At 44.0% G+C, this 144,179-nt stretch overlaps 2 protein-coding genes and 1 pseudogene across 11 annotated transcripts; 2 read left to right on the top strand and 1 right to left on the bottom strand.

Moving 5' to 3' along the window:
* Positions 1-37,011: 37,011 nt before the first annotated feature.
* Nhlrc2 (NHL repeat containing 2) lies at positions 37,012-92,265 on the bottom strand. Of its 3 annotated transcripts, none has more exons than XR_001782612.2 (11): positions 91,655-92,265; positions 88,604-88,756; positions 69,644-70,099; positions 65,636-65,757; positions 64,231-64,360; positions 52,246-52,345; positions 48,708-48,939; positions 48,000-48,088; positions 46,649-46,855; positions 45,496-45,715; positions 37,012-43,259 (listed from the first exon to the last, which is right to left on the bottom strand). XR_001782612.2 is itself a non-coding variant. In XM_006527267.4 (11 exons), exons 3-11 carry the CDS (start codon positions 69,731-69,733, stop codon positions 43,003-43,005), a joined length of 1,422 nt encoding a protein of 473 aa, XP_006527330.1. In that variant the 5' UTR covers positions 69,734-70,099; positions 88,604-88,756; positions 91,655-91,744; the 3' UTR covers positions 37,012-43,002. The 3 variants fall into 3 exon arrangements, 2 of the variants coding, with proteins under 2 accessions (XP_006527330.1, NP_080087.1); XM_006527267.4 differs by having other exon boundaries at positions 48,000-48,122; positions 65,636-65,698; positions 91,655-91,744; NM_025811.3 differs by having other exon boundaries at positions 41,669-43,259; positions 48,000-48,122; positions 91,655-92,254.
* Dclre1a (DNA cross-link repair 1A) lies at positions 92,231-111,354 on the top strand. 8 transcript variants are annotated; one of them, XM_006527217.3, is made up of 10 exons: positions 92,231-92,319; positions 92,812-93,878; positions 94,869-96,500; positions 97,749-97,882; positions 98,892-99,010; positions 100,193-100,333; positions 102,073-102,218; positions 103,233-103,387; positions 109,157-109,298; positions 110,853-111,346. In XM_006527217.3, the coding sequence occupies exons 2-10, from the start codon at positions 93,365-93,367 to the stop codon at positions 111,011-111,013; spliced, it is 3,144 nt and encodes a 1,047-aa protein (XP_006527280.1). In that variant the 5' UTR covers positions 92,231-92,319; positions 92,812-93,364; the 3' UTR covers positions 111,014-111,346. The 8 variants fall into 8 exon arrangements, 5 of the variants coding, with proteins under 5 accessions (XP_006527280.1, NP_061301.3, NP_001347368.1 ...); NM_018831.4 differs by having other exon boundaries at positions 92,293-92,328; positions 110,853-111,354; XR_877682.3 differs by lacking the exon at positions 92,231-92,319 and adding an exon at positions 92,354-92,541 and having other exon boundaries at positions 102,048-102,218; positions 110,853-111,354.
* Positions 111,355-112,709: 1,355 nt separating this feature from the next.
* Gm51429 lies at positions 112,710-112,812 on the top strand (annotated as a pseudogene).
* The last annotated feature ends 31,367 nt before the right edge of the window (positions 112,813-144,179 follow it).

Here is a 144,179-nt window from a genome sequence, read left to right as displayed (position 1 = left end):
CTGTAGAGTTTTAGCTACACATTAAAACTGTTGGGAACCCCATGGGGGATGGGGTAGGGTGGGGCTCTGGTTCCATGGACTGGTCCAAGTGCCTCAGGGAAGTCTGAGGCTAGGTACAACTGTTTCAGAGGAGCCAGATAGATTCTGGACTGGGGACTCCTACAACTGTTAAGAGTGCAGGAATTCTTCCAACGTCATGTTGGAACTCAAGCCCCCCAACAATTGTAGGAAGAAGCAGTTGGCACAGAAGGCTCTGCCTTCATGGAAGAGATTAGCGTCTTATAAAAGGGCAGGCAGGACATCAAGGCCCTCTCGAGCCTTCTGTCCTTTGCTATGTGTGAGGACTCTGTAGTCCTCCCTTCTGGAAGGCTTGGTAACTCTACTGCCATGGGAGCAGAGACTACCAGGAACAGACCAGGGCTGGTGCCATCCTAGATCTAACCCAAAGGATGTCCTGAGGGAAGCAGAGGAGGCAGGGAGGCTGTCTTAGTCAGGGTTCCTATTGCTGTGGTGAAACTCCATGATCAAAAGACAGTTGGGGAGGAAAGGGTTTATTCAGCTTCTCTATCAGTCCTTATCTCTAAAGGAAGTCAGGGCAGGACCCCAAACAGGTCAGGGACTTGCGGCATGCTGCTTACTGGCTTGCTCCTCATGGCTTGCTCAGCCTGCTTTCTTATAGAATCCAGGACCACCAGCCCAGGGATGGCATCTCCCACAAGAGACTGGGCCCTCTCCCATCAATCACTAATTAAGAAAATGACCTGTATGGATCTTATGAAGGAACATTCTCAATTAAGTTTCCCTCCTCTCAGATGACTTTAGCTTGTGTCAAGTTAATATTAGCCAGCACAATTACAGCCAACACAGGTGTGACTTAAGGATGTCCTAGGATGAAGAAATGATTTTAGGATTAAGGAACCACAGCGGTGTGAACCCCGGGATGAAAGGGTCCTGAAAGCAGGATAGTGTAGACCCGGCTCAGGGTTCTTTCTATCAGGCTGTTGGCTGCCTCTGCTTCTTTTTCCTCTTACCTCTCTTCATCCCTGTGACTGACAGGCGGTGGAGGAATAGAGACCGGTCAGAACCACTGCACTTCTCACTATAGGGATCACTTTATCAGCATAGCCTGATGCTACAGGCCTGCAACCCCAGCTTTTAGGGAAGCCAAAGCAGGATAATTTCTTTTCAAAGCCTGCTTGCGCTACAAAAGGAGTTCAAGTCCAACTAGAGGAACTTAGTGAGTCCTTATCCCAAAACAAAAAGTAAAGCACTCAGGGGTGTAGCTAGGGGAGGACTTGCCTAGAGGTTTACTATCCAGCGCTGCGCACACCAGACGTTTGCCAAGTCAAAGCTGTGTTTGAGACTTTGAAGGTCTATGGGACGGTGAAAGGCCTGGCAAGCCAGCTGTGCACGAATCTCACCTGAGCGCCATAAAACACGAGAGAAGCTGGGGTAAGGCGGTGTGTTTGTCACAATCTAAATGCCATGCGGGTTTACATGGGTTTCCATACAGATTAATTTCAGAGCAATTATCCTAACTTCACTGCACTGTGGAAAGCACTTTGGGGAGATGTGATGCGCTTGCTGAATGGGCAGCAAAGGTCTGGGCAGTGGCAAGGGCTTTAGAATCAGTCCTCCAAACTCCTGGGTCTTCTCAATTCAGGCAGGTAGGTCTTACCCATCTTCGCTGAGAGGAACAAGACAAGATCCCATAACTAGCACACTGTAGTCAACTTGGAATACCTGTCCAGCCACAAAATAGGATGTATAATTTGTTTCATTGAATGGATAGAGATTGAGAAGGGATGGGGTAAATTAACCATAAATTTAGGGAGCTGACACACTGTGGATGCAGACAGAATATGCAACATTAGCAGACAGAGAAAAGGTCAGACCCCAGAGGCCACACAGGAGAAAAATGGACTTCCCATGAAACTCCATTGATGCAAAAGAAAATAGTTGGAGTTTGGGGTGTGTCTGGAGCAGTGTTGCTGGGGGCTTTGGTCTTGTTAAGGGAGAGGGGGAAGGAACGGCTCAATGGACCAGTCGCAGGACCCAGCAGGAAGCTGCTGGGAGCCATCAAGTTTAGTCTTTCTGATCCTTAAGCATGACTTTCCAGACAGCTCAGAGAAAAGCTTCGTTAGGATGGCTGCTGACTTTGGGGCCCATGCAATCCCTGGGTGCATCAGTCGGGCTACGTGGCAGCCATTTTTCATAGTTCTATTGTGTCATCTGAGGTCAAGGCACAGGTAGATTCTATATGCGGTTCTGACCCTCTTCTTTGCTTGTATGTAGCCATATTCCTACTCTCTTCGTGTGGCAAAGGACACACGCTGGCTTCTCTTCTTTATCTTAAGAGGGCACCAATCCTACTCTGAGCACTCGACTGTCATTATCTAAAGCTAAATGCAGTCTCTTCCCACAGGCCCCTGGTAGAACCTGCTGGGGACAGCATGTGGGTTCAAATCCTCAGCACGTAGCACATGACAACTATCCAGGGTGCAGGTGACGGGCCCACCTTCTCCGACAGCCAACTAAGCCTGCAAGTGCTTAAGACTGGGCTGTTTCCTTTCCCACAGTCCAGTCTTTTGGGGACAAAGTCAGAGAAAGAAGAAAGAAGAAAGACTCCCGTCGGCTGTAGCCCAGCCAAGGAGAGGCTGCAAACACTGTGTGTTGGGGTTAGTGAGCCCTGTTCCAAAAAGGGACTCAAGGCACCTTGCTGTGCTAAACATCCGCATGAGAGACAGGGACAAAATAACAGGAAAACAAGACGAAGGGACAAAATATGGACCAAGTCTAAAAATAGAAGGCGAATTAACTCTATTCAGCGTAGTAGGGAATGGTGCCATGTTTTCTGGGAGGCCAACGGCAGGCTGTCCCATCTCCCTTTTGAATTAAGAGTTAAATGGTGCTCCCCTCCATTCAGGGACCTGCATTTTGATGAGCCCCTTCTGGTTCTGTGGATTTTTTTTTTCTTTTTGGCTCTCTGACCCAAAATCTCCATTTCAATAAGAAAATGGGGCTCCATCAGAGCCTGTCACAAGCCTCCATGGAATGTCCTTCCTCCCTGGGTCCTTTTCTAGGGCACTTGGCAGGCTGTGGGTGTGTGAGAGGAGGTCAGAGGTCAGGGAAGACTCGGGCAGCCTGCTTAGAACGGGAACCGAGTATTTCAGAAGACTCTGCACGACCCATTTATTTCATCGTCTGCATTTAAATGGCTCTGGACTTAACGGTTTCCTGGAAGGGAACCGAGACAGGGTAGGCACCCTGCCCCATCACAGTTCTAAGGCAAAGCAGAACTGTGGGTACAGGGGAGCGTGCTCTGCTCTGGCCCTGTAGGCACGGTGAAACTGTGCATGTTTATTCTGTTCTGGTTATTCTTATTTGGAGAACAAAGGCTATCTTTTCTTTCAACTCCGAGACTTGTTTGCCAAGATTATCTTTATTTAAACTCTCTGTGTTAACAGGCGACACCTCCCTCCTCTCAGGCACGGGAGTCATTTTTACCAAGAACAAAACACAAGAACAACAAAACCCAGAAAAGCGAGGAAGGAAAGCTACAAGGGCAAGATACTGAGACTTCCCAAGGATCCCCACAAATCAGCAGGGTCAAGTTCAAGGGTCTCAGCAAGACAAAGGGGTCTAGTGCCTTCTGACTCCTCCAACTTGGCACGGCAGTCTTCCTTCCAAAGGCCCTGCCCTAGTCCTTCCCCTCCTACTTTCTCTCTTTAAAAAAGATTTAGAAACAGCACTTCTGCATCCCGGGACTGTCTAGAACTTTAACATAGCCATGGAAGACCTTGAACTTCTGGCTTCATGCCCCAAACCCTAGGATTACAGACAGGTATGCACCACCATTCCCAGTTTAACTGGTGCTGGGAATCAAACCCAAGGCTTCCTGTCTGCTAAGCAAGCACGTTAGGAACTGTGTTCCATTCCAGGAACTCATAATAAACACCTCAGATCTAAGTGCTCAAATCTGCCATGCCCCGAGTGCTATGGGAAAGCAGCAGAGAATTAGTGTCTTCCCAACACTGCTGTATGCAGCCTTTCGCCAACGGCTAACTAAAGTTCTGCATGACTCCCTCGTCTGAGATGGGAGGGATCACTTAGGCTAGGTAGAATTATGGACTGCACTAGCTCCTCCCTCAGGCTCCCATATTGATGCTTTAACTCCTGGTAGATCACCACGTGGCTGCATTTGAGAACGAACTTTTAAAGAAGTACCTGAATTAAAGTGAGGATCTTCAGGGTGACTCTAATGTCACCTGCAGAGGTCCTCATAAGAAGAGATGCGACACTCAGCGCTATGAGTTTTCCTCTTAGGGCTGCTTTCATGGTGTCCCATAAGTTTGGGTATGTTGTGGCTTCATTTTCATTAAACTCTAAAAAGTCTTTAGTTTCTTTATTTCTTCCTTGATCAAGTTATCACTGAGTAGAGTGTTGTTCAACTTCCACCTGTATGTTGGATTTCTATTATTTATGTTGTTATTGAAGATCAGCCTTAGTCCGTGGTGATCTGATAGGCTGCATGGGATTATTTCAATATTTTTGTATCTGTTGAGGTCTGTTTGGTGACCGATTATATGGTCAGTTTTGGAGAAGGTACCATGAGATGCTGAGAAGGTATATCCTTTTGTTTTAGGATGAAATGTTCTATAGATATCTGTTAAATCCATTTGTTTCATAAGTTCTGTTAGTTTCACTGTGCCTCTGTTTAGTTTCTGTTTCCAGGATCTGTCCATTGATGAGAGTGGGATGTTGAAGTCTTCCACTATTATTGTGTGAGGTGCAATGTGTGCTTTGAGTTTTAGCAAAGTTTCTTTAATGAATGTGGATGCCCTTGCATTTGGAGCATAGATGTTCAGAATTGAGAGTTTATCTTGGTAAATTTTACCTTTAATGAGTAAGAAGTGTCCCTCCTTATCTTTTTTGATAACTTTAGGTTGAAAGTCGATTTTATTTGATATTAGAATGGCTACACCAACATGTTTCTTGGGACCATTTGCTTGGAAAATTGTTTTCCAGACTTTTACTCTGAGGTAGTATCTGTCTTTATCCCTGAGGTGGGTTTCCTGTATGCAGCAAAATGTTGGGTCCTGTTACATAACCAGTCTGTTAGTCTATGTCTTTTTATTGGGGAATTGAATCCATTGATATTAAGAGATATTAAGGAAAAGTCGTTGTTGCTTCCTGTTACTTTTGTTGTTAGAGTTGGAATTCTGTTCATGTGGCTGTCTTCTTTAGGTTTGTTGAAAGATTACTTTCTTGCTTTTTCTAGAGCTTAGTTTCCCTCTTTGTGTTGGAGTTTTCCCTTTATTATCCTTTGAAGGATTTGTGGAGAGATATTGTGTAAATTTGGTTTTGTCATGAAATACCTTGGTTTCTTCATCTACAGTAATTGAGAGTTTTGCTGGGTTTAGTAGACACTATTGCAGATGTCAACAAGATTTTTGTTGATAGGACTCTGATATAGCTGTCTCCTGTGAGGCTATGCTAGTGCCTGGCAAATACAGAAGTGGATGCTCATAGTCATCTATTGGATGGAGTACAGGGTCCCCAATGAAGGAGCTAGAGAAAGTACCCAAGGAGCTGAAGGTGTCTGCAGCCCTATAAGAGGAGCAACAATATGAACTAATCAGTAACCCCAGAGCTCCCTGGGACTAAACCAGCAATCAAAGAAAACACATGGTAGCACTCATGTCTCTAGCTGCATATGTAACAGAGAATGGCCTAGTCAGCCATCAATGGGCAGAGAGACCCTTGGTCTTGTAAAGATTCTATGCCAGGAAGCAGGAGTGGGTAGGTTGGGGAGCAGGGGGAGGGAGAGGGGATAGAGGATTTGGGGAGAGGAAACTAGGAAAGGGGATAGCATTTGAAATGTAAATGAAGAAAATATCTAATAAAAATATATTTAGGGGCTGGTGAGATGGCTCAGTGGGTAAGAGCACCCGACTGCTCTTCCGAAGGTCCAGAGTTCAAATCCCAGCAACCACATGGTGGCTCACAACCATCCGTAACAAGATCTGACTCCCTCTTCTGGTGTGTCTGAAGACAGCTACAGTGTACTTACATATAATAATAAATAAATCTTTAAAAAATATATATATTTAGAAGAAGAAGAAGAAGAAGAAGAAGAAGAAGAAGAAGAAGAAGAAGAAGAAGAAGAAGAAGAAGAAGAAGAAGAAAAGAAGGAGGAGAAGGAGGAGAAGGAAGGAGGAGAAGGAGGAGAAGGAGGAGAAGGAGGAGAAGGAGGAGAAGGAGGAGAAGGAGGAGAAGGAGGAGAAGGAGGAGAAGGAGGAGAAGGAGGAGAAGGAGGAGAAGGAGGAGAAGGAGGAGAAGGAGGAGAAGGAGGAGAAGGAGGAGAAGGAGAAGAAGAAGAAGAAGAAGAAGAAGAAGAAGAAGAAGAAGAAGAAGAGATGCAATGTAGCTGCTGGATGCTCAGCCCTAAGCAGGACATCTATATCTTGCCTCCATGGCTCAGGGAACATTGTAGAAGAGGGAGAGAAAGCTGGTAAAATTGGAGGGGGAGAAGTGAAGCAGCGGCTTCGGGCTGTGGGAAGGCTGTAATCGGGAATACACAGCAGTTTTGGCTACCTGCACAAGACCTGCAAACACACACACATGTAAACACATATGCAGGCATAGGCACACACACACACACACATACATGCATACATGTGCACACACAATACAATATCATACAATACCATACAATACAATAAAATAAAAATAGACAGAGATTTAGTTGAGAAAAAGAAGGGGAGCCTAGTAGGAGTGGTAGAGAGAGGGGAGAGTAAGTGGGGGGACAGTTGTGAATATATGATCACATCATATCATATATGTATATATAAAATCATTTAAAACAAACAAAGCCAAACACAGGCAGCAAATACAAAGAGGACATGGAAACTCGCAGCAAGAAGGGGTTCCGAGCAAATGAGAAAGCATTTGGTAGGAACCATACCTGCCCGTTCTCACCTGCCCGCACTTTGGACTTTAAGCCCCTAGCCTGTAAGGAATAAACACGTGTGGCCTCAGACCCACCTGTGCCTCCTGTGTGCTGGAACTAAGGGCACAGGCCACCACACCCAGCATCTTTTCAGTTCCTGAGAGACACTGTCAAGTAGCTATGCTGGAGTTCATGGACCAGATGCAACTTTTACTATAAGATAATTCAGTATATGTGAGGGACCTTTGCTCCTTAGATATCATAGTGCCAAAATTGAGAGAAGGAAAGGGTTCGTCAGCCAGAAAACTCCTTTACAGTTTTTGGACAATTTATTACAAAAACCCTCAACTTTTTATTGTTTCTTTTTATTTTAATTGCCCGTATTTATGTATTTGTGTGCCATGGTGTGCATGTGGAGGTCAGAGGACAGCCTGCAAGAATTGATTCTCTCCTTCCAACATGTCAGACCCGACGACAAGTACCTTTACCCACGGCAGCATCCTGCTAACCCTATTGTTTTTTAATTATGATACAAATCAGGAAGCTTGTATCATGGTAGAGGTAATGCAGAATGTGGGAACTGTTGAAGTTCACTACAAAAGATGGAAGGACTCTGAGCCACTTTGTGGATGCTAAAACTCCAATCCAGGGAACTAGGCTTCTCAAAGCCCTGTAGTTACTAGTGAGGATTGATGCTGGTGTCCCAAGTTCTACTCTGAAAAAAATCTCTCTTGAGTATCAAGCTATGGCAAAACATGGGAGTATATGCCCTTCCTAAATGCTCCCACCAGGGCTATACCTAACACAGCTGCTGATCAATGGGTTCCAGGCACCGTGTTGATAACGTCTGAACTAAGGTTTATAAGGGAGATGCTACGGCATCTTGACATTTAATATTTCTGTATCAGTGTAAAGATGATTAGTGGGTTCTTTTACTTGCTGGGAAGGAGGGTCACTTTAAGTCGTTAAGGCGCAGGGCATATTTTGCATCTCTCTCCTGTCTTAGTTTGGGTTGACCACATTCAGGTGCATGCTACCTAACCACATGTGGCAAGTGGCTTCTGTGTTGAATGTGAGAATTCTCCATAGCAGAACTTATCTCAGCTAGATCTCCGCCAAAGCAGATGTCCCTTAGAATAGAGAGGATGCCCTGGGTGGCTGAAGGGATGGAGCAGTGGGTAACGAGAGCAGGAACTTGAGTTCCTATCCCTAGATGAGGTGGCTAGCGCTGTAACCTCGGTGCTGGGAGAGGAGACAGGGGGACTGTCTGAGCTCATGGCCGGCTAGCCAGCCTAGCCAAACTCATGAGCTTCATGTTTAGTGAGAGACTCTGCCTCAAAACGTAGGTGAAGAATGACAGAGGAAGCGGCCTGACGACAGCCTCTGGCCTCTAAATAGTAGTTCATAGCTATCCTCGGACTCCCTCAGATGGTCCCACAGCTTAGCCATATCTGGAAGCTGTTACAATTTTGGTGACTAACCAGGGGGTGTAGGGATGGGGGTAGGCCTAAAAGGGGGAGGGGGAGATAGGCCTAAGCTTGGGGGGGGGGGGGTAATTGGCTGAGACATAAACATAAACTAGTCACGGCTGGACAAGTTTACAGACTTGCCTGGTGGTTTGACTTCTCGTACTATTCCAGAACTTCACCTACCATTGACCTTGTAGCCACTACCTGAAGGCTGTCCAGCACACTGCACCCCACCCGCGGCTGCCCATTAATCACGGGCCAAAGAGGCTTTGCCTGGCAGAGGCAGCTACAGGGTTCTGGAACAGGATGCAGCCATTGGCAGACGGGTTCTCTTATCAGGACCTCGCAGTCAGAGAAAAGGCTCCTGTCTGTGGAGAGGGTGGCTTTTGTTTGCTTTCTCTTTTAGCTAAAGGGAATTCCTGGGGAAAAGGGATGCCAGAGAAAAGGAAATGCTTGCCAATAAGAAAAATCCTTCCCAGCCGGACTCCTGCCCCACCCGAAGGACAGCCCCAGCTTCAAAGGGTTCAGCAAGTGTTCCTCACGCTCGGGGTCAGCTCCAGTCCAAGGGAGCTTGCTCGCCCTTTCTTGCAGAGGTCTGCTCCTGGTTTCCTCCGGCTGCCAGGGCTGCATTTTAGATCAAGGAAGCCCAGGAACGCAGACACTCAGTCCTTCTTGCGTTTTTCTAAGGGTTGAGGCCTAGAAGGACCAAGGAAACTAGAAGAGGCCTAGTGACCTCCCTGTCCAAGAGGAGGAAGGTGCCAAAGTCAGAGAGTTGTGCCCCAAGCTGCACAGTGAGATTGAAAGACAAGCTGGGAACAGACTGTGTCTCTGCCTGGCAGCTGGCCTCCAGTTCTCCAAACTTGCGTCGTGCCTGTGTGCTTGCTTTGCTGTTGAGATGTCGCTGTCTGTTGGTGGGTGTTGCAAGTGGAGGTTTCTGAGAGAGGGTTGTGCATTGGATCGTATCCAAGGCCACTGAAGAGGCACTGCTTGGTTTGTACATCAACTTGACACAAGCTAAAGGCATCTGAGAGGAGCAAACCTCAGTTAAAGAAAATGCCTCCATAAGATCCAGCTTTAAGGCATTTTCTTAATTAGTGATTGATGGGGAAGGGCCCAGCCCACTGTGGGTCTCATCGTCCCTGGGTTGGTGGTCCTGGGTTCTATGAGAAAGCAGGCTGAGCAAACCATGAGGAACAAGCCAGTAAGCAGCATCCCTCCACGGCCTCTGCTTCATCTCCTGCCCCCAGGTTCCTGACCTGTTTGAGTTCCAGTCTTGACTTCCTTCAATGATGGACTTCAGTGTGGAAATAGAAGCCAAATAAACCGTTTCCTTCTTAGCCTGCTTTTGGCTGCAGTGCTTCATCGCTGCAATGAACACCCTAAGACAGTCTCTCTATATATTTCAGGCTAGTTCCAAATGGTCATCCTCCTGCCTCTGTCATTCTAGTGCCATTATGCCCAGGTCTTGAGGACCAGAAATGTTGAGTCCTGTCGTGTCAAGCATGATGGGAGATACACTAAATGAATGTGCCATCTGGTAGGAATCCAGTTCTAAATATTAGGTCTTTACAAAAAGAGACACCTGGAAAAAAATGTAGTCTTATTGAGGTATAACCTACACGGCTGCATAATAACTTTCTAAGGAGGTCAGAGGGCCTGGGTAGTGGAGGCACCCGCTAAGACCTGCCCAGAGGCTGGAGAAGGAATGCTGTTTGCTCACAGAGAGTTCCTTGGAAGTGAGTGGGGAACTGTGGGCAGGAGAAGTCACACCCAAAGCTGTCCTCTGACCACCAAAGTATGTGCATAAATTCTCTCTCTCTCTCTTTCTGTCTCACACACACACACACACACACACACACACACACACACACACTACACTGCAAATCAAAACAAAATAAAACACCAACAGCCTATTCTGAAGTCTGTTTCCCAGAAACATTACCACTAATAGGGCCTCTACCTGGTCCTCATGTGAGATTCCTCAAGACAGGGGCCATTGAAACACCATGAAGTATAATTGTGTTCCAGGGTCACACCTCTGCCTGCTTCTTTCCACTTCTCTCTCTTGCTGCCCTGCTTCTCCAACAGTTCCTTGTGGGGACAGTCACGTTGGGTATCATTGCACATGAATCCAACCACATCCCAACTCTGTGCGTGGATCCTGCCACAAAGTCAGCAGAGAGAGAGCGCTTTCATCTTGCAGGGCCTCTGGGGGCCTGAGTGTTCTGGTCCTGCTCAGTCTGCCCCTGTCCAGCCAGGGTTCGTCAGCTTATTCCCACTGCACTCCCTGGGTGACCTTTCTCAGGGCTCCAGGAGAGAGCCTGAGTTCCGGGCATGGGATGAAGGCTGGGTGAGGTTCAGCAGAGTGCTGGATAACAAAGGCACGTGCTCTTGAAAATTGTCAAGGGGACAAACCAGGAACCCACAGTTTTTTGGGTTTTTTTTTTTTTTTTGATCAACAAAACTTAAATAGAAACGGAGGCTATTCATTGTGCTACCAGATTTAGAGCTTTTAACAAGAAACACACTCGTGCTTCAAGGGAAAAAAAAAAGGTCCTCAGAAGTCTGTCTTGCTCTGGCCAACGAGCTTCCAAATTTTGGTGGCATTATAAGTGGTGTCAGGATGACCCATCAACGTGTAAAGATTTTCAAAATTTTATCTTTCTGGAATGAGTCGGTACATTTCAATTCCCATTCAAAGTTGCTTTAAATATATAAGTAGATGATCACATTTACTTTTGAGTCCCAGCAGCCTCTTTTTTTTTTTTCATAAGGATGAAGTTTGTTAGTCTGTCCCATGTGTCTCTCACACCAACAGCCTGGACAACCATGCACGTGTTGCTGTGTTTGTGAGCGTGTAGCAGCCACAAAGCTTAAATCTAGCTAAGCCTCTGTATTTGGGCAAGACAGGGTAGCCTTGTTCCAGAGCCAGGCTGAAGGGGAAGTCTGGGAGCACAGGAGATCTAGCTGAGACTATGAGGGGAGCTATAGATAGAGGTGTTCTGTCTAGTGTCCCCCCTATCCCACTGGGACATTAGCTGGGGGATCTGCATACACACAGCCATTCAAAATTAGAACCATGTGTCCCTTCACTCTGGCCCAAGCTGGTACAGGGGTATGGGGATGCCTAGCCAAAGACTCATAAGTCATAAAAGGAGGGACAGGACAGGCTGGGGCATCAGGAAATCTGTTCTAGACAAAGATGGAGAGGGGAATGAGTAAGAATAAGAGGCAGAACCCAGGACAGCCTTCAGCAAATACCGTGGTGGCCACCCCTCAAAACGGGCAAATCGCAAAGAGGTCCATGGTCCGTACTACCTCCAGTAGGAACCCAGCACAGGAGCCCCTTAAATCCCTCCCAGCCTCTGCAGGCCATGATAGGAGCGTACCTCTCTCTGGAGGAGGTAGACAGCCACTCGCCAGATAAAAGTCAGCTTTACTAGCTCTGGGCTCAATGGTTGCGTTAACTGAAGCCCCCAGAACTAAATGCCAAAGAGCCCTTAGTCTAAGTCTGGTACCCCAAGTCAGTGTGCCTCAGGGGACCAGCAGTGTTTGTCCTGTGGCTCCTTTCTCCGGGTGACGAAATGGAAGAAACTGGAGGGATGTTTATGGAGTGGAAGTCTAGGAGAGTACAAAACAGGCTTCCACGCAGCTGGCCTGAGTCAACAGACCGCCTCCCTCGTGTAGAGAAATGCATCCTTTTCCAGTCACACAGGTGAAATCACACGAAGACTGATCCCATGGTCTCTAGGTTTTGCTGGAATTTTGTGATAGCAAATATTGATTGAAGCTGGTGGGCCGCCAGCACGGTCTGTCCATGTTTGAGAACTCTGGAAACTCTGGCAGGCTGTAGTGGAGAGGATGGGACTGAGTTCCGTCCCTGTGTCTGTTACCAACCAGCAGTGTGTCCTTCCATGACCCTCATGGGCTCATGGCCTGCCTGGTTTCCGCATTTGTAGAAGGACTGGATCTTTGTAGTTGGACTAAGTCTTTTCCAGATCTACGAATGAGTGATCTTATGACGTAAAGTGATATTGCTAAAGTCATCTGATGTTAATTTGGACTTCAAATCCATTCTGATTAATGTTTTCAGGCTCAGGGGGTGGCCTGAAGTGCACTTGCAAAATCCAAATTGGTCTCTTCCAGAGCCTAAGTCAACAGAAGGCTGGTGGCCTTTGGCAGCCACTTGGGGTCTCCAGGCTGGCAGATGGTATGGACTTTGGTACCATTGACAAAGTGTGGTTCACCTCTATCTGGAGCCTACAGTAAAACCATATTAAGTTTTTTGTGTTCCTGTTTCTAGCTGCATAGACACAGTTCAAATAGGGCTGAAAGCCCCAAGGGAGACAACTAGAATTTTAATTACAATCTCTCAAGACCATCAAAGCCTTATTAAGGAATGCTCTGAGTTCCAAATCCTACTAGCACGGGTCAACTCCCTGCAACCAGATGAGTCTCACTTTATAAACACTGGAGAGAAACAAGGCAGCTTTGACCACTGGGTGCTCACAGGAAGCCAGGCTGATGACAGGGTCTGGCCCTATCTCAAACACCTGTGGCTCTCCTTTACAAATAGGGGACAAAATGAAAAAGGAGGTGGTTTCTTGTGCTCAGCCGTGACAATGGCAACCTTTCTAATGCCCAGCTCCAGAATGACATGTGTATTTGGGGATGACAAAGGGGGACGTTTTAGCATCTAAAGCATTTGTGTGAGTGTTTATTTGTGTGAGTGTTCCTAATGAAAGAAAGAAAGCTGTCAGTATGGTCTATAGAACAGTGGTCTGGATTTGTGGTGCACAGAATGGCTACGTAGCCATGGAACTTAACCATCCTTGGGTGATTGTACTGGCTGGTTTTGTGTCAACTTGACACAGCTGGAGTTATCACAGAGAAAGGAGCTTCAGTTGAGGAAATGCCTCCATGAGATCCAACTGTAAGGCATTTTCTCGACTAGTGATCAAGGGGGAAAGGCCCCTTGTGGGTGGGACCATCTCTGGGCTGGTAGTCTTGGGTTTATAAGAGAGCAGGTTGAGCAAGCCAGGGGAAGCAAGCCAGTAAAGAACATCCCTCCGCGGCCTCTGCATCAGTTCCTGCTTCCTGACTTGTTTGAGTTCCAGTCCTGACTTCCTTGGTGATGAACAGCAGTATGGAAGTGTAAGCTGAATAAACCCTTTCCTCCCCCACTTGCTTCTTGGTCATGATGTTTGTGCAGGAATAGAAACCCTGACTAAGACAGTGATGCGCCGAGGAACTGGTTCTCTCCAGCAGTCCCTATAGGAGACATCCCTTTCCTGTGGCTACTATTCACATACACAGTGCGACATGGGAGGAGATTTTTATGACTATAAAAAAGATAAGATAGTGTACAAAATGTCCCAGTCTACAAGAAGTCTCATAGGACACCACATTGATTCATCTCCTTCTATTTCATCTCCAATGATGCTGATATAGAGGTCAGATGTCTCCAGAGCACAGACTGGCGGGGAATGATCTAGGTTAGTCGTGGAGATTATTGTCTTACATTGTATCTAGAATCACATTCTTGAGCAACACAGTCTTAGAATGCAAAGATTAACCCATCCTCCCCTCTTCAAAACGTTGTGTGCTAACAAGACCTGCATAAGGTTAAGCCAATCAAAATCCAGAATGGATGTGGGAGGAGGCCCCTGAGACCCACTCATCATGAAGGATCTCTTGATGGTGGATGGTTGCTGAAGGAGGGAGAGTCATTGTCTTTTGGGGGTTTTGGATGCTGCTAGGTTGCCTGTTCTCCAGTGGATGCCACTTCCACATGTGGGCAGAACTAACCGGACTCAAGAACAGCAAATTTTTTTTTTTTAAAGAAAAAGAGTGCATGAGGTAAGGAGGGATGGAGAGGGTAGTGACGGTGAAGGGAGGTAGGGGTGGACGGACATATTCAAAACGTTGTATAAATGCACAATACTTTCAAAGAGTAAGCTTTTTAAATTATTTTTTTAAATGTACCCTAGGTATTTTCCTCTTGGAACCCCTCCTCTTCTCTGGAGTTCTTTCTCCCTTTTCCTTAATAAATGTATGCTCACTCTCACAAGCGAATCAACACATTTTCTTTCTTCAGGTGTGTACCACAGCTCCGGTAAGAGCATGTTCACTGTGGTCTAAGAGTTCTCTAGAACGTTCTCATGTTGCAAATCAGAACCCCCTTCTCCCCGTAGCAGTTCCCTGTGTCCCTCTTCCCAGACGCAGACTGCTGTGTTCCAGCTGTTTCTGTGACCATCTAAGATGTGACATGACCTTTAGCCTTCCCCACACAAAGTCTCAGAGTAGGTTGAGGATGAAGTTATCATTATGATCATTATCTTTATTATTTCCATTTCATTGCTGGGCAAACTGAGGCAATGATATGTCCAGTCCAGGTTGCTAGTTAAGTAAGAGATATACCTTTAGATTTCTTGCATATGGATTTGGCCTTTTGCTATGCTGTACTGTGTTGAATAGCAACACACACACACACACACACACACACACACACACACTAAAAATATGAGGCTGTTTGGAACTAGAGAGCTTGAAAATGTTAAGAATTACCTAAAGATGAGGACAGGCATACTAGATTAAGCTGGGTCCAAATCTGAGCACTAATGTCCTTGTCAACCAGGCATTAGGGGGAGTTGAGTTACAGCAACAGAAGTACAAGGGTCGTGGGGGATCTCTTCTTCCCACCAGAGACTAGTGAGAGTCACCTCCTGAGAGGGTATGGTCCTGCTCACACTGACATCAGACTTCTGTCTCCAGAACATACCTGAGTAAGTCTGCATGACTTTGAGACACCTAGTTTGTGATTTGTGTGTGTGTGTGTGTGTGTGTGTGTGTGTGTGTGTGCATGCGCACATGCTTGTAGGGATACACAAGTGTGTGCACCCATATGTGGACAGCAGAGGCCAGCCTTGGTTGTTGTTTCTAGGGAGCCGTTTACCTTGATGCTTTTGTCTGGCTCCCTGAGTTGGCTGTGCTTCCTTCTCAACAAGCTTCAGGGACCCCCTGCCCAGCAGAAGGATGACTGAGCGATACTAGAGTGAGCTCTCATTTGGTCTGGGGGAGTAGAGTAATTGAGCTCTCAAGGAGGACGCAGGTACTCAACGCTTGCACAGTGTGCTGGTGAGTTTTATGTCAAAAATAACGAATCTTGGAGAAGGAAACCTCGACTGAGAACAACGCTCCCAGACGATTGGCCTGGGATGCATTTTCTCCACTGATGATTGATGGGGCCTCGTCCAGCTTACCATGGGGTGGGGGTGGGGGGTGCCACCTCTGGGCTGGTGGTCCTGGATGCTATAAGGCAGCAGGCAGAGAGAGCCTCCAATAGTGGGCTCTGGCTACCCATCCTGCCCAAGGTTAGGCCTCTACTCCCTGTTCGAGGGCTCCACATCTCTGACCAGCACATACCCTCTCTTTAACTCTGAAGCCAATGCCAGGGAATGGGTAAGAGAAGGGACTCAGTGGAATCGCTAGCCGTGATCCCAGATGATAAATGTTACAGGACACAGGCTTGAGTATGTGAGATTTTCATTCTTCCGCCATGTGACAGGCCAAAGATTAACATCTCTCTGCCCTTCTCCCACTCATGTCCTGAACTTGAGTGCACTTGAGCAGTTTATTCATGGAGACTCTGTGTGTGTCCACTCGCATGTAGATTTTAGTAGTCCCTGCTGCCCACAACTCTGCTAGCCTATAATAAGAAGCTGAGGTCAAGGTTCAGCCGGACAAGGGGGTGGATGTGGTGGGACCTCTGTGGGACATGCCGTTCTTTGCATCCAAGTTGGCAGCTTCACACAGAGAAGTCAACAATGCTGTAAAAAGAAGGGGGAGGCTAAGAGGACGTTCTTCAGATTCAGTGCCACGACAAAGGATGCGTGCTCACATTTGCAGAGATTTTGAAAAGGCAAGAATTTCCTCCTGGGGGAGAATACATTCACTGGAGAATTGATAATTTTGATCCAGTGTGTTGTTGGATGGAAAGGACATGAGAGATAACCCCCACACAACCCTTCAGCAGCCTGAGAAGTCTAAGCACAAAGATTCTCTCCAGTTCCTTCCCCGCCCTGCTGTCCCACACTAAACAAATATGAAAAGGGTCCTGCCCCATTTCTTTTGACTTCCCTCTCCGCTGTCTTCTCCATAGATTTAAGTGTCTTACACATCTCGACCTTACATTACCTGTAGTTTAAGTTGTAGGTTCTGGTAGGGTGTAACTATCCAACTAGTCACCCATCCTTTCATTCTCCCTACCCATCCATCCACTCGCACATCTGTGACAATTAGTTTTAGTTGTCAGTAAGATACAATGTAAAACCTCTTGGGAAGAGAGTTCAATGAGGGATTGTCAAGATTAGGTTGGTCTGTGGGTGTTGTCTCTGGGGAATTGTCTTGATTATATTAATTGAAGTGAGAAGACCTAGCCCACTATAGGTGGCACCATTCCCTAGGCAGGGATCCTAGGCTGTGTAAGTGTAGAGTTAGGGCTGAGCACAAGTAGACATCTATGCATTTGTTCTCTCTGCTCTTTCCTGTGGATGTGACTAGCTGCTTCAAGTTCTTGCCTTGACTGCCCCATCATGGCGGACTGTTAGCTGCAACCATAAGCTTAATAAACCCTTTCCTTGTCAAATTGCTTTTAGTCATGTTTTATCGCAGCCACAGAAAGGAAAGCAGGATATCACCCTTACCCTTCAATCCCATACCTTCCATCCCATACTCATTGAGCAGATGGCTATAGATACACCACTATGTGTGACAGTATCTCTAAAGGACACAGAGAAATGATAATCTAATCAGAGAGGCAAAGCATGTATGCAAATAAATAGTCTCAACATCACCCCCTTCAAAGCAGTAGCTCCTCATTGAGCAAAACTACACAGTTCTTCCCCCGTTGAAGAACTAGAAAACTCACAGTTGGCAGAGGGAGAACACAGGCAGTTCTATAAGCATGGGCTATCTACTGACCTATATAATTTGAAAAGTTGGTGAACTATATATTCAGCAACTGGACATCCTGAATTCTTTTAAATAACTCCAACTTAAAATATTCTATTCTCTTTTTAGTTCTTGTGTCCTGGATGTTATTCAGGGAGAACTGGGTGATGGGCCATGCACAGGCAGGGCTTTTGAATTCAGATCGTATCCATGGCTTTATTCAATACCTCAGACGGATTGAGTCTCCCGTGCCAGTGCACCCATTCAGTACAGTACAGCCATATGGTGGCTATATCCTTATCAGTCACTTGAAGCACAGATTTCCATGGGATGCTGAATATGGATGGAGCTTTGGGAGGGGGAGGAGCACTGCACTCTGCGCTAAGTGGGAGGCCATGAATGCCGTGCGGGCGATGGCACTAGAAACATGCTTAGGCACCCTTCCCACTGGGACCTCAGGTGAGTGCTGGAGGAAAGGCAGGGCAAGGGCTCAGGGAGATGGGCAGAGTCAGAGGGCTCTTTCCTCCTCACTGTTCCTTGTCCTGGCAGATGCTCTGCTAGCCCAGAGCTCAAGGGCTAGGGCTCACACCCTGGAGTCTAAGGTCATTGCAGTTCTGTCTTACTGATAAAGGAACCCCTGTTTGCTTTCCCCAACAGTTCAGAAAGAAACATAAAGAGAACACTTTTCTTTAGTGAAAACACCTCTTTTCTCCTTCTGTGTTTGGAGACAAACAGCCCCATGCGATCATGGACAAACTTCGGTAGAGTCGGGAGCTTGCAATGAATGTTCTGCAGCCACTCCGGACTTCCTCCATCTTGCTAGCCTTACCTGTGTGGACTCCATGGTAGCCTTATTGCTATCACAGATGCTCTTCAAAGACTTCGCCTTTCTGGGGTCTTACTTAGAATTGTCAAAGTCGTTTTTAAAAGTACATTATATGTACCCTCCAGGTATAATAGGAAAGTTTAGTCTAGATCTGTTATGAAGAAACATTTTCCTTCAAGGAAACTGTGTTGCCCAATCAAACACACGTTGGGCCTCACTGGTATACCAAACACTTATGGAACTGAAAGACTCGTAGTCCTTGGAATTAGGCAATGAACTCTTTTCTGGGAATAAGGACAGGAGTGTGCTCCTGCTGACTAGGGGAGTTTCCTCCTTTGAAATGAGTCTCCCGGGCCTGAAGTTTATTCTACAAATCGAATCGTCAATAGACACAAGGTGAGTGACTCTAGGTTTCACCATAGGAAACCCCAAGGCACTGGTCCAAACGCACGCCTTGATTAGTTTTATGTAAAATAAAGTTCAGAAGTTGTGAGATAGCAGTTGGCCAGCGGATGGTATTCTCCAGTCTGCATCCGGAGTGTGCCAGGTAGTAATGGTACCATCCCTATGTGGGAGAGGCTGGGAACAACCTGCTCTGTGACAAGGCGCTTGTTTTCCATGTGAGGGAGCGGAGGCCCCCAACGGATTATTGGCCCATGAAGCATGAGAACCAAGTCTGCAAGCCAGACAAGCACTAGATCTCGTGTAGAGTACAGTACCAGCTCGATGGAGAAGCACTTTCTATACCCATGGAGCTAGGTGATGACGAAGCCTGGGCCCGCCCACTTCCGGAAAGAAATTATACATGATTTGTTTGTTGTCCTGCCACTCACAGAAATGACTGACTCCTACTAGGGTCTTCTTTAAAGGCAGAGGAAATCAACTTCCCTGTTGCGTGCATAGATGCTATGTTCCAGAGATTCCACAATGAAGCCTATACTTTAGGTACCTGTGGCCCGCTAAACCTTCACCTCTGCCCCATGTCATCTCTCCACCTGACTGACTAGACCAGTGGCTCTCTCTCTGCTTTGATTTCTCTGGGAAATTAAATTTGTGTGGCTTAGCTTGGTGTGTGTATATATGAATTTTTTTTTCATTTTCTTCCCTGCAAACCTCTTTAAAGGCACCAGCTTTTCCTTTTTCCCTTTCCTGAGGTGTAGAAAGTGCTTATTAGAATATCCGGGAGTTTGTGGCCCTCTTCAGAATCAAGGGAAAGAAAAAGGCTGGAGTGTGTGTCTCCTGACAAGACTGCTTAACTATAATCATAGACCTGTCACAGAATATGTGTGCTTATGAGAGGTTGTCAAAGTTTTCCTTGAAGTGGGAAATTGACTTAACTGAAAGGAACAAAGAGAAAATCAAGAAGCAAGTGATTTTGTGACTTTCATAAAGCCCCCACTTTGCAAACCTCGCCTTGGCTAGTGATACTGGAGAGGATTCCAGAAAAAGAGAAAGAAAGAAAGAAAGAAAAAAAAAACAGAGAAAAGAGGTTTTAATTCTCTTAGCCTTATCGAAGCAACCAGAACTTTGCTCTGACTGTGGGATATTGAAGGCCACTGCTTCGAAAATACATAGGTTTTTTTGATGGTGACCTGCAGTAATTCTACCATGACTTCAGAGGCTTTATGGATTCTTTGGCGTAAAAAAACAAACGTTCTGTGGGCTAAGAAGAAAACCTGGTCCATAAAATGCTTGCTGTGTGTCTGTGTGCGGGAGGACCTGAGTTCAAGCCCCAAATCCCACATAAAAGAGCTAAATGCAGCAGTGGGGGTGAGGGTGGGCGTGGGGGCATGAACTTGCAATTTGAGGGCTGAGGCAGCAAGGACAGGTGGCTCTCTGGGGGCTCCTTGGCCAGCCAGCCTGGCTTTCTTGGTGAGTTCCAAGCTCATGAGGTGCTGCTCTGTCTCAAATAAGCATGGTGGACTGCTGCTCAGGAGCAATGCCCAAGGTAGATAGATTCCTGGCCAACACATAAATGCGACACACATGCACCAACAACCACACACACACACACACACTGCTTTGTGAAACCATTTGGATTTATATCTCAGTAAAAAAGAGGGGGGAAATCCTCTGGGCTCTGTGGATGGGCTCCCCGGAGGAGGTTTCGTGTGCCCAGGATCTCTTCACTGCTCCCTGGCCTTGAACTCTGCCCTCTGAACTGTTTTTGTCCTGAGCTTTCCTTCAGCTGCGTCCAGGGTACATGCCATGGCTCTGCACTGCCCAGCATTTGGAGGTAGGCCCTGTGTGCTTCCCTTGGGCCGTCTGACAGGCCTGGAGTCCTAGGCCTTAGGTTTCAGTACCCCTAGAACATCTAAGCCTTGCTTCTTTCTCAGTTCTCCCAGGACCCCACCTCCTCGAATAAATAAGGTTTCAAACTCTTCCTGGCTTAAGCTGCGCCTCCCTCTTCCTCGTGCCCATTTCTCCCACCTCTAAGCCCTGGTCTGTCAGCAGGCAAATTTGACGAACCCCTGAGCTACCCAAATGATGTGTTTGCTTCCTATGGTTCTCCAGCGAACTTCTCAAAGCCAGGCTAAATGAGAGCTCTGCCTGGCAAAAGCCCAAGGAAAACCAGCCTGCCTCCTCCAAATGAGAAGGCAGCCCTGCCCTTTCAACTCCCAGTAATTGTAACAAGGCTGTGGCAGAGGCCAGTTTTCAGATACAATGTTGCCAAATCCACAACACACAACCTGAGCACCTTTCAATGGCCTAATCCCAAAGCAGACAGAAAGGGTGTTGCTGAAGTTAGTTTGAAAAACCAGGCAGATGAGGCCTCAAATTAAGTTATGTTGTACGTGCACCTGTGAAAGAAAGGGACATCAAAGAAAGGATCCATTTGGATGACAAACAGAAATAATTGCTGGCCACAGACGTTGAAGACGGCTGGCTTGTTTGCGAGTCTGATGTTTGTTTCTTAGGGACAGTTGGTGACTTTAAGAGCTGGATATGTCTTCTAACTCTGTTGGGAAATCTACTTCTGAAAGACTGTTTTAAAACGAATATTGCTTTATTTTTAATTGTGCATATGTACCTATCTCTGGGTGGGTATGTGCACACAAATGCAATTGCCCGAGGAGGCCAAATAGGACGGTGGGTCCCTGGAGCCACCTGGGTCATAGGTCATTATAAACCACCCCACTGAATGCGGGGAGTCAACGTGGGAGTGTCTGCAAGAGCCAGTGCTTATAAGAGCTGAATCATCAGCCTGATGTACTCACAGATCAGTGTGCACTGCCATCGACCGAGGCGCTTCCTCCTGCAGCAGATGGCAGCATATACAGAGACTCTCAGACATTATGCAGAGAGAGAGAGACCTTGGTGCACTCAGCCCTAAATAGGATGTCTCCAGCAAAGTCCTCCCCTCGGGGCTCAGGGAACCCCGCAGAAGAGGAGGCAGAGAGCCAGTAAGAGCCAGAGAGGATGGAGGACACCAAGAAACTCCTTTTAGAGATGCTTTGAAGGAAACGCACTTTCATTAAGTTCAGCCTCTAGCAATCAATAAAGAATTGTTAGGGAAAGGGAGAGACCTGGAGCTTACATGGAAAAATAACATTTGTAATTAATGTGTCATTTGTCCTTTTATGGACTGAAATGTTTTGAGTTAGCCTCTTATGTAATTTTGATGCTGTCTCTTATGGTCTTTTTATAGTCTATTTCTATCTTTAAAAAGGCAGACTAGACTCTGTATTGATAATACTTCACTAAAAGGGTTTGGTCACTCACGATGAAGCAATAGCCACTGCAGGATTGGCGACAAGGTGACTCTGGGCATGCCCTTGCCCCCTCTTGGATTCAGTTTCCTCCTTGGTAGTCAAAATGATGACAGCTTCTGCTTATGTGGATGCTGCAGAGACAGTGGAGCTCACGGTGCCCCTTACAACAGGGCTGGGCTGGAGACGAAGAACAGGAGCTTCTACCCAGGGATTTCTGAGAAAGGGCAGGGACTGACTCATCAGGGCCAGTGTGAGAATCTGAAAAGGTCTCCGTGCTCTATACCAATTTTCCTAGGAGAAAACCAGGTGACAGGATGCCTCCTGCTGTGCCAGCTCTAAACCTTAAGTAAATACCAGGCTGACTCTCCTGGGAAGCAAGGGCATTTTGTTATGGGCACAAGCACATTTTATCAGTCTTAAGACTGTAAACAGCAGATGAATCGACATCATTCCCCACAGTTCCTGAGCTGTGCAGGGTGAGAAAATTGCCCTGAAGTTTCTGAACAGCCTTTCAGATACTTTAGGAGAAATGGAGAAAGCCCGGCTGCTGTTGCTGCCAGGGAAGAGAAACACCCCAGACTGGGTTACTTAGAAATGGTAGAAATGCATTGCTCACAATTCTAAAGACTCTAAGATGTTTTGTGAGGTGCCTGGCATGGCAGAAGGGGAGAGGAGACTTTCCAAACCTCTTTACACAAGCCCTAATTCCATTTGTGAAGATGAAATCCCCAAGACTTAATCTCTTCCCAAAGCTTCTAACTCTTAGCACACTGTACTGGGGACTTAACATGTGAATGTTAAACCAGGTGGCTCAAACCTGTAACCTTGCTGCCCCAGCAGATCTGAGGTCACTGTAGGTTTAGGCAGTCTGATCTACACAATGGATTCCAGACTATGCCTCAACAACAGAAGCAACAGCAGCAGCAGCAACAACAGCAGAAACAACAGCAGCAGCAGCAGCAGCAGCAGGAACAGCAGGAACAATAACAACAGCAACATCAACAACATCAACACCAACAGCAGCAGGAACAACAGCAGCAGCAGGAACAACAGCAACAACAGCAGCTGGAACAGCAGCAACAATAGCAGCAGCAACAATAGCAGCAGCAATAACAGCAACACCAGCAAGAACAATAACAGCAGCAACATCAACTACAGCAACAACAGCAGCAGTAGGAGCAACAGTAACAACAGCAGCAGCAGGAACAACAGCAACAACAACAACAACAAGAGTAGCAACCATAGCAGCAACAACAACAGCAACAACAGCAGCAGCAGCAACAGCAGCAACAAAAGCAGCAGCAGCAACAACAACAACAACAATAGTAACAACCATAGCAGCAACAGCAACAGCAACAGCAGCAGCAGCAGGATCAACAGCAACAATAACATCAGCAACAACAATATCAACAACAACAGCAGCAGCAACAACAATAGTAGCAACCATAGCAGCAACAACAACAGCAACAGCAGCAGCAGCAACAACAATAGCAGCAGCAACAACAGCCACAACAGCAGCAGCAACAACAACAACAACCAAAAACAAAACCAAAAACAACCAAAAAAAAGCAGGTAATTTATTCAGACTATAAAAGTCTCTGTGGCTTGTGGGTATCTTTTCCCCTAAGGTGTGATGTTTCTAACTTGAACCCCCTGTTTTCTGAGTCCTTGGTACCACTGACCAGCCCTCAGAGTTGTACTTTCCCACTTTGGAGTTAATAAAATCTTCAGATGGTAGCGTGGGACCCATCTAGGAACACCTATCTTGCAGAGAGGCTCAAGGCAAGCTAGGATTTCCTCTTAAGTGTTCACATCCATGGGAAAGGCCCCTAACGTGACCTCTGGAGTGACACAGCAGGCCAGTCACCAGCTTGCACATCTTTGGTATGTGTCATTCATTGGATTTGCCCCATCAAGCTGATGGGTGCTGAGGTTAATCAGGGATGGGGCAGGGGGCACTTAATGAATTAACAACACTTTCTGAAGCTTTTCATAATTCGCTAATGGCTTCCAAAAGTTAGTGTTGACTGGAACAGTGGACCATCTTTTAGGAGGCGTTCTGTCCATATTTAGTTACAAATGACAGATCTTTGCATCCATGCTGCAAGCAGAGCCAGCTGCCCCTCAGAGGCAGCACATGCTACTGTGACTCCATGGTCTGAGTTTCTCCTATACCAGAGTGTGCATTCCCTCCACCCAAAAGCTATGTCCACTCTGCTCCAGAAAGAAGAGCTTGTGAACTGAGCGTGGCTCTCTGCTTATTGTTAGATGCTGAAGCTGCCCTTTCGCAGTTAGAAGATGGGTCAGGTATTGAGCAGTGGGTCTGGTCTAATTGCTTGCTTGTCAAGGTACAGACAATATTTTCAACTATCCTTAGAATGTGAGCATGGTAGCAAACCAGGAGAATCAACACAGAGACTGCAGTTGGCCCACAGTTCACTCCTCACAGCTGTCTTCCTCCTGTCTTCTCACCAGCACTAGCGGCATCTGCACAAGGTGATGGCTTTGCTTCCTGCAAAATGAGCAATCCTCTTCTTTGAATCTTTCTTAGGCTTACTCTCTGCACAAAGGGCAGAGTTTTAAGAAAGGAGGCTTTGCTTGTCTATCATTTTTTCCAAGCAGAGGCATCCTATTATTCTGGTGAAGGATCAATGGAAGTGTTGGTATAGAAAACACTGAGCTTAGACATCAGTGACTAAAGGCCCAGCTCTGCCCAGGCCCAGCGCTGCCCACAAAGCACCTGCCTGGCTCTTAAACGCTCACATTGGCAGCCTCCTCCAGGAGAGCAACCTTGTTATAATAGTTTGGTACTGAGGGACACCACACATCTTAGCTGGCTGAGGAAAGTGGAGCTCTGAGGCCTGCCTCTCTTTTCCTCCCTCTGTTATTGGTGTGGATCAGTCTGAAGGGCCCCTCAGATTGCTGTGTTCTTGGGTCATAGTAGAAAGAGAATACAGGGACATCTGGGCAGAGTAGAAATAAAGGCAGTGGATTAAGGGCTTCTAACGGTGGACATGGACCAGGGAATGAGGCTTGATCCTCTGGGTGATAGTGAGGCGCCTAATGAATCCTTTATATAGTGCCTGCCTACCTTTTCCAATATCTGTATATTGCTTTTGCATTTTAGAGAGAGTTTTTCTACATAATCTGTCTCTAACATGTAGTCTTGGTGGAGGGTGGAGGAAGTCTCTTCCAACTGGCTTCTTTCATACGTTAAAATCTCTCTCTCTCTCTCTCTCTCTCTCTCTCTCTCTCTCTCTCCCTTCTTCCCACCCCTTGTTCTGGAGCAAGTTATTTCAAAGTCTCATTATGTAGTCCAGGCACTCCTCAAACCTGTGATCCTCCTGCCTCAACCTCCCAGAGCTGGGACAGATCACAGGCATGCCACACCCAGCACTCCCTTCCTTTCATAAGCCAGAACATCCCATTTTTTATTAGTTTTCCACGCCGTTATGACAAATGGTCATGAAATAGTGTTTCAGAACACCACATATTTATTCTTAGTTATGGAGCACACAAGTCCAAATGGTCCCGAGGGAACCAACATCGAGATGTCAGCAGTCACGAGCCTGCCACAGGCTTCCTGGTCTTTTCCAGCTTCCCATCCTGTGGCTTGAGGGCTCCTTCTAGCATCAGCTTCATACCAACCTCTGCTTCTGTGGCTCCAATTCTTCAAGGAACTGTGATATCTAGGATCATCTCCCCCACCTCAAGTTATTTAACCATACCTGCCAAACACTGTCATTATGAACAATAATGTATTAGTAGGTCTCAGGACATCAGGCTGGGGACATCCTTGAAAGACAACCATTGTTCTGTCACCTACAGAATCCAGCTCCCTGAGCACTGATGGGGCAGGAAGAGGGCAGTAGTTATTCAGGGGTAACTGAATGAACTGGGTGTCCAGAGCACCATCAGGACTTGGAGCAAGGCCATCATTTGCTCCTTTCTTGAAAGCTTGAACTTTCTTGAAAGTTCATTGTGAAGTCTTCTCAAAACATAAGCTGTGTCACAGTGCTGGATGTGTGTGACTAGGTATAAGCTCTGATTCCAAAAATCCCATGTTGAAGTCAGCCCCGGCTCCTTGTGGTTCAGGTGAGCGTCTGAGCCTTTGAGGAAGTGGCTGGTGCTTCCACGGAGATAGAGAAATGCCAAGAGTGCTTTTAAACACAAGCTAACTGAGTGTGCACTGGGCAACAGAGTGTACTCAGGCCCCTCCTGTATTTACCACTGTCTGTGTCCACTCCTTGCCCTACAGTAAATAAAATCAGGAATTTCCCGAAGTGGACACCATTGTCGTACTTCCTTCCATAAAACAAATGGCAGCTGGGGCCACCAAAACAAGAGCTGTAAAGATGTCCCCAGCCTTCAGGACAATAAGCTCTATTAAGGCAAATATTTGTCTTTGAGGGCCCAAGGCTGGATGAGAATCTTAAATGGCAGACAGGTCTGGGGAGGAGGGGTTGAACATTCTCGCCAGCCCTTTCTCTGCCCTGTATTCCCATCCATGAACACAGTGCATTGTTCATCCACGTGTTTGAGCATGGGCCTTTAGGTTATTTAAGAAAACTCAACATGCTTTCAAAATGAAAAGTCTCAACAAACTAATTAGGTATATAAGAATGTATTTGTTCTTCCCCTGGTGAGGATTAGATTGTGCCCACATTTGACAATGCTGGAGGTCAGAGAAAGTCATGGTACAACAGAGAGTAATTTGACGTCATTGTTGCAATCTTTAGACAATTATTAATTTTATGAGAGTTTCATAAATGCATTTTGATTGTATTCAAGCCTTCATGCCTCCTCCTACCTTCTTCCTGATTCTCCCCACCACCTCAGCACCTCTCTTGCTTTAATCTTTAATCTGGTTGTTTTAATCTTTAATCCTAAGGGATTAATAAATTAACCTTATTTGCTGGACAAGCTTGGCTAGCACTGGAAATTTGCCAGAAAACAAGGAATAAAATAAATAAATCTGTTAAGTACATAAACATCTGAAAAGCATCCTTTGTCTTTTTATTGAATAAAATTTTACTTTACATTGAACTTAAATGTCTTTATTATCTTGGATATTTAAGGTATGCATCTTAGGTTTTTCTTCCCATTGCGACGATAAAATACCCTGAGGGGTGGGGAAATGTAGGGAAGAAAGTATTTATACTAATTCCGCCTCACAGGCCACTGCCCCATCGATTTTCAGGAACTCACAGAGGTAGAAGAAGCTTATGACGGCTTGTCACGGCTTGTCACAGCTTGTCACAGCTTGTCACACCACATCCAGATTCAAGTGTCAGAGACACATAAGTTAGTGCATGCTGGTGCTCAGCTTGCTGTCTACACTCACACAGTTCAGGAGCCCCTTGATGGGGAATGGTACCTCCCACGGTGGGATCCTCCAACTTCCCACCTCAGTTAGCATAATAAACTCTACAGACATCCCCACCACAGGCTGATGTGCTCTAGACAACCCCTCAGGAAACCCCCTCCCCCGCCAAGCCCCCAGTTAATTCTATACTGTGCCAACTTGACAATTCACCATCAGTATTAGAATCTATTTGATATACACAGACACTGTGAAGAAATCGCCAGCCACAGCCAAGCTAATGAGCACGATCACTATTTTTTCTATGTTGGTGATGAGGACACTTAGAATCTATTTTCTTGCCAATTTCAAGTGGGTGGTGCAGTGATATGTTATTCACTAGGTTTCCAGCACCAACTCACTTATCATTAGTGGGATTTTGCGGCCCTGGACAACTCTCCATCACCTCCTCTCCCTCTAGAACATGGTGCCTACCATTGCGCTCACGTATCAGTGTCTTTGCCAACGACTCCTCCTCTTCTTGGGACTAAAAATCGAACCCAGGGCTCTGTGCTCTGGCAAGCTTAGCCTTGGCTATTTTAACCACCACATACGTAAGACTGCTCAGCCCTTACTTTTCTGCATCTCACATGAGTAAGACCACACAGCCTTTACTTTTCTGCATCTGGCATATTTCACTTGGCCAGCATTTCCTTCTTTTTGAAAGTCAAATACTATGTCCTCGTACGAATACATAGCATTTTAAACGCATGTATTTGCCAATGGAGACTTAGGTACTATAAAAAAAAATCCAACATCTTTTCAAGAGAAAAACAATGAATAAATTTGGTATAGAAGGAATGCATCCCAATATGATAAATGGCTTGCATGATATTTACAACTAACATTATGTTCAACAATGAAAGACATTGGTTTTTTTTTTTTTTTTCTAAAAGCAATTCTATTCAGCACAGTATGGAGCATGCCAGCCAGAGCAAGTAGGCATGAATGAAAAAGAAATAAAAAGCATCCAAACTGGAAAGAAGTAAATATTTCTCTGTGGATGGTAGAACACACCAAGACAAAACACCAAAAAAACCCAAAAAACCAAAAAACAAAAAACAAAAAAACAAAAAAACCCGCTAGAATTAATACATGAATTCAGCATGCTTAATCAAGCTCCAACCTCTCTCTGGGCTGGAAATAGAATTCAGATCTTACGCAAACGTCACAAGCATCTCACACAAGAAATGGGCACTCACAACTGTGTTAAAGTAGTAACCATGTTGGTACTGAGACACCTCTAAAATTTTTGGGTGATGCTTGGTTTTGTGAGACAAGAGTTTTCATTATATACCCCAGGCTGGACTAACAAGCTCTAAGTAGTGCAGCCTGGCCTTGAACTCACTGAAATCTTCTTGCTTCAGCCGGAGCAATACCACAGCCGGAGCAATACCACAGCCGGAGCAATACCACAGCCGGAGCAATACCACAGCTGGAGCAATACCACAGCCGGAGCAATACCACAGCCGGAGCAATACCACACCCAGCACTAGGGATTGCATTAGACTTTGGTGGAACATTTCAAACCATAACATTCTTTTCCCCTTTGACATGAGGTCTTCCTCTGCAGCCCTGGCAGGCCAGGAATTCACAGGGTGGACCAGGTTGGCCTTGAACGCAGAGATCTGCCTGCCTCATAGCAAACGTATTTTAGAAATTCTTTAAGGTTTAGTTAAAAAGTCATTCTGTTCTGCTCTTCATCCTACAGTCCAATGGGGGCAGACTCCACTCTATCCTGCTGCCTCTGAAAGCAGAGTGTGTTGTTCCCAACTCTCCATGGAAGGGAAACCGCTATTTCTCATCTGGCCCTCAGCTACCTGTTGTGAAGGCTAGCTCATTGGCAAGTGTGGCCAAATGGTGGACACCCTCACATGAAATGGAGGTCTATTTCAGAAAGACCACACTCGGAAAATGGGTCCAGTTCTCAAGGAAAGAGTTTCATGCCAAGAGAGGTGAGTGTGAAAGATCCTGACAGAATGTAAAAGGTCACAGAAGCCCTGAAGTTGGCAAAATAGATTTCATTGTTAGTAGAACTAGCTTCACTAATTTAGAAAAATAGAGGTGCACAATGCTCTGGCCGCTCCTTGAACCTGTGTGTCTGCCAATGTTCTGACCAGGTGTGTGCCCATTGCTGCACTCACTGCCAGGTGTTTGTGATATTGGTTGCTGGCAAAGAGTCAGGAAATCTCCCTAGCAACCATAGTCGGGGCCAATCCGGAGTTGCTGCACCTTCATTAGACTCCTTCCTTGTTTCCCTCCCATACCCATTTCTTGAGGAATCAATCATTTTAAATAGACATTGTTTAGATCTGGAAATCCCCTACTCTCCCCTTCTCCTTTCCCCCCTGAGGTCCTATAAAAACTGGGTCCTCTTTTCCCTCGAGGTCGACTCCTCTACCCCTGCGTGGGATATGAGTCGTCCCCAGAGCTCTGGCTTTCCCCGAATAAAGCCTCATGTGGTTTGCATCAAGCTCGGTCTATCTTGAGTTCTTGGGTGTCCGCTATTGTCCTGAGGCCTGAGTGAGGGGTTCCTCTCAGAGTCTTTCAAGTGAATACCTGAACTGTGAGCCAGGTAGTAGTCAGATGAGCCAAAGCCATAAAAACCCTTGGAAGGAGTTTGATTGGATGTTACTATGTTCAGGAAGCCAATCCAAAATGACTCTGGACTGTAATTCTGTTTAGCATTCTGGAACAAGCATACAAACAAAAACCTGGACATGGTGCAAAGATCTGTTGTCAGTTACAGGGATGAGCAGGGACGGAAAGGTGACTAAGTATGTAGCACAGTGACTTTAGGGCAGTGAAATCCTGTGTAACCGTAACGGAAGACAGAACACTATTGAACCCCTTAAACACGCAGCACCAAGAGTGTATTCTAAACCGTGAACCTGCTGTGTGAGGGTCGCGTGGGATGATTACAACGTGTGAAGCATGATCCTGGGGTGTGTGCACATGGGGTGGCATGCACGTGTGTCATGAAAAGCACGTGGGAATGCTGCCAATTTTATTCCATATAAAATGGATAAACTTCTGTAGATTTGTATGGAACGAGAAGGCTCATGGTCTGGGCCTCTTTGGGAACGAGCTCTTTACTTGGAACAGGGGGTGAGAATCCCGTCTTCGTAGCCACACCTGATGTGGAACATCCAATATAGCCATCCGAGTCACTGAAGGAAGGAGTGGGTCACGGCTGCATGGTTATAATCACTCAGGGATTAATATCTAGTATGTTTTCTTGGATCAGCTCAGGTTCTGTCTGTTGTGTTCCCCTGGAACAATTTCTGGAGACTTTGAGTGGTTGTCTAAAAATAATTTCCAACAGCTGTGGTTATTCTCTAGAAAGAGGGACCTCAGAGCCCGAGTGCCTCTGTGGTATACCTAGGTTACATCCAATCTCACTGATCCTTTCTACAAAAGGTTCTGTTTGACGCTTGGCTTCACAACTTCAGGCAGCCGTGATCAGATCAGGAGGGGCTGGAAAGATGGCTCAGTGGGCATGCGCATGGGGAATTCCTATTAGAGGTGCCAAAATGATCAACCTTAAACACATGGCTAACTAAGGCCATAAAGATCTAGCACACATGTTCATTGAACCAGAAACTGATGGAATGCTTCTGATACAGGGTGAGCACACAGATTAGAACCAAGAAATAGTCTCCTGGAGGGTTTGTTAAACAGTTGGTCGTACTTTCCACAAGTTTCTAGACTAGCCTGTTAATAGCAGGATAGACCCCTTATCTTTCTAGGGCAAACCCCACAGTAGCAGACTCTTAGTTCCTATGTTCACACTCATTGGAGTAGATGCTGACAGACACATTTGCTAATTTTCTTAAATAACTTCAGAAATGCGTGTTCACGTCCAACCCTAGCCTACAGCAAAAGCATAGAGGAGTGTCTGCAAGCTGGTGATACTGAGATGCAAGAACACCAAAGAAGGCTAGGGGCCATGAGGACATGGCTTGGCTCTTCCCTGGGGGGTAGACAGAAACGGCTGCATCTTCCTCTTTGAATTTCTGCAGGGCTGATGTGGGTGTGTCACTTAAAGACAGGAGGACACGGCATCCAGCCCCCTGGCAATACTTGGGATTCCGAGGTCCTGTCAGCTTCCTGAACATGACTAAGCCATTGTGTTTCCATTTCCAGGATGGGGAGATAAACTACACTCTAAATATTTATTCTTCTTATCTTGTGTATTCTAATAAGGGATTGGGTTAAGACGACATTAAAGATGAAACGTTAAATATAGAACAATTTCAATTTACACAGGGAGAAATTATTCAATGGGTGATTCTTTTCAAATTCAGATCATAAACACTAGGGAGATAGGTGCTTCTCACGTGCTGGCAGGGTTATGAAGCCCAGCCTTCCTCAGGGACCCCCTCTGCTTTGGCAGCATAGGAGATTCTTCAATAAGGGGAGAAGCCATACACACACCATTCAGCAATGCGATCTGCTTGCTTCTCTCAAGACTGAAATGAAAGTAGCTCACAGTCCTTTTAAAATCGATTTTTGTCATTTGATTAGATGTCGGCTTACTAAACTGACTCCCTTGGTCTGACTGATTTTGAACAGCAGCACAAACAGGAAACTAGGAACTGCAAATGCTCTCTCTCTCTCTCTCTCTCTCTCTCTCTCTCTCACACACACACACACACTTCTGTGTCTATGCAAGTTATGCATACATACACATGGAAAGATAATCTTACACCATGCATGTAATTTGTGTGTTCATCACAATAGAGATAGAAGTATGCTTTAAGTCATGGAGATGTCTTTAAACTAAAAGCCTAAACTCTACAGGAACAAAGGTAGACCCTGAAGAGCTTTGTCTACTTGGTTTTGTGGTGCTGGGATTGAACCTAGAGCCTGCACAGGCTAGGTGAGCGAATTACTGCAAGCTCCAGCCAAAGCCCTTCACGTGCTCTGATGAACAGTGAAGTGACTCTCCCTTGGGGTGACTTTTCCCTTGTTTTAGTTTTTTAAAACTGATTTGAAAACAGACATAAAGCGATCCCTTTGTTCTAAGGGGCATCTTCTCTCTTGGAAAGTAATTAGCTGGCCTTGGCGTGTTACTGGCTGCCGCCGCTGTTTCACATAGGCAAGGGCAGATTTTGGAGGAGCCTGGAAAACAGCTAGTTGCCTGTCACTCTGTGAGTCTGGAAAGCTCTTCCCCTTAGCCACTGACCAGGCAAGGAACTGGTGTGCAATATGACAGAGGAATAGATGCTCCCTGTGTGCCTACAAACAAACAATCATAAAGAGCCACATGTTCTTTGTAAATTGTTAGGATTGAGGTCACAAATCTGTTAGATAATATCACTATATTTTGGAAATCACATACTTTTTTTAAAAAACCATTTCATTGCAGTAAAAATGTAAACTTCCCTTGTTAAAGTTTTTGGTACACAGAGATATTTCAAATATTTTACAGATTATTCACAAACAAAATAAAGGGAGAAGAGCACCCCAGGTCTTTCTGGCTGAAGTCTCTTACTGGGTAATACACATTCATGTATATTAGACATGTTATAAATTGAGCTACCTAGAGATTGGGATTACACAAAATTACCTCTATTAACAAGACTTCACTTTGGTAACAAAATGTACTAAAAAATAATTCTGAGTCCTATTAAAATTCTAAGAGTAATACTTGGGTATCATTCTAAAAAATAAAAATGGCATGATGGCTTCGGAGATGGCTCAGCAGGTAAACTACTTCCCATGCAAGCGGAAGCCTGGCGTTCTGATCCCAGCACTCACACTAATGCCACGTGGCCATTGTAGCCTGCCTGTAATCCCAGCACCTGGGACACAGAGAAGCCTTGCCCAGAGCAGGCTGCTTAGCTATACTAGCCAATGCCAAGTGCTGCCTGCCACCCAGTGAAACTCTGTGCTTGTAAAGTGGAGTGTGACTAAGGAAGACACCTATGTCAACCTGACCTACACACATACACTTCCACAGGTGTACATGGAAGCCCCAGTCATGTGTACACATGAACCCCCACACTGTGAGCACATGCACCTACATTTCTATACCACCTCACATGTTCAAGCATGCATGCACTCACACATGCGTACCACACATACACAAATATAATAAAAGTATATCTTACGAAATCTTAAGGCATAAATAGCCAACTACTTTTTGGGATTAAACTAAACACTCTTGTCCTTATGTGTTCCAAAGCATTCGGCTCTAATGGTTCAGACCATGAGATTGGCTGGCTCCACTTCCCACCTAATTTGGTAAATCCTTGGACAGACTACAATAGGCCGAAGACATTTCCTGTCAGAAAACTCAGTGTTTTGAGCCTTAAGCATTTTTCTTGTCTAATTGTAAGGTAATTCTGGACAGCACTAATCCGTAATAGACCCAGCTGTTCAGATAGGAAGCTGGCTGCTGGAGACAGACAGAGACCAGCTCAGGGCCATCCTTTTGTGACGTGGCTATGGCATTGTCGTAGGCAGGCTGAGTCTCATTTCAGGTTTTCTGCGTGCATCCATTACCAGGCTGTTTCTCCCCACAGCAAGCACTTGCTCATGGTTGGTTTTCACACCGTCCCTCCAGTACATCCGATTCTTTTTTTTTTGATTTATTATTTATTATTTATTATATGTAAGTACACTGTAGCTGTCTTCAGACACTCCAGAAGAGGGAGTCAGATCTCGTTACGGATGGTTGTGATCCACCATGTGGTTGCTGGGATTTGAACTCTGGACCTTCAGAAGAAAGGTGCTCTTACCTGCTGAGCCATCTCACCAGCCCCACATCTGATTCTTTTGTGGGAGCAAAGGTGAACCATGTGACTGTGGGAAACATCATAGGAACACAGGTGGACCTTGTGACTGTGGGAAACAGCGCCTCCTACTTCACTCTGTGTTGAAAGCCACACACATACACACACACACACACACACACACACACACACACACACACACACATACACAGGGCTTGAAAGCCAGTCCCTCTGCACACACTCAGTACTTGGCTGTGCCCTAATGCCTTTCTGGTTTTCCTTGCTTTGGACAGTTCTGATTTGTATGGTTTCAGCTTCTGTGGGGTAAATGACAGCAGTCTCTAAGGACACAGTCCAAACTTCAGTCACAAATTTCACCGTTCCTTTGTCCACCAGTCTGTAAAGTGTCCCACGGTCAAACACTGGGGATGCCACTTGGTTTGCTATCTTTGATTCACGTTGCCCCTAGACAGCAGAGTGTAGCTGTGTTGCTTATTTTCTAGTGACAATGTCCCATGAAACTAACAAAAATAGTGTCTGAAGAGAGAGATGCTCACCCAATATCAAACACATTGCTCTGGTAATGGAGGGTCACAGGACAATTGTAGTTCCCGTCGATTACGGAGTTCTTTGTAGTTCAGATTGCCTGGACTGTGTACTGTTTAAGCAGGGTATCACTTGTAATAAAAAAAAATATTCTAAAAAATCCCAATGTGGGGTTCCTTAGACCATTTTTGTTCCCAGGTGAAAGGCACACTCAACCTCCCATTTTTAAATATGCCTTAAGCAGTGCAGTGGGAGGGCAACTGTCTACCCTCCATGCTGTTAGAATCCACGTTCACATTGATACCCCAAGTTATGACTTACCATGCTTCCCTCTGGGTTGCTCTTAGCTCCAACCAGGCAACCCTCTGGGGCGTGTTTTCTTGGCCCAGAGGCAATGGCGACTCTTGGAGCTCCTCTGTCCCACGGCTGCTCTGCCTCTCTCTTCTTCCTCGAGGCCTCTAGCCTAGGAAACCTAAACCCTGCCTATGTCTCTTCTCCTCAGTTACTGACTGCTAATGTCTTTATTTACCAACCAGAATTAACTCGGGGAAGGTTCCCAGAAGCTAAGTGCAGACTCCAGGTCTTGGAGGCCACCAAATAACATTACAATAAACAGTAAAAGACAAAACTTCGACAATTGTTTAACCAGTTACCTTGGTTTTTGTTGTTATTGTTGTTTGTTTGTTTTTCCCCAGAGCTGAGGACCGAACCCAGGGCCTTGCACTTGCTAGGCAAACACTCTACCACTGAGCTAAAACTCCAACCCCAATAATTGTTTAAACCAAGGTTGGCCTTAATCTTGTGGTTCTTGTGCCTTGGTCTCTCATCATCATAGAATTCTGGTGTATGCTATGACTTCTGGCTTGCACAATTTTATAGTCTTCTATAACTGCAAAGCAAAGTCTGTTTATAAACGCACATATGTGCATGCATGCTTAATTTTGAAAAGCAAAAATATGATATGTATTCTGAAACATGTTGTCTGAAGATGTTTAAGTGCAAGCACACACCCATAGTTATATTAACCATAACTGGTTTAGTCTCCTCGATGGATGACCTGCTCCTTAATATCTCACTACCGGCAAATATTTAGGCCGTTAATATTTGTTGGTTTTTTGTCTTGTTTTATGTGCTAAAACATTTTTGTGTATGTACACAAACATTGGACTGAATCAGTTTCTGCAAGTGACTACTGTATTATTCTGGCTGAGACAGAAGGACCATTGAGTTCTAGGTCAGACCTAGAGAGCTGTCTCAAAAAGAAAAGAACCCAGTTTTGTCGGCGATCTGCACTACCATGAGATGACACCCTAGGACTGCAGGTCAAGACTTCACTGTTGACAGAGTTGGAGAGCCTGAGAATCTACTGGCTCCCATGCACTTGGCTAGGACTTGGTGTCATCCACAGGGCCTCTGGATGCACGACCCCGCACTTCCCCTCAGACTTGGGTGGAAACGGACACTCAGTGTTTAAATGCAGTTGCCGTGCCTGGGTATCCCTGTGTACCTTGGCTAAAGTAATGAGCCTTTCTGTTATAAATAGGTTCCTAAGCAGCCGAGTATATCAGAGGATAAGAGCCCTGATTGTTCTTCTGACTAATTCAATTTCCAGCAAACACATGGTAGCTCTCAACTATCTGTAGCTGGGTCTGATACCCTCTTCTGGTATGTCTGAAGACAGCTACAGTAAACTCATACGCATTAAATAAATAAAATCTTTAAAAATTTTTTCCTACTTATGAGAACAGACTCTTGGACCTGGGTAGAGACCTAACATTCCAGGTGGGCTGCTTCAATCACTCTGACTTCCAGGCCCAGGAAGGTGGCTTACCTTAAGACATGCTGAAGAGTTGGATGGAATCATTAGAGCTTTAATATGATGCTACTACACCTCTTACTTCCCAGAGTCCCTGCCCCTACTGCAGCAGCTTAGGAGCCATAGTCAGAAAAAGGTCCAAGCCTGCATCTGTGTGCTATTTTGAATTGCCCAAGAACAGCTTTTCCTTTTCTTCTCCGTTCTAGGGATGCTTTTCCTATCACTTTCCTCAGCATCTTGGGCTTCCTTGCTTTCTCTACTGCTTCCTCCCCTCCATGTGCGTGCCTTCCATGCGAGCATCCATGGCTTTCTCCTTCTGTCCTCCTCCCTCCTCCAGGCAGCTGCTAAGGCTCACAGCTTGCCCCTTTGAGGTTTCTCTTTAGCCGCTAATAAAGTTGTCCTAATGCTTCCATTTGAATCCATTTCTAAACCCCCAGATAAATGAGACTAAAAACTCCATGAGAGGATCCTAATTTCTGGTCACCCACACAAGCTCAGTGGTTATGTGGTGCAGAGACCCCAAACTCCAAGCTTTATCCACTAAGCCATTTATCCAGCCCCAGCTTACAAGTTTCCAAGTAGTAAAATCAGTGATATACTTAAAATACAGAGAATATTCAAGACAGAAACACAACTTTGGAGAGAAAAATATTTAATCTGTTTCATGGAAAAAAAGTACAAAGCTTTGGAAGAGCTTTAGGTTTGCAAGTACAGTAGGAACACACACGCTTCCCAGACGCTTGGCTCCACGCTCCTCGAGTTAGTGAAGCCGTCAAGCTCTTATCCACCCAATAATGCACTTGAAGAAGCCACTGAAGAGTTTGGTCTAGAAATAAGTGTAAAATACATTGCATAAAAATATATTAATCCATCTACAAACACTTTAAAATGCATAGCAAGGAAATTCTTTCAGGACTAAGCCATGTCTAGAAATACCAGTATCTGAACTTGTATACTGGATTTCCACTGCATTGTTTAGGCATGACATCCTCACAGCAGAGCACCTCTATGCTCACAAATGACATCATTTACCCACACAAGATGGCAACAGTCTCTAACGTGATCATCCATGAAGCATACCTTGAAGGAGTAACAGACTGGTGGAGGTCTTGATTCCTTAAGGCGTGAAGTAATGACAGTAACGGCGTCTCTTACAGAGAGACCTAAAGCTATACCATCAGCCCATGGACAGTGAGGAAGCCCTACTTCAAAGAGAAGCCAATCTGAAGTCAGTCACACGGGGTCCTGTTCTCTGCTGTAGAACACTGAGAAATTACTAGGAATTTTAGAAAAATGATCACTGCAACACGTTCCCCACTTGAGTCCCTGTGGAAGCCCAGCTCCTCAGCAAAGGCTCGACAGGAATACAGCTGTTTCTGTAGCTGAGGGCGGAGGTCACGGGCTGAGTTGGGGCTCTGGCTTAGTTTTTGAGGGTAACTTGCAATGATGACATCACAGGCATGCACCGACAATACATTCCAACCCTGTGCCAACAATTATGTTTCTGGTGGAACTAAAAATAGAGACAAGCAGTCTTTAAAATAGAAGATACCCCAATGGCTACACTAGGAACGTATGTGCTTTCATCCCCACTGGCATCATTTGATTGTTTGATCTTATTTATCTCAACATATTTTCTCATGAAACTAGGTTCAGAATAATAAAAATCCTCTTTAAAGAGTCTGTATCTCAGAGGGCGGAACCTCACCTCCCTTTTGTTTTATTTTGTTTTATTTATTCCATGTGGAAAGCTGAAACTAAGCAACCCAAGAGTTACTAGAGCTTCAGATTTCACTTTCAAACAGCAACACTGCTCACGCCCACGTCTGAGCCAGGCCAGGCACTCTAGTATGTAGGTCCAGTGTTTATTTCTAACCCACAGCTGAGGGCGGCCACAGGTGGAAGTGTACTGGAAAGTCCTTGCGGTTCTTTCCTTGGGTCGGGAGGCTGTCGAGAGCAGTGTCCACAGGCACACAGGAGTGACGTGCAAGGGGAGCAAAGGACACACCACACAATGAGTAACTACACCTAGACGCACATTCCACAAGCGTCTAGGGTTTTAGTTTTCAACTCTGACCTCTGACAATGATTAAACCAAAGCACCACGCCATGGCGAAAGCTATCCTAGCAGAGCCTGCAGGCAGGGCTGTGTCCTATTCTGGGCCAGCCTGTGTGCTCATAGCGGCCACCCGAGAGCCAAGGCGCCAGCCTACACAAGCCGGCACAGGCAGGAGACAAGGCTGATTAGCCACAGAATGCCACCTCGCTTGATTACCAAGCCTCTAACTTTAACGACCATTCTGTCTATTACCCTAACGCAAAGAAACTGGAAAAAGGAAATTCTATTAAGCCAGGTTAAAACAGTGACTCAGGCGAGGGCTCATTCTTCATGTCGGCTTTGAAACACGGGTGGAAAAAGCAATCTTGGTGATTATCACGCAGGTCTGCCTCAAGGTATGTGACTCTGTCACACTGTCATTTCTGACCCATGTAGTGCGCTGCTCACTGAACCATAGTACTGCTTCACGACCACACTACTTCACAATGGACAGACGCTGCACTGGGATGCCCCTAAAAACCACCACTGGCACACGCAGGACATCTTGTCTCACACTGCCACGCTGATTTCAGGAACAACTCCTGAGTCACCAGGGAGCCTGCACAGCAGACCATTAAGGCTGCAGGAAGGCAGAGGACTTTATTCCTCTACACCTCACTTGGTTCACAAAACACACTGTGTCCGATATGGGTAGACGTCTCCAGGCCTGCACCAGCCATGCTCGTTATGGTGGACTGGCTGCTGGGACAGTCCTGTTGAGCTAACTGGGATGTCTACACATACTCCTGCCAAGAAAAAACTGTGGATAGTCACTGAAATTAAGGGCACAGAAAATCCTCTGGGAACCAATGATTATATAGACCATTCCAAGGCCCAGATGATAAGAATCTATGAGAAGTCATGTAAGTTGAATGACTTTAATGAATTTAAATGAATTTTACAAACACGCATTCCCAGGGCTCCTGGAATCCTCTGGACTGATAAGTTACTACATGAAGGAATGAAATATGTGACCTTGCAAGTTTGGGAGACGACAGAGTAGGCAGTGGGGCAGACAGCTGTCCACTTCCTCTGTGTACACTCTTAGTGCTGATGTGACTGTTCAAGGAGGAGGGACTCTATCCTAAGGCTGTTGTGAGGATTGCGTGTGGTCAGCACACAGAAGGGAAACTCCCAGCAGGGAGCGAGAACTCAATGAAGGTAAGCCTCCTTCTGCCCTCGTCTGAAGGCCGGGGGGTAGGTCCCCACTTTCCACACTGTAGGGAGCCTCGGTTAAGCTCTGCTGCTGTCAGCCAGCACCCACATACTAGGTCCTGTTCTAGGCACTGGACGCTACCCCAGGAGCTTCGTACCCAACATGCCGAAGCAGCTTCCTTCTCTGGAACATTCACACCTAGTCTGTAACGTTATTCTCAAGTACTTTGAAGACTGCAGAGGGCACCGCCCCAGGGTGAGAGCACCCACCAGGGCACGCAGGTTATAATCTGAAGATTCTTGTACAAGCTGTTAAGAGTGTGGTGTGTCTCCAGCTATGTCTGGATCCTCTATGGAAAAGCCGTATTCATTAAAGCTCCAGAAGGCCTTTTTAAATACTTCAATACAGTAGAGAGGTGCTTCTTTATAAACAATATTGTTTATGAAATGGTAATACATTCTACCATAAAGTGTTCTTTTTCTTCTCGAGCCCAGATTCTACTGGGACTGCTAACATGTCAAATGGTGGAGAAAGATTTTGCTTTAGAAACTGGAGTTGTAAAAAAAAAAAAAAGTCAAGCCCATGTCTGTGGCCATAAATTATTGTCATTATTAGAACTAAACTGATAAGTAGCAGTTCATAAATTACTCCCTGCTAAATGCCGTGGGAGCATTTTACTGAAGCCTGGCGGCAAGCCCAGGCTTGGTCCAGCAGCCCAGCTCTGCAGGGCAAGACACTGCTAGAGTCTATACTCCTGCCACTATACCATGCTAAACAATAAAACACCGTAATTATCCCTGTCCTCACCAACTACAATTTTAAAGGAAACTGGTAAATGAAAGGACTCTAAATAGACCCCCATCTTTGGTAACAGAAGTGGCTTTAGAAAAATTATTAGTGCTTACAATTCAGATTATTTTAGTATCTTTGAGAAGATTAGATTACTCTCTAAAGTACTGGCCATTGAGTATTCTCAGAGGTAGAATTTCAGTGAGACAGCACGGGCTTGCTCATTTAGAGCTTAGGTGACACGGCCCCTGCACGTGGCTTTATGTTACTGTTCACTACAAAACATAGCTTTTCGTGATTTCATTTTCCTCCTGAGGACTGAACCCAGGGCCTCTGCGCACGGCAAAGAACCATCTTCCAAATGAGTTAACAACTCTGATCTTTGCCAAGCCAGAGGCAAAGGCAGAAGCTGAAGACTTTTCCCTGGATGGAGAAAGACAGTCAGTTCCGCGTATGTGGAGAAACCATGGTTACACATGTTCATTAAGTCCTAGATTTCCCACACTGCAAAACAGAGGCCCACATAACCTATCTCAGTGGTGTGAGCCCCAAGGCAGACAGAGTTGTCTCAGGACAACTACAAGGCTCTCAGAGAGGACAGGAGACGCTGCAGCTCCAGAAGTGCTGTGACCAAGGTTTCCTCCTGGCAGACACTGTGTCAGTCCTGACCCTAGGAAAGCGCACTCTGCTCACTGAGCACCTTCTCCGTCCATCCCCACTAACATTCTGCTGTGACCAGCAGTGCAGAGAGGCAGGTGGGTGGGGTGTGCAGCCACCGAGATCCCCGCAGTCACTGAAGACTCAAGTAAGATCCTACCCAGGCAAAGGGAAAATCAAGGGAGTTAAAGAATATTTTGGGATTTTTAAGGTACATCAAACTACAGAATACATGCTTGTATTTTCAGAGTGAAAAATAATTTCCACACAAGCTAAACTGTATATACCCTGTTTTAGAGAGTGAAACTGTTTATGTCCTCAAACAGGAAATGACTGAACCAAAATATTCTCATCCCGTCCAACTGGAAATAAACGAGGAATCCAACAAATCAACGAGGGCTGCGGCGCTCTGAGGCCCTCCACAGACCACCAGCTCCAGGCTGGAGCTGCAGAGCCGCTGCCTTGGCTGGTTCTAGGTGCAAAGGTTTCTGAGGTAACCACGGGCAACTCTAAACAGGACCCCTCCCTTTCACGTTCGCCTTGCTCCTGAGAAACAGCATTTCTAAGTTAATAACGGAAGTCAGCAAGTTTTCACTTCAGATTTTTTTTTTTTTTTAGTTAACTGAACAATAAAACAAGCAAATGTTACCTATCAAAAACTACTGCAAAAATTAACTAATAAATAGGTAGACTATGCTTAAATGCTTATTAAATTTATAGGTGGGGCTCAGACAATGCTTCTGAAACCTTGTAGTCTTAGTAAAACACATGTCCACTCAGTTTTAGAAGAGCAAGGCTCTTAAACAGTTATGATGATAATCTATGATAATTCAAGTTAACAATGAAAACCAAACCTCTCCAGGATCCCTTCCAGTGCTGTTTCTTACGGGGTTAAAGAAAACACATACCAAAACAGTATCAGTAAATCACTGTGTGTTTCAGCCCTAATATTTTAAATGAAAGTGTATTAGTATAACTATACCCTGAAAATAGCAAATTGAAGGTTTACATGTGATTTTTCAAAATATCAGAATTAATGATCATAATTTAAATTCTAAATATGGGAACCAAAACAGTAACAAAAATCTCAAACCCAACAATTCTGTTACTTAACTCTTAAAACTGACATCTAAATTTCCAAAATAGCATGATGCTCATGACAGCCAGCCTAGCCACTACAATAACCCATCACACACAGCAACACAGCAGTCTCCACCCACACCCAGGTCAGCATGCCTCTGGGAGCCAGGCATTGCCTGCTAGGAATTATGCTCATTAAATACAGTTAAAGGTAGGTCTGCATGCCTTTAGAAATTCTATATTTTTCTTTTTTATATAAAGTTATAAGGCATTAATAATAGAATGTTAAAACAAATAATTTATAATAAAAATAGATTAAAACTCTCTTTTAAAAATACCTCAAGTGAGAAAAATCACCGGAGGTAAGTAACTACTCATACACGCTGAGTTTGTGCCGAGTGAATACTTTCTGTTCTGGCTTTAAGCAGACCTTAGACACTAAACAGCAGGTATCCTGACACAAAGGCGCACAGCTTAGGCCCATCTCAAGTTACTGGAAATTTACACACGAATGGATAACCACTACTGATAAAGGCAGGTTATTTAAACTATCTGGCATGATTAGTTTTGACTACAAATATAATACTCTCTGATATAGCATGGACTGTTGCTTTTAAAACAAATAACAGCAAAGCTTACAGTGCCGTGGTAAAATGATGGTCAATGACTTGGCTAGCACACAGCTAAAATGAAGAAATTTGTTTAGAATTAAAATACTAATAAGGAGCACAGCTTTATTTTGGTATCAGTTGTTACAACTGAGCAATGGGTTACTATAATGCTTTTTCCCTAAGCGACGAATGGCAGGATGGACAGGGCCTGTGCTGAGGGCTGCTGGCCAGCCTTCTAGAATGCGTATGCGAGCTCTACAGGAGCTGCACAAGCTGGCTGGGTGCTGGTTATCTGCAAAGGCTGCCTGAACACGACTCCCTTCATCATACATGCGCTGCTGTCTGCACTGCAGTAATAAAGAAACACGACGACAGACACCACAGCTTCCAGTGACAAGCAATGGGTAGGAATCTGCAGGGAAATCGCCGGCTGATTGGAAATATTCTCTATGTCTCCAGATGGGGTCTGTTCTTGAAGTAGCCATTCATTGCCTAGAAAACAGGAGAGAATATTAAGACTATAAAAAAAAAAAATACAAGAGGCCGAGGCACAGCGATGGGCAAAGTGTGAGAGACAGAATTCAGACACCTAGAACTCACGTAAGTGCTGGGTCTATGTGACGCCCATCTGAAATCCCCACACGGGAGTTGGGACAGGGAATCCCCACAGCTGTCAAAGTATTCAGAGCAGTGAGCTCGGGGTTACTGAGACATCATTTCTCCGTATTTTAGGTGGAGAGAGATCAAAGAAGACACATGGCATTAACCACATGCATGCTCAAACATGTGAATGTCCATGTATACATACATGTGTGCTCATACATGTGGACACACTCACATGCATAATACATACACATATATTGAAAAGACACAGGTAGGAAACTTCTAAGGGAAAGAGCCTACATCAGCGCACGTTTGGTGCGAGCCCGAGTGCACACTCTGCTCTGACAGTGTCTGGGAGAAGAGAGCATCCCAGAGGACCTCTGCACTTCATTACTGCAGCTCCTGCCCTCTGTGGAATCTCCTAAACTGAAGCTGAGCATCACAGGCCTGGCTCTTTAGGGCATCACACCCCCGGCTCAAAGGAAGGTCTACTGCTGAATAAATACACATAAGACCCGTGCGACAGGAGACCAGTTCTCACCAAAGGGATAATGACTTTCAGGGACCCTGTCTAAAAAGTACAAAATGAACTTTAGAGAATACAAATGTCTACGCAACTCTGCAGTGATTTCTAAATCCAGGCAAGACAACAATAAACTGCTATTCACCAACTATTTTATTTTTTTATGTTTTCATACTCATCACATGTATGACTTATGAAGTAGTTCTTTAAAATTGTCACAAACTCTAAGCACTTTAACTATTTCTAAAAAACTAGCCCCAAAGAGAGGTCTATCTCTAAGTGTAGACATGGGTTCTGTAATGCTTTTAGAATCTTTAAATTACTATGACCCCTGCCTAAAACCTCACTTGCCCTGGATAGTAAAAACAGAGCCGATATTCTAGACAGACAGTGAGCATCTAAGTATATGGCCTTCACTTCAACTCCTCCTCACTTTGCAGGGCAACGACTCAGCACTCAATCTGGATGTTAAGAATGCAGCATTAAAAAGGTTGTCAGTATCTTATTTTAAAAAAAATTATACAGGTCTATAATTACATAGAGAGATATTAAATATGTGGTCTTCAACTAAGGGGCTGCTTTCATATGTCTAGGGCCTTCCGGAGCCCAGAAAGGGGCTTGGGGGTGCCTGGATTTGCCTGGACAGGCTCAGGGAGTGTCCTTGGAGCCAGTTCAAACTGTAACTAGCAAGTCCACATAAAGGGTCCCCTTGTTCTGGACGGCACCCTGACAGTTACAGACCAGCAGCTTCTGTCCTGAGAATGTATGAAGGTAAGTAGGCCTGAGGCCAAGATTGGGGTAATGTACAAAAAAAAAAAAGTGTGTGAGAGGGTGTGGGAGAGAAGGAACTGAGGAAATGGAAGATTGAGTGACAGCGTGGGAAAGAGCGTGGGAGACAGGACGGAGGAAGCGCATCTGAGACACCAAGTCCTGCTTTGAGAGTTCTGGACCCCAGCACTTCACTTTAGCCTTGCTTGCTTCCCACTGTGGTACAGCGGTTCTCATGTCTAAGCACTAACAGCAGCAAGCAGAGCACGGATCCTGACTGTCCGCAGTGAGAGGAGGACTTGTGCACACAGGGCTGAGAAGGAAGTTTCAGAAAGAGATACTAAACAGGAAGCTCCACCATCTCTCCTCATCAGACCTTTAATTTGTTATTACTTTAATTTTGGGTTTTTTGGGCAGGCTTTCACTCTGTAACACAGATGGCCTGGAAATCACTATGTAGCTCAGGCTAGCCTCAAAATTCTGGTTCTTCTAGCTCAGTCTCCTGAGTGCTGGGATCACAGATGGGGCTTTAACTGTCAGTAGCTCTTTTTGGACATGATGTGAAGAAGACAGAATGGGGCGCACATGCAGGCAAGCCTCATTTCCAAAGGCCATGCTGCTCAGAGCTGCCGGGGGGCTCTCACAGGCCACACAATCCCAGGATATGAGGGAAGAGGGAAGAGCAAACACATCAAAGCAGATGAGAGCTAGAGTCACGCTTCACACCAGGTCCCTCAAACCCTGCCCAAACACACAGAGAAATACACAGTGAACAGAAACCATCAGCCTGAACCCAAGCGATTCATGACTCTCTCTGTAGCGCTGGGCTCGCACCTTCAGCTTCCAGGAACCAGCAGCTGGGCGCGCCTTCGGTCAGCTTTGCTCCTGGCGGGAGCTGGAGCTTGAGCCTAAGCTGCAGAGCCTGGCCCGGATGCACCGTCACAGGGGGGAGGCCGATGTGTGCGGCAGACTTCGGCACCTTGGGCACTGTCTTCTGTTTCTCTCTAGGGAAGGAGCCATCTACCACAGCACTGTCAGACTTGCAGACTGGGAGCTGGAGGGCCAGAGGACATGTTGTTAAAGCAGAGCACTTTCAGGACCAAAGCGAGGGAGCTTAGCCTTAGATCTATCAGTGACATCAGATGCCATTTAGTCTAAAGACTATTTCCCCAAGTACAGACAAACAGCCTGCCTCAGCAGTCAGACACCTGAGGACTCAGGAGAAAACTAACTGCCCCATGGTTTGTAAATAGTAGGAAATTAAAGCAACTCTTTGAATTTAAGGACAGTGGTTAGGATACAGGGTCACAACTTTCACTACCAAGAGAAATCTATTCAATAGATAACATTTTTTGATACTATTCTGTGGATTTTAAAGTAATTACCTTGCAAACACTACTTAGAAAAAAAAAGCCACCCCTGACACACACACACACACACACACACACCACCTTCATTACCAGGTAGATACATTAAAGATAGTGGGCAAAAGACTTTCTCCTTGAAAACTGTTTTGAACTTGGCCAAGTTTTCTGCAGCCCATCAGATTTTCAGAGTTTGGGGAGCTGGGATTTTTGAAGACAATTTGGTGCTATATTAACCACAGGAACCAGACAGGAGACAACGATCTAGGATCACCAACTAAAACAACCAGTCCCCATGGCGCACAGATACAGTGTGCATCATGACTTCTGCACATTTAAAAGCAGACCTGAGGTCTCTGTTTTTATTAAAGGTTCATCCAATTCTCTCCAAATTTCAGCATTTTCCTCAAATGCTCAAAACAGATGGAACATATATTCTAAGACTAACAGGAGATCCTCAAAGCAAGCCTTCTGGTCTAGTTATCCCAGAATGCAACAGGGGTACCTACTTCCGACTCCCTTTCTCCATGTGCCAAGCAATACCAGAGACAGACAAAACAAAACTGCGTCAAGGCTCAGCATTGTTCTTGAACCCACATCCTCTATGTTCTATGATAACTTACCACAGAAACTGTTCTTGCTTCTAAATCCATCACTTTAATTTGGTGATTATTAGTGTCTGCTACATATAACAGCCGACCACTCTCACCGATACACAAGCCTCCGGGCTCATTAAAGGCTGACTCCGCAAAACTGGAACTGGCATCACTGGCGTCCCCAGTCCCTGCTAACGTTGTACAGCCTTTTGTTTTTGGATCCACAACTTTAATCTAAAGGAAAAAAGAACAAACATTTCCCCTGCCGTCATTCCTGTTTACAGCAGTGCCAGGGCAACCAGAGGACTCCAACTGCCATTAATATTCTCAATTAAGTCTTAGAAGAGCAGCCAGTTCCAGATTTTCCTAAAAATCCCAGTATTTGATTCATTTACATCATTTCATCAGAAATTTCATTCAGATTTTAAAATCTTAGCAATACTGTGTTTTGTTGTAAATCCATTTCTGTTTTTTTTTTTTTCCCTGGGACTAAAAATAGCTTTTTTCCCATTGTGGACACACGTCCACAGTTATGCTGACTTCTTGAGAGCACTGTCTAAGGACTGTTTCTTTTGTTAACTGTAAGCCCTGCTGGTTATGTCTCAAGCACACTAAGCTCATGGTTGCTCATCACAGTGCACAGAACTCTACAGTATGAGTGGAAACATCTAGACAGACATGGCAATGGTACTGAAGACAGACATATTTGCTCTTTGTCACTACAACTGCAACAACTCAAACTCTTCATCTGCTAGCCCTAGTTAGCTTTCAACTCTCAACCTGACACAATCTGGAGTTATAGAAAAGAGAGGGCTGCCCAGGCCAGACTGCCAGTGGACATGTCTGTGAGGGATTGTCCTGTTCGTTCATCTGGGGCGGCTTGCCCCACTGTGGGTAGCACCCATGGGTAGCAGAATGGTCTGGTGACATAAGAAAGCTGGCTAAGCCTGGGCTATGAGCAAGCCAGCAAGCAGACCTGCCTTCAAGTTTCTGCCCTGACTTCCCTCAATGAAGGATTTACGCTTGAAGTATGAGCCAAGAAAATCCTTGCTAAGCTGCTTTTGGTCAGTTTTATTACAGCAACAGAACGAAACTCCAACAGCTGGTTCACGCTTCCCCCTAAAAGGCCCCCTTTTTCCTGCCATTGTTACTTAAGCACCTTTGATGGGTCACAATTCATACATTTAGGTCACAGCCCCTGGAATTAGCTTAGCATTTCCCTCAGTTCAGACACCGTAAGGCTACAGCAAGAAGAGCCCAGAAGAAGCTGTGCAGCGCCAAGGGCTGTAGCGCTGAGGGCTGTAACGCCCAGGGTACAGATGCTTTCTGTATCTAGAGTGGTGCTGGTCTGAGGCACATGGGCCTTCAGCCGACTCACCTTGTGATTGTAGGAGTCGGCCACGTAGAGCACTTGCCTCTCCTCGTCCCATGCAACCCCAAGTGGATGCTGAAGCTTCGCATTGATGCCTGCTCCATCAACATCACCAAAAGCAAATAAATTCTTTTATTTTTTTTTAAAGAGAAAGAAACAGCAGTTATTAAAATTTTCAGTGCTTTGTTAGGAGGTAAAGTGAAAACTAAGATTCCAGTGTTTCTAAAGCTGGGAAGCTCTGACTTTTCCCAGTAGTTCCAGCGTGCGATAGAGAATGGGGAACACAGTAGGCTCACTCTGCACTCTACTAACTGCCATGCTGTCTTGCCCACAGTAGGCTCACATCTAGTGCAGTTCTCCTGCTAACCCACTGCCACAAACCCGGTGCAATCACTCTCTTCCCGTCCCCTGAATGCTTGTATGTAGTCAGGTGGGCGCCTTTCTCAGAGGGAGGGCTTTACTTGTATTTCTTTTGTGTAGCCCTGGCTGTCCTGGAACTCTCTCTGTAGACCAGGCTGGCCTCGGACTCAGAAATCTGCCTGCCTCTGCCTCCCAAGTGCTGGGATTAAAGTCATGCGCCACCACTGCCCAGCTCTGTATTTATAGCCACACTCTCTCTGCTTTGACTGCATGTTATTACAGACAGGCCAGAAATGAACCCCTGCACTCCATGGATGGCTCACTCAGGGATGTGCGCACAGACAGGTTCTTTACCATGGGGTCTCGCTCTCCGCCTACGAGGTGCTTCACAGCTCCGTCTCTCAGCGAGACGGTCCGCACGGTGCTGCTCTCACTGTCAGCCACAAAGAGGCAGCTCCAGGGCTCTTCTGAGGCGAGAGCGAGGCCTGACGGCTGGGCAAAGCCTGCCTTGTGAGGATATGCGTTGTTTCGGTTCTCTTCATTTCCACTTCCAGCAAAACGAATGCAGGTTCCTTTTTTTAGGTCACTGAAAGACAAGCTCATAGGTGAGTTCATGAGTCACTAAAGGGGCATAAATAACCAACTTGACTATGACAGCAGTTACACAGATCCACAGAACCAGTGACGGACTGCCTGCCCACTGCTGCGGCTGTCCAGGCTCTCTCTTGGTGAGAGAGAGCTACTAAGTAGGGGGCCCTCTCTTCTCTTTAGCATAATAACCAACTACTGAAATCACTTTCTAATACCCGGTAAGAAATCCCTGACGTTACTACAATAATGATCAGATTATGAGATAATAATGAGATGATTTTATTCTCATTTTAACTTCTTACTTTCATACAATATCAGGTTCTAGAAGAGAACTACTAATAAAGAGAATATCTAGTTTTGGTCGTTTAAAATGTCTATGTCTTCTATAAAGCAGTGAGCAGATTGAAGGAAGCCAGGTCTCTCAGTATGAACATTTTAAGGAAATGACGTAGTGACCGCATTAAATGAATAGTTATACAAGACCCATTTTTACATGCACCAGGAAACACCTCCCTGAAGTACTGCAGCACAGAGCGGCACACAACTGTAACAAGTTCTGGGCAGCTGCAACTGCAACTGCAGAGGGCTCTGTCTCAAGATGCTGAAAAGGACCCCTACTAATTTCTTTTGTAACACAGAGAAGTTGACACCTTGATTTTTAAATTTATGCCAAAATGATTATAAGGAAGACAAGGCGCCAAGAGAGAGGGAGAGGGCGAGGCCATGAGATCACCGCCTTGCACTGGCACACCACACAGAGGTCCAGTGCGAGTAGCACCCGCGACTGCTACGGGGCACAAAGGCGGGTAAGGGCGAGGACACAGGATGAGTAACACACTGCTGAAGCACGTGCAACACTTACTGCGAGGGAAGAGGTCTAAGCACGTCAGAGAAGAGTCCCGTGGGAAGGAGAGGTGCAACAGTGAGCTGACACTAAGCACTAGGGGCCAGCACTGCCTGCAAGTCTGTATTAGACACTATCTTTGTAGCAATGCACCCACAAAATTAAAATGCAGACTGATGTAACTTGAGCAATCATTTTCCTACTATAAATATCGACGAGCCTTCTGACAAGGAGACTTAGGCAGCCCTGCCAGGACATCCCAGCTGCTGTGACCTGTGGCTGCTGCTGTACTCACACCTCATGCACCACTGGTAACCCAACTGCTCACGTCACTACTGCCTCTTGCCTAGATGACAGCTAGAGTGTCCTGAATGGTCTTGCTCCACTCTAAGTGCTGGAAGGGTTCTTCCAAGAACACATCAAATCAGTTCACTCCTAGATTAAAACTTTCTATAACAACATTTGGAATGTCCAGATCTCTTAAAAGGACTCAAGGTGTGGCAAGACCTGATGTTACTGACACCAGCAGCATCAGCTCAGCTTGGAAGACCTCTCTACAGAAGTCCTCCATGACACTTCAAATCCCTTGGCTAAGGATCTCGGCATGAAGGAGCGCAGATGCTGCTGACACAAGCACTCTCTACTGTCACTGTTTGCCGATCTGATTCTTCTGAGGATGGGCATGTCTTCCTTTTACTTCTAACACAGAGGTCATCTAACTGCATCCCTAGTGTCCAACACAGTGCCTAGTGAAAGGAACCAACGAACATTTTATGTCAGTGGTCCTCAACCTCCCTAATGCTGCGACCCTTGAATACAGTTCTTCACGTTGTGGTGACTCCCAACCATATACTTATTTTTGTTGTTATTTTATAACTGTAATTATTACTAAGGTAAATCATAATGAAAATATCTGTGTTTTCTGATGGTCTTAGGTGACCCCTATGAAGGGTCATTCAGTCTCAAAGGGATCACAGCCCACAGATTGAGAACTGCTGTTTCAGATGCGTGACTGTCATAAACCACTACACAGCTGCGTTCCACACCTGTGCCTGGACACCGGAGGTCTTGAACTTGCTAGACAGCTGTCCCTTTCTACAAATAAAGATGAGTGTAGTGGGCTGGGCGGTGATGGTGCACACTTTTAATTTCAGCACTCAGGAGGTAGAGGCAGGTGGATCTGAGCTTGACGCTAGTCTAGAGTACAGAGTGAATTCTAGGATAGCCAGAGCTACACAGAGAAATACTGCATAAAAAGCTAAAAGCAACCAAAGATAATTGTGATAGCTTGTAAGCTTGTACCTACTTCCTATTACTACATAACAACTTTGTGGTCTGTGACTGTGTTCTGGTCAGCTTTTGGTCAACTTGACACAAACTGGAGTCGTCTGAGAAGAGGGAACGTCAACAGAGAATGTGTCCATCAGACTGACCTGTGGACAAACTTGTGGTCACTGATGATTGACATGAAAGGGCCCCGCCCACTTTGGGTGGTACCACCCTGAACAAGTGGTCCTAGGTTTGTGAGACCGCAAATGGGCAAGCCAGTGTGCAGCTCCAGTGGCCTGGCTCAGTGCCTTCCGCAGGCACAGGACAGACTTTCAGTCACTTACTTATTCTACATATAGGCTCTTACTGGGCTGTTATCTAACAGATACAGCACAGGGCCGAGTACACTGAGTAAATGGAACCAGGCTCATTTCTTTAAGAGGTAGTCTAGTAGGAAGAAACAGTTATAATCAGGCATGAGCCAAGAGACAGAGAAGAGAGGAGCAAAGGGGAGTGCAGCCAGCCCCGCCTGAGGCTGAGGGAGGAGGGGGAGTCAGGAGAAGTACTGCTCCCCACACTCACGTGCCCGCCTGGTGCCAATGCTATCCTAACTCTTCACACAGCAATCCCCTAGGTGACACAAACACATACAATGATGGAAAATGACAGAGGTAAAGGGGCTCACTCACTCTCCTGTGCTTCCACAGTAAGGAGAGCTAGGACTGCCATGCAGCACTCTGAAGCACCTGAAGGAGTGACTGCAGACACAGGAACTGTGTTTATGTTGTGAAGGATTAAAGCCCCACCTAACATTTCTGGTTCTCTCTCTAGGCACTCAGAAGAATGGCTCCTCCCAGGCTCTTAGAAATTAGATGCAGCCACAGGCTTAACTAAGGCTGATGAAATACAAGTGGAAGTGACGTTATGTCACCTCTGAGCAGCAGCTTTGAGAACCAGCTAGTGACTCACCACCTCCTCCTCTCTATCTCTGCCAGAAGGGCTGGCAGAGCTCCTGACAGCAGCTGCCTCCTCGGCCTGGGGAGCAGACCAATGCTCCCCAGTGAAGCCACTCGAGAGAGCAAGAAGCCTGTTGGGCCATGTGGCTGAGTGTGCGCACCCTGGCACGGTGACCTGGGCAGGGAAGCTGGGGACTAAGGAGGACGGCTGTCCCAGGACACAGCCACTTACCTTTTCTTTGGCAGTGTGCCAGAGTCTAGGAGGAGTGCCCATATCTGATGAGTCCCTGCCATGGCTATCCACAGGATGTCATTTCTTTGGACCTCTGAACCTTTATGAAAATAAGTAGCATGTATTATATACATATCTGGTTACTATGATACTTTTTAGGAATTGAAATCCATAGATGATACTAGTTTTTATAAATCAGCTGTTTCAGAACACGGTTCCTCAGGGAAGATGTGTTACTAGAAACCTTCCACCTCACCTGCAACAGTTTCATGAGAACCCAAAGCTGTCATATTTTTTTTAATTAAATGCAGTACAGGGTGATAATTCAATACATGTTTACAATGTGCAATGACAAAATTAAATCAATTAGCATTTCCATTTCCTTAAACCAAATCCACACATTCTTAATAGCAGTATGTCAATCTGCATCTCTGGAAACAATGTTTTTAAACACCGATTAAAACATTTTTTATGTGACACAAAAATGGGCTGATATTCTCTAAGAAAACTCTGGCAATTTCCACAAAAGAAGTGATGCTTTTAAGAGCAGTGTGGAAGCATACTCCTGTAGTCCCAGAGGCTAAGAGGCAGATTTCAGAGGAGTGTGGTGGCCCATTCCTGTACTGCAGAGGCAGAGGGGCAGAGGGGCAGAGGGGCAGAGGGGCAGAGGGGCAGAGAGGCAGAGAGAGGCAGAGAGAGGCAGAGAGGCAGAGGCAGAGGCAGGAGAAGCCCAAGTTGGAAGCCTGTTAGACTACATAGCAAGTTCCAGGCCAGCCTGGGTTACAAAGTAGAGACCCTGTGTTAAAACAAAATAACAATAAAAAGAAGCTAAAGGAATGTGTCTTTTTATTACCAAAGGCATGGGATTTGATATTCAGACACAAAGTAGATCAGTCATTTGCAAATGCACTATCTAGTAGCCTCTAATACTTACGGGGTTGTGTCTGTAGGAGTGTGCACATGTGTGTGTGGAGGCTGGAGGTCAATGTTGTGTCTCCTTCAGTCAGGCTCTGCTTTATGTACTTACTAGACAGGTTCTCTGTGTACCTAGAGTTCACTGATCTGGCTGGACTGGCTGGCTACTGGGAAAGTCCAAGGATCCTCCATCTCAGCCCCCAGGGCTCTGAGGCAGGCCGAGCTTTTTATGTGGGTGCTCAAGACTGAGTTCAGATCCTCATGCTGCACGGCAAGCCCTTCAGCAAATGAGCCACCTCTCGGGCCTGGTTTAAAATCCTTCAAGGAGTTTAGCAGACCAAGGGTACAGTATATTATAATATGCTGTTTACTACCATGAATTTTACCATCTTATTTTTGTCTAAATCTGAATGATGTCACACTTATTATAAGGGGAAAAGCTCTGCTCCTCAGATTTATTCTGTTAACATATTTAATTAGGAGGCACTCTGAAGTAACTGAGACGCTTTAACTAAAGTAGTCTGGTAAGACATTATCTTACAGAATTATTTTATTTGTAATTTTTTAAATTTCAAGTATTTTGTGATGAGAAGGGTATTCGTTCCTAATTAGTAATAAGTTTCAGATGTCTTTTAATTTAGTAACAACAGAAACAACGTACAATGATGACGGTTCTCAAGTTATCAAGGATACTATATCTCTGAGCGCTTTCCAAAACCCATTCCCGACTTTGGAAAGGCCCCTGAGATAGGTACTGTTAGCAAGTCCCACTCCAGATGAGTGCCCAAGCACAGGGAAGCTAGCATGCCAGGTCAACTAGCCAGCAAAGGAAGGAACTGAACTCTGGGCCCAAGCCAGGCTGAGAGCAACAACGCCTCAGTCATGGTGTGCTGATCCGCTCTCTGTTCTCAACTGCTCTGCAGCAGGAAGTACCTCAGTGTGCTTCCTTCACACAACCGTGCCTGCAGATGTAAGTGCTACCAACGGGGATTCTGCTGCCCATGTTCTGGGGACTCAGTCTCTGCTTTATCACTTTAAAAGGAGATCAAAAGGCCTGCACAATTAATTTTTAACACACATCACTTCATCAGTTATTCTAGGGCTACTCTCTGGGACTGCTAAAATGACTATGTCATCTAAGCTAATAAAATATTCCATTATTTCAGATATAATGACATTCAGATGAGAACTGCTTACAGGCAGCAGTACTCAAATGTCAGCCATGATCATTATTTCATGAATCTGGATCTTACCTTTAGAGCATGTTGCATTAGGCAAGCATAATAGATCTACAAACTCAACAGCCTGGAGCAGATGGCACTGAGGGTAAAGAGTAGGACACAATGTCTCCCTCACGTTTGTTAATTCGATAATAAGCACTGACTACTACTGTACTACAACACACAGTATCCACAATGCACAATGTTTACAACTGCTTACTTGTGTTAAAACCATCACAAATCGAAGATTATAAAGGTACTGTCTAGGACCCAGTACATGCCAGTTCAACAGAAACAACCTACGATGATCATATCAAACCATGGGAATGAGTTCAAGTTCCTGATTAGATAAAGGTATTATTAACCAAGGAAATGAACAACAGAGTAACAGAAAAGCTTCAGTAAGCGAAATAAACAAAGGCACGAATGGGTCGTACTTTTACAACGTCTGGAATGTTTCCCACTCACGATATTCCAAAGCCTATATTTATCCCATAACGTGTTTAGACTAATACACAGAGAACTGTAGACAATTACAGTTTGAAGCCCACTACTAGGCTCTCCTAATTTGCTCTCAATGGAATTAAATTAAGCACCTGGTGTGATGATGGCCTTTGACACAAGAGGACTCAAAGCATCCTTTCTATGATCGAGGAGCCAAATAGTTCAGGGTCTGAATCCTGGCTGCAGTTTCTTCACCTGCCAAGTGAGGCTGACTGTCCAGCCTTAAAGATAGCCAAGGGGATGAGTCCAGGCTTGGGAAGCTAAGCACCACACAGTACTGGTGAGTGCTGGGTCCTAGACAGTACCTGCAGGCTCTCAGTTCCTACACCAAGAATGCTCCCTCTCCCTTCTCCTAGGACTCGCACTGGCAGTCCCCAGCTTGTAGCTCTGTTCAGACTCTTGCTTCCCTACCCAGCATGGCAAACCTGTACCATTATCCTCCAAAATCACCACCGAGGGGAGCAAACCTCACCAAAATCAGCTCTGCTCGTGAGAGAGACAGTACCAAGGTCATCCCAGAACGAACCCTTATTTTATTACTAATTACTTCTATTTATTTTTCATATTTTAAAGATATCTAAGTGTAACTGGATTATATTTCTGTGGATTTTACTTTGATTTTTCAGATAATTTACAATGGGGTTGGGCTTGGAATCTAACAGGGCTGAGAATTCTCGAGTTACATATGAAAATGCAGCCTTTCAGGGCTTCTTAATGTTTCTAATCATAAAAACTGAGCAAACTAAGACCCACAGATAACCTATTTATGAATTTGATAAGGAACACTTTCAAGGTAATTGATAGCAACCATCATATTTAATGATGAAACAGTATAAACATAACATGCTCCTGCCAACAGAAATGAGATAAAAGACCTACCATTACCTCTATACAGCACCACATGAAGGTCCTACCTTGTGGAACAAAAGCAATACTCACACTCACACACACACACACACACACACACACACACACACACTCTGTCCTTCCTCTCCTACCTAAGACACCTTCTGATTGGTTCAGTAAAGAGTTGAACAGCCAATAGCTAAGTAGGAGAGGATGGGTAGGAGTTCTGGGCAGAGATAGGAACTCTGGGAAAGAATCCGCACAGGGGATTTGCCAGCCAGACATGGACAAAGGCAGAGGTGCTGAGACTGAAGGAGAGGTAACAGGCCACGTGACAGAATGCAGATTAATATAAGCAGGTTAATTTCAATTATACAAGCTAGCTGAGAGGTAGCCAGCTAAGGCCTAAAGCTTTCATGACTACTAAAGTCTCTGTGACATGACTTGAGATGCTCGGATGGAACTGCAGCTTCCTACTCCCAGGTGAGAAACTGGCTCACTCCCACTAATGTCTGAGAAGTTCTTCAAAGGTAAAGTATAATTACCAACAAAGATTTCTTTAAAAAAAAAAAAAGGAATAAATTCAATAAAAGAGATTTGAAAAACGCCCAGTCCAGCTTTGAAAAAAGCTGACCAGCACCCTCCTGCTGACCCCTGTGAAATCTGCAGTGTAAACACTGGTTTCCACCATCCTGAAGGCTCTCATAAAGCCGCCTGTGCCTCCAGGGAAAAGCAGTGATGTGTCACCCAAAGCACAGGGAAAGACGGACTGCAGCTGCGGGAGGGAAGGCAGCAGAGAAGCTCCACGCTGTGTGAAGGGAGGGCTTCTGCTGGGGAGGCAGGATGCAAGGTCTTCCCAAGACTGTGGAGTGCCAAGGACAGTGAAGAGCAAAGGTCTGTTCTAGAGACAAGCATACAGAGACAACCAAGATATGGCTCTGTGTACTGGGATGACAGAACAGAACCCCAAGGATAAAGAATGCCACCAAGAAGACCCTCAGGCAGCTACACCCCACTGCCCACACTGGAGCCACTCAACCAGCCCAACTAAGAGAACTGGAAGGCTCCTAAGCACACAGTAATCTTAACAATAACAGAACCCAGCTAAGCACAGCTTCCATCCAAACTGACTGAGTTCTCCATCATGACAGAAGTATTACTTATATCAGCCTTTAATTCAAGATTAATGACATAATTAGTGAGGAGAAGACAAACATGAAAGCAAAAAGAGGAGAAGAGGAGATGTGGACAACACTCATTTTTAAAGAACAAAATTCAGAATATTGGGCTCAGACTCTGACTTAGTCTGCTAAGGACAAAGAAGAGGGAGCCAGCGTTCCTAATGGATGGGAAACTTCTGTAGAGACAGAACCTAAAACCAAGAGCAAAGTAGAAACACCATTTTTCTTTCAAGGCTTGATACTGAAAATGAAGAATCCTTCAAAACAGGGTCATCAGCTGACAGACACAGCCAAGGAAAGAAGGAGGCAGGTCAAGAGGAGCTACTGCAACGAGGAAGGGAAGCCAAGGCAAGGAGGGAAATGTGCCAAGGCTCTGGGACAAACACTGAGGAAGGCGAACTCAGTATCTGGTGGTCCAGAAAGACAGGAACAAAAAGTAAGGATGAGAGGAGATGCCAGAGGAATCCCTGAAAACAATGAAGGACACCCAACTACAGAACAAGGAAGACATCAAACCACAGCAGTCCATCCAGGTGGGGTGACTCAGGATTCACAGCCAAAAGGCTGAAACCAAAGGCAAAGAAAGGCTTGAAAGCAACCATAGGAAAAGCGTACTTTACATAGAAAAGATCAAAAGCAACATGAGCAAACTGCTCAAAAACCAGGTATCAATCCAAGATTACCTGTGAAGTCAATGTGTCTTCTGAAAGGAAGGTTCAAACATTTTCCCAGCTCAGAAAAAGACAAGAAATCAGCATAACTGGTGTGGTGGTTTAAATATGCTCGGCCCAGGGAGTGGTACTACTGGGAGGTGTGCCCTTGTTGGAGGAAGTATGTCACTGTGTAGGCGAGCTTTGAGGGCTTCTCCTAGTGCTCAAGCTCTGCCCAGTACTGAGAAGCCAGTTTCCTTTTGACTGCCTGTGGATCAAGATGCAGGGCTCTTGGCTCTTCCAGCATCATGACTGCCTGCACACTGCCATGCTTCCTGCCATGATGATAATGGACTCAACCTCTGAAACTATAAGACAGCCCCAATTAAATGCTGTCCCTTATAAGAGTTGCTTTGATTTTGGTGTCTCTACACAGTAGTAAAACCCAAACTAAGACAATTGGTTTAAAGGAAACGTGAACCACGCCTATGGCAGAACAATGATTTCAAGCACATGCTGGGACTGGGGAAACATGGCTGTCAGCTTCATCCCTAGGCATTTACCCAAGAGAAGCGAGTGAATTATTACCACAAGCAGAAACCAGAAATGTTAGTGGGAGTGGTACTGTATTTACAGCTTTTAGCAACTAGAGACACTGAATGAACTGAGATGAGCTCCACGTGGTCAACGAGAGACAGCAAAGCCCAACAGGATGGTGAAAGCACCAGCCTCAGTGGAAGACGTCAGAGCACCAGCCTCAGTGGAAGAAGTCAGGCACAAAGAGCTGTTCAGAGGAGGACGAAACTGTTGCTGCCAGTGGCTAGAGTATGTGTGGTGACATGGGGAGACTGAGCAAAGACCCACAGGAAACTTCCTGGGGTGACCCTGACTGTGGTCACAGTTACATGATTGTATACACTGATTAAAAACACACATCTATGTAGCAAGAATAAAATTTGCTGTTTCTAAATTTTACCTCATTAACTTGAAACAAGATAGTTTAAAAATATTCTGACAGAGAAGCCTCCTCCTGCAATCGATGGGAACTAACACAGAGCACCACAACAATATGCAGAGTAAGAGACTGTGGAGCACTCCGTCCAGAATGGAATTCTTCATGAGACCCTCCCTTCAGCCCTCAGGGATTTCTGCTGCGGAGAAGGTAAATTGTAAGAGCCAGAGAGGTGAGATGGAGGGATGTGTGACTCCAGGGAACACTGTCCTCTAGACCAACAGGACTGATGCACATAGGAATTCACAGGGACAGTGCAGAACAGGACCTGTACAGGTTCAAACCAGATGGGGCCCAGCACTGAGGGGGAAGCAGACATGGAGCTCACAGCCCTAGCTAAGAAGCCATCGGCACCTGAGCCTTGCTAAGGAAGCTAAGGAGTTTTCTCCAATGGAGTCTCATGGATATGCAAACTACACTTGAGGGTGGGCACCATGCTCTGCAGCAGATGCCCAACACAAAACAACCTCATAGACTTCTTATGTCTCATTTGCTTTGTTTGGGATTTTTTCTCCTTTGGTCTTTAATTAGTCTTTTGTCTATAACATGATTTCTGATTTTGTGGGTTATTAATATGATTGTGTGTCGTTTGTTTGTTGTTTTTTTAAAGAGAAGGAAGAGAAAGGGAGTGGAGCTGGGGTGCTGAGGAGGACGCAGGAGAAGCCGGGGGAGGGAAAGCATCATCAGAGTATTTTATATAAAATACTGTTATTCTATAAAAAGAATCTTCTATCAAATTTTAGATATAAAAGTACAGCTGTTTTTCAAAATAAAAGTACACAGGCTACAATGCATAAATCCCTTTAAACATGCCTGCATCACTGGATTACATTTAAAACAAAAATACCTACTGATATTTTATAGATGTCACGTGATAGATACATCTAAGCATATAAGTGCAAAAAATATATTTTTGTCAACAAACTATCAGCTAAGCACATTCATGCTGGATTCCAGGCATTAAAGGTGGTGTAAGAGGGGCTGGAGAGATGGCTCAGCGGTTAAGAGCACTGACTGCTCTTCCAGAGGTCCTGAGTTCAAGTCCCAGTAGCCACATGATGGCTCACAACCATCTGTAATGAGATCTGACTCCCTCTTCTGGAGTGTCAGAAGACAGCTATAGTGTACTCACATATAACAAATAAATAAATCTTAAAAAAAAACAAACAAAGGTGATGTAAGAAAAGTGAGTTTGAATCTAAGGAAAATGCTGACTCCAGAGTCAAGGAAGGTTAACAGGATTTAAGCACAGCGTCCTTTCTGTAACTCATTCTGAACCAGGGGCCGTCTGAAGCACTCAGGACTGGCAGGCTCTGACCTCTACGATAAAACACACTACAGGCTATTGTCTGGCATCAGTAGCATCAAGAGAGGAGAGAGATACCTTTTAGAAACGTGGTAAAAAAAAAGTCGGTAAAAGATGAATCCATCATAGACACCACTATCTCACAGAGAAGTTATCATATTTAAAGTGATAAGATGAAATTTACTTTTGTAAAATCCACTTTGCTAATTATTTTTACTTGATTGCAGCAATTGTATAATTAAGTCAAATGTACAGGTGTATTTAAAAATACACCTATTTACAAATTACAAATATATTTAGAATAACTAAGCATTTTTCAGTCTATTTCTTTTCTTCTGTATGAGTGCTGTCTGCATGTATACCTACATGGCCAAATCTTTTTTATAGAGGGTCATGAAACACCATGTGATTGCTGGGATTTGAACTCAGGATCTCTGGAAGAACAGCCAGTGCTCTTAACTGCTGAGCCACCTCACCAGCCCCTTAAGTCTATGTTTTTCCCCAAGCTGAACTTCTCGGTCAAGTGCACAGTCAACGGTTATCACCTCTGTAACCTGCCATTCGCTTTACTCACCTCTCCACGTGACAGAGTAATGTAACTAAACCCTATCTGCACAGGCATGTACAAGCCTGAGCAGCAGCAGCCGCATCTGAGTGAGTACTCTAAGTGAGCCTCTATGATCGCTTGTACCCTCTCTTTTCAGAAGCCACTAGTGTATAATTTTATCTTTTTCATTTCTTTCTAAGTTTAAATCTGTGTGGATGCATCTTCCAATGCTTCATGTATCTTAACTTCTACACAAAACTCAACAGAGGTTCCTTTCGTACACTCCTGATGCTTGCCTGTAGTTCTGGGTAGTGTGTTCCACTGTTGTACACTGGACAGAATCTACTATTTAAAGATATTACGAAGCAACCCATTTTTCATGTTTTTTCCTATAATCCTGTCTTCTCACTATCATGAATTATGATGAAATTTAACAAAGTTCTATAAAAATTTTGAAACATTAGAACAAGAGCTTAAGAAGAACCACTTTCCCGGACTGCTGAAACTTTCAAGTATTTACCCTAACATCTGCTTGAGCCAGTGACATAAGCTTATAACTTAAATACAAACAGGACTGAAATGGCATGAAAGATGGTTCCTACCGATATTTCATTAAGATTCATAACAACAGCAAAATTACAGTAGCAATGAAATAATTCTATGGCTAGGGAACTGTGTTGAAGGGCTGCAGCGTTAGGAAGGTTGAGAACTGCTGGGCGAGATCTACAATTAGGCTCAACTGGCTCTCCATCTACTTCAGTTTTACAAATGATCAAACTTAATGACATAAAACTTAGAATAAGAAAGTTAAAGACCAGTAAGATTACAAAAGAAAGGTGTGAGTGCCCTAATATTACAAAATAGGTCATGTGGCATCACACTGTGTTGAAGATAAATTGTCTCTAAATTCCCTAGGGATCAATCCAACAACACGAATAGAAATCATAGTCAAAATCCAGTCCAGAGCCTAAATGAAATCTGAAAAAAATGTAAACAACCTGGTCTTTAGGAAAACACCATAGCTATTCAGATTACAAGAAAAAAAATTCTCTAGTACACAGTCAGATGTCATTTTAAAGTAAAAAACTCAAGCATCAAAAAGTCTCCCAATGGGGCTGTATTTTGGCTTTATAAGTAACATGAAATAAACATGCACATGTAAATGTAAATACTATATATATTTTTCAGTAGAGATATTTTAAGTGGCATCAAGCACATAAGAATTTAGTAAGAATAATTAATCTAATCCTAGATCCAGTTGTCAAAGAATTATACACTAATATCGGTTAGGACTCTAAAGTAATTCAAAGCTTTAGTTACGAAGATGTTTTGGGTTACTTATCACTTTGAAAGTCTTATAAAAATCCAAACAATTGTCCCTAATGTTAAATAAGATTTCTGGGGCTACTTAGTACTTTATAGCCATTTTATTTATTTATTTATTTATTTATTTATTTATTTTTTGTTTTTTGTTTTCTGTTTTTGTTTTTTTTCGAGACAGGGTTTCTCTGTGTAGCCCTGGCTGTCCTGGAACTCACTCTGTAGACCAGGCTAGCCTTGAACTGAGAAACCCACCTGCCTCTGCCTCCCAAGTGCTGGGATTAAAGGTATGAAACACCACTGCCCAACTTGTAGCCATTTTGTAAAGTCTACATAGCAAAGACTTACAGACACCCAGATTAGCTCCCAGATAACTCTAGAGACAGCATGACCACCCAGAGCAGGCAGGCCTTCAAGGGGCATTCATACCACACCCTTTGAGCTCAGGAATACGTAGTGCCCACCTGCTGGAGTGATGATATGCCTGTTTTACTTTTCTATTGCTGTGAAGGCGCACCATGACCACAGTAACTTATAGCGGGAGAATTTACTGAGGAGAAGAGGGCCTGGCTTACATTACAGTTCCAGAAGATTAAAGTCTGTAGCTATCATAGCAGGTGCAGCAGAGGCAGACAGGCATGGTGCTGAACCAGCAACTCAGTGTTTACTTCTGATCCAAAAGCAGGAGGCAGAAAGAGGGGTGGGGTGGGGTCGGGGGACAGAGTGAGTGCAAAGTGGGAAGGGCACCTCAAGCCTTATCCCCACTGGCACCTCCTCCAATAAGGCCATGCCTCCTAATCTTTCCCAAACAGTTCTACCCACAGGGAACTGAGCATTCAGGTGCCACTTTATGAAGACCTCATTCAAACCACAACAAGATAGTCACAGAATTAGGTTAAGTGCAGAGACAGGAGCTGAGTTAAAGCAGGACTTGAAAGCTAGGGTTAATAAAGATGTATCTCTTCAAAGACATATCACCTGACTTAGAACTTAATAATAGTTGTCTTTTTTTTTTTTTTTTTTTGGTTTTTCGAGACAGGGTTTCTCTGTGTAGCTCTGGATGTCCTGGAACTCACTCTGTAGACCAGGCTGGCCTCGAACTCAGAAATCCTCCTGCCTCTGCCTCCGGAATGCTGAGATTAAAGGCGTGCGCCACCACACCCGGCAATATTTGTCAATAAAGTTAGGACTTCTCTTAAGGGGTAAGATGGATGTATTCTCACCACAAAGGTAAACAACCAGCAACACCATGAGGAGTAACTGGGAAAGCGCCTGGATGAAACGTTAAATATTCCTTGGTCATTATGTTTATCTAGCTCGATAAAGTACATTGTAACTTTAAGCCAGGCAAATTTTGATAGAAATGCTGTACGTTGAACATTCTGGCTCTGTATTTATCTATATCCACATGCTTTCCACAGCCTCATGGTGGGTAAAGTATAGATCCCTGTCCCCTGACTTTGACCTTAAGCCTGTGTGATCCGTGTTTCTTTTTTGTTCTTAGATCCCATGAATCTTACACATAAAGCATTGCTTCCCCTCTCTCTGAGACAGCACTAGCACAGCAGAGCAAGAATTCTCAATGTGAAGTCCTCAGAATACACCACGAAGATCACATGGACCACTCAGCTCCAAATTCTAGTCCCCATGGACTCTACTTTTTTTATGTCTGATATTAGATACAGATAAAACCACTTCAGCATTGAGGACCAATGATAAGAATACTGGTGTTTCTTTTAGTATGTTCATATGGGCAATATGGCACAAAGATAGCATGTCTCATTTATTATCAGCATCTGCCTAACTCTTTACAGTAATATTTTTTAATTAATCAAAAGATGCTATCCTATTTCCATATTTGGACTTTTTTTTTTTAAAAGAGTGAAAACTGTTTCTTTTTCACCTAGAGTAAGAAAAATATTAAGTGTTACTTAACTCATGAAACCACATGTGTAAAACTACATCAACTGGAAGGTGCAGGGCAGGAGAAATTGTTTAGAGTTTAGCGCACACTGAGTACTGATCCATGCGTGAGCCAGCTAAGCAGACATTTTTATCTTTCTTTGTAAAGTATAATGAAATGCTGCATATAATGTATTCTATTTGTATATATTATGGTTGCCTTTGCTCTAAACAATGAGCAAACTCCAAGCCATAAGTACAAACATACAAAACAAACTACATAATTAAACATTTCAAGATTATTTGTAATTAAAGAATTAGATAAGATTTCTTTTTTTTTTTTTTTTTTTTTTTTGCTTTGTTTATTTTTTTGTTTGGGGTGTTTTTGAAACAGAAAGGTTTCTCTGTGTAGCTCTGGCAGTCCTGGAACTCGCTTTGTAGACCAGGCTGACCTCAAACCCAAAAATCTGCCTGCCTTTGACTTCGAAGTGGGATTAAAGGCATGTGCCACCACTGCTCAGCAGAAAAGAATGTTTTAAAGACCTCATTTTCATCAGCAGCATGTTCTGTTCAGCTCCATACCTGAGGTCCCAAGCGCAACGTCCCACGGGGAGCTGATGGGCTGCTTGTCTCCCTCCTCGCCCCCTTCTGTATCTGTCCCTTGAATACCGACACCAGCCACAGTGGTCACCTTCTCAGCTTCCAGGTCTATCTATAAGAAGTTTAGTACATCTTTTATTCAATGCCTGTTACTTTTGCTTTCAATATGTGACTAATTCCAACAGAACATACTGAGTATCTGAACACAGTGTCATAGAAGGCTGGCTAGAGAGGACTTGTCATGCACATATTTAATCTGTCCCTCTCATTTCCTGGTAGTAGGAAGGAGTGAATTACCCACATACTACCTCATGGAGGAAAAAAAATAAGTTAAATTTTAAAAATTATTCAGAAGAACCAACTTTTAAGAGCTCAGTAATTAAAACCACAGCATTTTTCTGTAACCTACACACAGCCATGTTAACAACGTTCACATAAAATAGGGCTTAGTGACCAAATAAGTGCACTCCCTAACTTGACAAGAGTATATCAGCATATTTAAGTGTCTAGAAAGTTCCCAAGACTAAAACACACAAAGAAACAACAAAAAAACCCCACATCCCCTTTAATTCTTTAATCACAAAATGTATTTATAAAAATAAATTTGCACAAGAAATGTTTCATTAAGTTTATGTGTGTGTGTATATATATATGTATGTATGTGTATATATATATATATATATACATATACATATACATATATATATATATATATATAAAAACTTGTAATATTCTTCCTTAACAAATATCTATTGCACATCTAACCAGCCAGATCCTGCTCAGCAGCAGAGAAAGCACAGGGCCTTTACTAAGGTTGCGTTACACACTCTAGCCTCACACTTGCTATTATATGTGTGATATGTGGTAACTTTGTCAGATAAAGATAAATGTCAATGCTGTGATTACTTAACACGGGAGATCATATGCACTTTGATTAGTTATTGTCCAAATTGACAATAATTTAATGATCAGTAGACTATAGTCAAAATCAGTATTGGTAGGAAATGTTTAAGATAGCTAGGTTTATCTATAATGGAATATGATAGTCATATCATTTCTGTGACTAAAACAGAATAAATGAAGCATACAAAACACTGTTTAATAAATTCCATTTGTTTACAAAAATTCTCTAGAAATAGTCTTTGAAGTCCAAATTTGTACAGGAGTATATTGACAGAGAGTTTCTCTGAAACCTTAATGTATTTTTTCCTTTCCCTCCCTCTCTCCTTCCCTCCCTCCCTTCCACCCTTTCTTCTTCCTTAATACAGGTCTCATTAGCCCAGCCTAGCCTCCAACTTGTATGTAACCAAGGATGACCCCGGACTCCTGATAAACATCAGGTATCTTGACTGGAACTGTTAAAACTTTAACTTAAAATGAAGATTACCTTTCTTATAAGGTGGTTCTCAGTGTCGGCCACATAGATGACATTATCTGCTATAGCTACACCCTGTGGAGAATTAAAAGACGACTCTGAAAACATCCCATCTTTCCTTCCAGGGTTAGGTCCTAAAAGACAAGACAGTCGTGAGATTTTTTTTTTCCCACACTAAAAAAGCAACTTCAAAATAATATCTTCCAAATAAATGACTTTAAAATTTGCATTTTGCTGGGCAATGGTGGCGCATGCCTTTAATTCCAGCACTTGGGAGGCAGAGGCAGACGGATTTCTGAGGTCGAGGCCAGCCTGGTCTACAGAGTGAGTTCCAGGACAGCCAGAGCTACACAGAAAAACCCTGTCTTGAAAAACAAACAAACAAACAAAACAAAACAAAACAAAACAAAAAAACCCTTGCATTTAATGCTGGGATTTAAAAAAAATAAATAGCACAGTATTTCAGTATTTCTATTTTAAAACGAAAATATGGGGTGGGCAGATGGCTCAGCAGTTAAGAGTCCTGGCTCTTTTTTTAGAGGACTGAATTCAACTCCCAGCACCCACATGGCAGCTCACAAACACTAGTCCCTGCAGGATATGATGCCCTCTTCTGGGCTTTGGGGCCAGTGTATACTACACTATACACACATGGTGCACAGACATACGTGCAGGGAAAACATCATACACATAAAAATATTAAATCATTAAAAATTTTAAAATAAAAATGTTTGGTATTTTCCTCTATCTCTGTTTCTATCTATATTGGGTAATGACAGGACTTATACTGTAATAGTTCTTAGTGTACTTCAGTAGCATATATAGCAGAAAATAATTTTTAAAGCTTTTTAAATACCGGCTACCTATACTAGAATGTTTAAAATATCACTAACCGTTCAGCAGCTAAAAGGATAGTTTTTAAAACGTGGTTTATTTTATGTATGTGTTGCCTGCGTGTATGTATGATAAGCACCATGTGTGCTGACTCCCACAGAAGTCAGAGGATCATTAGAGCTCCTGGAGCTGCAGTAACAGATGCCTGTGAACTGCCACATGGGTGCTAGGAATGGAACCCAGGTCCTCTGAAAGAACAAGGGCTCGTAACCACTACGCCATCTCTCTAGCCCTGAAAGGGATTGTTTAAAAAAAAAACGATTGTTTTTTAAAAAACAATTTTGGACCACAGACTCGTTTGACTATAAAACAAAATTATATATACCTCCTTCCCCAGAAAAATACTCACACCCGAACTGCTGTAAATAGCTCTACACCTCGAGAGCCATCCTGAACTCTTGAGTCAAGATCCCCGGGGTGGGGTGACACTCCTTCCCACCCGGTGTCTCACTGTCACTAAGCCATGCAACAAGCCATGTGTACTTGAAGACAGGCAGAGTGACTATGGCCTAATAGATGGCCTCTCAAGTTCTGAACACCCTAGCTCCAAGCAGGCACAGTGTGACACAGTAATCCACAGAGCTGCTCCTCAGAGGCTCTGAGTCAGTACTCCCACCTCACAGAGCTTTGCAAGCGCCCACTGGCTTACGCAGTGAGAAGAGGGACTAATCCTAGTGGCTAGGGGACCCACGCAAGTCCCATTAACTCCCAGCTCTACTTTCTCTAGTTGGTGATCTGGGTCTATGCTTTATGTCTTAGTTTTACTTCTGAAAAATAGAACGAATAATATCTGCTAATACCCCGGTTCATAGTATTATAGGAATGAAGATAAAGAGATGCAGGCAGCGTGCTTAGAATTAAGACAGGGATGTGGCTTGCCACCATTACTATTAATACGATTATTGTTGCTGATGTTAAGAGTTCTGCAGAAAGAATAGGGGGTGGGGGACGAGCTTGATGGCTGGTACTGCAGATCTGAAAATGCTGCACAGTGCAACCACGTGAATCTCCACAAGACACCAGCAGAGTAGCCTGCCTAAGAAACCTGACGACACTGTACGACCACCGACTGAATCTCCACAAGACGCCAGCAGAGTAGCCTGCCTAAGAAACCTGACGACACTGTACGACCACTCACTGAATCTGCTAAGTCACTTGAAATCAGGAGTTCCTGAAAATATGTGACCAAAGAATTCTTTTTTAAAACTTAGCTGGAGACTAGCAAGTTGGCTCTACAAGTAAATGAGCCTGTTTCCAATCCTGACAGCTGGAGTCTGACTCTAACCTTAACGATGGAAGGAAAGAGCTGACTCCTAAGAGTTGTCTTCTGACTATCCCAGGACACACAAGCACCCTTCTTTTCCCCAACGCACAACAAACAAACAAAGAAACAAATAAATAAATGTAACAAATAATATTAGGTGGCTATGGTGGCATATTCTTGTAATATCAGCACTTTGGAGGCAGGAAGATGGCTGTGAATTCAAGGTGAGTCTGGGACACAGTGAGGTCCAGGCCAGCCTGAGCTAGAGACAGACTGTCTAAAAACCATCAAGTTAATGAGTATGTTAAGAGTTGGCAGTATTCTTAGAGGCACACTTGAGAATACCATTTGCTGATGGTTTTTGTTAAAAAAGAACATTGTTGGGCTGGGTACAGAGGCACATGCTTTTAATCCCGTTCAAGAGGCAGAGGCAGGTCTATCTCTGAGTTCCAGAGCAGCCTGAGCTACACAAAGTGCTATAGGACAACCAGAAGTATATGTAAGACCCTGTTACGAAGAAGAGCACTTACCTACATCACTTCGCACGTTATAGCATATTGAAATCTGGGTGAGAAGATGGCTCAGCTGGCAATGTGCCTGTTGTGCAATCATAAGGATTGCCAGCATACACAGAAAGCCAAGCGTGGCAGCACATGCCTTTACTCCTGGCAGGCACATCTGTGTGAGTTGAGGCCAAGCTGGTCTACATAGAGAGTTCCAGGCCACCTAGGACTTCACAGTTAGACCCTGTCTTAATAAGAGCAACAACAACGCCCTGTGTTGCATCTAGAGGGACAAAGCAAGCAAATCTCTGGAGCTCAGTGCTTAGCAAGCCTGGCCAAGTCAATAGGCTTCAGGTTCACTGAAAGACCGTTTCAAAAGGTAAGGTGGCTTCTATGCATGTATCAGCACACAGACTCACATAAGCATGTATATACACCAAAATCACAAAGCCAAAACCAGTTAAATTCAAGACATTTTTCAAATAATAACTGTCATAACTGTTAAACTGAAAATATCAAGTAGCCCAAACAAACAAGCTTCACAAAACAGCACATACTCTAATAAAAACCATAAACAATGACATAAGAGATGAGAACATCTCAGCACACACAATGAGCAATAGCTTAGGACCATGTTTAATCTACTTCCACAGGTAAAGTGTGTCCTATGCTATCAAGTGGGATTGGCTATATACAAGGGGTGGCTTTCCCTCTGTCTAATTTGCTGTGTCAGTTCAGCCCAGATAAGCAGATTAGTATGACTGTACTTGGGGGATTTTACTGATCGTGCAGATAGAAACTAGAGGCGTGTTCTCATCTAAGGCAGGGAGCTATGAAAGGAGATGGCCTGGGCTTGCATGGAAAGGGGAGGGGTTCTTAAGGGTGAAACAAGAGAGAAGTAAGAGGATGTACAAACCCTAGCCTGTTTACTTTACAGTGTAAATATCAGGTTTCTTGCTCACTGTCCTGAGTTCTTGTCTTGAAAACTATATGGACATATTTTGTTATAGAAGAAAATATGAAACTCGAATTTAAAATGTCATTGACCTAAAATCTTGGTATATATTTCCGTGAACAAATAAATGTGACCCTTCTATTGAAGAACAGGATGAAGCACACAAATACACCTAAGAGATGATATAACATAATGATCTCCTTTTGACGTGAAGCTTCTGGGTTTTGTTTGCTCTGAAGAGGACGGGGAGGTTAACTCAGACACACAGACTAAATAACAAAATAACTCGGTGATAAAGTCACAGGGCAATTCGGGCTGCCTTTGTATATACACTTGAGCTATTTTTAAACCGGAAAGATATGACAGACTCATCAATAAACAGCATGAGCAGGAGCAAACCTTACCTCCAATGCTGCTCTGAATGCGCCCATTCTTCTGGATGACCAAGATCCTATGGTGCCCTGTGTCTGCCACCACAAGTCGACCAGTAGCATGGTCCACTGCTACTTTGCCAGGGAACAGCAATGGTGAAGGTGGCAGAGACTCTTTGAAGAGTTTTATTCCAATTTTTCCATCTCTGATCTGTCCCCTGTCTTTGTAATACTTTAAAGCAATAGACGTATATGAAAATAGTTTATCTCTGTGTCCCTCTCCAATCAAAGAAAACAGCAGGTTTCCACGGGGTCCCAGTATGACCAGTGTTGGCCAGCAAGAGACTTCAAGCTCCTGCCAAAGGCTGGCATCTGCATCGTTAACCACAGGGTGGGTGATGTTGTATCTGAGGACAGCACTCTTGATGTTGTCCAGGACCTTCTCATTGGGAAACTTAGCCGAGTGAACACCGACAATCAGAAGGCCATCTGAAAAGGGGATGTGCATGTTAGACATTAGGAAAATCTGAAAATAATTATCCATACACTAGAGCTCGCTTATTAATATAAAAAACCTATAGATTAAAAAAACAACTAGATTAATGTATTTAATTGTATTTAAAGAAGTATATACAAAACTAATCAATCTAAATCTCAGACAATCTTGATTTTAACATAAACACAGGATCACATTCATGGGTAGGATTAGAACTCTACATTTTCAGGTAAAACTTTTAAAGAAAATGGAAGGACTCAACCAAGGGAGGCGCACCACAGAAGGTAGGGCCAGTGTTACCAAGGTAAAAGCTCTGCTGTCAGCTGAAGCCACTCGAGTGGCTAACACTCCAACTGAAACCCCACTGCATTCTGGTCAGAGAACCAGGGAAGCCAGAGTGTGGAGAAACAGTGAAAATACTATTGTCTCAACTCACATGTCTCCAAACTACACATACATAAGGCAAGACCAACAATGCATAGCAAATTCTGAGCACTAAGAACTGAATTACTGAGTAGAGAAGATGGGCAGAGGGGCTGGAGGGGTGGTGCAGTGGTTAGGAGCTTACTTCTCTCATAGAGGACATAGGTTGGGTACCTGGCACTTATATGGTGACTCACAACCATCTGCAACTCCAGGTTCAGAGTATTCAGTGCTCTCTTCTTGTCTTGGAAGCATTGCATTCATGTGGTGTGCGTGCGCACACACACGCGCGCACACACACACAGTCACATACACACACACACACACACACACACACACACACACACACACACACACGACCAATGCGCATACATTAAAAATAAATATATTTTTAAATTTAATTTTATTTGTAATTCATTTTTTACACTCCATATTCCATTCCCCCCATCCACACTCCAACTGTTCCACATCCCACACCTCCTCCCCACCCCCATCCCCCATCTCCACATGGATGCCCCCACCCTCATCCCCCATCTCCACATGGATGCCCCCACCCCCATCCCCCATCTCCACATGGATGCCCCCACCCCCACTCCACCTGACCTCTAAACTCCCTGAGGCCTTCAGTCTCTTGAGGATTTGGTGTTTCATCTCTGAATGAACACAGACCTGGAAGCCCTCTACTGTATGTGTGTTGGGGGCCTCGTATCAGGTGGTGTATACTGTCTGTTTGGTGGTCCAGTGTTTGAGAGATCTCCGGGGTCCAGATTAATTAAGACTGCTGGTCCTTCTACAAAATCTCCCTTCTCCTCAGCTTCTTTCAGCCTTCCCTAATTCAACAACAGGGGTTATTACTTCTGTCCATTGGTTGGGTGCAAATAACTACATCTGACTCTTTCAGCTGCTTGTTGGGTCTTTCAGAGGGCAGACATGCTAGGTCCCTTTTTGTGAGTGCTCCATAGCCTCACTAATAGTGTCAGGCCTTGGGACCACCCCTTGAGCTGGATCCCACTTTGGGCCTATTGCTGGACCTTCTTTTCCTCAGGTTCCTCTCCATTTCCACCCCTGTAATTCTTTCAGACAGAAACAATTATGGGTCAGAGGTGTGACTGTGGAATGGCAACCCCATCCCTCACTTGATGTCCTGTCTTCCTGCTGGAGGTGGGCCCTATAAGATGGGAACTTATAATCAGAAGTAACCGTGCTAAATGTCTACTAAAACAAAACTAAATTTATCTATCAGGACTTCAATAGAACCCAAGTTCCACATATCACAAAGTTCCAATATCTTGTATATAGTCTGAAATTACTGTATACAATGTATACAACTGTATACTATATACAATGTCTTATATATAACCTGAAACCAGTGCCCAGTCATTCAGAGTCACAGTAAGATCCTGCCTTAAACAAACACCATAAAGAAGGGTATATGATTAATCATCAAAGGAAAAATAAACAAGATATTGATGCCAAAATAATTTCAATCAGCAGAGACTTGAAGCAGCTATAAAATCATGTTTCATTAAGTAAAAGAAAAATACAAATGAAATGAATGAAAAGACAGGAAATATAAGCAAACAGATAAGACCATAAAAGAAAAACTAAATGAAGATGTCAGAGCTGAAAACACCTACTTGAAACGAAGAAACTGAATGAGCTCACTAGCAAACTGGTGGCAGAGGAAAAGGCCAGGAGCCCTGAGGTAACATCAGAGAAAGGACACTGGGAGACTGAGTGAAAAGAGACACTTCTTCAGGCAACTTGGGATCAGCTTAGAGCATCTAAGGAGTTACAAGAATCCAAAAGGAAAAGAGAAGAAATCAGGGCAAAACAAACATTGATTAATGCCTAATGTTCTCATTCTAGCTAAGGAATTAGTATACGTAACTTCAGGCCAGCATAGCATCTAAGACCCAACAGAGGAAAACATGCCTTGACAGCTCACGATCAAACTGCTGAGAAGCAACAACTAAACAACCAAGGATATCTTGGAAAATCCTGAGGAGCAGATAGATGCCTGGGAAGTGGAAGGGTAGGAGTGGGCAGAAGTGGGAAGGATTTGAGACTTTGGCCAAACTGCTCACCTTTTATCAGTTTTCTCACTTGTGGGATGGGGAAACATCATGAATGACTCCCTAGGTTAAGTGAATTAAGGGACAATCTGTGTAAGGAATTTAACAGTACTCAGTACAACAGTGAACTCTCACCCAATTTAACCATAAATTAAAAAAAAAAAAACCTCTAAATTTCAAAAGAAATTAGCAATATCACTCTTCACAATTATGTCCCATAGGGAAACATGCGGGATGTAATCTATATACATAATACAGTACATTACTCACATGAGTAAATATGCAGACATGCATGGGGTCATCTAGTTATAGGAGGCTGGATTATATTCCGTATGAGACACAGCTGAAGGGAGTAAGCCAGGCTAGACACAAAGGACACACAAAGCCTCAGCAGACTCAGAAGGGACCCCAGGGAACCCCAGCTTCTCTACCCTATGGTCCAGAAATGTGTTGCTCCACAATAAAGAGCACTTGCTAGTCACATTAAATAAAGCAGAGCCTACAAGGATTCTAGTTTGTCCTTCTTTCCTTTGTCTTTCTGTATCCATGGCTCCATCTGCCACTGAGATACTAAACAGAAGCAACAGCCCCTTGCAGACTGGTCAGTCAGCTCCTACAGTAAGTCCTCATTCTTTGTTACTTTGATCAGCTCCATTTTTTTCAGAACAAACCCTGGCCATCAAATACACCTCTACTTACAGTGTAGTTTTGATCTCAGCTCCGATCTGTACACAGGACATCCTTATCTGTCCAGGGCAGCTTTCCTACTCAGCCAGAACGAGACGAGAGCTCCCCTGTGGGACATCCATGCACACGTGCAGCACACGCCCTCTGAATCCTTCACCTTCCTCACTGCTTGCTATAGCCTTGATGCTTGGAGAGGGAATGGGTACCATACCTGGTTTGTATACCTTCAGGGTGCTGAAACGTGGCTTTATGTGGCCTGGCTTTTCAATCTATTGGGACAACTCCAGTAAGTTTAATGCACATGCTTTTGTGAGTCTGGAGCTCGTAAGACGTTTTTGGTTTGGTCTGTAATTTTAACAGTTTTATTAAGCTGTTCTTTGGACTTTTCTGGGTTAATAGTCCCTGGTATCTTATAGGCCCTTTTAAGATGAAGAGTGAAGGGTTGTTTTGTTTTGTTTTTTTCCCTATTTAGGTTTCTTTTTCTATTCTAATTTCAGGTATTAGTTTGGGTGGTTGGCTTTTCCTGAGGTTCTCCCAGTAGTCCCACGCTGCACCTCCTTCTCTTGTCTTCTGAGTCGCTCACTCTCTCCCTGCACTGTTGGTCTTCTGGGGCTCAGCCTCACCCACTAGAGCTCTCTGCCTCCCTCGACTTCGCTGCAGTCTCGACTCCATCGTTACACGCAGTCATCCTCCCTTCTACATCCTGTCGTTCAGACTTCGTTTCTAATACAATCTTGAAGTCAATCAATACCCATTTCTTCTTTTCTTTTTAATTTTAGTATTTCTGATCCAACTTGGTTTTCATTTGTCTTAAGTGTTGTTTGAAGATATTACTCCAAAAAGGAACACAGTTGTTAAGTCTGTGACTCTCAGTGAGGATGTCCACACACTCTCTTTCCTGTAGTTCTGCATGGCTATGACCACCTTATCATCCTATAAACCAGGTTCCTAGCCTGAGAGCTCCCTCTTCTGACAGCTCTGCTCTCTGTGCAGTTTCATTTATGGACACCACTCATGGAGGAGGTGCTGGCTGTAATTCTCCTTCCTTCATACTGGATCCTAAACTTTCCCTTTCATTTCCTTCTTTCGCTTTGGGGCCGAATCTAAGAGGAACCACACCCTGCTTGTGTATTTGATGTTTGTCCCAAAGCAGACTTCTCTACGCTTTCCATCCTCGTCCTTCCTGAACATTTAAGGTAAGCTAGAACTAGGGCATCCAAACCTGTGCTAACATTTTAAGCTTGGTATTGGGGATTTCTTACTAGGACCTATTTGTGCTCTAAGTCTTCAGAATTACTCCTACTTTTTTTTTTCCTTTTTTTCAAAACTGTTGCATTTTATTTTTTCTTTAACATTTTTCACACAATGTATTTTTATTATGTTTTCCCTTCCTCTAATTACTCCCACCACTCTACCTACTCAATTTTACATTCTTTCTCAAAATATAGACAAAAAACAAAACACCCAAAACAGAAAAGCAGTAAGAGGGAAAAAAGGAGAAAACAAACAAACAAAATGAAACAAAAAGCCCACGAATAAACAAACTAGCAAACCAACCAGGAGTTGGTTTTGTGTTTGCCAAGCACTTGACTTGTTCTTCTGGTGCTGGTTAAGCTGCCTCTGTCCCTGTCTTCAGCTTGCATCAGGAGCACCTTTAACTAGAGCTTAGTTTATGTCTTGATGGCCACGTGATGTGAGGGCCATGGTGCTCCATCTGGTGGTGCTGTGAGATGCAGAGTCAAATACGGTTGTTTGTTTGGGAGTCAGGGGAAGACTTTAAAGCATGTGTATTAGGTACCCTTCTCGTTGCTATGACAAAATCGTCAACAAGAAGAGACTTGAAGAAGGGTTTGCTGTGGCTCGCAGTCTGAGGGTCCAGTGTGCCACTGCAGGAAAATCCTGCTGACAGGAGTGGGAGGCATCCAGCTGTGAAGCAAAGAGCACCAAATACTGGTGTCCTGCAAGGTTATAATTCAGTAATTCATGAGGAACCCTAATTCATGGGGAACCCAGCCTCATGGGATGCTGCCCCTCAAAGTTAAGGAGTGTTTCCTCACTTCAGTTGTGCTAATATGGATAATCCCTGAGGCGTGCCCTGACTGGTCTGCTAGATAATCCCACATCCTGTCTATCAAGTTGACGAAATTAAATCTTACAGGTGGCTTCCATTTTCCTTCAGGCCTGGAAACAACACAGATACATTTTGTTTAACATCATGTGTATAACTTACATAAAGTAAGTCTTCCATATTTTGTTGGTTGATTAAATAACTGTAATCAAGTCTAAAAATGAGTCTCTTAATGAAGAAATGCTATAAGTATCAATAAATGCTAAATATAAATGCTGTAAGTGTAAGGCACAAGGCAAAGATAACTGCTAGCTCTACTACTACTTGACAAAGAGGTGAGGTACAGATAGGGAGACAGCAAACACAATTACACAAGAGAATTACTCAAAGACATTAGAATTACAAATACCTGCATGTAATGTGATATAATTAGTATGCCAGAAAAATCCTTGAGATTCAATTAAAAAGATTTAGCAACTTTGAACATAAAATTAATACTTCAAAATAGCCTTCATAGAGGCAAACAATAACCAATTATCAACTTAATAGAAAAAAAGGGTACATGTATGATAAACTGCTATGTTACATCTATAGAATGATGTTTAGATAGGTAAATGTTAACACAGTGCTGAAGCAGTCTCTCTGTCTCTCTGCCTTTCTCTCTCTCTCTCTCTCTCTGAAGCAGTAGGAATAGTCTCTCTGTCTCTCTGCCTCTCTCTCTCTCTCTCTCTCTCTCTCTCTCTCTCTCTGTGTGTGTGCTTGTAGAAATGTAAGTGAACATGGCTCTAGAATGCGGAATTTAGAAATATGCAGCAAAATGACTTTTACTCTCATTTCTAGGAAATGACCCTTAATTAGTCCACCATTATGTGAAAACCTATCCCTCCACAAAATTAGTCATTGTAACTACTGAGCCAACCTTAGAGCCAACATACAGGAAAATGGTTGAATTACACTGTATATACACTGTGAACTATTATGCACAAAATGTACACCACTTTCTAGTTAAGAGAAAAAGTAGTAAGAAATGAAATAAAGTACAAGGCAGAAGCAGGTAAAGAAATAAATAGGTGCACGAATGATCAACCTTTCCATTTCACTGTGAAAGCCATGTTGTTATATATCCACTCCACACACACCTGGATGTATGTGCGCGCACACGCGCACGCACGTGTGCACACACACACACACACACAGACACACACACGCGTGCACACACACATACAGGCACACATACACTCACACACAAAAAGGCTACAAAGATGGCAAGGGTGCTAAAATGAAATACAAACAGCAACAATGAATTCCCTGCCCTTCAAATGAACACAGTAACTTCTGTGGGAGGCAGGTGGAAAGACTAGCCTCCATAATTGTTTAAGTCTTTGAGAGGGACTAAACTAAAACCAAAGACAGCTCAGGAATCATGAGCTCCTTGGAGAAACGGTAACTTTGGGGATGGGCTGTGAAAGCGCAGGAGGAACTAGAAATATTCTGGTGTGAGAAGGAAGTACTCCAAAAACAGCAAGAGCACAGGAGGCGGCTGGTGGGCAAGGCACTGGGTAGATCTGGGACAGTGCAAACACTGGAATAAATAACAGTAATGATTCAAAAGTCACCAAATTCAAGGAGGAACCCACAACTTAAGCCCACTTGTTTCTGCATGTTATATAGATGTAATAATATTAATCAAAGTAGATGGTGGCTATTTCCTACTTACCTTCCACCTAATCAATATATCTCAATATTTTCCCAAAGAAATGATGAAGGGGTGACACCTCAATGATGAGAAGTTAAAATGAGGCAGAGAGTGGTGAAGGAGATTCAGGGAGAGAAACCAGCACATACAAAGACGACGGAAGTTTGAGACAGTAAGAATAAATACCCAGAAATGGTCGGCCTTCAAAGCCATGGTCAGAATTTACACCTTATTCTACATGCAATTGAAGTTATATGGAGACTGAAAGGCAAGTATCAAAGATACTTCAAACTAACCTCATGAGCTTCCCCTCCAAATCTGCACTTTCTCTCGTGCTTTGTTATAGAACTGCATTATTATACATCCAACTATATAAGCAAGAACTCAAGATACAGAGTCTCTGTAATAACCCATGGGCAGCCTTCATCATCCATGTTTAACTCATGACCAAGCCCTATTGATCTTAACCCCTACAACTTGTTCAGTCTGTACCCATCTGTAGAGAGCATGAGAGCCTTGTGCTCACAGATAAGCACCAGGGAAAGCAGGGATGTTAGACAGGCTGGATTGTCTCCTCAGGGGGAATGTCTACTTGCTTCTACACAGAAGGCTGGGAGGAGATGCAGTTAGCAGCCTGGTGATCTGTGCTACCTATAGGGCCAGGCCACATACGAACTCCCCAGATCCTTCCTCCCTAGACCTTTATCGTGAACATTGTTCCTCGGTCAACAGAACCCATTCTATTGCACGTGTACTTTATAACTTGGTAACCACCTTGTTATCTGTATGACTGGGATACACCAGGTTCTCCCCTAGGCCCTTAAGCTGTAGAACTCATCTTTATGGAAGAGGTCACATGTACTTTACAAAACAGTTCTAATGCAGTCACGCCTTAAGCTTTATTGTTCACGTGGGATTGAGTCAGTTGTTACCAGGAAGCATTTATTTAAAACCGTTCTGTATTTGAATATGTCTAAAATAAAGTGTCCAGTATCAGACTCTAGAATCTGAACCAACACCGGCAAAGTCTTGCTGAGCTGATTTCCATCTTGCCGCATGCACATCATTACCTGCTGACCCTGGTATTTGCAGATTGCCACACCTGTCTTATCCATAATGAGTTATCTCCCTAAAAGTCAGACTGAACTCTTAAAAACACACAACTATGACTGTATCACTATCTTGCAAAAAATCCTTCACTGTTCTTAATATGAAGATCAAGTCTCATTCCAGCAGCAGCTCTGCGGGACTCAAAAGGCAGTCTGTGTTCTGGTCGGCGGAGGCTTACCCTGGAGACCCAGCAGGAAACTCTACAAGAGATGGGACAGGGAGCCACCTTCCCAGACACAAACGCCTGACACCATGAGTCCTCAACTCCACAATCTGGTGACTATCAGTCATGTAGACAATGTCCCGAGCTCCTGGTATTCTGGCTAGACTCCACCCCTACAGTTAACCTGGCAATAACCAGGTATGCTCCTCCCCAGTTACCTGGCAACAGCAAGGTAGCCCAGCCCACTATAAAAGGGGCTGCTTGGCCCCTCTTCTCTCTCTTAAGCTCTTATCTGTTACTCTCATTTTTCCGCTCTCTTTCTCTCCCTCCCTTCTCCTCTCTCTCCATGGGGTCATGGCCAGCCTCTCCTTTTCTTTTTCTTTTTCTCTCTTTTTCTTTCTCAAACCATGGAACATTTCTGCTCACCAAGACCCTCTGTGTTAGAACAATGAAAGAGGCCTTCCCCTAAAGAGCCATCTCCCACAGGAAGGCCTCCTAGTGTTTCCAGCCACCAGACTGGACCAAAGACTCTCACCCAAGGGGAACAGCCCAGCGCCCTTTTATCCCCCTGCCCCCTTCTCCTTTCGGCCCCCGGACTGACCGAGCTGCCCCTGGGGCCCTCACTTTGTTCTCAGCTCTTCTGCGACACACAGTAGCATCTGGGATGTCCAAGACTGAGAACCTGTTGTCTCTGGGCCAGCCCAGAGATCTTGGACTGTTCCCTCTCTACCCCCCGGGGACTGGGGTTACCGGCTTCCCACAGCCAGACACCCACTCTGGTGGCACAGAGAGCGCATGGTAGTAGTACCCCGCATCTACCCACCCAGAGCCCCAAAGCTCTGGCACGAGGCAGGTCTCCCACCCCCTTATTTCCCCACAATCAGTGCCCCACACAACTCCGTATCGTTTGCGGCTCCCAAGGTGCTGTAGCTTCCTTCGGTTCCTCAGTATATCCTTACAGTAGCCCTCTTCTCCCATCTTTCCATGGTTCTAAGCATCTAAAATCAACCATAGTCTAAAGTTATGGAATAGGAAATCACAGAAGTCAATTATTCATGTTTTAGACCACACACCCTCCTGAGTAGTGCAGTGTGATATCAGCCCACTGCAGCCCACCTCGTGTCTATCATCCCCCTTTCAAGGTGATCATGTTGAATACACTACCCACATTAGCCACCTAGTCGTTGTATTAGTTGTGTTCAAGTAACCAACACTCTGTATGGCCCTAAAGCTCAGGAACAGTAATGCTAGCAATTTATGTTTCTCAATAAAGAAGCCATATATTTTTTTCTTTTTCTTTTTTTCAGTGAAAAGGTGAGAGATTCTGACTTAAGGAATGAAAATAAAATCTATGGTAAGAATGCATATTTATTCATCATCCATCAAGACAGAAAAAGAAACCTGTGCTAGTCTTGCTATTATATCTCAAATTGCAAATATTACTTAAGGCCATAATCTGATACGCACTTACTAATAAAAAAGGGGGCCTCATAGGTTATTACAGAGAGTGAGCAATATCCACAAGGCTTTGGATATACGCCTTACAGGTCAAGGGCACTAGTATGTAAGAAGCAGAATGAAGATGACTATATATATCACACAGTCCAAATACTGATTCATATATAGACAAGTATCAAATATCTCTTCTCATTTTTTAGCTCTGAGTCTTAGAATATACACCTATTTTTCTTGAACTAGTTTGCTTTTTCTATTAGCTGGGTCATAACAAGTACAATGAGAAGGTTCTTCCCTCTGCAACTCCAACATAAGAATCAGAACATGAAGACCAAGAAGGAACAGGAGAGGAAAGCAAAGAGGAGTGGGAAGACAGCAATGGAAGGAGGAAAGGAGAGGGACAACTTCCAAAGCCTTAGCAAACATGTAACTTCTAAACAAATCATTCCAAAAGCCTGGAAGAAAAGTGTGCTGGTTTCTATGAGAATGGTCCCCACAGGCTCAAATATTTGGATTTTTAGTCACCAGAGAATGGGACTGTTTGGGAAGCACTAGAAGGATTAGGAGGTGGGGCCTTGCTGGAGAAGGTGTGTCACACCAGGCTCAGTGTCTCTGTTTCTGCCGGAGGCATATGGATTACGATGTAGATCCCTCAGCTACAGCTTTAGCACCACACCTGTCAGTTTACTGCCATGGTGATCATGGATAAAGTCTCGAAAACTGTAAACAAGACCCCCATTCAATGACTTTTTTTTTTAAATATAGGAGTTACTTTGGTCATAGTGTGTCTCTTCACAGCAATAGAACAGTATAAGACAGAAAGATAAACACATACAAAATCAATTGAATTCATTGCAACAGAAAGTGTTTAGCAGTAGTCCACACAATAGTCTAATTTGTGAACTAAAACTATTTGAAGGCTTTTTGAATACATTTTAAAAAGTAAAACCTGTGCCCTAAGTGGCAAGCATAACTTTATAAAAAGGAGAGAAACCATCTCAGGCACAGGGACATTACAGTGTCACATTACATGTAGTATACATTACAGTATTAAAAAGCATGAGAAAGGTATGAGAAAAGGCTAAACTGGCAGTGTTGCTGTTCAAGCAGAAGATCTGAGTTCAGATCTAACACCCAAGTAAAAAGTAGGACACAACGGAGGCAGGTCCACAGCCACAGCGGAGGAGAGAGAGATGGAGGCAGGCTGACACAACAGCTCCACTGCCACAGCAGGAGAAATGGAGGCAGGCTGACCCCAGCGACTCTGGCCAGACAGTCCAGCCAATCTGTGAGCACCAGCTTTACCAAGAGCCCTGCCCCAACAAATGAGGAGAGAGGCTGAGGGAGATTCCTGAGGTCAACCTCTGGCCTCCACACACATACACCCAGGCACGCCCTGCCACCACCATGCAAAACTACCACAGATGACCTGGGGCAAAGCTAGGCAGGCTGAAACAAGGGGAAGAAGGGTCCCATGGGCAGAAGACACTGGACAATAGGTACTTGTACTTAAAGTAGTAGAAATACTGAAATCAAGACCACTAAAGATTAAGTTGAAGCAGAGACCAGAAGCAAAACAGAAAGAAAAAAAAAATCGTTAGGCTCTTGATCAGACTAAACCCCTGAAAACATGCCATAAAATGACCAATATTTTCACAGGAGCTCACCTATTTAAGAACACAGACTGATAACTAGATGGGTTGTAGGATAAGAGAAGAAAATGTAAACTACATACAGATAAGAGTTAACTAGGAGACCCTACCGTCTGAAGGGCCTCTGTGTAAAGGCTCTCGCCCGGCACCTGGATGTGGAAAGGTTCCCACCACTCGAGACACCACAGGTGGAGTGGCTCACCACGGCTACACTGTGTATAAGTCATGTGATTCATGCTGAACAAGCATGTCCTTGGGAGTCTGATGTTCTGGAATATGCCACAGAAAAGAAGCTGCCCCCATAAGCACCTCTGCTAAAAACATGTGAGATGAACTTAAGTGGTGGGAGGTTCCCTAGGTGACTGTGTGCCAAATGTGTCTCTGTCCACGCTGGAGGAGGTGCGCGCTTGGTGTCTCCACCAAGAGAGGACTGGCACCCTGCATCTGGTCTCCCCACACCGCTCCTGAACAGCTGGCTCCTGTCTTGATCCTGCTTGTGCTCTGCCCTGTAATCACTTGGAGCCTCAGCGGCAACTATCTTCTGACTCCAAGCCTGAGTCTTCACCTGGTTGGTCCTCTATACTGCCATTGAGGGTGGTCTGGAAACTGACTCAAAATGAATTAAACTTAACTCACTTCAAGGTTTACTATACTGTAAAGTTAGAGGTGCAGTCCTGCAGACTACTAAAGTGTAAAACAGGTAAGGCCTCACATACTGCATAATATATACTAATGCTCATCCGACAGTAACAAAATATTCAGCCTTTAAAAGAGAACTCTGATGCAAGCCAGGCAGTGGTGCATCTCAACACTTTAGAGGCAGATGCAAGAGAATCTCTCTAAGTTCAAGGCCAGCCTGGTCTGCAAAGCAAGTCTCAAAACAGCCAGGGCTGTTACACAGAGAAACATTGCCTTGAAAAACAAAACAGAAATCTGATGCAGTTATGCATTAAATATACCTAGAAATGACACTGACACATGCAAAGCTAAGAAAACGCTTTGGTATAAATCAAGAATACTTTTCCTGTGCTAACAGCCACTGTCCTAAGTGAGTATTATAACAATATACTTCTGAGGTAACAGCATAAAGAAGTTAAAATCTTAGAAACTCTCATGTAGCAAGCAGAAATCACTTGGACTGTTACCAATTTAATATAAACACGTTGAATCACTATGGACTAATGACCTCAGGGCAGAGTTATCTCTTTTACGATATTTAAGCGTTAGAGTGACTCTTTACAACTGAGCAGGGTTTACTGTTTGTTTAAAATAGTTTTTTCATATGCTATTACAAAAATGATATGGGCCACTATTGCAGGCCTGAGTTTGAAAGCTGTTATATATTTACTTACTTACTTACTTACTCTGGGTTTGAATTCATGAGAAATCCTTCACTTTGCTGAGCATCCTGTGAACTAGGATTTAGACTGTGCTTGCTGACCGTCAGGACAGAACAGCATTGCTCCGCTATGTTCACAAATGTCTCAGACATGAAAGGCGTCTGTAAGCAAGCAAGTTTAACCTGCTAACAGCCGACTCGACTTCCATCTGATGATTCCGAGATATCTTTTCAACATGAATTGAATTACCTTCTGACAATAAAGAAACTTTTGTGTTACCCAGATTTTCATGTGGTAGCTTATTATTGCAGCAATATTTCTTTGAAATTACAAGGCTGAGACCACTTCCCAAAGTATTTTCCAAGGCTTAAAAATTTATTCCACAAACAGTATTCAAAATAGACAAATGCAGAAACACAAATTACTCATCTACAGCAGTGGTTTTTAACCTTCCTAATACTGTGGCTCTTATGCAGTGCCTCATGCTGTGGTAACCCTCAAAACCATAAAGTTATTTCATTGCTACTTCATAACTGTAATTCTAATACTGTCATGAATTGTAATATAAATATCTGATATGAAGGCTATCTGTATATATGTGACCCCCAAAGGGGTCATGACCCACCAGTTAGTAATTGTTCTACAGTCAAACAGTCTAAGAATAAGATATCCCATGGTATGCTTGCAAACTAGTGATTTGATTTGATGGAATGATCAAAAACAGCATTTTTTAAAAAAATTTCCTGATTTGTAGCATTTGTTGACTTTCATGGTATAAATACTTCTCCTATGGCCAGTTTCAAGTTTACGGTTGGCTCATAAAACTGTCTATATACCTAACAAATGGATCTCACTAGTCGGTAGGATTTGATGCTAATAAACAAACTGAATTTCTCCCAAAGAGCAAATATTTGTCTTTATAATGTTAACTTTAAAAGTAAAAACAGAATAAAGCATCCCACCGCCCCCATTTAGAAATGGCATTTCACTCTATGGTTCAGGCAGGCCTCCAAGTTGTCACGCGCCTTCCTACCTCAACTACCCACGTGCTGACATTACAGCATGCACCACCACATGCCGCCAGTTTTGTGCTCAGAGAGGTTATTGTCTATAAACTTTACTGCCGTAACAATCCTTTAATGTAACAGAGAACTAAGTACAACCATACTGTTGGACATCCACCTCCACCCACCATCCATCTCTGACCTCCTCAGCTTGCAAACCTGAAAATCCCAGACACAAAGCCAAGGCCATCCTGGGATAAAAGTAGGCTCTAAACCAGCCGGGCTAAGAATGAGAGCCTACCTCAAACAGAGTGCCTGAAACTTAGTCTGTTGCACAGTAAGTCTTTACTAGTCTCTTTCCACGCCATTTTCCCCCCTATCTCTATGATTTTTGACTATTCTAGATAACTCACTTAAGTGGAATCTCTGTGTGTGTGTGAGAGAGAGGTTGGTTATTGTACTTAGTATAATATCATACTTCCCTCATGAGAGTGAACAGGAGCCAGAGAGCGCATGTCAACTTCCCCTTTCCACTCACCCTGCAGTAGGTCTGGCTATTGCTGTGACTCGGCTGCAGTGACTAACACAGTTGATAAAGGTCTGCCAAGGTCTCGCTGTCTCTTCATGGTTTGCTCTTGGGAGGCTCTGTGCTTTCAGACAGCTCCGTTTCATCACTGGCACACAATTCCATGTGCTCTTCTAATCCTTATTTCAATGAAACGAGTAGTGCTAGCTTCACCTGCACTTCTGACTGTAATCATCTAGCTAACATTGTCAGATATAATGATACTGCCAAGAAATCAATTATTAGCTTCAATTATTTTCCTATTGTCTATTCTGTTTTTTTCTACTCCAACCTTCACTGTTTGGTGCCTTCTGCTAAATTCATGGAAGTTAGTTCTTTTTCTAGTTCTTTATGCTATAAATTTGGTTTGTGTATTTTTGTTTTTGTTTTTGTTTTTTTTTTTTTTGAGACAGGATTTCTCTGTGTAGCCCTGGCTGTCCTGGAACTCACTCTGTAGACCAGGCTGGCCTCGAACTCAGAAATCCATCTGCCTCTGCCTCCCAAGTGCTGGGATTAAAGGCATGCACCACCACTGCCTGGCTTGTATTTTTTTTTTAATGTGTTTATATGTTTTCCTATAATATAGCATAAATATTTGTTTGTTTCTAAATATTTTCTAATTGTCTTGTAACCTCCATTTTGGTCTATTGGGTATTTAAACATGTGTTTAATTTCCACAAACCATTCATCTCCTCAGCTTTCTTTCTATTGATTTCTAACTTTAATATATACTTGGAATATTCTTTTAAAACCTACTGAAAAAACTATGACCTGATATATGGTCTGTCCTAGAAAATGATCCACGTGGACTTGAACAAAATGTGTGTGCTGACAGTGTTGAGATGTTCTATGTAGGCTGTAGATCTAGCTGGGTTAAGAAATGTGTGTCCTGACAGTGTTAAGGTGTTCTGTGTAGGTTGGAGATCTAGCTGGCTTATTGTATCTTTTAAGCCCTTTATTTCCTTACCTATCTTCTGTCTGGAATTGCATTCATTATGGAGAATGGGTATTGAATTCTTCAACTACTATCACAGAATTGTCAATGTCGTCCCTCAAATCTGCCAATACCTTTCATACTAATCTTTACTATGCATTTGTCTACTAAGTCTTGCAGAAATCAAGCTACAACATCATGTTTCAACAATGTAGCTTTTATAACTAACTACCAAGTGTTCACTCACACCTGTTTCTTCTCAGGCTTTAAGATAGTATGTGGCAGGTGCTCATGTCCACCTGCAGAACTCTTAGGAGCTTCCCAGCTTCTATGTTTTCCTTTCTTTCCCACTTGAGAAATTTTGTGCAATTGCAAAATTTTGCACAAAGTCTTCCTTTAGGAATCAGAATACACTGGCCCACTGCCTTCCGCCTCTGACCTCCTCACAGCCAACCACCTGAGGAGACTGCCAACTCCTCACACTCTCTGAACGGAATGAGCTGCTTCTCTCCTATTGCTGAGTTCTCTGTCCTTGTGTCTCAGTCTTGGTGTGGTTCTCTTTGACTAATTCTACTTAAGAGTTCAGGGAACTTCTTGGATATTTATAATCATGTCTTTCATTAAATTGGGACAGGTTTTGGCCATTACTTTGTTAAAAGTCCCTGCTACAAAGCATCTGTTCTATTTGATGGTACTCTATGTGTCCATATCCTGTCCAAATGTTTGTGATCCTTTCAAACATTTTATAAAATATTCAGCAGCTTCTGCTGCCTTAGCTCTAAGCTCAGAGCCTTTTCTCTGGCTGCTTCAGTCTGTCTCCAAACACCCACTTCAGATGGTGCAGTCTTCCGTCCCAGCGTTTGTTCTGTGTGTTGTCAGAGGTTCTCCTATCTCTTTACTGTTCTTTCCTTTTCCTTGTGTACTGTTTATCTTTTCTACCCCTTCCTGTTGTTCTATAAGCATCTTTAATATTTGTTTTCGAGAGTCTCAAACCTGTCATTTTATCTTTTAATGAGATAGTTTCTGTTGTTTATGTTATGTTGTGTTTATGTTTGAATAGCCTATTCTTCCTTGTCTTTTTGGTTTAGTTTTAATTATCTTGTGACTTTTGCTAAAAATATTCAGCAACTCTGCCTTCAAAAGAATGAAAGTTCCACCCTAGACAACCATCTCTGCAAGAGCATTTCCGTTGCTTCCTACTCTTCCACCTTCCTGGACCCTTTCTTCTTAGAAAGTGTTACACTTTTCAAAGACTTGTTTATATATACATGAGGTTACTGACTTTCTCTAGGTATAGTGTCAACAAACTAAGCTAATTACATAGTCATTTAGGGAGTCAACATTAGGATTTTTAACATAGTTCTAAAATACAATTTTATTATGTCTCCTATCAAAAAACTCACACATACACACACACACACAAAACAAAAAACAAAACAAAACAAAACAAAAAACAACCTTCAACTTTGTCACATCCTCAATGGAAGAAAAGTCTGAATTCTTAGGAATGCCCCAAAGAGCACTTCACAACATGCACTAACTTATTAGTCTGTCTCATTTTATTTATTACTTGTATGATTTTTTTTTTGTTTTTTGAGACAGGGTTTCTCTGTGTAGCCCTGGCTGTCCTGGAACTCACTCTGTAGATCAGGCCAGCCTCGAACTCAGAAATCCGCCTGCCTCTGCCTCCCAAGTGCTGGGATTAAAGGTGTGTGCCACCATGCCCGGCTTACTTGTATGTTTTTAAAGATTACTAATATATTTTATGTATGTGAGCCCTCTGTCTGCATGTACACCTGCATGCCAGAAGAGGGCATTAGGACCCATTATAGATGGTTGTAAGCTACCATGTGGTTGCTGGAAATTGAACTCAGAACCTCTGGAAGAGCAGTCATTGCTCTTAACTGTGAGCCATCTCTCTCTTTTGTCTCTTTTCATGTTCATCACAATAAGCCTATTTGTGGAGCAAGAGTGCTACTCCTCCTGGCATCTGACTGCTCACTGACCCTCTCTCAGCAGAGTAAGTCCTGCTGCCCGTTTTCAATGTCACATGTGCTACTGCATAGTTGTGCGTAGTTGACATGGATTCTGTTTCACTGCAAAGTCTCTTTAAAGGGCCACAGGCAAAGTGAGTTACTACTCTCTGGGGAGACAGTTCTATAAGACTTAAAATTTTTATATACATTAACTTTACAAAATAATGGTTTCTGCCACCTTAACGCATCTTACTCAGACTCGTCGTATATTTCCTAAAACATATTCATAATGCATGGTCAATGAATGTGCTGGCTGGAGTGAGAAACAGAGGCACATACTACCTAGGGCAGAATAAAACACAGTTCTTAAATTTATACACGTCAGTTTTGGTGATTTAGTCACTTGTAAATCTTTTGGTTAATATTTTTAAAATAGAATATATTGTAGCTAAAACTCATATAAACCTCCTGTGCCTTTAGATCTTATGAGCAGTCTTGTTCAAGCACATTCCTAGGTACCCTCCATCTGTGTATACTCAGGGTCTACCCAAACATCTAGTCACAAGATCAGTAGCCACACTGCTCTCACACAGATGCCAGGAGTATTGATTAGTTCAAACTTAAATGAAACCATTTTATCAATTCATTTACTTTCCTGTTATTTTTAGAAAGAAATCAACAATAAATAAAAACCTGATTATTCTCCTACCTGGACAGCAAACACTAAGTATAATCTTCCCTACCTCCAGAGGCTCTAATGCTGTAAGAGGATTTCCTAGAGCGCTTTAGAAACATTAACTGTAATGAACCATCTTGCAATGATACAAGGTCAAAGGAAAAGTATGCGCTGTACTTTGCATTCCACTGTGGTTCACGTCAGAAGCCTAATGACATTTCCTGCTAAGAAACGTAAGCCTTTGCATCATCACACTGAGAAGAGCATAAAACCGTGGCCAGATGTTTCACTTTTACATAGAACAAATTTAGTTAAGCCTGGGATAGAAAAAGACTTTTCTAAACATCTCATCATGACAAAAGTAAATTAGGCTCTGACCCTCAGACAAAGCCTGAATCCTAAATTCTGGTTCTCAGGCAAACCATTATCACTAAGTTTAACCCCTCATGAAAAAGTATATGGAAATCAAGCATGGCAGGTTAGTGGCACCTGGGAGGCCAGGCAGGGAGGCCAAGCTGACTACCTGGTGGGACAGGAGTCAGTGCTCACTCACAGATCAGATCACACTTAGAAGCGCCAGTCTTGCCCAATGGTCACTCTCCTTTGAGTAAAGGAGCCAGATGCTCTTCCCGTGCTTATGTACAGGGTGAGAAACCAATCACCGAGCAGGTACCTTTATCAGAGAATCTGCGCTCCAGGGCGTGGAGATCAGGCAGCACATGAATGCAGTTTATGCAGCAGTAGGTGAAGAAATCAAGGACAACCACTTTTCCACACAGGTCCTTGTAAATGGACAGAGGCTCCTCCGTGTTCAGCCATTCTAAGCCTGGAATTTACAGAAAACAAATTAAAACAATTAAAGGAAACAACAAAGAAAAAGAGTGAATTAACTAAACTGTCCATTAAAATGTGATTCTGTGTTCCTAAGACCAGAATAAACAGTCAAACACTTTAAGAGATGATAGCACTGCTTAGACTGTAGCAGTTGAGTTTATTAGTCTACCCAAGTCTCTTTTCTATTAATAAATAAGAGAACATCTTCATGATTCTAACAACGTACGTGCGTATGTAGGATTTCATAAAAAGATCAACTAGGCAACTATGTGGAGAGTAAAAGCCTGGAGAGGGACGGACAGGAGGATGGAAGCAGCTGAGAATGGGCATCTGCTCTGGGGAGGCAACCTACAAATCTACCAAAACCAACAAATGCAGTACTAAATCCTTTCAGAAATGGTGAACAGTCTTGGGGAGGTGAATAAAATCAACACATTCAAGTAAAAACAAGAGGAAATAAGAATAATTTTTAAAAATCCAAGTGTACCCATAGTTGTCAGAAACACATATCAGATGTAGACTTCTGCATCTTTACATAATGCCCTCCTTAAGCCACTTGAAGTTCGAGGTGCAGGAGCAAAACTCTGCAGTCACCTGTTCCTTGTTTACAAATTTGAAGGGTTAAAATTCACTCTTACAATCGACCTTAGAACCACAGCACATGGTTGTTTTTTATACAGTCAAGAAATGTCACCTTTTCACTTAAAGGAGAAACTTTATGGTTTCTCCTCGGCATATCCAACAGACACATCATCACTCTTGAGTTCTGGAGCCATTTATTTATTAAGTGACTTAAGGGGCGTGGTTCCAGGATAACTACTGACTAGCGGCTGGCAGCACACACACCGCTGAGATATAGACAAGGGCTGACTGGTGTCATGAATAGAAGGAGGATGGACATCTTGGAGAGGACACAGGAGGAAGGCACAGGACTGCATCATGCTACTAGAACAATGTACGATTTAACGCCTATGAAGCTTATTTCTGGAACTTTCCATTTCATATTTTGAGAAGGTGATTAACTACAGGTCCCTGGAACCAGACATAAAGACTAACGTAGCAAGGATTGCCAACAACAAAAGCTATACTTATTCAATGATAACAACATTCTAGAAAAGATGATCTCAAACAAATACGCTAAAGGTTTTAGGGTTCAGTGAACACTTAATTATTCCTTTTGATTAAGTATTAGCTGCATATCTAATTGATGACACAGAGCTACTAATTAACCTACTAGATGACATGTATTTCACAACCCAGTTGCAAGATATTTAAGACTCTATCTCTATAAATTGTTATGGGTGACTTATTGAGGGCACAGAGACGGTTATTTAAGTTTTTTTGTTAAGTTATTTAAGTTACTGTCCCAGGTATTTACCAGATTTAATGACAATAATGTATTTTAAGCAGCAATAATTACAATGAATATAATACATGGCCAACACTTAATGAGTCTTCTTGTTTTCTAAGAATTTGCCTGAATTACCTCCATTTCCTTACCCTAAAAAAGTAAATATCGGTTCCACTTTCTTTACAAGTGGAAAAAGAAAATCAAGACCTGGAGAAATCAAGTAATGTGCTCACAATCAAAAAGCTGACAGAGGAAGGGACAGGGATTCAGTTTCAGGTCACCCTGGATTACCCATTAGACTGCAGGCGACCCCTCTAAAGAATGAGTATCTTCTAAGATCAGTAAACGACAATCAAGATTGAACAATCAAGTTTTATCTCAAAACCTGCTTTGTCTGTTTTTAACTTTCTGTTAATAACTGGCTGCGGCAGAACATCAGGCTATGTCAAAGACAAAGCCTGATTATTTTCTTATGAGTATGATTTCAGTCACAGTGGTCAAATATCATGGTAATATAGTAAACTTACTATAAATACAAATGAAACATTTCTCAAAATTCTAACTGATGGCCTACTGGCTTATAATAGTGTATTTACCACGTGCTTTATTACAAAGTTTTCAGAAGATATGTATACACTGCATATACGTGTTTGTCATTTTTAAGTTTCTCTGATGGGACCGACCTCCATGCAGCCAATTCTTTTGCAATTCCACGGTATTTCAAATCCAGTATAACGAGGGGAACGGTAAGCCCCTCTCAAGGCGAGTGCAAAAGGGTCCGAAATATCCAAGACTGTTGTGGGATGAAGGAGGAACAGATAGATCCTTCCGGAAGATACCTGAACCCTACCACAGGTAACAAATTAACTATGCATGTGGTTTCAGTGTCACACGCCAGGACACATGCCAACACGGCAGGCTAAACAATGACACTCCCAACCAAAGAAGGTAAGGGAGCGTTTTGTTTAAACTGTACTACCGGGAGTATCGTTTCCCTATGTCCCAACAGTTCCCACTACTAGGATTCAAACCTGAGTACTAAGCTAAAATTGATTCCAGATTTTAAAGATCAATAGGTTCACCACTTTGAACGTGGAAACGCGGTTGGACTAGAAAACCATCAGATGCTATGCCTGTAGAATGTAGTCCAACTCTAGTGGTTATTAGACGGGCAGGTTTCCTAGCCTTCCCTGTGCCTCAGTTTCCTTAACTGTAAAACAAGACTAGTAAGAGGGTCTCGGTGGGTTGTACCAGGTAAGTAGGAGCTCTCAAGTGCTTCAAACCGTCTGTGGCACATTAAAAAGTGATCAATATACACCCATGGAGCCTTGAGGCTACTGACGTCAGGTCACGCAGGATTCCAGACAGAGATGCAAACACTGGTCCCCGCCCAGCAGAACCCCCTCCGTGTGTCGCTGCTCCCCTGGAGCACCTCGGGGGCTGTGGGAGGACCGCAGGGCACCGATCTGCTGGCGGGAGGGAGCCACCGAGGAAGGGGAGGACCCGGGAGCGGCCCCCACCCCGACGCCAGCCCCTCACCTTCCGGAAACTCGGGCACCGCTAGGTCCTGCTCCCAGCCGTCCACCTTCTGCAGATACTGGTAGACCAACTCATCCTTCTCTTGCTGGGTGACGGCGTCCAGCAGGGCGTACTCGAGCGAGGTCTGCGCGGGCAGCAGGCCCGAGAGGCTCGCGCCGCGCGCTCCGGGAGCCGCCATGTTGCGCGAGCTCCCGAGGGCTCCGGGGCCGAGGGCGCGGGTCGGACCAGCGTGCGCCGCCCTCTTGACTCAGAGCGGGGCCTGGCCAGCCCGGCCCTGCGCCACACACGCTTCCGCCTCCAATAAGCCTTCCTCCGGACGCCAAAGTCCAAAGGGCCGTGCTTCCCTGGCGCGTAATTAAACTCCAGAGTTGCCCACCCCGCCCCTTCCAGGTTCCGGGCCGCCGCGAAGCCTGGACGTTCAGAGCGCCAGATTCGACACGGGGAAGGCTGCTAGGGTCGCGCTCCAGAGGAGCTGGGAACCCATTGCCTTTGAAGCCCGGCAGGGAATTCCAAGACAAATAAAATTCAAATAACCATGTACACGTTTAAAAGAGCCGACTTAAGAAAAGCCTGCCCATTTGTGTGTCCCACTCTTAAACTGAGATCAGCCGATTCGGCACGGCAGTGACAGTGGGACAGCGTTCCCGCCAAGAAAGACTCGAAAGGTAAAGAAGGTAAAGCAACCCTCGGAGGAGACTCTTTTTTTTTTTTTTTTTTTTTTTTTTTTTTTTTTTAATGTAGGCAGTGAGGCCGGTGGTTTTGTGTTGACAACAACAAAAGTGTCCTGTGACTCTGGGTGTGCTGAAAGTGCGGGCGCGAATGGAATGTCCCGCGAGCTGGCGCAGAGAGGAGGCAGCTGCAGCGGGGTCCCCCTGCTGCCAGGCCAGGTGTGCCCACGAGGGACTACCGGGAGGAACGGGGCGAGCTGCACAAGGGCTCATTGGGATGTTGGCATTATTTAACCTGGGAATAATGTAGGGCTCCTTCATTGATCTTCCCCCCACCCCAGATCCAAAGGCAAAGAGCGGGAGCCTGTAGGAATTTTCTGGTACCTGACCTCTCTGGAGGTCTGCAGAAGTGGCTGATTGATTTCAGGGCAGACAGCCCCTATGGTGTGGAGTACAGTCTCACATGTTTGAACTTTGTTCACTGTGCAGGGTTTGATCCTAGGATGGAGGAAGAAATGGACTGACCCAGGAAGCTGAAACTGGTTGGACCCATGAGTCACGAATAAGGGCAGCTGTCGGTTGTAACCAACACCTCTTTGATTATGGTCTAGTCTATGGACTAGTCTCACACTAAGTAGACTAGGGACTGTGACTGGACTTGTAAATGGACACTTGTCCACATGAACGAGAGCCAGAATAGCTTTCTAACCATTATATGGAGACTGTTTTCAGTTAAAGTCATTGAGCCTGGTACTTACCGTCAGTGCTTGACATTCAAGACATTCTTGATTCTTATTTTTATAAATCAAGTTCTGAGAAGTTAAAAAAAAACCTGAATGAAATAGTGTCACAATGTAAAGAAAACCGTATAGATGTTACCCTGTAGTGAGTTCTCTTAATTTTATTATGGTATAAAATGGAACAGCAGGTGTTCACAGGTACTAAGTGGGTTGTGTGCCAATATCACCAAAGCTTTCAGTTCCAACCAAGTTAGTTGGCTTTTGGCTACTTTTTTTTTCCTATTAAAAACTTGTTACAAGAAATGGACTCTGAATTCACCAAAGACTGGTGCTGTACTCACAAAAATCATTTGGCCATGTTAGAAGACACGTTTTGGGAAGAAGAAATCTGGGAATATAAATCTAAAAGAAAGCCCAAACCCGTACATCCAAATAATTGTTCTGAAAATATTTCAGAATCTGTTGAAAAATCAACAGATGGAAAACACCAGTCAAAAGGAAATGAAAAAAGGACTTCAGAAAATCCAGGCAAGACGAAGGACCACAAAGTGTGCCTTGCAGAAACAGACAGTCAGATTTCTGCAGGTTCCAGTCAGAGTTCGAGCTGTAGAGATGAGAGTCAGCAGTCTCAAAACAAAGAGACAACACCGAAAAAGCAACATAGAACTCGCAGAGGGAAGCAAGTGACCCCGAAGGTGCGCCCTGTTTATGATGGATACTGCCCAAGCTGCCAGATGCCCTTCTCCTCATTGCTGGGTCAGACGCCCCAGTGGCATGTGTTTGAGTGTTTGGATTCTCCACCTATCTCTGACACAGGTAAGGAAAGACCCATCAAGGCTCCTGCCAGTGTCCCCTCAGTCCCCCCAGGGACTATAGGCGCTTGCAACCATGACTGACTTGTTTACGTACAGGTTTGTAATAGGAACCCGGGTCCTTGTGGACACAGCAGGCACTTTGTCGACTGAGCCATCATCTCAACTTCTCAGTTTCCACAAATGTCGCTGAACCTTTCTTTCACTCTGCTTTCTCCTACTTAACTCTTATAAGGACTATATAAGTTAAGTGGTATTAACACTTTATAGATGAGTGTTCCTACAAGCTGAATAAACCAGGCCTATTTGTTATCCTACTTTAGAATTAGATAAAAAAAAATTATAAATACATTTGGTTTCTAAATATGGATATGTTGTATTCATCATGCATGTTAATATACCAGAAGAGGAACTAGAAGGTAGTCTGAGATGACTCAGCCTCACAGAAATGTGCCAGTAACAGAAGTGATGCCATGCTTTTATTATATTTTAAGATAAATGTCATGTTTAACACATAGAAAATTCCCCTTGGACTATGTGGGGAATGAGTTATGACTATTTGTTTTTAAGTTATCTCAAATTTCCCTGTAGAAAGAGGATCTGGAAAGCAATCTAGAAGTATTTGGTTTAAATGTAATAAATAGAACCTTGTAAAATTACGCTGGATTAATTTTTTGGTGTTTTAATGTTGATCTTGGAAACAGCTGTTAACGCAGCTAGCCGTAGATATTGCCATAGTTCTTAGAGGTAACCCACGGAGGGCTAGGCTTGGTGGGCCACATCTTTTATCCCAGCACTTGGGAGGTGTTCAAGGACAGCCTGGTTTACATAGAGAGTTCCAGGATAGCCAGGGCTATGTATAAAATTCCTGTCTCAAAACAACAACAACAAAATGGTGAGCCATGGTTTTGTCCTAGTGGTTACTTTATGGTGTTAGTTATGTCAAGGTTTATTGTATAAAGTGGTCATTTTTTTCCTTTTTAACTATTTTCAGAATGTCCCGAGGGTTTGCTATGTACTTCCACAATTCCTTCCCATTATAAGAAATACACTCACATCCTGCTCGCTCAAAGTCGAGATAGCAAGGAGCCTCTGGGCAGCCCCTCGGATGCATTGGCTGGGCTGTTTGCTGCAGCAGCGCCAGGTTCTCCTTGTAACCTTGAGGAAAGACGCTCTATGACTCTGAAAACTGAGAACTTAAGAAAAGTCTCAGATCACTCTTTGTTGATGATGCAGTATCTAGAAACATCTCAGCCTTCAGCTGAAATCAACAGGAAGAATGTCTCTTCCCCATGTTCTCAAACATCGCCAGTTCCACAGTGTGCAGAGTTCGTCAAGAGAGACCAGCTGGTGGGAGGTGGATCGCCTCTTGCTGAGGTTGCATTAAACAGCCAAAGCAAGTCAGGGAGTATGGGTTTGCCATTGCCAGAAAATGACACTGACAGCTGTGAGATCTCTTATTCTCCGCTGCACAGTGATGAAGAGACTTACGACATAGACCAAGAGCTGGATGATTCACAGCAGGAACTATTTTTTACCCAAAGCTCTAAAGACAGCAGCCTAGAAGAAGATGGCTCTGCCATATTTGAAAACCTTCATGGTCCCTCCCCAAAGGAAGCAGAGGGGATCCGGCCCACAGCGAAGAGCCTGGTTGCCCAGGCTAGGTGTAGTGCACCGAGTGAAGGCAGTACACTAAGTGACTCTTTTCTGCTTCTCTTCTACACCTCGAACAGGCTTTCCCAAGAAGACCTACCACACACAGATGCGGCCTTCCACTTGCTTTCACCTGCCTTGGCAGTGGGAGGTGCTGCTTCTAATTATCAGACCAGTAAGGCCAAGCTCGACGAGCCAGAAAAATTCCTCTCACTTGCATCAAGTCATCAGCAACAGAAAATTGAAACATCAGCTGTTGGCAATCAGACTTCTCTGCCGTTACTTACAAGAGCCAGGTCAAAGCCACTTGAAAAGGAGGGAGGCAAGTGTCTGCCTTTGCATCCAACCCAAAGTCAGACCAGAGGATCACCGCGCAAGGGCTTGGGTGCTCCAGGGGCTAACTGTGCCTGCAGGAATGCACAGAAGCGCTCTAGCATGCCTCTTGACAAGCCCTTGGGCACATCGCCTTCCAGTCCCAAGTGCAGCCCGAGCCAACCGTCTAAGAAAGTAATGAAGCAAATGGATATAGGCGTGTTTTTTGGACTACCACCCAAAAGACAAGAGACGTCACTGAGGGAAAGCGCATCAGAAGGGCCCAATGTCAGTCCAGTTGTGAGTCCCAACCAAAAGAGGCCCCGGTTGTGCAAGAGGAAAGCCCAGAGCTCTCTGAGTGACTTAGAGTTTGATGCAAAGAATTTAAATGAGAGTCAGCACTCTGTGGGACTGTCTGGAGAGAAGCGGCAACATCGAAGAAAGAGACATAAAACGTCAAATTCACCACGGGAAGGACCATGCCAGAGAAGGTCAGGTCACCTCATGAACAACCCAGAGTTGGGACCAGTCATCCTCAGCAAAGGCAAAGCCTTCGTGAGACGGACTCGTGGCAGGACGCAGAGAGGGAACATGAACATTTCAGAGTCCTCTGGTGCAGGGGAAGTGAGAAGAACATGTCCGTTCTATAAGAGAATCCCCGGTAAGTTGGAATACCAACTTCAGCTTATCAAGGAAGACACAGCAGTGCCTAACGTCACAGGTTTTTTTTTTTTGTCATTGATAAGTCTGAAATAATTTGTGTGGGGTATATTATTTTTTTCGCTTTTTATGATATTTTATGACTCTTTTAACAGGGCTAGGGCTTGGGTTTTTCTCCGTTATGAGCAAATTTGTATTAACCATTTCCTATGCTACTATAATGATTAGGTAGCTATTCTGGATTATAGGAAGGCATGTGAACTGTGGAGATTCCGTGTAACCTTAAAGACGGTGAGACGGCAGTGTAAATGTAAGGAAAGCTGCTGAGGATACACGGGCTCGGCGGCTTGAAAGAAGGGGAGAGTAACTGGCTCTACTTACCACAAATGCCAGTTTTCAAGCAATGTGAGAACCGAGGGTTTTCTGCTTTTGTTTATCTGCCCATGCCTTCACAGATAAGTTCGTGGGAAAACTGAGCCCAGCAATGAATTCCACTGCTAAAGAAGGCGAAGTCTTCTATCAGGAGTATGCAAGGGGACAGCAAGAGTACACTCAGCTTCTGATACTACACAGATGTGGGGTCAGGGCTGCTTCTGTTTTCAGTGATCATTACAATTCACTTTTTATATTTTACACGTGCTGCGTGCGTATCGACCGCCTGAGTAGCATGGTGAGGCTGAGTCTCATTGCCTGAGTCTCAGTGGTCAGCACACTTGGCTGTTTGGTTCATAAGCATACTTTAGAACAGTGTTTCTCAACTCTATTTTTGTCACTTTTCTTCGGGGGACACTTTTGAGGCAACTCCTTCTTATTTCCATTCTCCCCCGCTACCCCAAAACGAAATCCAAGGACTACAGATAATATTGTCTGTCTTCTCTTTTACTTTGGCTCTTTGGAGAACTGCAAACTTTCGCCCCACCCCTGAGCATCAGTACCACAAAAGTATTATTGAGCAGGGAAAAGAAATGATTGGTTTGTAACTTGACATTTTTTTAATTATTTTTTTTTAATTTTTATCTTTTTATTTATTTTTATTTATTTATTTTGTGAGACTATTCTCAAGCCTCTTCCCTGGAATATTTAGCAGATGCAGAAATCATTCTTACCTTTTGATACATGTATGCTTTTAAGAAACTCATAGTGATGAGAGGTGCAGAGTGGGGAAGCCTGGCTGTTAGCCGGGACCCCATGTGTGAGCGCCTGGCTCCTGCTCACCCCAATGTGTGGGGGGGGGGCCCTTTCATTGCAGGGACTGGCTTCACTGTGGATGCTTTTCAGTACGGTGAGATCGAAGGCTGCACCGCCTACTTCCTCACACATTTCCATTCTGATCATTACGCCGGGTTGTCCAAGGACTTCACAAGGCCAGTCTATTGCAGCGAGGTAAGTTTCAGTCCTCTGAACTCTGTGGAATGTCGTGACTTTGAGAAACTTGGATACTGAAAACTAAAAGAGCCATCATTGTAGTGGAGAAGATGGCTAAGGCAGACTGGACATTGAGATTTAAAAATCAAATAGATCACTGTCGACAGATACAACCTATGTCTTTGTTTTTGTTTTTGTTTTTGTTTTTGTTTTTGTTTTTCAAGACAGAGTTTCTCTGTGTAGCCCTGGCTGTCCTGGAACTCACTCTGTAGACCAGGCTGGCCTTGAACTCAGAGATCCGCCTGCCTCCCAAGTGCTGGGATTAAAGGCTTGCACCACCACCGCCCTTCGATATAACCTGTTTTTACAAACATTTTATTACATGAGAACAATAAATGGCCATACAGTATACTCACTAAGCCAAGTTTCACTGAGTAAACATTCTTTTGAGTGCCTAAGTAGATACAGAGGCAAAATACTTAACATCAGGGAGCTTGTTTCTGCCAGGTAAAGCTAGGCTGGGGTTATTACCTCAGCAGTGGTACATCAGACTCTGTCCTCAGGTGCTTAGAGGAAGTTTGACGGTGCAGACTACCTTGAACCGGTTGTTAGATCATGAACATTTAACAGTTCCCGGGGGGAGGGGGGGGGGGCTTCAGCTAGAAAGTGAGGTAACCCTCACAGCGTAGTCTCTGGAGAGGCACAGGCACCTCAGAAATACATACTTCGAGCTTTCAGAAATGTAAGACTATCTAGAACATTCTAGAACATAACCCGAGGAAGCACAGGAGGTAAATCTGCAGCAGAGGGCAGGGACCAGGTCAGGAAGCGTCTTTGTGTGCCCTGCTGGGAATGATGGGCTTTTCCCAGATGAACAGGCAGCAGAGTGACGCGGGCATCTCACAGACGGGTCCCTGCTGTGGAGGGGCCACATGCTTAACAGTGGGAAACCCACACGGTACTCACATACCACTTCGCTAAGCTGCATATGACACAGCTCCAGCTTCTTGCACACCCTGCCTTGCAGATAACAGGCAATCTGTTGAAGAAGAAGCTTCGAGTGCAAGAGCAATACATCCGTCAGTTGCCGATGGACACCGAGTGTGTCGTGGACAGCGTCAAGGTGGTTTTGCTGGATGCCAATCAGTAAGTATGAAGGCTACCTCAGTGACCCACTTACCACTTCAGGCAGCACGCCAGGCGCAGGAGAGGTGCCTGCTGTAGTAGACAGCATTGAAGAAGAAAATGGCGGCATCGTTGTTCAAGAGCTTACAACTGATAAGCTAGGTTCTTAAACCAGAGTAAATTCTAGTTCTACTTTTGAAAAAATAATTTTACTATCAGATTCAATGTAGAGAAAATCTGTTGTCTAACATAATGTATAGAGTTGACTGGTGACACTTTATATTATAAAAAAAAAAACACTTTGTTACTGGTCTTCAAAGATGCAATTTTCCATTTTCCTTATAACTTACATAAAGTAAAATCTTATATTCTATTTGGATACCAGAGGATCGGGCCTTCTGCTTCCACCATACTTTTAAACTAAAAAACAAACAAACAAACAAAAAATTAAATCATTCCATTGTAGACTCTAAAGATTTGGAAGATTTCTTTTTTCCATTGAAATGGATAGTATTCTCTGTCTGTCTCTCTGTTTCTCTCTCTCTCTCTCTCTGTCTTTTCTTCTCCCACCATCTCTACCCATCTCCTTCATTTTTTTCTCCTCCTCTCTTCCTCTCCATCCCTTTCCCATCTGCATCTCTGCACTGTAAGGTGCTGTCAAGATTCACGTGGCCCAAATACAGTGACCCACTGTGCTTCTTTCTGGGATATATTATCCCATATAGACCTATCTATAGATGAGCCTATAGATGTGAGCCTATTCCATAGAGACAGTAAGCATCTTGGGAAAGAAGTAAGGCAAAATCCAGATTTGCTGAAGTCCAGGCCAATATAATCATGTTAAATTCTTTAAAAAAAAAAAAAGTTGGTTTCCAGCCTTGCTGATATTTCTTTTCTGATTGCCAGTTTGAGTTCTGATGTTTTTTGGAGTTGTCGTCGTTATTGAAATGTTTACCACAAATCACAGGTTCAGATAAACTATTCGATCAAGGGTCTCAGGCAACACTTAGACAAGTTGTCCTACGAGCTTAGAAAGCCAGGTCAGCCTGTCCCGACGACAGGACCTTCTCGGAAATGTGCACCCTGTAGACGTGAGCTGCCTTCCCTGCACACTGGTGCAGCTGATAAAGGCCATTCGTCCTCCTGTTGATGTCAGGTGCTTTGTCTGACCCCTGCATGTCCCTCTAAAATGTTTGTGTCCAGCTGTCCAGGTGCTACCATGATCCTTTTCCAGCTTCCCAACGGTGCTGTCATACTGCACACCGGAGACTTCCGAGCGGACCCCAGCATGGAACGCTCTCGCCTGGCGGGCCGCAAAGTCCACACACTGTTCCTGGATACCACGTGAGAGGCCTTATGTGTTCTCCCTTGTCCCTCCCATAGCTGTGTCTTGTGTTGTATGGGTAATTTAAGCGATTGCTTAGGTCATTTAGATGATGGTTTACGGCTAATTTATGTTCCTTTAAAGAGTGTTTAGCAAAAGAATTCCATTAAAAAAACCTGCTAAAAGGCAAATTTAGAATTATGGGTCATAATTTTTTGTTATTTTAATTTTTGAAAATGTTTATAGGATAGTCATTACTAAAAAAAAAAAGGGGGGGGGGACACAAATTTTAGGAAACTACCTTTTAAATGATTGTTTTTTCTGAAGTGTCCAGATAGTTTACTGGGAAGAGCTGTGCAGAGGGAACAGAGGCCGCGGTGGGGTTTTGCTTATGCGTATCGGAATTACGTTTGTTCTTTCCTTTAAAAGGTCACTGATCACTGATGCCTTTGAATCTCTCAGTGATACAAATCTAATCACCTAAGGGTTCATATTTAGATTACGTGGTCTTAGCCCTAGTAAGGTATAATTGACATAAATTATATGGATTTGCACCATACAATGTGATTCCATGTATTAAAATACCTCACTGATTTGTAGGATTTAAGTATATAAACATTCCAAGGATTCTTTGGATAAGATACTTCAATAAAAGATAATCTTTCCAAAACAAGCAAAAACACCAAAAGCAAGTGTTTCCGTGGCCGTTTGCTCCCAGTAACGCCTTTCGTCCTTTCGTGTGTTCTTTAAATGGTAGATAAATTAAAGAAGTAACTTTTTTTTTTAAACATCCTTTTATTCTTCATACGGCGGGTCTGGATTTCTCTGTGATAGAAGAAAGGACTGGGGTTCTCTCTCCTTTTTGATGACTGAGTACCAAAAACAGTTCTGAAAGTCATGAGAAATCATTTGTTCGGTGTATTAAATTTTAGAAAAATCCCACTTTTCATCTCTAAATATATACAGACAATAGCTGGGAGCCAGCCTTTCAACTGGGTGGTTTTGAGCACCCAATCCAGTCAGAGCTGTGGTATGGTTTTTTTAAAAGATTAGTTTTTTTTATTTCTAATTCTGTGTCAGTGTGAGTACGTGTACTTTAGTGCAGATGCCAGTGGGAGCCTAAGGTGTTAGAGCCCCTGGAGCTGGAGCTACCAGCCAAGTTAGGATCTGACTCAGTGGGTGCTGGGAACTGAACTCAGGTCCCCTGGAAAACCGTCAGCACTCCTAACCCATGAGCCATCTGTCTGCTATATTCCTGTGATGCATGCATTTATGTATCTATGAAAGGAAATAACCACGTGTATATCACCTTTAATGTGAAATACTATATTAAATCATATTTAGCTTATTAAGTAAGAGTTCTTTCCTATAAATATAATCTCTTCAGTTGTATTTTCTTTGGTAGTGACTTGGGTTTTAAAAATAGACACTGAATTCTATCACTCATAAGTAAAGTAACCAACGGGGAAAATATATTCTTATTGAGAAGAAAAGGCTTCGTACAGGAAATTTCTTTGAAGATGATAAAAGCATAATTTAGAAATATGTGGTGAAAAATTATTATTATTGTGCCATAAATTGGCAGTAACTGGAAACACATATTTTCATTGCAGGCAGCGTGGGACTGTGTGGTTTTAGTCGTTGTTCTCCTGGTGTGTGCACTTCACTTGTTTGTTTTCCTGTAAAGTAGCATCCGAGCAGAGCCTCAGCTCTCTCTCTCTCTTCCTCTGTCAGTAAGAACCACGTTTCCTTGTCACAGATACTGCAGCCCAGAATATACCTTCCCGTCACAGCAGGAGGTTATCCAGTTTGCCATCAACACTGCCTTTGAGGCTGTAACTCTAAACCCACGTGCCCTTGTTGTCTGTGGCACTTACTGCATCGGAAAGGAGAAAGTCTTCCTAGGTGGGTGGCCGCGGTATCTAATTTACATTAATATATTATAAAGATCAGACTCCTGCACAGACTCCCTTTCAGCCCTGCTCTGACATTTGATACTTACTTTCCGAAGTGATCCAGTATTACCTTTGAAGATAGAGGGGAAATGTAGAGTGTTCGACACCTTTAAGCCAGGAGGCTAAACTTTGCTGGGACGTTTGACAAGTGCATTTATCTTGACACTCATGTCTGTAGGCAGTCTGTGTGGCACTGTGGTCTCAGCCTTGAAAGGCGCTCACTCACTGCATAGCGTACCGCATCATTCCTTGCCGTATCCACCAGCGAGCCGGCAGAGAACAATTTAACTTTTGCTCCTGGGCGATTGCTTCTGTCTTCCTGTAGTTTGTCTAGGTGATAGATGTGTTGTTTAGTTTCTGTAGAGTGGTCGCCAATTCTTCTTAGGTGTGATACCACCACCATGCCAACCTCCGAGAGCTGAGGTGCTAAGGCCAGGACTTTAACGTGCGCCAGTGTTCTTCCTTTCCATCTGCCTCTTCCTGTGCTGCTTTTGTTTAAGATCAATTGTCCTGTGTGTGTGTGTGTGTGGGTGGGTGGGTGTGTGTGTCTGCATCTGTGCGTGGGAGTACAGGTGCCCACAGAGGCCAGAGGACCACTTCAGATTACCTTGAGCTGGAACGAGCGACCCAACCAGGATGCTGGGAATCAAACTGGGGCCTCTGCAAGGACAGGGTCTTCTCTCAGCCCCTGAGCCATTTCAACGTCTGCTTTCTATACATGTTTCATAGTTCTAAAATAATAAGTAATAGACTTTTTAAAACTAAATTCTTTGGCTTGCTCTTTGTTAATTCCACATAGCTAGTGAGCAAACTCATTTGGCTATTTGCGGTTAAAATGAGAATTTTATTTTGTGAATTTGTTTTTTATTTGGTACATTCTTACTTTAAAATGTGAGTAAGTTATAACCTTGTTTGTTTAACAAGCTATGGTTTTACTGTTTTTTATCTTTTGCTTTGCCTACAGCCATTGCCGATGTTTTAGGTTCAAAGGTGGGCATGTCCCAAGAAAAGTATAAAACTTTGCAGTGCCTCAATATACCAGAAGTCAGTTCCCTCATAACCACAGACATGTGCGACTCTTTGGTTCACCTCCTCCCAATGATGCAAATTAATTTTAAGGTAAGCAATCAAGATGTGTATCTTTTAAGATAAGCTAGGAAGGGTATTTATCTGAATATAACCCTATGAAATTCTGTCAGAATGAAAGTTTCCCCCCCCCCCCCAGGAAAACATTTTATGTTTTTAGCCTTTCTTCTGTGTGTATACCTTTGTAATTAACATGCCCACCAAGACTTCAGACACTAGACGATTAGCCTAATGGAGGGAATACAGATAGAAAAGCACGTCCTCTGTGGCCATCCAGACTTGTATTTCAAGACCACTTTCCCTAGTCATTTCTGGGTAAGGGAGGGAGTTAGACTGTTGTAAGTCTTTTCCCCAGGCCTGTTTTGTTCGGTTCTGATTTTGGCCCCTCTTAATACTGGCATGAACTGCTGGTGTACCCTGACAGGAAGTTCTAGTGTGAGTCCCCAGGGATAAGCTCGAACATGACAGATGAAAGGTCTGATACATACGTCACTGTGGTTTGGGGGCCTATCTCTCAGATTTACGTTCTAGGATTTTTTTTTCTTCCATACTTGAACATTTTCGACACCTGCCAATGCAAAGAGTAATGTATAATAAACATGATTTCGAACGTAGTGCAGAAAATGTGATTTTGCTTTTGCCATCATATACATAAGGGACTTTCCTGAAGCTTAGAGCTAGGAAGCCCGTGCCTTACAAATTCCAAGATACCAGGAAAATGGATGTTCATTCCCTGGTGCATGAGGCGAAAGTACAATTTCAGAAGTTATCTTCCTAAGTTTATAATCCAGACAAATTTCAGATGTAACCAAGGCAGGGTTTTTCGCATTGGTAATTAGTCGAGCCAACCCTGGGAGCCTTTTACGTTGGGAGCGGCCCACTTGGTGGAGGTCTCAGGAGACGCCATTCAGAAGGACGGACGCCTCGGTCCCGGAGAACAGCAGCGATGCTGATCCATTCCTGACTCAGCCTGCTCCACCTGTGCAGGTTCCCAGGGCCGGGGAGTCAGTGTTCAAGGTCCACAATACTCAGTCAGTATTACGGACACTGGAGGGTTAGATAGAACCTTTCACAGGAGTGTCCGTGATGCCATCTGCTGTAGAAATGGCCAAGTGAGGGAAGGAAGGCAGGCTTCCACCAGAGCTGCAAGGCCACACCTCCTAATAGAGCCACTCCCTGGACCGAGCATATACAAACCATCACAGGGCCTGTGCAGTGACGTAATGATGGAGAGCCACACGGCAGAGAGCTAAGGAGGAGCGAGAAGACTGTCATCACACATCGATGGCCAATCTCTAGGAGGACTGTGATACTAAAGGAGGTACAGTGAAGCTATCTAGGTCAGGATGCTACAGATCCTAAGCACAGTGAAGTCACCCCTCCACACGCACTTGGGTGGCTATAGGAAAGCAGATCGACAGTAACGGCCACTGATGATGGTGTGGGGAAATCTGAGCCTCTGTTCTCTGCTATTGGGATCTGAGGCGATGCCTCACGTTCAGTTTGGCGCTGACCTGATCAGTCCCGGGCATATCCCAGTGCTACCTAAGAAAATCAAAAACATCACCATGCATAAAACTGGGAAAATATTCACAGTAGCAAGATCTATAGCAGCCAAAAAATAGAGAGAACCCCAATACCCAATAAATAGTGAATAAACAAGTATATAATGTGATATATCCACAAGGCAGGATAGTCTCCAACCATGAAAAGTGATGGGAAAATAAAACATGCCACAGCATGAGCTATGAGAAAAATATGTAAATCTGTGTGTGGTTTGGTCCAAGTGTGTAAATCTGTAGGCCCAGGACGCCTGTCCGGGTTTGGAAGGAAGACAATGGAGAGTGACTGAGAGTGACTGCGGGGGGGCAAAGGGCTTCTTTTCTGGTGATGTAAACGTTCTAGAATTTGGCAATGGCAGTGTTGCACAACTTTGATTTTGTAAGTAGACTGGAAACTGCCGAATTGTGTGATTTTTTAACACTGGCAGTTGCTGCCTCGAAGCCTAGAGACAAAACAAACCATGAATAGGCAGCGGAGAGGTAAACGGAGACCAGCAGCAGAGCCCGGTGGCTGAGAGCAGCAGAGCACTGCAGATGCTGGGCACACAGAGCATGGCTTGCTCGGAGGACTGAGTGGATTTGTTGTGGTGGCACTGCTGAGGACTCGGGTGGCTCTGCACGGCCGATAACTTTACAGACTGTTTTCTGGCCCTCGGGAACTTCTTTCAGATTATATTTTTATCGTTGCAGACCTAAACAGAAATAAATCTTGAGGCAACTGCAAACTTAAGTACAGTTTTTATGCAGGAACTCAAACTGACTTTCAGGGCAGATTTGGAAGCCTTTATTCTGAGCACGATTTAGGCTGGCGTGCTTGAAAAGGGAGTGACTATTGTCTAAATCTTTAATACTCTCTGAGCTTATTTTCCCACTTCTGGGAGTTTATATTAAAAATTAATCCTGTATGAAAAGGCTATATTTTAGGGCTCTCAGATGATGAATGTCTAAGAAAGATAAGAAAGAATAAGTGGAGTCCCCTCCAGGCACACCTGAAGGATGGGGCTGTGAGGCTCCAGTGAGTGAGCCAAGCCTTCTTTACCTCCCATGCCTGCTGTGGAACTACAGCGGGCATCTATTGTACTGCCTCGGGACTCTCCCATCCTCCCTGGAAGTGAGCAGATAGAGGTGAATTTTGAAGCTTCCTAGTCTAATAGGCACAGAGGAGTGGAATCTGATGATTATTGTAATGCCGTATATCTTATATCTGTATATCTTAATGACTATATGCAAATTTTTACCAACCCCAAATATTTGTACTGCATCAAACATAATGGCTTTCTTGTTAAAAGATAAGCCCAGTAGCTTTCAAGGTGTTCAGGGAATTTTTAAAAGGTTTTAGAATGTGGGGTCAGTAAAGTGCTTGCTGTACAAGGATTGGAATTTTATCCCCAGACCCACATCAAAAACAAAACAAACAAGCAACAAAGGATGAAGCACCTGGTTGTAATGTGTGCTTTGTAGGCCCAGCACCAGGAAGGAAGCAGAGAGCTGTATCTCTGGGCTCCCTGGCCTGGCTAAGAGGGGGACAGATCCCAGGGAAGGACACACAGATTGTCCTCTGGCCACCACAAGCCCGTTGCGTGTGTGCCTGAATTCACGCACACACAGCACACGCAATCACATGCACTCTCATATCTAAAAATAAAGGCCGAAACGCTGTGAATGATGCTAAGTTCATACTCTCTGGCTCATCCCGAGGTCTCACGGGTGTCACATGGTTGACTGCCACCTCTGACTTAACCCCTATTGACTAAATGTGGTAAAACATATTACAGAGGTGCTGTGGGGGTTGCTGGCATTCTGAAGGAAACCTTGGTGATGTTGCCAAGGCGTTCTTCTCACAAACTGGTTACTAATAAACACCGGGAGATGATCATAAATCAGGGGTTTTGTGTTGACTAAATTGTTTATAATAACTTTCTACATTAGAACAGCCCTACAATTGTAGCTAATGCAGTGAGGGGTTGCTGGCAGGCTTTTCTGTAGATTTGGCACGTGTAGCCACAAGTTTCTATTTGTAGCACTGGCTTATATCACATGTTATTTTTAGAATAACTAATTTGCCTCATAGGAATCAAAAATTGGTGCCGGTTTAATTCTTTCAGACAGTTCAGGCACATGGATGGTGTGTGTGTGTGTGCGTGTGTGCATGTGTGCATGTGTGCATGTGTGTGTGCATGCCCTATGTTGGTAATGGATGCTGCAAACTAGACTCCAGTTTATGGGACTACGAGTACAATTTCATGTATCACTATCCATGGTCTCTGTTTACTGTCACTTCCTTTCAGGCTGAGGGTAAAGTGGGAAAAGTGAAGTGGGGAAAAATAGTAATTAAGCCAACAACCAAAACAAAAACTTGAAAACATACAATGCTGGGGATGTAATAGAAACTCAGGTGTCTGTAAGCCCAGCTCTTAATATCAATGTTAGGAGCGGACTAGAAATGCAGTCCTTTCATGAGAGATATTTTCATATCTTCTTCAAATTAATAAAAACTCTTGATTAGTACAAAAAGAAGTCCAGCGGGGCTGGGAGAACGGCTCAGCAGATGAGCACTCGCTGTGCAGGCACATTCTGGGCTCAAGTGTCCAGCACCCTGTAAGAGGCCAGGGAAGACACAAGTGTTTGCAGCCTCACTGCTAGGGTTGCAGAGACAGGAAGATGGCTGTTGCTGGCCACCAGCGAACTACAGTTAGTGACTGACCCCAACTCAAGGAACAGGCAGAGCATGATAGAACAGGATATTCCATGCCCTCCATCACATGTACACATGTGCTTGTGCACACACACACACACACACACACACACAGGATTATTTCATCAACAAAGTGCATTTTAATTAATTCTACCCTTTTGAAATCCTAGATTTCAACTTTAAACTCTTAAAGCATTGACCTTCAAAAAAAAATCCTTTATGTCCTCATTACCGTCTCACACCACTGTTAGCTTCAGCTGAGTATCTCCAGGCTTTCAAAAAAGAGGTTTGTGAAATGTCGTAGTCAGTTCTGACCTTAGCTGAGACACCTTAGCCTACTCAACACTTACAAGAGGAGCAGGTGTGATGGTTTGAATAAGAGTGGCTCCTGTAGGCTCATGTGTTTGGATGCGTAGTCATCAGCAAGAGGCACAATTTGAGAAAGACTAGAAGGTGTGGAAGTATCTTGCTGGGAGTGGGCTTTGAGGTTTCAGAAGCCCATAAGAGCCCCAGTGCCTCTGTCTCTGTGGATCAACTACCACTCCAGCCCCTGTGCCTGCTATGCCTGCTGCCATACTCCCTGCCTTGCTGATAATGGATCAAACCTCTGGAACTGTAAGCAAGCTCCTAACTAGCCCAGTCTCTCTCTGCTTTTGGTTCAGGTTGCAGAACTCTCAACCACTTCTCCAGCGCCATGCCTCCCTACCTGCATCATGTTCCCTGCCATGATGATAATGGACTAGGCCTCTGGAACTGTGAGCAAGCCCTCAATTAAATACTTCCCTTTATAAGAGTTGCCTTGGTCATGGTGTGTCTTCACAGCAATAGAACCATGACTAAGCTCTGAAATGGTAGCACACACCTTTAATCCCAGCACTTGGGAGGCAGAAGCAGGTGAGAGTTCAAGGCCAGCCTGATCTACAACGAGTTCCAGGAAGGATGGTCAGGGCTACACAGAGAACCCTGACTCAAAAAACTAAAAACAAAACAAAAGCGGAAACACAAAAAAACAATGTAAGACAGCACATCACTTCTGCTTACAGTGTCCTGAAGATGGAGATGAGTCCAGTTCATGTTTGAGGTAAACAGTGAATGTCCAAGAAGAATGCTGTGGTACATCTTTAAAGTGTGCATCTGTACTGAGCACAGCACCATGTCGGTAGATTCCTGTGTCCCCCTCCTCAGCCCCCATCAGCTTGTGCTCACAGACTTGTGCTGCCTTTCTGTTTATTGTTATCAGTATTGGGGTCTCTGTATGTAGCTTTGGAGCTCACTCAGATCAGATCTCGCTTACCTTGGCTACTTAGATCCCAAGATAACTTGTAGGGCTTCTTTCTGGGTGTTGACCATTTGCAAACAGTAAAAAAGAGGAGCTTGCATGTGTTTCCCATGACGGTCTCTTTTGAAGCACGGCACCGGGTTGTTGCGCGCCAGTGTCAACAGCAGAAGCTGCCTGTGCCAGGTCTCTAATCTCACCCTTTAATTCCACAGGGTCGTCTCTGTTGACGCTGACCAGCAAATCAATGCACTGTTTTTACCTCACAGGGTTTGCAGAGCCATTTGAAGAAGTGTGGTGGGAAATACGATCAGATTTTGGCGTTCCGACCCACAGGATGGACACACTCTAACAACATAACTAGCACAGCGGATATTATTCCCCAGACAAGAGGAAATATATCGATATATGGTAAAGTTATTCAAGTTTCCCATTTTCAGTAATTTCTCCTTTTTATTACATCTCTTTATTCGTGTGCATATAACATGTGTAGATGTGGAGGTCAGAGGACGGCCTGCAGGAGTCAGTTCTCTCCTGCTGCTGTGTGGGTCCAGGGCTGACAGTTGGTCATCAGGTGTGCTAGCAAGCATCCTGACCACTGACCCATCTCTCTGGTCCAGGGCTTCTCCCTTGTAATGCTTGTCTTACTTAAAAAGCACTGTAGAATTAACAACCAAGAAAAATGGGTGGCAAAGATTTTAGCAGCTCAAGAGTTTCAGGTCTCTGTTTAACTCTAAATCCCTCCCCAGCGCATTGTAAGCCAGTATAAGCCAGCTGGCACTACTCTGATGCAGCCGAGCATAGGCCACCGCATGTGACAGGCCAGTGATTTTAGAGGAAATGATAGAATTACTCGAAACAGGCAATGCTGTGGTTTTATACCGTGGTGACAGGAAGCAGCAAGGTTGTGGCAGGAAGAGGTGGGTTAGATGTGGTGACGGCCAGGTAGCAGCTGGAGCAGGCTCCCTTTGGGAGGTTTACCCTCAGAATAAAGGCGTGCTGCGCGTCACCAGACAGTGGACTTGCCTTCGCTGAGGACTGGTGCACTCTCGGGCCCCTCCATTGTTCTTTAACTGTGAGAGAAGGCAATAAAGGGTTTTTAGAATTCCTTTTTTCCCTTCTTGCTCTTTCTGTATGTAAAGCTGGACACTGGGGGTTTGCTTACTCTAGAAAGCAGAAGCCCGTTTGTCCTTCTTCCCGTTTCCTCGTACTTCCTCCAGACTTTCCTGACGTTTGTTCACAGCTGAGGGAAGCATGTAGCCCAGTGGCTCTCAGGATTCCCAGTGCTTCAGCCTTTAATGTTCACGCTGTGCTGACCCCACCTAAAGTTGTCTCCGCTGCTACTTCAGATCTATAATGCTGCTACTGTCATGAATCATAATGTAAATATCTGTGTCACTGGTGTCTTAGGCTACACCTTGGACTTATGTGACTCCCAAAGGGGTCGAGACCCACAGGTTGAGAACTACTGGTTTAGAGAAAGAAGTAAATTCCAACTATATACAACTCTCTAAAAATGCATATGTCTAGGTATGCGCATTAAAACGTAGTGTTTTTGTTTTCTGTGTTCCCTGAGTTTTATGTTATGTTAACGTTTTCATCTTTATTAGTCATAAAGACACCAAGGTTTTTGGGGAGAGGGGGGTATTGTTGTTTGTTTTGTCTTTTTTTTTTTTCTTCAAGATTGTGTTTCTCTGTGTAGCCCTGGCTGTCCTGAAACTTGCTCTTTAGACCAGGCTAGCCTCAAACTCAGAGATCGCCTGCCTCTGCCTCCCAAGTGCATGGTTAAAGAAGTGCGCCACTACCGCCCAGCAAGACATCAAGTTTTATTGTCTAAAGCACTGGAGGTTTTTTTTTTTTAGAGTAATATTCTAGATTGCTTTTCTATTTTTTTTATTTTTTATTATTTTTTTACTTGTATTAGTTTGGTTTTTAGAAAATAACCTCTTCCCTCTGATGTTACAGGGATTCCCTACAGTGAACACAGCAGCTACTTAGAAATGAAGCGTTTTGTCCAGTGGCTGAAGCCACAGAAAATCATCCCCACTGTCAATGTCGGCAGCTTTCGGTCTAGGAACACGATGGAGAAATACTTTAAGGAGTGGAGACTGGAAGCCGGATACTGATGCTGTCACAGACGTCTGCTGAGTTCCGTACAGCAGGCGGCGATAATGAAATCTAAATTGATGTGAGGTACGGGCCATGAGAAGAACAGCCTCAGGACTGCGCTCCTCCCTCGCTTTGAACAGTGATACACCCAAGGTGCTGGGTGCCTTCAGACCCCCCAGTGACCACTGAGAGGAGCTCTTCCCAGTCCCTTTCACTCTGAATCTCGTCCCCATGGGTTAACGGTCATCTGCGGCAACCATGGAGACCAGACACCAAGCATTATCTATGTAGTAATGAAACAAACCTTTTATATGATATGTATTCTTAAATAAAATTTAATATAGAACTTACCAGAGCATATTTGGATGGGTTTCATTATTGCCTTATTTTCTTTTTAGTAGAACAACTTTATTTTCACTGCAAAACTGAATAAAAAGTACAGAGTCCTATAGAGTCCTATATGCCGAGTCCTATAGAGTCCTCTATGCCTCAAGCCCCATACTGATGACAGCCTTCTCCCCTTATAGCATCCTCTACCAGAATGACACACATTCTGTCAGCGTGTGTGTGTTTGTGTGTGTGTGTGTGTGTGTGTGTGTGCGCGCGCGCATGTGCTAACACTGTAAAGCCATAGTCTATAGTGTGCACTAGGATCCGGTGGTCGTGGTGCATATCCTGTCGGCTTTTACACACATGCGGCACATCAATCATCAGGGTGTCGTACAAAACTGTCACTACCGTAAATCTGCTTTATGTGCCTGATGTGCCCTGAGTTCATGCTTTTAGTACCCATGACTGGCCTCTGGCAATGGCAGTCATGGATCTCTTTATTTTCTCCAAATTTTTGTCTTTTCTCAGATGTCATGTAGTTGGGATCATGAAGTAGACATCATCTGCACATCAACCTCCTTCATGCTTCAAGGTTACCCCTGTCACACGCAAGGTTATCCCATGCCTTTTCCTGTCACACGCACAAGGTTACCCCATGTCCTTTCCTGTCACACGCACAAGGTTACCCCATGCCCTTTCCTGTCACACGCACAAGGTTACCCCATGCCTTTTCCTGTCACACGCACAAGGTTACCCCATGTCCTTTCCTGTCACACGCACAAGGTTACCCCATGCCCTTTCCTGTCACACGCACAAGGTTACCCCATGCCCTTTCCTGTCACACGCACAAGGTTACCCCATGCCCTTTCCTGTCACACGCACAAGGTTACCCCATGCCCTTTCCTGGGTGGCTTGAGAGTTCATTCTGTGAACTGCTAAATTCTGCTCCGGTGTCTGGGCAAGCATTCTCTCCGCTTGCATGCTGAAGGACATCTCGGTACCAACGGAATGGTCACTGTTGTGTCCGAATGAGCACTGTGAAGCTGTTGTAAGCATCTGTTTGGAGGCTTTTATATGAAACTGCTCAAAGCTCCTTTGGGTAAATATCAAGGGTTGAAATTGTTGGGTCATGCAGTAAGAGTTAAACTTTTAATTTTTAAATTTTATTTTATTTTTTTAAGATAAGGTCTGACTATGTATCCCTGGCCAGCCTGAAACTCACAGAGATCTGCCTGCATCTGCTCCCAAGGGCTGGGAAGAAAGACGTTCGCAGCCTTCATTTCCTATTACGTTTAATTTTATAAGAAAGTGCCAACCCATTGAAAATGGCCGAGATGAAACTTAATTCTTTGTATGCTAATTAAAAATAAAAATTAAAAACACCTTGTCCCTAGGGGTACTGCAGATGTGGCTACTGTGTGTCAGTAGGTGGCAGAGAGGAGAGGGGCTGGCCTATGAACATCTGAATGACTAGTAGCCTAACATTCCCTGAAAAAAGCAAGCCAGAGACAACCACTGGTCCAGTGCCATTGAGACCCAGACAGACTTCCAGGGCGGGGAACAAGACAGAGACTAGAGGAACGCCTACTGGGTCTATGGGCCTGGGTAGAAGTGAGCTGGAAACAGACGACCCTTACATGGGGCCACTGCTGGAGTGCATGAAGGGGCTGATCTTATAGATACCAAACTTCAGGACCTCCATGACACAGGGCAACAACAGGATATCTGAGAGGAGACCCAGTGAGGTTACAGTGTTAGAACCCCAGAGCAGCAGAAGCCAGAGGCAGAAGCCAGGAGACATTGCAAGCAAAGAAGTATGTGGACAAAGGATATACTGTGGGTTCAGTGGCATACTTTAGCTTCCACAATGAGACTTTTTTTTCCCTCTTTTGGGATTGTAGAGTTGCAAGGGTGGATGTCAGGTAGGAAGGGATCGGGAAGGGAGTGGGATAAGGGTACATGATGTGAAATTCACAATGTTATTTTTATTTCCTCAGATGGAGGGATGAGATGAGAGCCATACTTAAACTGTGCAAGCACATAACTTGGGCTGAGCCCAGAGCATTTCCTTCTCTGTCCTAACCATCTCTAGGCCTAGGCCTCGAAGCTTCTAGCCTCTGTAGAATCTAATTTTCAAAGCTGACTGATTCAATCTGGCTTTTCTCAGCTTCTGACTGAATTGCTCTGCCTGGCCTTATACTAACTTGGACAATATGTTCTAATCTTCTGGCTCCTTCTCATTCTCTGGCTCATTCTGTCTTCACCTGTGTATAGCTTGTTCTCTCTATCTCCTGTCTCTGTAAAACTGTCTAGGTAAAACTACCATACACACACACCACCCAGTACATCCTACCCCATACTACCTTTCTTTCTTCCTGCTCAAAGTAGTCTCTTTTCCTTTCTGTTCTCCTATGAGAATAGAGGTATCTCATAGGAGATATATCATGTAACAGGGTATACCTTTGACTCATTTGGTCAAACCTTTCTTACTATGATCTGACACTCCTAACCCCAAAGTAGCCATAGCTATTTTGCTCCATGCCTGCCAGCTATTTTATACTGTTGTGGTAACATGCCTGCCAGTCATTGACACAGAGAAGTGACTTGGCTCAAGGACATGCTGACCACATACCCAGTTTTGCTCTGTATGTTCTGAATGTTCTAGATGAGGTTTGCTAATCTTGGGGGCAGGAGAGATGGCTCAGTGGTTAAGAGTACTGCCTGCTCTTCCAGAGGTCCTGAGTTCAATTCCCAGAAACCACATGGTGTCTCACAACCATCTATAGTGGGATCTGATACCCTCTTCTGGTGTGTTTAAGGACAGCTACAGTGTACTCATACATAATATAAATAAATAATTCTTTTTTTAAAAAAAAGCTAATCTTAAGGCATTCCACAGAGCTTTACGTGGAACCCATCAAATCAAAGGTCAATATGAACTGCTATGTCTAAAATATCTTGAGTCACAGATGACTACTCAGCAACCCTTCCTGCACATAGGAGCCCACTGTGGTTTCTGTGATTGACATTGACGAATGCTACTAATAAGCCAAAAGGTTATGATTATAATTATAATAAATAATATAATTATAACATGATTATAATACAAATGATCTGTTATCTCAATGTTCTGAAATTTCCCTGTCCACCACCCCTTACCTTACTCAGGACCAATCAGCTTAAAGGTTAGCTGATAATACTTTGCCTAGTAAGCCAACTGCTCCCCTCCTTGCCCTTTAAACCTTTGAACCTGGTTTTTCCTATTAAAACCCTAACCTGAAAGCAAACTAGTACCGCAGTTAGTTAGGCTTCCGCATCATTTTTTTGCGGTCCTGAATGTTCAGAGTTAAGGTGTGCGTTCAATAAACTATTCTTGCTTAACTGAGATCAGTGTTTGTATGGTTTGAGTGCTGAGTCCTACGCTCCAACATTTCTCTGATTTGTCACTTTGTCTGCCCCTCAATTAGATGTAAATTTCAACATGGCTGCTTCCTTCCACAAATTAACCTTACCTTCATTGCTAAGGATTAAAAGTGTGTGCTAAGGGCTCAGCCAGATGGAACTGTAATCCAGGGAGTGTCTGCATTCCACTTGGATCATATCCAAATATATGCCAGAGCATCCATGTGGCTGGATTAAAATTCCTCTGCACGCAAAGAAGTGATTAAAAAGTTTTTTTTTTTTTTAATTAAAGACAGAGAAATGGGAAACTGTCCCCCGCTGTCTTCCATGCCAGTGTCAGTAAGAGTTCCTGTGGTGCCCCCACTGTTGTGTTCTGGGTTTAGCTCATGGCTTGCATCCCCCCAAGGACATGCGGTGGGAAACACATTCTCATTTGCTTGCTTGATGCTCATATTGAAAGATCCTGACAGAATGTAAAAGGTCACAGAAGCCCTGAAATTGGCAAAATAGATTTCATTGTTAGTAGAACTAGCTTCACTGATTTAAAAAAATAGAGGTACACAATGCTCTGGCCGCTCTTCAAACCTGTACGTCTGCCAATGTTCTGACCGTTCCTTGAACCCAGGTGTGTGCCCACTGCTGCACCTCACTGCCAGGTGTTTGTGATATTGGTTGCTGGCAAAGAGTCAGAAAATCTCCCCAGCAACCACAGTCCGGGCTAATCCGGAGTTGCTGCACCTTCATTAGACTCCTTCCTTGTTTCCCTCCCATACCCATTTCTTGAGGAATCAATCATTTTAGAATAGACATTGTTTAGATCTGGAAATCCCCTACTCCCCCCTTCTCCTTTTCCCCTTAAGGACCTATAAAAACTGGGACCCCTTTTCCCTCAGGGTCAACTCCTCTACCCCTGCGTGGGATACGAGTCATCCCCAGAGCTCTGGCTTTCCCCGAATAAAGCCTCGTGTGGTTTGCATCAAGCTTGGTCTCTCGTGAGTTCTTGGGAGTCTGCTATTATCCCCGGGGCCTGAGCGAGGGGCTCCTCACGGAGTCTTTCAATATCCTTTGTTGAGCTATCATTAGGTCTTTTGCTTGATGTTTAAGTTAGGCCATTCATCTCCTTAGTGTTAATTGTGTGTTTGGATAAAGTTCTTTTTCATGAACATCATTTGTATCTAACATGGTTTTATTTTTAATGGAAGGACAGTTTGTCATTTACTCCTTCCATGGAACATGCTTTTAGTGTTGTACTTAAAAGCTCCTCCCTGTGCCCAAGGTCATATTTTTCAGTTTTATAATTTCGCATCTCATGTTAAATCTGTGATCCATTTTGAGTTAGTATTTATAAGATCTGTGTCTAAACAGACTTTCTTTTTGCGTGTGGATGCATGGGTGTCTCAGAGCCATTTTTGAAAGCTAATCTCTCCATCATCCTTTTGGTTTTGCTGCACAGTTAAAGATCATTTCTGGGCTTTACTTTCTGTCATGTTGATTTCTTCTTTTTTTTTCTCTCAATGTAGTGTCTGGATGACAATAGCTTTATAATCAGTCTTGAAGCTGCGTAAGGTCAGTCCTCCAAGCTGGCTCTCCTTCAATGCTGGTAACTTTCCTTGGATTTGTGTCTTTTCACAGAAGCTTCACAGTCATTTTATCAGCATCCTCAAAAGCACTTCTCAGGGTTTGGGTTAGGTCGTTTTCCTTCTTCATTCCTAGCCTGTGTGCATTTTGCTTCCTTTAAGAGCTGGGAATCTCAGGTAGAACAGAATAGGAAGTAAAGACATCTGTGTCTTCCTCCTAAAACCTATGAGAAGCCTCACACTTTCTCACCATTAAATGTGGTGTTAGCTGAGAGGATTTAGTGGGACATTTTTGTTTTTTAATCAGAGTGAGAAAGTCACCTTTATAGTTTACTAAAGTTTTTTTTTTTAATTGTGAATGGGTTATCAAGTGCTGTTTTGAATCTTTGACAGGCTGCTGTGATTTAAAAAAAAAAAAAACTTCAGCATAATAGATTATATCAGTTAATTTTGAGGTCAGCTTCATACAACTAGGTTAAATGCTGCTTGCTTCTGCCTAATTTCTTATACATCGTTAAATCTGCTTTACCAGTTTTGCTGAGGTTTTTTTTCCCCACATCTCTGTTCATTAGAAATATTAGAGTGTCATTTTCCTATAATAATCGTTGTGTTTTTGTAATGGGTTAACCCTGTTAGGAAACCCCTTCTGCCTGTCCTCTGAAAGGGACTGGAGAGAATGGTAGCTATTTCCTGCCCAACACTGACCACAGGTGCCTGATGCTTTTTGTTTTAGGGAGTTCTTCATTAATAGACACAACTTCATCACGTTGTCTGTCTCACTCTGTTCATTTTGACAGGTTGTGTCACTCCAGCGATTGGCTTGTATATCTAAAGTACCCAGTTCCTATTCGCTCTCAGGATTTACCACTGTGATGCAGATGCAGTTATAACAAAATTCCACATTGGACTTTAGGGAGGTGATCTCAAAAGCTACAATAATCACCCATGAAGGATGTGGGAAAGTCTGTAGGAGTGGGCTTCCTCTGAATTAGCAAGAGATCAGAAAACTGTAGGCTTATGTTGCAGTGTAATTGTTTTGTAAAGTGAGGTTATGGAACTTATTATGTATGAGTGTTTACCTCTACTACACTAATTGAGTAGTTTTTCCGAAGTGAAAATTTCATGCCTATGCATATTAAAAACGTTTTTGTGACGACTAAAAAAAAAAAATGTTAGGATCACGTATATACAAATGTGTATTCTTGCCTGAACTTTATTAGTGAACTTGATTAAGAAATATCTTAATAAATACTTACATTAAAAACCTACACAGAAAAATATCAATAATGGCTTTAATCACGAGAAAGAAACTGGTCATGAGCCTCGTTTGCCTAAGCTTGGATTGTACTTTCTTATAGAGGTTAAAAAGTCCAGGTGGAACAGGGTGGAAACAGTTTGCAGTGGGGGTGAGTTAATTATATTCTCGGTTGACTTTGAGTTTTAAATAATTGTTTTAAAGTTTTAAACTTCTTGAAGTTCTTAAGGGTTATGAGTAGAAGAACTTCACATCTGTAGATCTTCCTAACATGGGGGTGTGGTTAAGACTTCTCCTTCCCCTCTCCCTCCCCCTGGTTTGTTTTGGTTTTGTTTGATTGTTTTCAGAGCTTTAGATTTAACCCAGGGCCTTTCATGTCCAGCCCTTCGTTTTTAATAGTAATTTTTTTTCATTATTTTGAGTATTTTACTTATAAAATCAGGCATGCCGTTTTATGAGCGGTCCCATTCTGCAGGCCTCGGCAGACACCACTTCGTGGCAGCTTGGCAGGGTGTGTTTGTTGTTATTGTCACAAAATATAAACTCCCTGGGGAGTCCTGATTGTTCTATGTAGAGGTCACAGCCCACAAGGACTGGTTTTGTTTGTGGTTTTGCTTTGTTTTGTAGTACATGGACTCAACCCAGGGTTTTGAGTAAGCTAGACAAATGATCTGCTAAGCAGCTGCAGTCGCAACCCTTTTTTGTTCTTCTTCTTCTTCTTCTGAGAAAGGATGCTGCGGCTGCCTGGCCTGACCTTGAGTTCACTGTACAGCCCAGGCCTTAAGCCTGAAGCCCCCCACCACTGCGTCTTGAGTAGCTGGGATTACAGGATGAGCCACCACCATATGCGACTCCCAGAGTCTTCTCTGGTCTCCAATAGTTTGGTAAAGTGACATGAAGAAACCCAGCACCACTCAGTAGAGCTGAGAAGGAGGAGAAGGTTGAAGCTGACCTGGAGGGAAGTGTTCTGCTTCCTAGGAGCTCCCGACTCCTCAGACATCTTCAGGACTAAGTCACCCTTACTCTCTCCATTCGGCTGTGTGCCTAGGTAGGAGACTGCTCTTTAGGACATCTGTTGTTGAGATGGATCCCTGCGGACCAAGCACACCCTGAATGAACTTCCATACTTCAGCCTGAGTGCCCATCGATAACACACACACACACACACACACACACACACACACACACACAAACTAAGAAAATCACTTTGAGTACTGATTCCCAAAATGACCTGTCGTCAAAGAACTTGACTTGGCAGTTCGAAGCTTATCTGATTTGTGTACTTCTGGCCATCTTATTTCATTTGATGATTATTTTAGAAAGAGGCCAATACAAACGGTTTGAATGGCATCAAAAGCACCAGTTAATTACTGAGCAATGGGAGGTTCTGTGCAGAAAGCGATGTCTGGTTGAAATGATTGAGAGTGTTCCCCTGGCAGTCACTGGGGCGTGGTGACCAAACTTTTTCTCTTCACTTCCTTTAGAGCCTGCCCTCTCCTCCCAGACGACCTATCCTCTCCGTATAGTGAAGTGCTCCTCTAAGGGCTTCACAGCTACATTTTTTATGAACCAAGAATAATTCATAAGACATTTGTCAGGGAGTTGATAGTAGATAGCAAGCCAGGATAGTACAGCATTGATTTGTTTTCCCTCTCTTAAACCTCCACAGCTGGGCCAGTAAGGCAGAGAAATGCCCTGGGCCCAGCGTTCAAAGGCTCCCAGTTCTTTAGGCCGACTGCACGGCTGGCCTCTGAGCATGGCTGGCCTTCTTGGAGTCCTGAGAAGACCCTCTTGCCTCAGCACAGTTTCTGATCCATGGCATCTCATTATGCTGCTTTGTTTCTTGAGGACTAAAAGTGGACTTGTGAGGGGCTTCTTGCCCACAGCTCTGTTCTCGGTGTACACGAGGACATCGGTGCTGTGGTCTGGAGTTAAAGGAGAGAATTTTACAGAACTTTGCAGAGCGATGAGTGTTATTCCTGCTAATTAGTAGCAAGTTTTCCTGAAGCACCGAAAACCAGGCTCCTTTAAGATCCATCCCACGCTGCACCGTAAATACCTTTCAGCCAGGGTTTATATTTTATTCATCTTATGATACAGTCCCTTTCGGAGTCTGGCCCAGAGACAGTTCTCATAAATTTTAAATGCTTGAATGGCCCTTGGATAAACAGTGACCAAAAAAAAAAAAAAAAAAAAAAAAGTCCATCTATATCCAAAGAGTTGAGTTTTCAAAATTCTTTTTTATGCATCCCTTCTGTGAAAATAGGTTTGTTCCAGAACAACTGCTGGAAATAAAAAAATATGTTGAAACTAAAAACACAGTGAATTGTTTCAGTACATTCAAGTGTGTGTTCTTCACATTGAATGCAGCATAGAAACAATTTAGAAGAAAACAAACACTTTTAGAGAGATATATCAGCTCAGCCCAGGTGCATAGACTTGAAATATGAGCTACTCAAGAGGCAGAGGCAGGAGGATTGCAAATTCAGCCTGTCTCAAAGGCCAAAACTCAAATGTGAGGATATTCACTGCTTAGTGGCTAGTACACTCGAGAGGGGAGGATAAATCACGATTTTCTGTCTGGGTTTTTTGGTTTCTTTGTTTTTTGTTTTTTGGGTTTTTTTTGTTTTGTTTTGTTTTGGTTTGGTTTTTTTTTTTTTTTTTTTTTTTTTTGGTTTTTCAAGACAGGGTTTCTCTGTGTAGCCCTGGCTGTCCTGGAACTCACTCTGTAGACCAGTCTGGCCTCGAACTCAGAAATTCACCTTCCTCTGCCTCCCAAGTGCTGGGATTAAAGGCATGCACCACCACCCCAGGCTCGTGATTTTCTGTCTTAAGGGAGGTGAGGCTAGGGTTGCAGAGACTGGTGATATTCCAGATGGTAAAAGAAAATATATATAATATATATTAAACTAATTTGGAAACAAGTTATGCAACTAGTCCATGGGTGAGGGTGACCAAGCCAGCCTTTAAGCAGCTTGTTCGATTTAAATCAAACTTGGGTTTATGTAAACACTACTCTTATGTCTTGGAATGAGTTTTGCGGTTTAGATTCTAATAGACACATACTAGTTTACATAAGGATTTAATGTATCTAAAAACACTGTATGCTTTGTCCCAAACGTGATTGACATTTTTCAAGGAGAAACCTTTAGTAAAGTCAAGTTGTTTTATCAGTCTAAGCCCTGCTGAGATTTCAAAGTGGAAAGCAAAGGCTTAAAAGGTCACAGAGTGGCATCAAAGCAGGGTTCGGACTCACCGTTACATAATGTTAGACTGTTTCAAATGTCTTATGAAAGAGCTGTGGCGGAGTTCCTAGTGAGGGTCTGAACTCTGACTCTATGTCATCTGGGACAAGCAGCTACAAGTGTAAATGAACTAAAAGCAACAGTGCCGGTCTGCAAGGGGATCAAAGGTCAAAGGTCCCTGTTGTGCAAGGTCAGCCAGATGGTGATGGTGACGGCAGTGACAGTGTCTCTCATCCATGGGAGGACCGATCTGCCCTATTTTTGGTTTTGTTTTTTAACTGCTTTACCGAAATCTATTTCACATACCATACTAGTCACCTATCTGACATATACACATGAGTGGTTCTTAATACTTGACAACCAACCACAATATGCTTTTGTCAGGTAAAAGGGGCATTCATTATTTGAAAATAGCACATGTTCTTCACCCATCATTCCCAAGTCGTTTCCATTCCTTGGCTCTCACGGAGCGTGGCTTTATGAACGACTGTGTGTAAGTTTTTATGTGAACATGGATGGGTATGTGCCAGTAAAGTCACAGGGAATATGTGAGCTGAGTGAAACGCTGAGAAACGGCAGAGAGCTTTTTCCCAAGTGCAACAACACTTTGCATTTCCTCCAACAGCATCTGAGGGTCCCCATTTTCTTCACACCTCAGCTGTACTTGCTGTGTGTGACCGCCTCCATCTCGGTGGGCGTGAAGTAGCATCTGTGTGCAGTTGTTGTCTGTACTCCTCTGATGATGGAAAATTGAGTGCTCTTTCCTGTAACTCTATCTTGCAAGAAATCAGTATCTAGAAAGCCCAGTTGCTGTATGGTACTTAAACTCTAAGCAGAGTAGTTAGCTTTAGACTTTAATCTTGATTTGTTAGGAGAACTATGTCTAACGATGAAAAACCTACAATTTTGGTCCAATATGAATAACTTAAATTAATAATAGGATAAATTTTATTTATTTCAATGACATTTATATATATGTGTGTATATATATATATATATATATATATATATATATATATATACATATATATACGAATGTTTGCCAGCATATATGTGTATATACTACAGTAGCTTGCTGTCTGCAAGAGGTCAGATCTTCTGGAATTCTAGCTATGGACAATTGTAAGCTGCCACGTGGGTGCTGAGGACAAAACCTACGTCCTCTGAAGAAGCAGCCAGTGTTTTTGTTGTTGTTGTTTTTGTTTTTTGTTTTTTGGCTTTTTTTTTTTTTTTTTTTTTTTTTTTTTGCTTTTCGAGACAGGGTTTCTCTGTATAGCCCTGGCTGTCCTGGAACTCACTTTGTAGACCAGGCTGGCCTCGAACTCAGAAATCCGCCTGCCTCTGCCTCCCGAGTGCTGGGATTAAAGGCGTGCGCCACCACCGCGCGGCTCGCAGCCAGTGCTCTTAACTGCTGCACTATCTCTTCTGTCCTAATAGGACTATGTTCCAGGAGCATGAAGTGACTAAAGGAAGGTAAGATGGCTGCTGCCTCAGGTTGCAGGCAGGATGCAGAATGAACCTCACAACTACCACTTGGAATCGGAGACTTGAGCCTAGAGGGCTTGAAAAAAATCACAGTGGAAAGACCAACCAAGCTTTAAAGAAATGGCCTATGATGCCGATGTAAATATGTCAAAAGGAAATGTCCAGTTTTTATACCTTCAAACTGCAGCATGCTACCAAAGACAGTATCTGGAAGCCATATCATTCAATAGTTTTACAATTAAATAGAGAGCACAGTTAGTTCCCCTTTAGCCCTAAATCATATCATCCCTGGCTAAGATTGTATTTTTCAAACATAGATAATAAAAGTCCCGAGTTTTAAACAACCCAGTGATTCTGGAGTCCTAAGAATGATCAGCCAAGAAACCTCCGCTTCTTGTTCTAAGAGACAACTCTGAAACTGTTTACACAGGAACTCCATACTCAGTCCAGATTGTAAAATTTATTCATACATATTAAAATTTCTGACAAGTTTTTGACAAAGAGCAGGTAAGAAAAGCCGGTCATCAGCAGTTCAGCTCAGTTCTGTGGTCAGCGTTTGAAACCTCGCCCCCGTCAGAGGGAACTAGTGGATTTGGATACAGTGTCTTTGCTGTGCTAGGTAAACTGGGAGACATTAGATACCCTCCAACTACCATCTGCTCCTAGGCTGGGAATGCCCTGAACAGCACTCACAGCCTTTTACTGTTCGGTATATAATAGCAGACATTGAAAAAAATGTGATATCTAGTGTACGAATTCACTGAGTGGCTTGGTGTGTTCATTTAGGAAATGTTCTCAGTGTGCTGGTTATGTAAAGACACTGCTGACAGGGGTCAGACTCCTTAGGGAGAGCCTCTGGAACAAGGCAGCTTCTGAGATGGATTGCAAATGTAAGTATACTCACGAGGGAGAAGAAAGCGAAGAGCGACGATTATCTCTGTAAAAGAAAACCAGAGAAGGATGGGAATAAATCCTTTCAAGGAAAAAGTACTCAGCAGCCATATATCTTGGAAATAGTAATTCAAGCACTGTGAGAAGATATGGGAAGACAGACACCAGCCTTTAAAGAGCCAAAGGATAAACACAGAAGTAAACAGGAGATCCTACAGCTCCTCAGGAGAGAAAACTGCTGTAGGGGAGAGGTGCTGTCAGAGCGAAGCGTGGGCAGTAGAGAGCCGAGTCTTATTAAATCAAAGCCACCTCATGATCTCCTTCTGCCAGGGAGTCACAGTTTTTTGAAAAAATGAAACTTGACAAAGATATATGGAAAGTAATTTTCATCTTTTCTGCTCTTTATTCAAAAATGTCAAACAAGAGGTGCAATATATATATATATATATTACAAGGTCAAATTACTTTCAAAGATTCTTCAGCCAAGGTGCTAATGGAATTTGTTACAATGTTGGGGAGATTGTATTAATTTTTCTCCTTTCTAACCTGAGATTCATTAGCATGATAGTAAAGTTATAAAAAAAAAAAGATGGACAGGTTCGCAAGGCTCAGATGACAACTGAAATAAGCATAAGGCCCCCTGCACCGGGGAGATGGCTTGGTGGGTAAAGCACTTACTTGCCACGTAATCGTGAGGACGGGAGCTCAGCTCTCTGGAGCTCACGTGAAACCGGAAGCTATAACACACATCCGTAATACCAGCACTTCTACAGGGTGATGGAGGCAGGAGAATCCCCACAAGTTCCGGGGCCAGCTAGCTCAGTGATATCTGCAGTGGGGATGAGACCCCCACCTGTTGCAAATGGAAGGAGAGAAAGGATACCCGAGGCATCCCTCTGATCCCTGCGTGCCCTCTGTGGCACCAATGTGCCTCTGCACGGGTACAGGAACGTGTGTGCAAGTACACATACAAAAATATGCCCTGCTCATTTCCCCTCGGCCTCCTTTATCTTCCCTTTGGTGATACCCGTGTGCTTGCTCTCTCAGACACCGTGTGCCTGCTCCATCACCTCTCCCCTGCACCCCTGTGTGTGTAAGGTCTCAAGTAACCCAGGCTGACCTTGAACTCACTTGTTGAGGTTGACTTTGAGTTCCAGTCTCCTCCTAAGTCGTGCAGCTATCAACAAGTCCAAGTTATATCTCTTATTTAAACAGTTTTTTTTAAAAAAACTTTGTCAAGGATTCTATCGTTAATCTTTCTTCTACATAAATGTTATTTTGATAGAAAAATGAATTGGCCCCTGACATCTATCCTCTCCTCACAGGAAGAGAATTTTAGCTCAGTGCCCAGAATAGAAACTGCATTTCAATTTTCTCTTACAGCTTAGTGCGTCAGTGTGACTAAGGTCTGGCCAAAAAGACAGGAGCAGAAGAATTGAGACATTTCTGAGTTGGCATCCATACAGAAAAAGCATGCCCTGCTCCCTTACCGCTCTTCTTACTGTTTGGAACTTCATGTTAAGGTGTCTGGGCTTTTCCAGACGTGAGCTTAAGCGTAAGAAAGTAGAAAGAGCTTGGGCCTAGGTAGACTGTCCTGGGGCTTCCGTAAGAAGCAAACCCCAAAGTTCATTTGCTATTCCATTCTTGTAAGGTCTTTATTACCCAGATCCTGGCCTTACCCCAATGCACAGTGCTCCCTTCCCTCAAGGGGGAGGGGGGTTTCACGATGCAGGCCCTTGTCAGTAGGTAGGGCTCAGCTCATATCACCTCAGAACTTCAATGCTACTCTATTGAAAGTCAGTTGTTTGTTTGCTTTTTTAATCACTGCCCACCACCACCACCACCACCCCTGCCCGCCCCCCATATTATTCTGTGGCTCACTTTCCCATTGCGGTGTCTTCTAGAGTTTAAGTTTGATGAATCAAATGACCTTGTCTATCTTGCTCATTGCTAGATCCGACATCCCTGGAACAGTGCCTGGCATATGGTGGGGGAGCAGTACTTATTTGTTGAATGGTTAAGTGTATCGTACTGTGAAGTTAACAGATAAAGTATAAATTAATCTTAAGAACCAGCATGCTGTTTGGGAACATAGAGATAAAGTAGAAGAAACGGTATTTAAAATGTTCTTTAACAGCTACTTCTGGGAGCCTGGTGTGAAGTGGAGACAAACAGGATCCTGCTGTTTTTTTTTTTTTTCATTATGTGTCCCTTTGATAATATTTTATTTTTTTTTAACCTGTGTATATGTGACTTTGGAAGTTATCCTGCTTTGAGGTATCTATTGTGTTATTCAAATGACGTGTTAGACTACTTGAGGAGACAGAAAGAACATTCACAAAACGAAAATTAAAAGAGGCTTCATGACATGATGTCACGTGGAGCAAAATGCCATTTCATGAAGTGTGGAGTACGTGTATAGAAAGATGTATAAAAATAGTTAATACGCAGCATGGCTTCACGTGTGGGATCTAAATGGATATTCCAGTTTTGAAAACAGAATGAATGTTCATTGATTCATTATGATAAATAGATATGTGTGAAGACCAAGTCTGAAGGACACAGTGACAGCTTCCTCCCTAGGGTTTCATAGGCCTTGGGGCAGCCCTTCTCTTGAGCCTTTTAATGGGGAAGTGAGGAGCTACTGGTGTAGTTAAGTGGAGAGGGTGTGATCAAACTGGTTTCAAGCAGACTTGTGAACAAGTTGATGGAGAAGCTATTGACTAAGCACTAGACCAAGGAGACCTGAGGTAGAAAGTGACAATTGAGTTGGAAGGAAGGTGATGGAGCAGTGGTTCAGTGGTTAAGAGCCTTGACTGCAGTTCCAAAGTTCCCTGGTTCAAATCCCAGCAACTGCTTGATGACTTACAGGCATTAAAACTGTAACCTTGTAGAGTTGGAAGGAAGGAGGCTGTCCCAAAACACAACTCAAAACCTTCATAGGATTGGCCAGAGTCAGTCAGTGTCCAGAACCCCAGTTCCTAGGGTAAAAGGGCAGTTTGACCCTGTTTCCTGTTTTATTCCAGGGTCTACCTGGAACAGCTGATAGACATTCAGTAACTGTTTGATTCCCAAGAGGGGGCTTGTGCCCCAGGAGGGCTACAGTGGAGGAAGGTCAGCGAGCTTCATCTGGATGTGTCTGGTTATGGTGCTGGTGCTGTCCCAAAGTGAAGATTCTGGCTACAGACAGATGTGTGGGCCATCCACACACAAAAGGTCCTTAGTCAACAGCAAACGGCACTGGACTGGAAAGCCGAGGAAAGCAGATAGCACAAACCCTCCAGGCACTTCCAAGCAGTCGATGGAGAAGTGGGGGTAGTTGATGTCACAGCAGCAAAGAGGACAGTACGGAATACTGTCAGGACCATCAATTTAGAAGTAGCTGTTGTTGATGGGTCAGGACAAGATACATAGGGACACTGGAGATTGGGGTTTTTATGTTAGGGACAATGGTTGAGTTTTTTTAGTCCCTTCTTACTTCAATAGGTCTCTGACTTTGTGCCCACCACTAAACTGTCACCTTCTTATCAAAGGTTCAGTGGCTATTTTGGCAGTGGGGAGGATTTTCCACTTGGTCACATCTGTACTCAGCTCACTATCAGTGAGCTGCCAGAGACTCTGTGTACTGCTCCCATGAAGCCAGGCCACCACGTCTGGCTTTCCTGCCTTCAGGTCCTTCCTGTGTGTTCGTTTTGTAGGCCCAGGATAAAAGGGTAAGAGGTTTTGCAACATCAAAATTAAAAATTATGTCTTCATCATGCTCTTCACTAGTCATTGATATTTGGATCATGTATTTTTCCAAATTTTCTTTGCCAGGGATATTCTCAGCACAGAGTTATTTCCGTTATTTCCTGAGCACAGATTATTTTTTTTGTCTTCCCTTTCTTCTTTCAATTCATTATATTTTAAAAATCATTTGTGTGTGTGTGTGTGTGTGTGTGTGTGTGTAAGGATGTATCCCTGTATGTGTGAACATGTATGTGCATGCTCACATGTGGAGTAAAGTCAGCTGTCTTTCTTTATCACTTTCTATCTAATGTTTTTGAGACAGAGTCTCTCACTGAACTTGGAGCTCAGCACTCAGCTACTCTGTCTGTCTGTCCAGTGAGCACCAGCACCTCTTTGTCCCTGTCCCCAGGGCAGGGCTGGCAGACACGCGCCTGTGCCTGGCGTTTACAGGGGTGCTGGGACTTAAACCTAGGTTTGTCTGGAGCTGGTTATGGGCAGTTGTGAGTTGTCCAATATGGTTTCTGGTGACAAACTTGGACGGTTTGGGAGAGCAGCAAGCCCTCTTTTTTCTTGGACCATGAAGAGTATAACTTTTCCTGCTTAGGTTTGGAGTCTAGAAGGAGAAGTGACAGAGAAGTGACAGAGGATTCTTCATGCTCACACTGGGGTTAATGTCAGTGTGGTCATACCAACCGAAGCACGGTGCAGAGCTCTCTGCAGCGGAGCATCTCACCAGGAAATGGATAGAAGACCGAGTGAGAGTTCTTCAGCAATTCCATCATACCATGAGCACACAAGAGCAGAACAAACCTGTATATGCAAACCAGACATAGCGGCGCACACCTTTGATCCCAGCACTTAGGAGGCAGAGGCAGGAGGATCTCTATGTGTTAAGGGCCAATCGAGGTGACATAATGAGACTGTCTCAGAAAAATTACACATATGTATTGATCATAATCAATTCATTGACACAAATAAATGGTAAATCATATATATATATATCCAAACACTAGCTTATGCCTCAGAACTTCAGTTTAATAGAACTCTACATGAACTGTCTTTGTCAGCTCTACTGAACTGCTTGAAGATTTCTGAAGTATCTGTCCCTTCCTGAAAATGCAGTAAGTCAGTGACCAAGCTTCAAATTGTTATTTAAAGGTTTGAGGGGGGAAAAATGATAGCTAAACGCTGTAGATGTTGAGTTACCCCCTAAGTAAGAGCTCCTCATTCCTATGCATAGGAGACATCTTTTGTGTGCTTTTTCTCTCCGTGTATTCATGATGGCTCTCAGTCTTAGGAAAGATGCTTTTCCAGATGGCACTGGAGAGTCCCCTCCTTAGCAGGCAGTGTACAGATCCCACACCCAGAGCTGCTTGCTCTTCCCAATACAAGCAGGTTGTTGTTGTTGTTGCTGCTGCTACTGCTGTTGTTGTTTGGATGGCTGGTTGGTTGGTTTTGGTTTTGTGGGGAAGGGGAAAGTTCAAGATAGTGTTTCTCTGTGTAGCCTTGGCTATACTGGAACTCACCCGGTATACCAGGGCGGCCTCATACTCACAGAGATCCTCCTGCCTCTGCCTCCAAAGTGTAGGGATTAAAGGCCTGTGCCACCACTGCTTGGCAAGAGTAGTTTCTTAAACTTCATCTTCTCCCCCAGGATTCTGTCACTGTCCACAGCAAGGAAGTGAGGACCCAGGCTGCCACAGTTCAAACTCTGCTGTGGACAGCTCACCCCACTTTTTCCATCCCAGCAGCTCAATGCCCAGGGACAGCAGGCGTTTCCCTCTGTTTGTTTCTAAAGAGTCCCTGGAGACTTCATCGGATCCTGGCTCGCAGGAAGGGGGATGTTGTTAACCCATTGCCACCACACATCAGATCACAGCATCAAGACTAATAGAGCAGCTGGTTTGCTTCTCTGATAAAAGAACGAACAACTTTGCTTGTAAATAGTTTAGCTGTGCTCACAAATCCAAAAGAGTCTCCCTGCCCTGGCGTTCCCCAAACACAGCTTCAAAGGCCTGGTCTCCTTCCTAGGATGTGAGTTATCCTGCTTACTGATATTGATAATCAATTTCCGGAGCTTTCCACTCTGGCTCCCTTGGAGTTTTGTGGCAGCTTCTTCCTTGTGCTGGGGACTTTGAAGCTGAGAGGACTGTAGCCTGCAGTCTGCGTGCCTGTTCCTGCCACGGGGGTGGAGTGGGTTGGGGAGAGCGCTTCCTTGCCAGAAACTGAGCTGTGCTGTGGTACTGAATTTTTCCACTGTTTTACATCATGCACACCACACTCATCTTTAAAAATAAGAAGGATAATATATTCTCAACCTGGGCTAGGGCTGGAGACAGAGGTCCCTTAGCTTTTCTGAAGCTCTGCCAGCATTTGCTACATGGCTGTTTCATCTTAAAAATAGGCCCCTGATGGATTGCACAGCAACCCCTGAACAAGAGTTAGGTAGTGACAGGGAAAGAGAGAACATACATGAATGAACAAAAAAACGAGAGAAGAGAGAGGAGGAGGAGGGAAAGGAGGAGGAGGAGGGAGAGGAGGAGGAGGGAGAGGAGGAGGAGGAGAAGAAGGGAGAGGAGGAGGAGGGAGAGGAGGAGGAGAAGGGAGAGGAGGAGGAGGGAGAGGAGGAGGGAGAGGAGAAGGGAGAGGAGGAGGGAGAGGAAGAGGGAGAGGAAGAGAGGGCAGCTAACAAGTCAGTGTTTTCAGAAGTAAGATTAGAAATTTGCAGTCTTCTGGCATTTCTCTTTTTGTTTTTAAAATGGAAGGGCGACAGATGAATCTAGTGAGGGGGGAAAACACAACAGTCCACAGAGCTCACAGCTTTTTTCCCCTTAAAAAGATAAAATGCAGCCATTTTGTAGTGCTCGACTCACCAGGAAAGAAATGTGGGTGTGTTGCCTAGCTCTAAGCAACTGGAATGAAACACCGTGGGGATGCCAACACCCGAACAGACAGGAACATCTGCAGTGCTCTGTGGACAGCATAGCAGGCAAGCTGCTGAAGGTTGCTGGGCTCCTCTGCCTCCAGGAGCTTAAGCATCCAGGTAAGGACTAGTAAAGTTTAAGAACAAAAGACACACCCACAATGAAAACAATGAGGCTTTGTCAGGATGTCTCAGAACTCTGCACCCCAGTGCACATCTCTCCACACTCAAAAGCACATTTCCTGCCCTGCTTAAGGCCACAGCGCAAGACCTTCAGTGCAAATGCTATGGGGCCATAAAACAAAATGGACTTTCAATGTTTCCATAAACTATAAAGACTTTCAGCCCTAGAGTCCAGCTAGGTGGCTGACACAACACATTCCTACTTACTTTACAACAATGAATGACATCTTATTTCATATCCAGAACAAAAAATTTTAAGTGCTCAGCAAGACATGTTGAATACTTAATGGAAATAAATTATAAAAACCAACTTTGTTCTTGGTAAAGTTTGAGTTGATAAATTAGGGAGTTTCCCATTTACTCAAGCCTAGGTTTTGATGCATGCTATTGTGTACTGACCCCACCCTCTTCCTTGAAACCACACTTCTGGCTACTTTATTGGGTTCTCTCTCTACCACCCTTCTCTACCTTTCCAATACCCCAACACTAGGCAGGAGAGAAAGGGGTGTTGTTAGACTGCTTCCTGCTGATTAAGGAAGTTGGGTTTCTTGGGGCAAGTTTGATCTTCATAGTCAGGATATCTCCAGCAACCAGCAGCAACCAGCAGCAGCCAGCAGTAGCCAGCAGCAACCAGCAGCAACCAGCAGCAACCAGCAGCAGCCAGCAGCAGCCAGCAGCAGCCAGCAGCAGCCAGCAGCAACCAGCAGCAGCCAGCAGGAGCAGGAGCAGGGGAGCAGCAGCTGCCCCTCTCTTGGGGACTCTGACATTTTATACCCTCTGAAGAGTCCCCAGAATTACAAACATAAGCTATGTGCACCTGGCAAAATCATGCCCCTACCAGAGCAGGAGACAAATCATAGTCAGCTGCTGTGGACAATCTGAAGCAGCCCCATATCCCACACCTGGGATTAAGACAAAAACCATTCACATATAACATTGCTGTGTTTTTAAAGGAACCAAAATTCTCACTACATTTACCGATCTACATTTTGTTGTTTCTTAAGAGTTGTCAGATGAGAAAGATCCAGGTGAGGGAAGAACGCTGGTCAAAAGGAAGAAACAGCACACCGTATGCAGAGACCTTGCTGAGGAAGAGGCTTGGAGCCTTTGAGGTGGCATTTAGGCTCTCAGCACTACAAAGGCATGGCTGTGTACGCAAGGAAACCAGGCTGTATGCTGAGGAGATGGGTCAGCATCACAGCGCCCTGACAGTGGCCCAAATGTACCCATCAAACTTTGTAATGAGTAAAGACAGAAGAAGAAAATAGCCACCCATACTTTATTGCTATTTTGACTTTTTATTTGACTTCTTATGATGCTAATTAGTTGAGTATTATTTTGAGAGATAAGTACCCAAAACAATGACCACACTTTGAGGATAACTAAAAATGTAGCCAGCTTCTAGTATAGGACTCCATCATCACAGACGCTTAAAGACACTGCAGATGGGAAGGAACAAGAGTGACTGCTGCACATTAGAGGGCCACGCAAAGAGAAGGTGCCAACAGTGGAATGAAAGAACAGTTAACGAACGCCTAGAATAGCGGAATGTTTTGCACTCAGGAACCTAAAAAAAGACAAAAGTTTTCCCAATTAGGCTAGCCTGTGATCATTCAGTATGAGGGTGACCTTGAGTGTTAATATCGAGGGATGTGACTCCAAGGCTGTGTCATTTCCAGGAGATGAGAGCTGTTCCTCTGACCTGGCCAGTGGCCTTGCTCCCCTGCCCATTTAAATGGATCATCGAAGGTGGCATCCCTGAACGCACCTGTGTTTTCAGCCTGTAATAGCTCCCGCTGGGATGAAGGAGCTTGGATTTCATAAGACACTCAGAAATGGGTTTTTCTTGAATTTTATTCTTTTGAATTCTGCTGTCAAAATATTGCCACTTCCCACTCTTTATCTCTATCTAAGCGTGTGGCTTATTCCTTCTTTCTGGGAGGCACTGTAAGTAAAGCGGAGTATGACCTCAGAACTTCTGTACTCCTAAGAGACAGGAGGAGAGGACGCAGGGAGGGGGAAGAGAACGCAGAGAGGGGAGGCAGTACCAGGCAAAAAGCAAAGATGGACCCCTCACTACAATAGCTGCAAGGGCTCCCCAGGAGAAATCACAGGAAAACATTGTAAAAACCCAAAAGAAAATCAATGTAGCCAAGTCAGAACCTTGGGACTCCGACAGCCTTTGTGGGGCGCTTGTCTCTCTGACCTCCCCAAGCCTTGGTTCCTTCTATAAGTGGATTGATAGTCTTCGTGTCTTGGGGTGACAGTGAATGATAAGTGAGAAGCCCCTGTATGGTGTGTAGCTCATACAAAGCGGTACCCCAGATTGCCACACTTCTGCTTCCCGGCCACATTCTCCACAGAATATCACGTCAAAGCCCCCGTGAGTCTCATCCCGAGGACCTCTGACATGGCGGTCTTAGCTCTCCTCCAGGGGGTCTCGAGGCAAGACCATCGGACTGGGCCTGTTAGCGTCTGAGAGCCTAGCTTGCATGGCCCTTCCTAAGGACACATGAAACTTATTGGTTGGCACTGGCGTTCACTTGCCGTACTTTGATCAAGCTTTCGGTGGAGCCCATGGAGCCAATTGAGCCTTAGTGGTCTTTGGGCCCCGTCATCATTTGAGCCAATGGAGCCTAAGTGGTCTTTGGGCCCCGTGATCATTTGAGCCAATGGAGCCTAAGTGGTCTTTGGGCCCCATGATCATTTGAGCCAATGGAGCCTAAGTGGTCTTTGAGCCCCATGATCATTTGAGTACGACTTCCTTCATTCTTTCGCTGTACACCGAAGCTGTCTGCTTCCTTTCTGGCCGCTCTCAGAACTCAGGAAGCTCGTCTACCACTTATTCTTATTATGTCAACATCCGCTCCTAGAAAAGAAACCTAGCTTGATCTCAAAGCTTGAAGATTTCAATTCTGGTTCACTTACCTAATTCTAGCACGGCTGCTCAACAGTCATTCATGTTTGAAGTTTACCTTCAAAGAAGAATTATCCTCACCACCCTAGTCTCTGATCACATTCTCACTTCCTCTGGCCCGGACTGGCTCTTTTTTTTCAAGGTGTGAAACCCGTTGTTCTGAGATAACGTGCCCGTTAGCTTTGGATGGGCATTCCTTCTTTGTCTAAGATTTGACCTTTGCGCAATCAGCTTTTAGCCCCGAGAGCCACGTGTACGACTCAGCGTAATCCTTAGCACAGAGAAACTGCCCACTCTGACCCGGAGAGCACACCCATGTTAGCCTTGCTGTTGCACGGACTCTCCTCATCCTGGGCCTGAGGCCAACACACACATGCAGTGTCCTCTGGGAGGAAGACATGAATCTCAGTCCTAATTGCTTTTTACTGTCTTTATTACTTCAGAGACGGATTATCATGAATGAAGCATGTTGCTGGAATTGATAATCTAACTCTGGAGACTCCCAAGTGCCAGATGCCCCTAATGAGTCTTTACGTCATTCAGGTTTGCTTGCAAAGCTGTCCCTCTGTTTAAGGTTCTCCTCAGCATTTGAGCTATTAATTCTGGAGATTCGAACCAATAAGGGCTGTGTTTCCTGCGCCCCTGAAAGCATGGAATTAGTAAGGGGATTTGCTTCCAGCCAGTTCTTCCGTTCTGCATTTCAACAGCCACACATGCGTGCACACACGCGCACATACACACGCACACATGCACACGGCATACACTTATAAGCACAAATGCTGCAGCAGTGCTTCCATGGCTTTTGCTCAGCCTTGTCACTGTGCAGTGTTCCTCCTTCATCAGGAACCTTTTGGGGGACACGAAGAGAAGAATGCTTTCATGCCTTTCAACCCTCTTCAGTGGCAGCCATTCAGACAGATCTCCTGTGAGGTCCTTAATGTTTCCTTCTGATCTATTCAACAGACCTGGGAGTTAGAAGTCCTAGGAAATCGTCCCTCTTCTCGATGCCACAACCTTGGGCAAGTCTTTCAGTGTCCTGGGGTCTGTCAGGCTCACTCCCTGGCTGAGAACATTAGGTCACATAGCTTCCAATACTCCTTCCCACCCCAACATTTCTCATCTTACAAAATCTGTGTGGGGGGGGAGGGGAGGAAAGAGGGGGAGAGAGAGACAGAGACAGAGAGACAGAGAGAGAGAGATCGGGTGTCTTTCTCAATTGTTTCTCTCCTTATTTTTGGCAAGGGGTCTCCCTGAACACAGAGCTTACTGATCTGAAGGACTGCCTGTGGAAGAGCTGACCAGCAGTCCTGGGTATCCTCCTGTCTCTGCCTCCCCAGTGCTGGGATTACAGTTGTATGATGCTGTGCCTACTTTTCATGTGGATTTGGAGGGTCCACACCCAGGTCCTCGTGCCTGCCTGCACAGCAAGCACTTTTCCAATATCAGCCATTTCCCTCACCTCATCTACAATAACTTCTGAGAGCTGCCGAGGACTGACTGGGGCCGGACCTTCACCAACACCGGTAGAGTTGTAGAGTTAACACACACAAGAGTCAAGTTTTAGTAGTGATGAAATGCCCCAGCAGCTGACTGCTGAGGCTCACAATTTTGATGGCAAAGCTTGAAAAATAATACTGAACATAGTTGATAAACAAATCTGTGAGCTCCCGGGAGGCCAAATACCATCAACAGTTTTTTTGCAATTTGTTGGCGTCGGGACAGGCGTCTGAAAATTGCTCATATTTACATAGATGAAACACAATTCTCTAAGGGGATTAAACTGTATCCTAGTAAAAAACGAAAATGTCGAGTCACCATATTATAAATTTAATTCCAACTAAAATTCTTATTAAGCCTCTTGGAGAAAGAGGACACAATATATAAACATTTTAAAATTTGGCTGCTCCCCAGAGGCCAAATTCCGGGATACAGAAACTCTGCCAGCTGCTGGAAAGATAATGTCCCATTTGAGTCACACTGAAGTGGCATTAGGTAAACCATTAACTCCTTAGGAGCTAATAACCGAAACAATCAGAAAAATCAGTCTACACGGTACCACAGGTATTTAGATTGACAGCCGCAGTTTGGCTGAGTGCTTTTAACTCCATTCGATGATGACACCACGGCCCTTGGTGTCTGTTTTACACATTGTAGACCTTCCAAAAAGTGCCGAAGGTTTCACCTTAAGATCCAAATATACCCCAATGCAAACCTTAATTTGTTTTTCAGAAATTTCACATATTTAATTGCTATTAACCTTCTGTCTCCCCCTCCAACTCCTTCCATGCCCCCATTTCCTCTAAACCTCATGGTTTCTCCTATGATTATTATTGATACATACATAGTACACACATACATACATACATACATACATACATACATACATACACACACACACAACCTACTATGCCCACTTAGTATTTCTTATACATACATATCCCGAGCTTTTGTCCCCAGCAAGAACACACTCAGGACAACTGGAATCTTCTGCGGCAAAAGCTTTATTGCTTACTTATCAGGAGGAAGACCCCGAACCCAGAAAATGGCGCTGCTTATATAGCCCGCAGCGTGACGTTTCAGCACCTGATGTGGCGTGACAGCTCCTGATTCGTTGCTCGCCCATCACCCCATTACTACGCCCCGAGATGGGCAGTGACTAGGCGTGAGTTCACTCTTGCGCGTAAGGCTTGTTTACTAGTTAGGCACAGCAGAGGCCAGCGCCATCTTATAATGGCGATTGCTCGCGGCACGGCTCTCCACACATACATATGTTTAAAGCTGACCACTCAGTATTGATCACCTATCAGAGGCTCATACCTGGAAACAGCTTCCCTTTCCCTTCCCATTGATTATCCATCTTCATCTAGAGATGGAGCCCTGTGAAATGTTTCCCGCTCACGTTGGCATGCTAACAGATGGAGTCCTGATGCAGGTCTTGTTTAGGCTACCATATTGTTGAGATTTCATGGCAGCTGCCTCTCTGCCATGTCTAGGAGACACTATCTAGCATCAGGAATCCTGGTTCTCTGGCTCTTCCAACCCTTCCTTCCTTTCTTCAATGATGTCCCCTGAGCCTGAGCTGTAAGAGGTTGGGTTGTAGATGTCCCAGCTGGGGTTGAGCACTGGATGGTCACTCATTCTCTGCATATGACCAGTTGGAGATCTTTGTAATAGTTTCTGCTATAAATTAAGCTTCTTTGATAAGGAAGGAGGGCTACTCTTATCCATGGGCATAAAGACAAGCACTTAGAATACAGGAGAAACTGTGTTGATTGAAGAAGATAAAAGACTAACTTCCAATGCAAACTTTAAAGATGCTGTGCATCTGAACATTTTGAAAGAGATTGGGATTTCTGTTATCTTTCCCTCTTAATTCCCCTGGAGCTGATGGGGATCAACTTCAAGATCATATATTTTATGCATGTCTGTGTGAGTGAATGTCACTTGTGTGCAATACCCATGGAGGCCAGAAGAGGGCGTCAGATTTCCAGGAGCTGGGGTTTTAGGCAGCTAACTGCCAGATATAGGTGTTGGGAACTTAGCAAGAGGTCTCTAGAAAGGCTACAAATATTCTTAACCACTGAGCCATCTCACCAGACACAGGATTCTTTTACTTGTACCTTTCAACCCAATGATTCTTTTAAACACCATGATCGCCAAAGCATAAATACTTAAGACAGACTAAACACAGGTAAATCTTAAGATGCTAAAGGACACAAAGGTTTACACAGACAAGACCGACAAACTTTGGAGACCTGCTATACGACAGGCGAGCATAGTTGATAATAATGCATAGCAGACTAGAAAATTGCTAGGAGTAGATTTAAAATGTTCTTATCACAGAAAGACAGCTATCTGTGGTGGCAGATATGCTAATTAGCTCGATCAACTCATTGCACGGTGTGTGCATATATCAAAACTTCATGTGCACATAAAGTGAAGGAAGGAAGGAAGGAAGGTAGACAGATGACAGACAGGCAGACAGACTGATGGCAGATAAAGACTTGATGTTTTCCTAGTGTCTCTGCATTCTTTGGAGGTAAGAGTTGAGAAAGAATGATTTTTTTTTTAAATTCTGGGATTTCCCCCTTCCCTGCCCTTTCTGGGGTTTCAAACACTTTTCCTTGGTCACAGTCACTGAGAATTCTAAATATCAGACCTAAGTATGAGTTTCAGGAGAGACCCACACAGTGTGGCACTGGGCATAACTTTAACAAGTTCTGTAATCCTTAACGATTCTCCTGAGTGCTCACTGTGTGTAGCCTGCGCTTCTTAACTTGGTTCCAGGCCTGGTTTTCTTCCTCTCCTCTACTGCTATCTGCTGGTTATAGATAGGCAATGTCAGTTTCCAGAACGGACCATGTGACCCAGCACGTATACTACATGTGAGTGCATGCATGTGTGTGGGGGGGAGGGATGTGTGTGTGTGTGTGTGTGTGTGTGTGTGTGTGTGATGTGCCCATGCCTGTGTACGTTTACAGGATTGTGAGTGCATGTGGATGCTTTTGAGACAGTCTCTGATTGAACTTAGAATTCATTGAGTGGGTAGGCAAGCTGGCCAGCGAGCCCCAGGGCTCTGTCTCCCTGGCACTAGGATTACAGTCTTGCAGTTCTGAACCCAGGGCTTCTTTTAAACGAGGGCCGTGGATCCAAACTCACGCTTGTGCTGCAAGAGCTTTACCAACGGAACAGTCTCTGTGGCCTCTGAGTAATTCCATGTCTGAGGTAGGACTCTGCAAAGTGACTGTCAACCCTGGCTGTGTGTGAGGCTCATACGGAACACTGCAAATGTTGATGGTTAAGGACCACTCTAGAGATCGGATTTGTTTTGTCCTGAGGAGGGTCACTGGTATTATTCTGAGAAGCTTGTGAAAGAATTCTAATATGCAACTAGGCTTAAGACCCCTGATCTCACCAATCAAGTCTCGGTAGAACACACAACGTGTTGGTATATGTAACTGAGAAAAATCAGCATTCAATTTTTTCCATATCTAAACCGGGACTCCAACTCATTTCATGCCCTTTATACAATCCATTTCAACTCTATGCGATTTTTATGGCTTAAGAAAAAAAATGGAATCAATTATTTTCTCTGCATGCTTTCAGGATTTTCCTCAAGACTAAACCAGGAATCCAGCCTAAATTAAGCCAATGCTATTATTTTATCACATTTCATATTGTATAAACAAATTCTAAAAATAAAATGAACTATAAAGATTTATAACTCAAAAGGTAGGTTTTCACTTTTTTTTTTTTTTGGTTTTTTTGAGACAGGGTTTCTCTGTGTAGTCTTGGCTGTCCTGGAACTCACTCTGTAGACCAGGCTGGCCTCGAACTCAGAAATCCGCCTGCCTCTGCCTCCCAAGTGCTGGGATTAAAGGCATGTGCCACCACTGCCCGGCTAGGGCTTATTTTCTTGGAAGTAAGTTTTAAAAGATGGTTCAAAGAACATCAATTAAAAGGGGTAAGCATTCATTCAGTTTTACCAAGAGATTTCCCACACGTCTGGGGTCAAGAGGCTTACCCTGACTCTGGCAAATACCAATCAAATGAACATGTGATATGTTTATTCTTGGGATTGTTGGCATGTTCCTTGTCCTGTTGACAGACATCTTTTCATCAACAGATGTACCTGTGAGGCTCTGGCTCTGTGACCTGCTGGAGTCCCTCGTGTTAAGGAAACTGTGCTCTTTATTGGGAAAACAAAATCCAAAACAAATCTCACCAAAAGCCAAAGCAAATAAGCAGAAGAGGAACCTAGTGCCAGTATCCTCATTGCTGTGTTTGTTGGTGTTCTTACTGTGGTAGTTGTAGTGGTTGCTGTTATTGTAGTATTTGTTGTGGTTGTGGTAGTCATGGTGGTCATTGTAGTGGTTGTCGTTGTTGATTTTGCCTCTTCTTTTGAATTTGAAAAATGTTATAAACACATACACACAAATCTACATGGTTGCTAAGAAGTAATGGTTTCTCAGAGTTATGTGTGATGAGGGGGCCATTGTTGCTTTCTATTGAGGAAAAAACACCCACCCTTTTAAATAATGGATATAATCCATTTCTTGAGTGGACAGATCTAAAATTTACTGACCTAAAAAAGATTTCTCATGAATACAGTTCTTACAAAAAAGAAGAAATGTATTCTTCAAAAAATTTAAAGTGGAACTACCAAATAACCTAGCCATCTTGGGGCTGGGCACACAGCCAAGAGAAAGTAAGTCACTGTGTCAAGGAGACGTCTGTGTGTCCATGTGCATCAGCAGCCAGGAAATGGAAGTTCTTAAGCATCCATCAGTTGGTGAATGTGTAAAGAAAATGTGGTACAAAATTAGATACTCATTCAGCTACACAAAAGAATGAAATTGTGGCAACATGGATAGAATTGGAGACCTTTGTGTTCAATGAAGCAGACTAGATGCAGAAAGACAGATGCTGCACTATCTCAGTGAGGGTTTTACTGCTGTGAACAGACACCAAGACCAAGGCAACTCTTATAAGCACAACATTAATTGGGGCTGGCTTACAGGTTCAGAGGTTCAGTCCAATATCATCAAGGTGGGAGCATGGCAGCATCCAGGCAGGCATGGTGCAAGAGGAGCTGAGAGTTCTACATCTTCATCTGAAGGCAGCTAGCAGAAGACTGACTTCCAGACAGCTAGGATGAGGGTCTTAAAACCCATACCTACTCCAACAAGGCCACGCCTATTCCAACAGGGCCATACCTTCTAATAGTGCCACTCCCTGGGCCAAGCACATACAAACCATCACATGCACTTTCTCTATCATGGAAAATCTACAAAAGCAGACTTCATGGAAGTTGAGAGTAGATTGGTGATTATCAGACATTGGGAAAGAGGAGGGGAGTGAGGGGGAGGGGGGAGAGAGAGGACAGGGCTGGGGAGAAGATGGGAAAGGAGGGGAAGGAGAGGGGGAGGAGAGGGCAGGGAGAAGAAGTAGGGGAGGGGGACTTACGAATGAGTTCCTGCCTACAGTCAGGTAAGAATAGGAAGCTCTTGGGTACTGTAGAAAGGGTTTTGAAACATAACAAAGCCACGAAGAATTGATAAATGTTTGAGAGCATAAGTACATTGATTTAAATGCTATTCAAGACATATTCATATGTATTGACCATTACCTGGCTTCTTATTAGTATGTACAGCTATATATCTTTGTGTTAACTAAAAACCTAAACACAAAGAAATGTGAAAAAGACGCAGCTCATGTTCATTTTCTTTCATTCTGAATGCCCAATTTCAAGTCAGAACACGCTGTGTATGCATTCATTTCCATGGCTCAAGAAATGCACTGCAAAACTAGAGAGATGTGGTCTTGAAATAATTTGCACACGCCCCCACTTGCTTGGTCTCTTGGCCTTGTTTGATCTAGAAGATTAAATTACTGTCCTGTGAAATTAGAAATATTGTAATGTTGAATTTAACCAACATTCCCGTTGTGATCATTCAGAATAGAGCTGGGGAGGGATGACGTGGTTTAAAATTTTTTTTCCTCTGTTAAAATTATTTTGTAGACGGAAGGAAATCATTTTAATGCCCTCTGATCCTGAAGATAGAACACCTGGTAACAATTCAGGCAAAAAGGCATGACTTAAATGCACCGCGCACCTGGATTCTATTTAAGACTAAGCAGGATTACTCACAGAGACCCAGTGTACTGAATTTAAGTAGCACCAAATTGTTTGAGAGGGAGAGCTAAATTTGGAGAGCAGGATTAAAGCTGAGAGAGAGAGAGAGAGAGAGAGAGAGAGAGAGAGAGAGAGAGAGAGAGAGAGCCTGCCTACATCTACAGTCACCCAGGAGGACTGGACTAAGTCTAAATGTTGGCTTGCTGGTCACCAGAATCTCAAAAGGTTGAACTCATTGGTGACATTACCCTCTCGGTCATTCTTCTCATAAATGTTATTCTCTGAAGAATTCCCCCGGTGTCTTGCCTTTTCCAAGTCATGCACTTTAATTATTCCAACGCTAAATTCCAGAGCGGCTGACATCCGAAAGACGTTGCTAGGGAGTGTCTAACCCATTCCAATTACCTTGCAGACATGAAGCAAAATTATGAAGTGAAAAATATTTGGGGGCCTTTATAAGAGTTACACATATGGGACTGCTATTTCTCGGGACAAAAAAACACAAGTTATTCAAGAGATTGCATTTGTCTGAAAATGAAAGCCAAGATTATTCTGGCAAGAGGCACCATAGCTCGGGAAGACTCCAGAGCTCAGAGACAACAGCAAATTCTCAAAAGGTTATGATATTGTCTGTCTTTTAAATGCATTTAGATTTTGTTTTGTTTTGTAATCAGGTCTCATTTAGTTCAGGCTAGCCTCAAACTTGCTATGTAGCCAAGGCTGGCCTTGAATCTCTGTTCCATTTTTCTCTCTCTTCTACATGCTGGGATTATAGGCACATGCTATCGTGCCCTGCACATTTAAATTTTATGGATAATTAAAATTCCTGCATTTAACCCAGGGTACACTTGATCTTCATGTTAGTGCACGAATACTTTTTAAAATAATGATATGCTAAGCAGTATGCATGTTGTTGAAGAATTATTTTCAACTCAGAATAGGTCACTCAATTAAAAATCCATTAAAAATTTGGCAGAGAACGTACTCTTGAACAGAAATATGGAAAACAGATCTATTGTAATTCCTATGCAGTATTGATGGTTTCCGACTTAAGAGCTCCATGAGAGCAGAAATCTTGTTCCTTTCATCTGTTTCTGATTGCTCCTGTGTTCTGACCAGTACCCAGGAGGCCACGGGCGGTAGGGACAGGCTGGAGTGGATGGCTTTCCTCAGATATCAGAAGTCAGCAAACCCAAGGTATGAAGGCTTTATCCCGAATAAATAGGAGCGCTTAGTGCTTAAACTTTATTTCCAACTTGTGGTAGAGGTTGGGCATCAATTTGGAAGTCTTAAAGGGACTTTTCAATGTGTTTTTTATTAGTGTGTGTGTGTGTGTGTGTGTGTGTGTGTGCTGCCTGTGTGCACTGTATGTGTACAGGTGCCCGTGGCAGCCAGAAGCAGGTCCCGGGTCTCCTGGAGCTGGACCTACAGGAGGCTGTGAGTTCAGAGTCGGTACTAGGTACCAAACTCGGATCCCCTTCCAGAGCAGTGAGCATCCTAATCCACGGAGCCATCGCTCCAGCCCCTAGGAAGGGACTTTAGTGTCAGATGCTGATTAGCATTTTCCAAACCTTCAGCCTGCCAGAGCTGATGATAGACAGGTGGGTCCTGTTTCTGTCTGTCTTGAGTGTGGCTTGTATATAGCAGGTATGCAGAGTTGCACTGGGAGCTGACAGCTTGCGTTTCTATTTTTCTGGAACTCTGCACATCTGGACAAGAAAAGACATAAGGACCGAACAGATAGACATACTGTTATTCAGTCCCGTTGCGATGATTAAGTTTGGTTTTATTTCCAGACCTGAGGGAAAAAACATTTAGCATATGGAAAATTTCTGGGCAATTCCTCCCAGCCTCCAGACATTTTCAAATGAAACATTATCTGCATAATTTCTTGTATAGGTTTATGCTAGTTTTATGCATGCTCTATCAAGAGACTCTGGCTGCTGAGCGTTTAATACCAAGACCCTTCAAGGGCCGTGTAGGGTGGTTACCAGCCAAATTTGCACCAGACTGGCACCTCATAGACAGGATGCAAACCACAGGGCTGAGTTCTCATAGGAGGGCAGCAGAGAGAGTTGGCAGTCAGGGGGAGGGGCCAGTGCAGGGAGCGTTCGTCCAGATTCCGCACCACCCCTTCCTCAAACACACTTTTCAGGGTTCTGACTTTCAGCTCTTTCTTTCCAAGTAGGGATCTTCATATCTAGAGCCTTGGGGTACAGAATTCCCCTATTTAAGAAGATGTGTGCCTTTGCTGAATACAGTGTAAGTAGTTTGATTCCCACTATACCACACATCTGAGGACCTAGCTCCCAACTCGGATGAGCCACATAGAGCCTATCCTTGAAGGTACATTTATGCTTTACAATCAGGTGACATCTTGACTATTTGCCATTCCTGATAAGTAGGAGTAGGTGTAGATGTGCCAAGAAGTGGCAGTTGGGCTAAAAAGTGGCCACACAAGCATGCGAACTGAGGTCACATCTCTGGAACCCACGGAAATCCAGGTGGGTGGGATACATGTGTCTGTAGTGCTGGTGCTTTTCTGGTCAGACGAGAGGTGGGGACAAGAGAAGCCTAGGCAGCTTGCAGTCCAGCTAGCCCGGAATACACAGCAGCAGACAGGAGTCCCGGCTTCTAACAAGGCAGATGGTGAGGACAACACCCAAGGTTTCCTTCTGACCGCCACATGAACACCATAGCATATAAACACCTACCTTCACATACACAAATGCATGAGCACACGTGCGCACGCACATACTCACACACACACATACACACAAACATACACACATACATACACAGACACACTCACACACATACACACACACACTCACACACATACACACACACTCACACACACATACTCGCACTAACATACACACATACACACAAACATACACACATATACACACATAAACATACACACATACACACACATACACACACACACACATACACACACACTCACACACACATACACACATACTCACACATACTCGCACAAACATACACACATACACACAAATATACACACATATACACACACACACATACACACACATACACACACACACACACACACACACACACACACACAAACATACAGTGTAGTGGTCATTAGGAAGGAGGAATTTTTTTAACTTAAAGGAGCCAGGGATGAAAGCGGCTTAGAAGGACCCTTGATCCACACTGCTGAAGCCATAGCCAGAGCATTTGACTGTCCCATGTCACGGAGGGCAGTGTGGTATATAGATCATGTAATTTCTCCATTAGAGATCTAGCTTTCAATTCTTGAGTTGCTTAGAGGCAGAAGGATGACTAATGACAAAGTAATCTCAAAGCCTTTTTCCTAAAACTTTTTTGATGGAATAACAGATAACATTGTCTCACTAAAGTGCTTAAGGAGATCGGCAAGGGATTAAAAACCCGAGAGAAAGAAGCAAGGGGGAAATATCAATAAGTACATGAGAAGATGAATCCACAAGAGCAACAGAATTTGGAACTGTATGAATGAAATTAAAATAAAATTTCACTCTAAAGCAAAAAAAAAAAAAAAAAAAAAAAAAATCTGGAACCATCTTTTCCCAAAGACCCTGGGAAACCCATTCCT

Source organism: Mus musculus, chromosome 19 (assembly GCF_000001635.26).
Source record: "Mus musculus strain C57BL/6J chromosome 19, GRCm38.p6 C57BL/6J".
In the NCBI taxonomy this organism is placed as follows: Eukaryota; Metazoa; Chordata; class Mammalia; order Rodentia; family Muridae; genus Mus; species Mus musculus.
The sequence above is the reverse complement of the archived record's forward strand: the minus strand, read 5'-3'. Positions and strand labels throughout refer to the sequence as shown.

Coding starts and splice junctions, on each gene's coding strand:
- Nhlrc2 (NM_025811.3), bottom strand. CDS start 91,832: ATGGCGGCTCCCGGAGCGCGCGGCGCGAGCCTCTCGGGCCTGCTGCCC. Junction 64,361..65,635: donor AGAACCACCTTATAAGAAAG/GTAATCTTCATT, acceptor AACTTCTTATAG/ATAGACCTGGAAGCTGAGAA. Junction 52,346..64,230: donor CGTTGCGCTTGGGACCTCAG/GTATGGAGCTGA, acceptor ATTTTCATAAAG/GTTCAGAGGTCCAAAGAAAT.
- Dclre1a (NM_018831.4), top strand. CDS start 93,365: ATGGACTCTGAATTCACCAAAGACTGGTGCTGTACTCACAAAAATCAT. Junction 96,501..97,748: donor GTTCTATAAGAGAATCCCCG/GTAAGTTGGAAT, acceptor CTTTCATTGCAG/GGACTGGCTTCACTGTGGAT. Junction 99,011..100,192: donor GTTTTGCTGGATGCCAATCA/GTAAGTATGAAG, acceptor GTTTGTGTCCAG/CTGTCCAGGTGCTACCATGA.